At 41.7% G+C, this 144,179-nt stretch overlaps 2 protein-coding genes across 5 annotated transcripts; one reads left to right on the top strand and one right to left on the bottom strand.

The window, feature by feature from the left end:
• The first annotated feature begins 47,983 nt into the window (after window positions 1–47,983).
• POC5 (POC5 centriolar protein) lies at window positions 47,984–83,605 on the top strand. Of its 4 annotated transcripts, none has more exons than XM_058565273.1 (12): window positions 47,984–48,083; window positions 52,089–52,184; window positions 59,609–59,750; window positions 61,695–61,778; window positions 64,416–64,621; window positions 66,058–66,234; window positions 68,252–68,356; window positions 70,102–70,281; window positions 71,968–72,121; window positions 75,953–76,227; window positions 79,718–79,894; window positions 83,242–83,605. In XM_058565273.1, exons 2-12 carry the CDS (start codon window positions 52,101–52,103, stop codon window positions 83,383–83,385), a joined length of 1,728 nt encoding a protein of 575 aa, XP_058421256.1. In that variant the 5' UTR covers window positions 47,984–48,083; window positions 52,089–52,100; the 3' UTR covers window positions 83,386–83,605. The 4 variants fall into 4 exon arrangements, with proteins under 4 accessions (XP_058421256.1, XP_058421155.1, XP_058421354.1 ...); XM_058565172.1 differs by having other exon boundaries at window positions 61,692–61,778; XM_058565371.1 differs by lacking the exon at window positions 70,102–70,281 and having other exon boundaries at window positions 61,692–61,778.
• Window positions 83,606–85,027: 1,422 nt separating this feature from the next.
• On the bottom strand, window positions 85,028–142,307 carry ANKDD1B (ankyrin repeat and death domain containing 1B). Its single transcript, XM_058551481.1, is given in 16 exon segments — window positions 85,028–86,503; window positions 88,431–88,562; window positions 90,823–91,024; window positions 94,379–94,474; window positions 98,393–98,491; window positions 101,707–101,780; window positions 102,808–102,871; window positions 104,242–104,341; window positions 115,001–115,098; window positions 116,062–116,090; window positions 116,093–116,159; window positions 125,275–125,379; window positions 125,489–125,587; window positions 134,434–134,532; window positions 137,003–137,106; window positions 141,992–142,307. Coding segments are annotated over 16 exon segments (1,746 nt in total). The 3' UTR covers window positions 85,028–86,441.
• Between the last annotated feature and the right edge of the window lie 1,872 nt (window positions 142,308–144,179).

The following is a 144,179-nucleotide window of genomic DNA, read 5'->3' as shown; positions in this document are numbered from 1 at the left end:
TCTCTTTGCAGCACTTTCTACCAGCTTTGAAAACTTTTATGACATTATTTAGGACGTTCTCTATATACCTATGGGTTTTGTTTTTTTATTTGCCATGTTTAATGTGTGGTTCCTTCATGCTTTTTGTACCACGCTTTCATAAATGTCCCTATATTTCCTAACAACCATGCTTTGGACTCTCAGTGACATCCTGGAGCAACACTTCCTCTGTCTGTCCTATCTAGCATATAGGCCAGGGGTCAGTAAATTTGGCCCTGCTGCCCTCCTGCTTTGGTAAACAGTTTCATTGGCTCAGTGCTACCCCATTGTTTACTCATTGCCTATGGCTGCTTTTGCACTATAATGGCAGAGTTGAGTGGTTGCAACAGAGACCCCATGGCCCCACAAAGCCTAAGATATTTACTACTGGCCCTTTACAGAAAAAGTTTGTCAACCCCTGACATAAGCTATCAAGTATTCTGAGTTAATATGAAGCATCAGCATACCCAAACTCCAATTTGTATTGTTCATACACTAGCCAATTGAGGAAAATTCTTAATCTACCTGCTTGGTGATGGGTTTTGCCATATTTTCTGGAAAAACATTTATTCTCTTACAAATTGCTACATAATGTTGTGAATTAATAACCTGATATTAAAATATAGCTTATTATTTGCAATATATAGTATGGCTTTCACACATAAAGCATGAGATAAATGTGAAATACCATTCATGGATTTGCTAAAGTATTTTTTCTGAATTATTACTGTTAATATTGGTTTATTTTTAAAGGCACTTTTTGCTTTAACAGAAGGAATCCTCCTAAATTATTTACATATAATGTATTATCACTCTTTTGTTGGATCAGTGAACTAGATGACAGCTCAATTTGAGGCATTAAAAAAACCTTTAGGGGAATCATTTGTGGTTTTGGCAAAAATATATATATACTGCCTTTCAGAATAGAGATGATGTGATACTGAATAAGAAAACTGTAAGGGAATAAATAATTCTGTTACAGTAACATGCCAGCTCACTGAAATGAGATTTTTTTTAATAAGCTGGCAACAGAGGAAAATAAAAAGAGAATGAAAATACATTTTCAATCAATTCAGAATAAAGCTGCAGAATTTAGGAAGCCTGAAAACAGTGCCCCCAAAATTGAACTGCTTCCTCGTTGCGATGCAGAAAGCCCACACTACTGATAGGAGTAGAAATTGGAACAATGGCTAGAAAGCAATTTTGCAATATATATATTTAGAGTCTGTTAAATGTTCATACCTTTTAAACCCAGTTAGTTACTTCTAGATATGCATCCTGAGGAAGTAACCTAAAATGTGAATGGACATACGTGCACAATGATGTTAATTGCAGCATTACTCATCAGCAAAGATAGGAATAAAATAAATTAAATGTCTACCACATTTTCACTGTGCTAGATGCTAGTGACTGAATGAAAGAGGCTTTGGTGAGAAAGTAACTTTTCGGCTGAGACTCAAAAGAACTGGAAATGAAACACCATGAGAGTTAGACAGAAAATTAATGTCTTTGTGGAGCATGGGAGGGGAAGAAGGGAGAGACAGGAGGGGCTGGTGATAGCTCTGATGATGGAGGGCACGGAGATCCCTTGTAAGAACATTCCAGACATAGGGACCAGGAATATTAGGAATATAAATACCAAACTATAAAGTTAAAGTGCAGGCATCCAATACATATATAGACACCTGTATATTGGCCTAATCTTTCTTTAAAATACTTGATTTTGATCCCACCCACCAGTGGTGAAAATGTCATATACAGGGCTATGTCCTGTCCTAGCCACATCCCTGGAAAGAGGGATGGACTGTTGTATTTTCTAAGACTATCTAACTGGAACCCCAAAGTATTTTCTGAACCAAGAGTTATTTTATGAGCTAAAATTCAGAAGCAAAGTGTCTTTTATTTTTATTTTTTGAGTGAGTATCATGTAAGAATCAGGACAAAACATGCCTCATATTCAAATCCATAGTTGCTCACATAAACACTAACCTTCATCAGTAATGCTAGTCCTGCCTCTATTTTTTTTACTAGACTTGATGGAATGGGAATGTCTGGGAATATAAGATATGTTTTTCTAGATGCTTTTCTTAATTACATTTTCCTTACCCCCAAGCCTTGCTGCTTCTCTTTAGTACTGATAAGCCTAATTAGTGTATACGGAAATACAGAAAGTTTGGATAATTATTCCTTATATAAGATGTTAACATAAAGGGAAGCTGGGTGAAAGGTATATGGGAACTCTGTTCTATTTCTGCAACTCTTCTGTCAGTCTAAAATTAACTCAAAATAAAAAGTTTAAAAAAACACACAAGAACCTTATGTATAGTATGCTGCCATTTGTATAAAAGGGAGAGAAAAGAAATAGAAATATGAATGTGATTTTATATGGTGAGATATATGGCAGTACACAGAAGTGGTAACACAGGTTAACTCTGGAGAAGGTGTCTGGGGGCTGAGGGTCGAAGGTAGGAGAATGAATTTTCTCTGGATACCCCTTTCTGAATATTTTGAATCTTCTACCATGTGAATATTTTACCTATTCAAAAAATAATGAAAATGGAAAACTGGAGAACTTGGAGAGGCCATTCTGGCTCCAGAGTTCTCCCCAAATCAGCAGAGGCAACTCAATTCCTCTTTCTGCCTTATTTTCATCCACAGGACTTGACCCCAGAGGCACTGGCTAATAAACACATTTTATGCTAAACTTCTTCTCAGAGCATGCTCCCCAGAAAGGAATGCTATACCTACCCTTTCAGCAAATTTGTAAAATTTGCAAAAGTAAGATATTTTAACTGCAATTGGTTAAGACTGCTGACTCTTTCCCTCTCAGCTTCTGCTCCTTCACGCTTCCATCATGTGGTGTGGTGTTGGAGTGGCTATGGCATTTGGGGATCCAGTTAATATAAGTTCAGTTGGGGATACATTTCATCTGGGTTGGTGGGATACATTTACGTAGTCACAGACACATCCTGTAAAGACAAGTTACAGATAGCAATCCTACTGTGGGAATGGTCTTCAGGGAAACTCCCACCACCAACAGTGCCAATTCGGCATCAGGAGACAGTGATGCAAGGACAGATGTCATATGGAGACGTGAATGTGTTCTCTGGCACTCAGCGCTGGAATTTGTCAGTAGTGGTGGGAAAACAGTGTGATATGCCAGGAGCCAGAAGCTATTCTGTAGACAATCCTTTCAACATCAGACATGTAAAATAATTGGTAAAAGATACGCTTCTCATCAATGCCTACTCAAAATGGAATTTTTCTCCTCCCAGAAAACACAAAACTCCTAATATGCCAGGACAGTGAGGACAACCAATGATGTCCTGGTAAATAAGTGTCATCGGTTCAAAAAGTGTTCAAAATTTGTTACTGCACAAGAAAGCTTGAAATGCTCTGAAACCTTACATTTCATATGTAAAAGGAACTTGACAGAGATCTTCAAAAATTTAACAAGAACCTTAAATATTACATGACAGTACCAACAATGGGTAATGAAACTGAAAGAAACTTTTCTAAACTATTATAAAATAAACTTTGATCAACCATGATAAAGGAAAGATTAAATTATCTTTCTATTGTCTCCACAAAAAACATTACAAAATCATTGTCATATGAAGAGTATGATCAAAGATTATGCATAACCCCCCAAAAAAAAACTAGGGGTAAGAAGTACTAGAGAGGTATGTCAAGCAATTCGTATTTTAATTAATATTATGTTACTTTTATGGATTTTTGTGATGCTTGTGTATTTGTCAGCTTTTTAAATTTATAATTTGTTTTGATGTCTTCTCTCATTCTAAATACAATTTCACATTTGTACCTAATGTTGTACCCTTTTCTTAAAGAAAGCCTAAAAATTTGTTTAAACCTCAGGTCCTACGAAACCTAGATACACCCATGAGAGTCATACTTTTAAAACATCTTTTTTTAAATGTGTAAAATAGCATTATTACTACATTAGATGTCTATAAAGGCTCTCTACTAGAGTGTCTTTCAAGATAAAATCCTTGCAGTAAGAAAACCTCATGTTCCCAGGAGATGGCTGTGGAAGAAAATAACTCGGCATTTTCTGGAATATTGGTGCATGTCACTGCAGTCAGTTCTGGCAACACAGTGCTCACTCGAGCAAGGATTAATGTTTCTGTTTTAACATCATTTAGACATTCATTCATTCTTCAGCTATATCTATGGTCAAAGCATTGTGCAGTAAATCTCTAACCAGTGCTATTTAACAATTAAGTGCATTCTTGATAAATTTCCCTTATTGTTCCCATTCCCTTTGCTTTCTCACTTTTAAAGAATTTACAATCTCCAACTCATGTGCACTAAATAGGATAAAAGACATATGCCACGACTGTCACTGGGTAAAATGTGGAAAGAGAAAAGCTTGGTGCTCCCTGGTGATTGTTCACACAAAGATAGTAGACGCTATCATCCTTATTGGGAGGGTCAGATGCTTTAGCTCACACACTTGCATATGAATTGGTCCCTACCCAAATGGATGGTGATGTGAATTGAAGAGTGTAAATGTACATTAATATTACACTGAACAAGAATAATACGAGATGTTTCTGGTCCCGTCATGGCAAGCAGATAATGTCTAAGAACAGGAATGTGGCAGACGCTGCTGGGTGTCTGTCGATTTCCGTTCTCCTTCTTTCCCAACAGTATCCTAATTTTGAATGGGGTGGCAAGGTGCCCAGCTGGTAAACTACATTTCCAGCCATCTTTGAAGCTGGAAGCGGCTACATGACAGAGTTCTGGCCCATGAGATGAAGGCACAAGTCACTGGGTGGGGCTCCCAGGAATGCTTTGTAAGAGAGCCACTCAACTAGCAGCATCTTTCGCCCCTTCCCTTACTTCCACCTGGGATTCAGAGGTGAGACTGTAGTAGAGGCAGTCATCTTACAGCCAGAGGCAACGAAAATGAAGTTAAAAAGTTGCCTGACCTGCAGCTGTGAAAGCATAGAGGATGCAACACTTACCTTCCTGGACTGCATACCTCTAGACTTCGTGTTAGGTTTAAAATGTAAATCCTTATTTATTTAGTCCGGTTCTGTTGGCTGCGACTGTACACAAATTCCTACCTGATACAAGGAATAATTAAGATCTCTATTTTTATCTTCCTTACACTATTTACGAGTACTTATTATTCTTAGAAAGCTTGGAAGAGCTAAGATATTCAGAGAGAGGGAGAGAGAGGGAAAGTGGGGAGAGGAGGAAATGGGGAGATGGCTAGGGAGCTATAAAACGTGGAGGCAGTACAATTAGTAGTAAAGAGTGGTGTATCTGGAGCCTGACTAACTAGGTTAGAATCCAAGTTGTACTACCCAGGTTCAGTTCATTTAGTCATTCAACAAATATTAATTGAGCACGTACTATGTGCCAGGCACTGTTCAAAATGCTTGGAGGTAAACTTAACCTCTTAGCGCCTCAGTTTCCTCACTGGTTAAGTGAAGATATGGATAATACTTACCTGGGGGATTTATGACAAGGATTAAATAAGTTACTATTTGTAAATATCTAGAGCAGTCTGTGGCATCTGGTGTTTAATAAATATTGGCTATTAATATTAAAGATAATTTTGTAAAAATAGTAACACATAAAAACCAAATTCACTTCTATTATTAAGCAAAAAATATCAAGCCGTGAAATGGGATCATCTCATTTTTATCTTGGAAAAGACACATGTATGATACGTGATATGATATACAAGATGACAGAGGTTATCTCCAAATAGTGAGATTATACTTCTTTTTGCCTCTTAATATTGTCTAAATTTTCAGAGTGAACATGTATTCTTCTCGCAATAAGACTGATAAGGTTATGCCTAAGTTACATTTCCCATAGAAAATATTGCCTAATTATAGGGTCATGGAGCCTGACCACGCTCCTGTAGTTTGGGCTTCCTCCTAAACGGAGTGGGTCTTCTCATTGCCAGTCATACTAGGAAGAAGTTATCCATGGCTCAACTCAAATTCAGGGATTCTCTTACTACAGGAGAAGCGGAAATGGATATTGAGGGACAACATCTCTGCCACTAGTGGGAAGTGAGTCAACAAGAATTCATCCCCATGATAGTTGGGCAAATTGAAGGTCTAAGTAGGGCTGCCTCAACAAATTTGAGTAAGCTGGAAAGAAAGAACACAACAACAATAAAACAATTTATAAAACATGGAGAGAAAAAAGAGAAAGAAGAACGGAATCGAATATAGCATAAAAGATAGACACATAATCTATTTGAAGAGAAGATATACCCCAAGAAACAGAACAAATTTCGATACAGTAAATCTTTCCTGCCCTTGAAGAAATTCTCCACACTTAAAGAAATTAAAGAAAATAAAGACAGTAGAATTTAATTTTTTTGAGTGAGATTGCAGAACTCAGGGAAAAAAATAGGATTAACAAAAAACATCATTAAGGACCCAGCAATAAGCTAAATGCAGAAAGGAACATAATCAAAATGGGGGAAGCCAAGGGGCCTGCCCAGTGGCATAGTGGTTAAGTGCGCCCACTCTGCTTCAGTGGCCCAGGGCTCGCAGGTTCAGATCCTGGGCACAGACCTACGCACCACTTGTCAAATCATGCTGTGGCGGCATCCCACATGTAAAGCAGAGGAAGAGGGGCATGGATGTTAGCCCAGGGCCAATCTTCCCTGGCAAAAAGAGGAGGATTGGCAACAGATGTTAGGTCAGGGCTAATCTTCCTCACCAAAAAAAAAAAAAAAGGGGGGGGGGAAGCTGAGTCAGTGATCTGAGGTCAGCTTTGGGAAGAGATAGAGACAGAGACATGAGGAAGAGATAGAGATAGAGACAGAGACAGAGACAAAGCAACCTACAGACAACAATGAGAATGAGGGCAAACAGAGGAGAGCCAGCACGTGGTCTGATGTCACTGAGCAGAGGACAAAAGAACGGAGCTGTCACTCTCCAAAAAGCACTAATAGATCCCAAAGGAGAGGAAGAATAGAATTATAGTCCTGAAAACGTTAAAGAGAAAAGTAAGATTTTTATAAAATTCAACATTTCTTCCTGATTTAAAAAAGAAAAAAACTCTTAGTGAAATAGATATTAATATAAACCACAAAAATCCAACTTCATGCTTAACGGTGAAAGACTAGAAACCCTCCCAGTAAATTCAAGAGTAAGATAAAGATGCCCACTAGAACCACTGATATTGTTACTTAAAGATTGTATCATTATACTCATTCGGAATGTAATTTTGAAAACTCAAGAGAATCAACTGAAAAAAAAAGTATTAGAAACAGAGAATCAGTAGAATGGCTTGGTACAAATAATATTTTATTTTTAATAATCATAAGCACTTTACAAATAATAATTCCAATTTGAATCTTAATAAAACAAATAAATGCCTTGGAGTAAACTTAACAAAAACCATGCAAACTTAACAGAAACCTGAATGAAGATAATTTTTCACTTCAACTGAGAGACAATAAGAGAAGATTGTTTAAATGAAAAAACATACCTCAAGCCAGCCCAGTGGTTAAGGTGGGGCGCTCTCACCACTTCGACGGCCCGGGTTCGTTTCCGGGTTGTGGAGCCACACCACCCATCTGTCAGTTGCCGTGTTGTGGTGGCGGGTCACGTAGAAGAACTAGAAGGACTTACAACTAGGATGTATAACCATGCACTGGGGCTTTGGGGAAGAAAAAACAAAGAGGAAGATTGGCAACAGACGTTAGCTCAGGGCCAATCTTTCCCTGCAAAAAAAAAAAAAAAACACACACACACACACCTTGTTCTTAGACAAGAATTTGCACCTGTCAGGAGGTCACTTCTGCCTGTTGAATTTATAAATTCAATGTGATAGTAATAAAAAAACTCCAGAAAATTATATTTTGTGGGGAAATGGGAAAACTTGACAAAGTAACCTAAAAATAGACATACGAGATATTTGGAAAAAATGAAAAAAAGAGAGTGATAATCGAAAGCTAGCACCTCCACAATGAAAACATTATACTGTTTCACTAATTTATAAAATATGATCATCCCAGATTAATAAATATCAGTTAATGGAATAGAATACAATATAGACCTAAACACAAGTGTATACAAAAATTGAGTTTGTGATAAAAGGTGGCATTTCAACTCTGTGAGGCAGAGATGTTGGGGCAACAGGCTAGCATTTGGAAAAAAAATAAAGCTGGATTCCTATCCCACTCCTTCTACCCAAATAAATTTCAGATAGATCAAAAATCATAATATAATATCTGCAAAATGGCACAAGGAATGTTTTGAGTGTGATGGAAATGTTCTAAAACCAGATTGTCACAATGGTCGCATAACTCAGAATTCATTAAAAGTTGTTGAATTGTACACTTAAAAAGGGTGACCTTGTTGGTATGTAAATTATACCTCAACAAAGCTGCTAAAAATTTTAATTGTAATATAAATAAAAATGAAAACATAGAAGTAATTGAAGAAAATATGGTTGAATATTTTTAAAATCTTGGATTGAAAAGACTTTCCAAACATGATACGGAGCCCAGAAGGCAGCACAAATTTAAAACATACATCTGGATAAAGACACTAAACAAAATCAAAAGAAAAAGGCAAACTGTGAAAAAAAATGTACAGCGTATATGCCATAGGACTAATTTCTTTTGTACAATCAATAAGAACAAAACCAACTCAACATAAATATAATAATTCCTCTGTCCATCCTGTCTCCGCACATGACAAATTGATTTTTAACAACATATTATCACCAATTTATACCAAGTATTACTAATCTGATAGCCAAATCATAAAATACGCCCAAAAGGAAAGCTTTCCAAATACCTTAGAGCCTCAGAGTGGTCCATGAAGCATCAGCCTCACCCGGGAGCTCTCTAGAAATGCAGAATCTCAGGCCCCGGCCCCATCCCCCTCAATCAGAATCCGCATTTTAACAAGATCCCAAGTGATTCATATGTACGTTCAAGTTTCAGAAGCACTGCCTCAAAATGTCACATTCCTTTTCTGCCTGACAATTTGTGCTTCAGAGGCAAAATTGTCATCTAACAGTCTTTGAGGTCTCCTGATGAAGGTTTGTTGCCTTGGAATTAATTCTCACATGTAAAAGGCTACCAGGAAAAACATCACATGTGAGGTTACTTTGAACAGCCTACTAAATGTGCGTTCTTCTTCACTAAGCTAGAACAAGAAATCTTGATGATAAAATGAGTTCATTTTCAGAAACATTCTAGATTTTTTATTTCAGTGGAGTTTTTCTTAAAGTTCCAATCGTACCTACTCTACTGTAACCATCACTGCTCTGAACCATCTCTGGCTACATCACAGTTATTAGACACAGTTGTTTCTAACCATAGAAGCATAAGTCATTAGCTGAGTTTAAGGAATCTACAGACAGTTACCTTATCAGAACCACCACAACTCAGGCTTCATCATCTTCAAGCAAATGGTCAAACCATTTGACCAAACCAAGCCATAAGAAGCATGCAGACTTGTAAGAAGATGCTCGGGAGCAGACTGTTGGAGTAGACACCCCTACAAAGGTTGCCAGGTTTCTCTGCACTCAAATGCCACTTCATGGTTCAATAAGAGTCATTCCTACCAAAATACTAAAAGGCCAGTTTGGTCTATATTCCTCTAGATGAAATCCTTCCATACTGAATTGGGGACTTATAAGATTATTCTGAATGCTATCCTGTCTTTATCTACCCTTCATTCAATTCCTTCAATAACATTGTTGCTGTTGTTTAAGTTAAAAATAAAAGGTAACACATTCAGACAAAAATTAGCTTTGTCAAAGCAGAATTCTGGAAGGAGAAAAATGACCTAGTTTTGCCTACTTTGGGCACCAGAATTTTGACTCTACTCTATAGGTAAGCTATATTCAGTTTACGTATATATTATATGACACTGCCAGCCCTGTGGTCTAATGGTTAAGATTCGGTGCTCTCATCTCTGGGGCCCAGGTTCATTTCCCAGTCAGGGAACCACACCACCCCTCAATCTGTCAGTTGTCATACTGTGGTGGCTGCATGTTGCTGTGAGCTGAAAGCTATGCCACCAGGATTTCAAATACTAGCAGGGTCACCCATCATGGACAGGTTTCAGAGGAGTTCCAGACTAAGGCAGACTAGGAAGAAGGGCCTGGCCAACCACTTTCAAAAAAATTGGACATGAAAACACTATGAATAGCAGCAGAGCATTGCCTGATAGAGCACCGGAAGGGGAGAGGATGGTGCAAAAAGAGGGTTCCACTTTGCTGTACACAGGGTCACTAGGAGTCAGAATCCACTTGAGGGCATTAACAACACATATGACACTACCTGCATGGATTATTTAATCTGGAGTTCAGAGAGCCAACAAAAGCTTTATTGGAACAACTGAGTCCAAACTCTATAATTTAATGGTTTCTACATGCTGGTCCATAGAACAGTGCTGGGCTGGCTCATAAGAATCACCTGGGAAACATTTTTAAAACATAGCTCCCTAGGCCCTATCCTCTGGATTCAGATTTCCTAGACTAGGGGTGAGGTCTGGAATGGGCATTTTTTACAAATGCCACCAGATGATCCTGATGCACAACTAGGGTTGGGTACAAACACTAGAATTCTAAAGGCCCTTCACAGGGTCTGATATCCAATTCTCACTCCTTCACGCTTCATAACTAGTAACCATTAACATGGCATTTTCACTCTATATTCAACAGGACACACTTTTCTTGAGATGTTAACAATAAGTAAATATCTAAATGAGCAAACACAAATAAGGTTCTATATTCAAATAGTTTTGAGAAACACTGGGTTTAAATAAAGTTAGATCATTTTCTTTACTTTAAATAATAATATGTATAAGACTCCTCCACCTGCGAAGATATGGTAGATAGCATTTCCCTAATGTATTTGACCAAGAAACTCTCTTTCTGGCGTATCCTATCTTAAAATCTTGCAGAACTGACGTTCTGCGGAACACAGTTCAGGAAACTGTCTTAACCACAGCGACCAGGAAGCAGGATCTGGGTCCTGCTCTCTGGGTCCTCTACTATGAGTCCCGTGGTTATTGACCCTCTTCCTTCTTTCTGTCTCCACCATGCTGTGATCTCTCCTTCTCTCCTCAGAGCCCCAAGCCCCCTGTATCTGGTCACAGATAGCTCTCACTCTGTGTCCACGCACCTGCTCATGCATAGTCACTGAGGATTAAGTTATCACCACTGGTTAGCACGAAAGGCTTTGCTTCCCTCTAGCCGGCTTTGCAGTACTGTTGTGCCTATGACGGTAAGAGCTCTCTGTCTCTCTAACTGGAGCACGGGTCCTTTCCGCAGGTGTCAGCATTCCTGCGTGGTGAAAGGGCAGCCACGAAGGGACCCTCCCTTTGAGCTTCTCCATTACGTTTCCTTCCTGACACCATAAACACCTGCAGGCAACCCCAGGATATTACAGTTTTCATTCTTCATGCCAAATATTGTACAGGTGAAACTAAAAAGTGTTACAGATGCAAGAATCTATTCCCCACTCACCACAATCTTGAAAGTCCTGGGACGACCAGGAGGATGCTAGGAGACTTTTCTAGACAGACAACGTCCTTCACAGAATGGGCATCAATGTCCAAGTCAGAAACAGATGTTCACATGGATTTTATAGGCTTCAAATATTACGGTAAGTTCCAGTTCTCTCCCAATTCTATCCCTTTCCTATCACCACGGCAATCCACAAGACAAAAGAGAAATCAGGAGCGGTTTCTGACCCTGTATTGACCAGAGGCCCTTATATCCCTTTGATATTGAAAATAGGTGGTTACTATATATGGAAAACACATATTCTTTGCATTTCCCATTCCATACTCTACTTCAGAAAGGCCTTCAAATAGTCTTACGTAAAAAATCAGGAGAGAAATAAAAAGGAACAGCCAGCAAAACCATCATGTGATATCCAGCCACTCAAAACCAGGCTGCCTCGAGGAGGTAATGTCAGATAAAAAGAGAGGCAGCAAATTTGAAAGATTTTTATCCCTCAAAGCTATTTTACTATTATACCTCCACAGGATTAGTATCAGTGCTCTATGTGATTGATTCATAACTACATATCTCCAAAGGAGACTACAGAGCTCGCCTAAAACCAAGGTCTGTGGAGTCTGGGTCAGGCAAGAGTACAAACTGACCCTGTGGCATCACCATGGTGATCATATTTGAAACTGTTCCTCCAAGGGTGACTTGACAACAGGTGGCAGCAGAAGCATTAACAAACTCCTCTAGGGACAAAAAAAACTGATGGTTCAATTATAACTACTAAGGACAACGAAGCCCCCAGGAGAAGACAGGAGAGGAGCCGTTCTTCTCTGGCCTTGAGGAGTGCTAAGACATTAACCCCCCGGGTCTCCACACTTCTCCGAAGAGGAACTCACTGCCAGGTAACAGTTGTCAGCTATTGGAATTGAAAGTGCTTTGGTAGTTAAAGGTTTCTGTATTTCTGTTCCTTCGAATTCCTCTTACTTATTGTAAAATGTGGAAGTGGTTACCCCAGAGAGCTTTTGCAACAATGAAGGACTGTTTGCTAAAGGCCTGACTTTACCCTTCATTTGTTTTTTGCTGTTCCCTAAGCCGACATGGGGATAACCAAGGACCAACCTGCCAGTTCCAGGTAGTAAATAGACTGGGGGCCACAAAGGAGTGAGATCTATGTTGTCTAGAATATGCAACGAGTTGATGGCAAACAGCAGTTAGGCCAGGAAGCTTGGTGGCCTTGACTGAATAAGTTCAGCGTTTGTCAAAGAAAAATACGCCCTATGAACTCCAAACTGGAAATCAGAGAACGTAAGCCCTGCCCCCAGCCCTGTGTAGAGCAACCTGATAGATAAACTAGAATATGATAGTACAGGTGATACTCCCCCAGATTTCTGGGGCAGGGGTGGGAGGAGGGGTGGCCATGAGAATGCACCGCTCAGATCTCCTGTTGGCAGGAGCAGAATGGACCAGCAGCCCCAGCTGCATCCCTCTGGATCCATCACCATGTCTGCACCAAGGCCATGCTTCCCCTAGGCTGCCCCAAGTCTTGACTGTGTATGGCGAGGTTGCTAGTACAGTCCATCCGGAGAATGTGAGACTCCTCTAGTTGGTAACTTGGGCTGGAGAACTCGCCAGTGATCCAGTTGGCACATTCTTAGAACTGCACTGCAGTCTGAGGCTCTTCCTGCCAAATCCTCCTTCTTTCCCCCTCTCCTTCCCAGGTGTCAAACCTGCATCATAGTCTGCAGCTCTCTCCCCTACTCCTGCTCTCTCTCCCCTTTTACCTTTCACAGGCATTTTCCTCAGTAAATCTGCACGTCTAACCCTGTCTTGGTGGCTTCTTCTCAGAGAACCCAACTGATGCAGACAGTTGACATGAAATAGTCAACATTTGAATATTGACTTTAACTCCTTCAAAATCTTTTCTTGTACATAATCTTATTTGATCCACGTAACTATTTGTAAGGTTTTCTTGATATCTTTCATGAATATAGAAGTCCTTTCTCCTTAAATTAATAATAATGCTCTACAAGTATCTGTGACCACACACAGCTATCAAGAATAAGCTGTATTAAAAATAAGCTGTATTTTTCATTCACCCATTCAACAAATATTGAGTCACTTTTATGCGTCCATGGACAAAGATTCTTTGCTTGATCAAACTTTAGTCAGGCTCTTGAACATTCTCCTAGGCCCATCTGTGCACTTCTTTGTAAAATCTAGTTTTAACAAGAACCCTGCTAAGTCAGTTTAGCAAGAACCCCCCACCCTCGATATCTGCTCACCCTTGATATCTGATCAGGTTCCGCATCCTCCACCATCACTAGGGTGACTTCTGATCACCCTAGCCTGTCTTCAGTAAGAATCCTGTTAGATAGGCTTAGCCAGAATCCCACCTTACCCCCAATATATCCTATTAGTAATTTTCCATCCGTTGACCCCAACCTTGCTCCTTGGCTATAAATTCCTACTTGCCCATCCTATATTGAATCCAATCTCTCCTCCACTGCCAAGTTGTATCAAATGGTCCCTATACCTATTGCAATGGTACCGAATAAATTCTGCCTTATCATCTTTAACAACGGTCATGAATAACTTTTTCTTTAACACCATCTCTGAGTTGGGCTCTCTTGAGGACACAGCAGTGAGCAAGATCGAGTCAATCCTGCCCTCATGGGATTCACAGTAAAAACATGATCAATTTTTTAACTCCTAATTGTAATAAGAGACACATAGGAAAAGATGAAGGTGTTATGGGTTTAGGGGAGATTCTAGGGAACTAAACTTTGGTAAGTGGCTTAGAGAAGGTTTCCCTAAGACCTATCACTGAAGCTTGGTTCAGAAGGACATTTTGTGGATGTCATCTGGTTAAGGGTAGTTGTGTTAGTATTGAGGCAGTTTGGTGCCAATGGGTAGATAGAGAAGGGAAAAAAGCCCCTAGGTGAGAAGCAACTAGGAGCATTCAGAGATCTGAAAAAGGACCCGTATTTCCTGCAAGCAGACAGCAAATGAGAGGGAAGTACCAGATAAGGCTGGAGAAGCAGACAGAGGCTGTGTCACTCTGTTTCTTGGCCAGAAGAGTTTCCAAGATTTTGCTTACGTATCCTAAAACAATTTGTAAAACTATGTACCCATTCATACACTGTTAATTCACATCTAAATTCTTTAATTTTAAATTTAAATAGTTGCAAATGATTTGATTTCTGGTGTATTATTTATATTAACATGCTAAAATAATGGAATAATGTATCCAAAGAAAATACCAAAGCTACTGATACCCAATGCCATCCACTGAAAAATATGTATATATGAACAGGCTGATTTTCAACACTTAGACATTTTGTATCATTCTTTTTTCTCCTTGAACGTGTATTTCCATTCCACCTTCCCCACAGAATATCTTCATGTAAAATATTTTTATACTTGAAAATCTTTTACTGATGTCATGTCATCCTTCAAGGTAAAATTCTTCCTTCTGCATTGAGTTCTTACTACAATTATTACTAATATGTAGTTTATCAAAGGGAATATAAATATATTGTAAATTTTAAACACAAAAATTGGAAATTCTTTTGTTAATAGAATGGATGAGAATTTTTAATTTCATTTCATGTTTTGGTGGATGAATATTATTTTCCCTATAATGAGACTGGGTTTAGTATTCTAATGTGCTTTTTGGTGAGCTCTGAGAATCTTTGTTCACATACATAAATAGATGGAATTGGAGCAAAATTTGCTATAAAATGTCATTCAACTCTTTGAACTTCTTCCACTTTGCATGCCAAAACCATACAGTGGCACATCTTCAAATATTATTTGTGTGATCCATCAGCTGACACCTCAATTAGATCTTCCTCAATTTTTTTGGACGCAAAGAAATGGAAATTATCCTGAATTAAGAAGAGATTGTTACCCATCATTAGAGATAACAATTTCTCCATTTCTGGGAAATATATCAAAAAGACTTTTCTAAGACTGATCAAATAACTATTAATTATACCTCTTACTCTATCATTTCAAGACATCTTCTTTAGCTTAATATGCTCCCAACAGGTTGGGAAAACTAAGATATTGTTAATTATATTCAATATTATTAACATGTTTTCAATAAATTGAGTTAAATCTGCACCTTACATGTTTTTTAAAAAGGTATTAACAAAGGTATATTGAAAATAGTCATCACATAACCTAATCAGCAAAGTTATTCTTGTCAAACCAATAACCAATCAGAATTCTGACTCCATTTTTCATTTCACACAACCCTGCCTCCTGAATTCTAGTTGTAGATAGATAGGCAGATAAGGCATGGAGTCCCACCTGAGTTTGTCATCTGGATATGAGAGGCATGGACAGCCTCTGCTCCAGCAGCAAATATGGCTTTTAGTGTGAGTCTTATCAATTTTTGAAAAGGAATTATATTCACTGTACTATGCAAGTTTAAAAACATTCATTGAAACTTAAAGAAATAAGTATTTGAAATAAAAAATTTATAAAATTATTATTGACATCTGTTTATATTCAATTAGAATTGCTTAATGATCAGGCTGATGTCATAGTTACAGAATATGATCAAACAGAAGATCTTCTTAGATCCAATTTTTCATGGTGAGAAAAGAAAACGGATGAGAGTGAACTGGAGTAACCATCATCAGCTACATGAAAAATGCTGCAGCAGAGCCTGTGTAGTAATCAAGAGCAGGGATAGTTTTTCATCACCCCAGTCCAATTTAATTCACTCACAAAATGCAGCTGGTTTTCACAAGGCACAGTGTTAGTACTACATACAAATAAGCCATGGTGCATGTCTTAGTAGAACTTATATTTTTACTGATGAGACAATACATATTCTTACCCATATGAAATTTAAAAGCCAAAAAATTGTACAGTATTCAGTCCTCCGAAAGACAGAAGTGGTAACTGTGAACTAGTATAGTCAGAACAGTCTTCAAGGATCTTGACTTGACCCTCAGAGGATAAGTTAGTTGGAAAGCCAGCATTCCAGGAGTGTAAGGAAAGACTTGGAGGTGATTCAAGGATCAGTGAAGAAACCAAACAGACTGGCACAGGGGCTGTGAATTGGGGAACAACGTAAGAAAAAGCTCAGATTATAAAGAGCCTGAAATGAACCCACAAAGACTGAGACTTGATTTCATAGGCAATGGAAGCCACAGGAGCCTGCTGTACAGAGGAGAGACACAAAGAACACACAATAATACCTTACGTTCTGTAAATGCGGAAGTGTAAGAGGAGAGACTAGAGACTATTGAGAACCTATTGCAATAAGCCGGGTCTCAGGTGGCAACAGTGATGGTGTGGATGATGGAGCCAAAGGGCGATGAACTATAACTTGACTTCTAGTCCCAGCTCTGCACTAACTGGCTTAATGATCTTGGACAAGACACTTCATCTCTGGGCCTTTGTTTCCTTCACTCCAAGGATCCTTTGGGATTAAATAAAGCATCTTTGAAGGCGACAGCAAGCCAGCAAGAATGGACCAAACAGACAGAGGTCTATCACCCTCCCCTCCACCCGTTTCAACCAAATCAGATTTCCCAGTAGTAGCAGTAGTAGTAGTAGCAGTGGTGGTGGTGGTGGTAGTGGTAACAGTAATTTGGGGACTTCTAGGTATCATTTGGAGAAAAGTTTCTGCTACTTAAAAACTTTTGAAAAAACTGGGCTATAGGAGCCTCTTTCAAAGACATGAAATTTCAAGATTCTATGGAGAAGAGCAGTTTTACAAGAGAAGACATGGTAGGACTTGGTAACTGATGCATAGAGAAGGAAACAGTGAAGGGTCTCAAAGAAGATGGAGTGACTGGAAAACATGAAGCAATAATGATCATAAGGAGCAGGAATTGGTTCCCGGGAGAAAACGTTGAGTTTTCCCTAGAGTTTGAGGGGATAAACTAGTATGAAAGGAAGCGTTTTCTCTTGTTTTCTAATCTTTTCAGAGTAGGTCTTTCGCCATAACCTGCAACGTCCAAAAAAAGAATAACTATATTCAAACATAATCTAAAATATTATGTATGATGCCTTTTATCATTAAGTAGGAATGGAGTCAATAGAATCTCCAATTAAGGATAAAAATTTTTTAAATGTGTTCTTAGGCAAAATGCTTTTCCTTCCATGATACAGAATATATATGATTTGCAGCAAACCTTTGGGGCTTAAATTATTGGCTTGAATTTTCTGTTTCCCAAGTATAAACCAGGCCACAATCTTAAGAAATATTCTTCTTCTACGTTATTTCTTTTAACACAGCAGGAATATTAATTTGATATATCCCCTTTTGAAATGTTACCTTTGCCCTGGATTGTTCATACTAGATTCTACATGGTATATTCAAGAATGCTTTGAACAAGCAAAGCTATAATCCTTCCATATGTAAAGTCAGCATATATTTTAAATTTTCTTTCACAATTACAGTATCACACACAACTGGGAACAAAAGCTACAGGGAACAAAGTGTAATGGATCGTGATGACTGTTTTAGAACAGCTTGAACCTCCTTACAGCCTACAGGAAGGCTATGTGAGCTGAATTCAGAAGTGCTGAGAATGGATTTTACTGCAAGCTACACAGTTTTGGGGGCAAATATGCTTTTTTATAATTTACAACTACAGGAGGACTCGCAAGTAAAAGGATTTGTGCCAATGAAAATGTGTGTTATCCCTCATGTCCTTCCATTTTGTGTGTTTCTTCTTAATACAAAGCACATACAAAATGGTTTCTAAACTACTAATACATTTTGTTTCAATTGCTTGCCACTAATGTAACAAATTGCATTTCTCTATTATTTTACTGGTGTTATGGTTCTTGGCTCTTGTGAACGGAATTGTTACTGCTACAGCAAATCAATTGGGGGTTTTAATGTTTTGAGGCAAAAGAGAGGTCAAAGAGTGAGTTTTTGATTCATTGTCTCCATCTTCTAAATGTAACATAGTTATGTTTGAAATAACTGTATTAAGCACAGAAAGAAAGAGGAAAGGAGAGAAATGTATCACACTTTCATTCTATTCCAGCTTTTAATTTCCTCAAGGGATATTGCCCTTGTCCTACCTCCTTAGAAGTAACTCGCATTGAGTTACACAGGGTCGCTTTCATTCAGACTAAATTTTTCAAGCTTTGCTCAGCTTCAGCAGATTCTTAGTGAACAGAAGCCTCTCACATCCTGGAAAATCACGTCCCTTTAGTGTGACTGGGATGATATCCTTCAATTCCCTGCTGAGGGATTACAAGTAAATGCATTTGGGGAAGACTGAGGAGATCTGACATTTGGTAATGCTGTTCTGCCACTTAGGTGACAACCCCCTACCCCCACCCCCTGCCTGGGAACCGGGCATGCTCAAATGGAATCTTTCATCAGGAGAGAACGCCATTGATGAAATGGCTCCTTGACACAGAGATTTAGTTGACCATCAAGCACATTAGTTCATTATTTTTTTCCTAGGAAAAAAGCAGAAACTCTCTTCATTAATCTCATTTCTCCTTATCCAAGTTCTTATCCAGAACACTTGCACTCTCATTTTTTTTTTCTGTGTTGTTTCTCTCCAAACCATTTCTGATAGACTCAAGCAAGCATTTAATGGTGCAGAACAAGCAAGCGAGCCCTCTCCACAGTGCACTCCCTTGCATGCGAGTGTGCTCCCCATGACTCAGAATGAATCAGATAGAGAGGAGAAAATAACAGCACAAAACCACAGCGTAAGAAATAAATGGCAACCCGTGATCTGGAGAGAGAAGACTGCACTGCTGATCACTGTTACCCAAGAGCTAATTGTCCTGCCTGCCTGTGGCATTCTTCAAAGAACAGGTAGAGTGCAGAGCAGGCTTTTCTTCCAGAGGAAATCAAAACATTCTGTTGTTTAAACACACTCTGGCAAAATAAATCATTTATCTCTGTCCTCCCAAGCTGCACCATATCAAAATCAGAGGTATACATCAAAAACTTGTTCTTTGTATTTATATTTTTTTACTGCCGTAGTTTTCTGCCCTTTGTATGGAAGATATACATATCTATCTATATGTATATATACACGTACATGCATACACACAGTAATGCACTGCATAATGATGTTTCAGTCAATGATGGACCACAAATACAATCGTGGTCCCATAAGATTAGTCTCATATAGCCTAGGTGTGTAGTAGGCTATACCACCTAGGTTCGTGTAAGTCTAGAGGGGAGGAAGAAATTTTCCTCTACCCTTCTAGGTTCTTCTGGCTGGTCTACGAATTAAATTGACATGAGACAGATTAACAGGAGAAAAACAAAAGTTTAGTCACATGTATACATGGGAGAAACCCAGGAAAACTGAGTAACTTGCCAAAACAGCTGAAGCCCTCAACTTAATTACCACCCTCAGCTAAAGACAAAGGAAGATGTTGGGGGTGGGGAGAGTCAGGGACTTCAAAGGGAAGGAAGGCAATTCACAGGTAGGTGAAAAGGAGCAAACATTTGGAAAACAAGTGTTTGGCCACACAGAAACAGAAGAACACAGAGGGGAGCCCAACAAACAGGCTTTTCTAGGTTCCTCCCTGTCTACCACCTGGTTCCTGTTGTGCTAAGGTGATAGCTCACTTCCCGAGACAGGTGTTTTAATCAGAATTCTTTTAGGCAGTTAAGGGGGAGGTAACAAGAAAAACTTCCTGAGTCCTTTGTTTCTTAAAAATAATCAGCCTAAAATAATCCTCACATTAAAGAGACATATTTTGGGATGGCAAATTTTGTTCCCCTTAGTACACTCTGTGATATTTGCACAACAACGAAATTACCTTGTGATACATTTCTCAGAACATATCCCCCTCATTAAGCAACACATGACTGTATGTGTATATATATGTATGTATACAAAATATGAATATGTGTGTATGTATTTGTATTTCAAAATATCAGAAAAGAGTTCTTTGGGTTATGCCTACTTCCTTTTTCATTATTTATAATTGAAATACAAGAAGTCCTTCACTACGAACACCCAGCAAATTAGCTTATGTGTAAAAGCAGCCAGCCCATGTTGACCCAGACCTACTCTCTCTTTCTACTTGCTACTGGAATTTTCCTTCCTTCCATCGTCCCCTTCCCCCTTGTTCCTGTGCTCCCACTGCTGCCCAGATCCTCCTCCACCTTCTCATTCCCACCACTCCACATTCCACGCCTCACTTTTGACTTCACCAAACAGCTAGCGAGTTGTGAAACCTATGGTAGGGGGAGAAGCTGTCAAAGGAAGCCCAGGGAGATCAGGGCAAGGAAACCTTCTCTGAACACTCCTTTTTTTTTTTTTTTTTACCACATCCCAATGTGGGCAGGCGTCCCACATACAAAATAGAGGAAGATTGGCACGGATGTTAGCTCAGGGACAATCTTCCTAATCAATCAATCAATAAAATAAAAACATACACACACATCAACATCATAAACTAGAAGAAACCATATAAGGATAGACTGAGCATAAAAGCAAAAAAAAATTATGATGAAAAAGTTCAAGAAATTTAACTATATAATAAAAATTTCTATATTTTATGAATAAAATGCAAGGGTAAAAACATTGAGCCCTCCCTGTTGGCTGTGAGCTTTGTGTGAAATGGACATGAACTGGAGAAACCTCGCATCTCGATAGTCAGCAAACATCCCGATTTTGACTGAGATATGTCGGTAAGGAGCCTCTCTCTGAATAATAAAATAATGTATTTTAAAAATTCAAATTATTTATTAAATTTTTGAAAAGATTATGGATTCACATGGTCCAAAAGTAAAAACATACTATTAGTAGAGGTTTTACGGTAAAAACTTCCCACCGCCCTTGTCCCTGTTTGTCTGGTTCCCACACTGCCCTCCCATATGTGTCCATTATTATAAATTTCTTCTGTTCTTTCAACAGAAATATTTGCAACGTATATGACAAAGGGTTAATATATTAGTATGTAAATAAGTTCCATCAATCAATTTTTAAAAAGACAAAAGTCTCAATAGAAATATGGACAAAGAGTACGAATAGGCAACTGACAAAGGACTGTTCTGCTAATGTCAGAAATAGACGTCAGTCTTGCTAAACTGTGTTTTACTAGAAATTAGATTATTTCATTTTTTTTAATCCACTGGAATAAATTTTTATAATATTCTCTTACATACGTTTTTAATGTCTACAGGAACTAAAGTGATACCCCATTTTTAATTCCTGATATTGGTAATTTGTAGCCTCTCTCTATTTTCTTGGTCAATCTTTCCAGCACAGAACCAGCTTCCATTTTTGTTGATCCTTTCTACTATATGTTTACTCTGCTTCATTAATTTCTGCCTTTAACTTTACTATATCTTTCTTTTTTCTTTGCTTGGTTTTAGTTTGGTGTTCTTCTTCCAATTTCTTGAGATGGATACTTAGATCATGGATTTTTCCTTTTTCTTGTTTCCTAACATATGCATTAGGGATTATAAACTTCCTTCTAAGCAAGGCTGCATCCCTAAATTTATAAAGTAATTATAGTAATTTGCCTATTCATGAAGCTAGAATCAGTTAACCAGGTGAATTAATTTTTTAATAGCAATGATAATGGAAAGATAGTGGCAAAGGAGATAGAACTTTAGGTTAAAGATAACATTGGCTAGAGTAGAGACTGACTAAATGAGCAATGAATTCAGCAAACTAAAATAAGAAGATAATAAGAAAAATTTTCCTAAATGTGAATCAGTTTGTCTTTGTTTCCCCATTAGGGAAAGTAGTCTCACAACAGATGTTCCCTCCTCTTTTAATGGAACTAATGTTCATTTCTCCCAAAGCATTGAGGTTACCATACACGACCCCTGAGTGGGTGGCCAGGATTGGGAGAAGAAAAGGTTGTAAAATCATTGACCAGAGTTCAACAGACAAGGAATTCCTACTGATATACTGGAAATTTTCCTGGAATTGATAAAGTACAGAGGAAGAGAGAAAGAAGTCCACTATAAACGAAAGAGATTCAACCAGTAAACGTGTCTGCTGGTTGGAACAGAGCTCTATCAAGCCGCACGCAAACACACACAGGCGCACGCACACATGCACATACATGTGTCAAAGATTTTTCAGAAAAAGAGAAATAGTTAACTGGAACTAGTATCTCCTAGAGTCCTCTCTAGTTTCTCATGTTGTCTGAGAGGTGAGGATCCCAAGGCTCAGTCCTGACTCCCCCTTCCTTCTTGATTTACATCCCGCCCTTGAGGAGCCCACCCAGGCTCCTGGCTTTAAATATCATCTCCCAAATGTGTGTTCAGATTCCTCTCCCAAACCCCAGACGTGAGTACACAAGCACGTATCACAGACGTCTCCAATTTAGAATGTCCAAAACTGCATTCATCTCCTCTAAAATCTGTTCTATATGCAGCCTTTTTCATCCTGGTTCATGGAAATGCTTTTTTCTTTTTCTTTTGAAATAATTTTAGGCTCACAGAGAAATTGCAAAAATAGTGCAGAGTTCCCGTGAACACTTCACCCAGCTTCCCTCAAAACAATGTCTTACACAACCATGGTACAATTATAAAAACCAGGGAACTGTCATTAGCATAATACTATGAACTAAATACAGACTTTATTCGGATTTTACCAGTTTTTACATACATTCTTTTTTTTCATTGGTACATAGTTCTATGAAATGTTATCACATGTTTAGATTTTTGTAAACAGCAGTAGATAGAATCAGTACATAGAGTTGTTCCGTTACCCAAGAAGCTCCCTCATGCTGCCCGTTTACAACCACATTCTCCTGCCTCCAGCCCTAACCCCTGGCAACCACTGATCTGTTCTCCATCACTATAACTTTGTCATATCAAAAATGTTATATAAATGGAATCATATGTATGTAACCTTTTGAGATTGGCTTTTTTCACTGAGCATAATGCCCTTGACATCCATCCAAATTGTTGCATGTATTCTTTTTTTTTTTTTGCTGAGCAGTATTCACTTATATGGAAATACTACAGTTTATCCATTGAAGGACATTTGGATTGTTTCCAGTTTTTGCCTATTACAAGTACAATTCCTGTGGATATTTGTGTACAGGTTTTTGTTGAATATAAGTTTTCATTTCTCTAGAATAAACACTCAGGAGTAGGATTGCTAGGTTACGTGGTAAGCGGATATTCAATTTCATAAGACACTGCCAAACAGCTTTCCAGAGCAGCATGCCATTTTACAGTCCCGCCAACAATGTATGAGACACAGTTGCTCCACATCTTCATCAGCACTTGCTGTTGTCTGCATTTTATTTTAGACATTCTAATGGGTAAGCTGTAATATCTCATAGCGGCTTTCATTTGCATTTCCCTAATGGCTAGTGATGCTAAGCGTCTTTTCATGTGCTTATTTGCCATCTCTTGTTGAAGTATCTGTTCAAATCTTTTTCTCATTTTCAAATTGGATTGTTCGTTTTCTTGCTGTTGAGTTTAAAGAGTTTTTTTTTTTTAACTATATTCTGGATACAAATCCTTTGTGGGACACATGATTTGCAAATAATTTTTCCCATACTGTGACTTTATTTTCATTCTCTTAATGGTGTCTTTCATAGAGCAAATATTTTTAATATTGATAAAGTCCAATGTATCCATTTTTTTTCTTTTATGGATCATGCTTTGGCGTGATATTTAAGAATTCTTTGCCTCCTCATAAGTCATAAAGATTTTCTTCTGTGGTTTCTCCTAAAATTTTTATAATTTTACACTTAGACCTATGGTCAATTTTGAGTTAATTTTTGTATCGGAGATACACTACCTTTTCAGTTACTCAGGACAAAAATGTTGACGTGACCTTTGACTTCTCTCTTTCTCTTACATGCCACATCAAAACCACAAGGCAGGGCCGGCCCAGAGGCTTGGCGGTTGAGTGCGCGAGCTCCGCTGCTGGTGGCCCGGGTTCGGATCCTGAGCTCGTACCGACGCACCGCTTCTCCGGCCACGCTGAGGCCGCGTCCCACATACAGCAACTAGAAGGATGTGCAGCTATGACATACAAATATCTACTGGGGCTTTGGGGGAAAAAAAGGAGGAGGATTGGCAATAGATGTTAGCTCAGAGCCGGTCTTCCTCAGCAAAGAGAGGAGGATTAGCACGGATGATAGCTCAGGGCTGCTCTTCCTCACAAAAAAAAAAAAAAAAAAAAAAACACGAGGCAGTTCTCCTGGTTCCCCCGGCTCCACATCTACCACCCCGGCCCAACCCACCATGACGTCTCATCTGGATTATGACACGTGCCGCTTAACTAATCTCTGTTTTCTTTGCTCGTCCCATACAGTCCATCTCAACACAAGAACAGAAATAACCTTTTCAGAGCATAAGAGAATAGGTCACTCCTCTGCTATAAACGCTCCAGTAGCTCCTGTTTCTCTACGTGATCTACTCCCTCCCTCTCTTCTCTGACCACATGTCCTAGGGCTTTACCATTCAAGCCCTCCACTCTCTCCTCCCTGGCCTCCTTGTGCTTCGTTGGCCCGGCTAGGCACACCCCCACTTTACAGTCTTTATACGGCTGTTCCCTCGACTGGAATGCACCTCCACCAGATAGCCACACGGCTAACTCCCTACCTCCTCCAAGACTTTGGTCAAATACCATTTTGCAATGAGGCCTCCTCTGACCTCTAAAATTTGAACCTGCTGTTTGTCGTCTACCAGCACTCCCAATCACCCTCACCTTGTTCTACTTTTTATTTTTCCATAGCACTTATTATCCCCTGATGCACCTCCTAATTTACCTATGTATTATATCTATTGTCTTATTATCTATCAGCACTACTGCTGGAAAATAACCTCCATGGAGGCAGAGCTCCTTGTTTTGTTCATTGACACATCCCATGCACTCAGAATCCAATGCCTGGCAATAATAGGTACTCAAGAAGCCTTTTTTTGAGTGATAGAATATAGCATTTCCTAAATCAGTGATTCTCAAAGTATGGTATGCCAACCCTTGGGGGTTCCTGAATCCTTTCAAGGGATCCACAAGGGCAAAACTATTTTCATAATAATACTAATATGATATTTATCTTTTTCACTGCATTGACACTTGCCCTGACCATGCAAAAGCAATGTGGGTAATACTGCTGGCACCTCTGCACCCATCAAGGCAGTGGCACCAAACTATTCCAGTAGTCACTACATTCTTCATTGCCATGCACTCACAGTAAAAAAAAAAAAAAGCCAGTTTCACTAAGAATGCTCCTGATAAAGCACTAAAAATTGTTACTTCTCAACCCTTGAGTACACTTATTTTTACTATTCTATGTTATGAGATGGGAAGTACTCACAAAGCACTTGTGCTGTACACCCAAGTACAATGGTTGGCTCAAAGAAAACAACTTGTGTATTTAAGTTGCAAGCTGAACTAGACGCTTTTTTCATGGAACACTATATTGTCCTGAAAAAACACTGACAAAGTACGGTTATTTGGATTTGAGTATTGGTGGACATTTTCACTTCATATTCTAGCTACTTTAAGGAAAAGAACACAGTATTTGTTGCCAATTACAAACGTTACTCTTTCAAAATAAATTTGAATATTGGAAAGTCACATCCTCCACTATGAGCCTGTAAGTTTCCCAACACTTTCAGATTTTTCTGATTTAACTGCTAATGTTGTAAATATAGAATAGATGTAACCCACATAAATAAAAGTTCTTTGGGTTCTTCAATCATATTTACTAGTGTAAGGGATCCTGAAAACAAAACGTATGAGAACAGATGATTTGTCCCAATCTTCGTGGAACCCTTCTTGTTCTTTCCAGCATTAGCTGCTTCCAGGGGTATGTTACACGGCAGAGCACAGATAGCTCTGCACTTCTGCACCCAGAGGCCCCAGCCCACTGCCACTCTACAAATCAGTCATTTTCGTTGTACAACTAAGGGTTGCTTTGAAGGCAGGGCATCTATAGCTGAAATCATTGCTTGGTGGGAGTGAGAGGTCCTGGTGATTAGAAGAGAGTAGGGATTTGCTGCAAGACTCACCATCCCAAATGGACCTTTGAGGTTTCCAAGGCCAGACATCAGCTGATATCTTTATGGTTTTCTGACATGGTTTTCCTCTCAAAGGAATTATGAGTACCATTTCATTTACCGTATAGCGTAAATACTGCAAATCAACATGTTTAGTATTCTCCTCATACCCTGATCCCCTAGCCCTGGAAGTAAAGTTGTACATAGAATTGGAAAAGTTGTTTTGGAATTAAAATTACAAAATACATATATATATATTTACTCATTTGCCAACGTTCACAAACTCCTGGAGGCCAGGAGACAAAAATATCTGGGAGTAATTTTCTCTTCTGCAAGTAAACATAAATATTAGCCATCCTTTTCTCTCAGGGGCGTTGTAATGTAAGAGCTATTGAAAACTTCTGTTATAATTTCACACATATTCTGGTTTCAAAATACATCTTCTTAATTGATATTAAATCAGTTTTTATTAGGTTTAAGGAGATTTTTAATCATTAAGCTAAGCTTCTCAAATACTTTTTCTTATTTTTGGTGAGGAAGATTGGCCATAAGCTAACATCTGTTGCCAATCTTCCTCTTTTTGCTTGAGGAAGATTGTCCCTGAGCTAACATCTGTGCCCATCTTCTTCTATTTTGTATGTGGGATGCCACCACCACATGGCTTGCTGCGCAGTGTGTAGGTCTGCACCTGGGATCCGAACCTGTGAACCCCGGGCTGCTGAAGTGGAGCACGTGAACTTAACCACTACCCCACCGGGCCGGCCCCTCGAATATTTTTTCTGATACAAACATTTTCTCATTTTCATCTTCAGTTTCTTGCCAGTTCTGAGCATGTGTTTTACTCAGAACTCTTTCTGTTGCAGGTGCTAGAAACCTAACTTAAACTAAACAACAACAACAAAGAGTTATTAGCTCACAGAAAAATTGGCTCAGAAGGCCCTGATACTGAGCTCAAGCACAGACAGATCCAGGGACTAAAGCCTTCAGGAATTCTGTCTCCACTACTTGTCTCAAATTGGCTGCATTCTGCACGCAGTCTCTCTCCACCCAAGGGAGTCAAGACAGTGAGCACAGTCATGCCCAGTCTCGTATTCCCCAGGTTAGCAAGTGAGGCCAAAAGAGAACCTCATTCTCCCAGCATCCAGAGTTTCTCTCTCGCTCTCTCTCTCTTCTCTCTCTCACACACACACACACACACACACCCGCTTGGTCATGACTGGATCATGTTTCCACCTCCGTGAGCCCAACCAAACTGAGTACTAAGATTGGTCCAGCCCTGGTCCCACGCTGTCTCACAGTTCTCCAGAGAAATAGAACCGGTAGGATATATAATATATATTATATATAATATATCTCTCCACGCTACGTATCTCCATATAATACATATATCGGTATACTATATATATATATATATATATATCCACATCCTACAGAGAGAGATTTATTATGAGGAATTGGCTCACATGATTTTGGAAGCTGAGAAGTCCTGCGACCTGCCATCCGCAGGCTGGAGACCCAGAAAAACCAGTGGTGATAGTCCAGTCTGAGTCCGCAGGCCTGAGAACCAGGGAGCGGATGGTGTAGATGCCAGTCCCAGGGTAGGAGAAGACTGACGTCCTGGCTCAAGCAGACAGTAAGAAAGGAACAAATCCTCCCTTCCTCCACTCTTTGTTCTAGTCAGGCCCTCAGTGGATTAGCTGATGCCCACTCACTTCGGGAGGGCAATCTACTTCACTGAATCCATGGATTCCAATGTCAATCTCATCCAGAAACACCCTCACAGACACACCCAGAAATCATGTTTAATCTGGGCACCCTGTGGCCCAGTCAAGTTGACACGTAAAATTAACCACATATGCCAACCCTGGGAGGGGTATGCACGAGTGTGAGACCCCATGAGACGCCCTCCCAAGGCCAAATGGAGTTGGAAAAAGATGGATCCACAAGAAAAAGACGGTGGCCAACAAAAAGAGCTTCCTACTACAACATAAGACAGAATCCCTGTTTATTTGTACTCACCGCTCCCACAGCTGAGCATCTTATAAAGGCAGTGTGAAGTTGCTATAAATAGGCAGTGCTTGACTTATAATAGTTTTCAGAATCATAACTATAATTTTAAGAACTGTCTGATTTGAGGGAGTGGAGTAAGCTGGCACTAGAAAATCAATCGCCCCCACTCATCCCACCCCATCTGACTACTCCAGAGAGATGAAATTGTAATGGGTAGTAGTTAAATTATTATAAAAGTAGAGACAGGGTTGAGTTAGACAATTCACTGGATAACTTAATCAGGAAATAAATCAAAACAGACTACACAGGTAGGTAGAATGCAGACTTGCTTAATAGCGATTGAGTTTTCCTTCCAGAAACACCAGCGTCTCTAGATAGTAGTACGGCTAAAGGAAACTCGTAACAGTCTCTTAATTCTGTGAAGGATTTCCACCTAAAATGGAACCGGATGCTATGAAATGGAGAATCTCACGCATGCGCCCTCAGGAAAACAAAACTTAAAAACTGAGAAACTGATGTCCCCCTAAATGCCTGATTTACAGAAGACCGCAATTTATCTCCTGACCAGTGAACGTCCGCCAAGACACTCCATCCTCAAGCCAACAAACTTACTGCTTGGGCTGGACTCCCCCATCTTTGCATCCTTGCCCATAAATACAGCCCACCCCAAACCCTCCACAGACTTTCCCACAGCTTGCTACAGTTTGTGCTTCCCGAATTGCTTTTCCCCGATAGACTCAATTTCTGGTAATTTGAGCTTGCCTCAGTTTACCTCTTTATTTAGGTTGACAATTTGCTCTCAAAATGCAAGTCTACAAATCACAGCGCTGTGAGTAGGGGCCATTCTCTGGCAAGACCTCCAGCTCCAGTGGACACTGTTGGTTCCCCACGCGTCCCCCCTCCCCATGGCCGCTCCAGCGCATGCAACGTGTTTAATTAACTGAACAAGGAGGCCGTACTGAGGGGGCTTTAACGCCCGGTCGGCCTACATAAGCTAACCAAAATCTAAGCCTGTAAATGCCTCAGGGTTACCAAATGGAAACCTCAGGCCAACCAATCACCAAGAGCCAACCAGGGTTTAAGCTCTAGCCAATCACTCATTTCCTTACTCTGCGCCGCCCTTTCTCTGTAAACGCCTCTCCTTGAGCTCCGCACTGCGGTGGCGGGTTCCCCCACTTGCAATGTGGCGCTGCCTGCTTCCTATGGATTTTTGCTCAAATAAACTCTTAAAATTTTTAATGTGACTCAGTTTACCTTTTAACCTGCCTTACTTCCACCTTACCAGGACCTACATTTCTTTACCCGAGGGCTTTCTTTGGCCCCCTAAGCACGCCATGCCGCCCGCGCAGGCAGGTGGAAAGGGCGGAAACACTAGCGCTCCAACCTCGGGCCTCTGATGTACGGGAGCTGGTGCTGGTGACTGCGGGCCGTGCGCTGGGCTGCCTGGCGGGGTGCACAGTGGACGAAGCTGCAGCGGCCCACAGGGGTAGCTGGCTTGATAACACGCACTCTCTTGGCTGCCTTCACTCCCTAATCTCAAGCCCCACTGCCCGGCGAGTGTTTCCTTCAGCTGCCAAATACACTACTCAAACTTGGTTGAATCCTAGTTTCAAGATCTGCTTCTAAAACAAGAGACAAACAGAAAAGAATAAAAAAGCCACGTCTTCAGTGGGCCATCCATGATTTTCCTACACTTTGAAGCAGACAGATCTTTTTTCCCAGCTTTCTTGAGGTATAATTGACAAATAACAATTGTATACATTTAAGGTAAACAACATGATGACTAAATATGTGTACACCTTGTGAAATGATTACCAGTCAAGTTAACTGTGGTAATTAACACATCCATCACCTCACATAGTTAGCATTTGTATGTGTGTGGTGAGAACACTTAAGATCTCCTCTCTTAGCAAATTTCAAGTATATAATACAGTATTATTAATTATAGTCACCATGCTGTACATTACATCCCCAGAATTTATTCATCTTATAACTGCAAGTTTGTGAAGTACATAGACCTTAGTTCAGTGAGGTGCCATGTCTCCAGCAGTCATTCTTTTGCTAACTTGAATAAACTGGAAGACTTATGGCACAAAAATGAGAGAAAACAGCCTCTGAATATGTGCTCTTGACGCCCATACAAGGCATTTGGAGTCACCCTTGGGCCCCCCTCCAAAACCAAAATGTAAAAGAATATAAATTGAATTTAGTGAGGGAATAACCAAGGTCATCTGGTTCCTTGTATGAACCCTCAGTATTCCTGAGTTTAAATGAATAGAAGATTAGAAGCAGATGGGTGTGGCAGAGAGGGGAATGGGAGGAGTGAGGAGGCATTTAGTATACGGCCCCAGCATTTAATATATGGCCCCACCACTTAATATACGGCCCCATCATAACTGCTGTGCTGCCTCATCTTCTGATCACCTCCTTTGTGTCTGTACACTTTAATAAACCTCAAGGGCAACACCCCTGGGTGAACTGACATGCATAATTATCACATATAGAACACAGAGATTATACTCTGTATCTTCTGCTTGAGATGGCAGGAAATCAAGCAATACATTTTGAAAGAATATTATTTAATTAGTTAAAAGAAAAAATGGAGCTCTTGAAAGTGTAAGTTTTAGGTGTTCAGAAAACTTACTCTAACAGATGTTTCCCCCTAAAGTCACGTAAGCTATTTATATTGTGCTCTAAGATACTTTCCCTCCATTTCTTAATTAAATATTTTAAAGGCAGGTCATAAAGCACTTGTGTTTCACATATAATAAGTATTCATTTAAGTGATGTTTGGCAAGTACTATACTAAACGAGCAATTTGAAAACAGAAGGTATTTTACTCACAATTGCTCCTAGATATTCAGTATAAATATAAATATACAAACAAAAGCCCACAAATATTGTACTCCCGTCACAAATAATCACAGGCTTTAAAATATCAATTTACTTTAATAGTCCAAGCAGCTCATGAAAATTCATTGTCAGGGAAGAACTGAAATGAGTCAAGAGAACAATGTGTTCTTTCTTTTACTTCAATTATCTTCACATATTTTCTAATTCTATGAGGAGATATTTTGGAATATTGATTGCTTTCTTAAAAATCTACTGATTGCCACACTACATGCCAGAGGTTCAGTTGGGTATTTAAAAATTATGCAGGAAAGAGAAGTTCCAGTAAACTGGTTATAAATCTTAACTTGCAAATTGAATTATTTACTATGGAATAAATAATTTTTACTTTTTGGGAACTTGACAGTCTTTAAAGCAATAATGCTCCAATGACACTTCACCCTTAAGGAAGGGGACCTTTGATCTGGGTGTTAATATCTCCAATTCCGTGGATCCAGAATGACTGCTTCTCTCTGGACTCACCCTCCGGTGTAATGGTTTAGTGGTTACAGCAGGCTGCCTCATAGCAACATTTTAATTTATACCATTGGCCTCCCCACAACATACAGTGTCCCTTTGGGGAGTTTCTGTTGTGTTTCCATCAGAATATCATCAATGTAAGGATTGGTTGCCCAAGAATATACGGACGTAGACCCAAAAAAAACAGGTTGGAAGGAATGTAGGGCAAGTTTACTTAATTATGATGGAGTGTTGTGGCCTCTAAATTTCTGCGTTATTCCTCATGGTCATGGCCCCATTATTCACTTCTTATGCCTTTATTCCCATGGTGGTGGATGATTCCGTCTCATTTCTATGCATTCTGGTTCAATTTACCATTGTTTAAGATCAAGGGACTATTGCTATGATAGCTCCAACACAGAGTAAAGAGCCAAAGGGTTAGTTTTGCCTCGACCTCCCAGCAAAGGACTAAATGTTTCCCTCTTTGAATGATAGTTATGGTGACTTCTCTTGGCCCTGTGAATATAGACGTGAAAATCCTAAATAAAATATTAGCAAATCAAATCCAACAATATGTAAAAACAGATAATACGTAGCAGCAACTACAGTCCTAGGCATTTACCAAAGAGAGTGAAAACATAAGTCCATAAAAAGACTTGTATATAAATGTTAGTAACAGACCAAACTGGAAACAGCCCCAACGTCTATCCACGGGTGAATAAACAAATTGTTGTATATGTATACAATGGAATAGCACTCAGCAATAAAAAGGAACAAATTACTGAGAAACACAATAACATGAATGAATCTCAAAAACATTACACTGTATAAAAATGGCCAGGGTGAAAGAGTGCATACAATTTGATTCCATTTATATGAAATTCTAGAATAAGTTAAAACTCACCTATAGTGATTTAAAAAAATCAGACCAGTGTTTCATTGAGGTGGGGTCCGGGGGGTGGCTTGCTTAGTTTGTTGGGGCTGGTACAAGAAATACCGTATAGACTGGGTGACTTAAACAGCATTTATTTCTCATAGTGAAACCAAGAACAAAGACGTTAAAAAAATCTTCCCTGGGCTAGAAGAAGAGAAAAAAAAATCTTTGAGATAAGCTTTACTAACTGCAGCTGTGCATACTCAGCATAATCAACTGTTGTTCAAAACTAACCGGGTCTTTTTGTTCCTCCTTAGTATATGAGTGAGCTGTCTTTCCCGGGAAGTCAAGGTCCAGACATCAAGATTCAACCTCACAAGGTCAAATGCAGGCTGAAGATGAAAACTAGCCAGAAAAGTCCAGACAGTCAAGGGAAAAGAAATTCAGTCTTTAAGGACAAATGCAGGCTGGTGGGAAGGTGCCAACCAGCACGGCCACATGCTCCCCCTCCCCTACCTAAAACCCCAGCACATGCTCCCTCTCCCCTACCTAAAACCCCTACCTTTTTCCCTTCGAGGAGGTGGATCTGAGTTTTACCTCCCATCTCCTTGTCTGGTTGCCTTCCGATAATAAACCTCTTTCCTTACCACAAGCCTAGTGTTCCAGTTATTGGCCCTCCTGTGCAGGGATAAACACACCTGTGTTTGTGTTCAGTAACAATAGTTCTGGAGGCTGGAAAGTCTAAGATCAAGGTGCTGGCAGATTCAGTATCTGGTGAGAGCCTGCCTCTTGGTTCACAGACCACTCTCTTCTTGCTGTGTCTCACCTGGTGGAGCTAGCTAGCTCTCTGGCCTTTTTTTTTTTTTTTAATAATTTTATTTATTTATTTATTTTTCCCCCAAAGCCCCAGTAGGTAGTTGTATGTCATAGCTGCACATCCCTCTAGTTGCTGTATGCGGGACGCGGCCTCAGCATGGCCGGAGAAGCGGTGCATCAGGCACACCCAGGATCCGAACCCCGGGCCACCAGCAGCGGAGCATGCGCACTTAACTGCTAAGCCACTGGGCCAGCCCCTCTCTGGCCTTTTTATAAGGGCACTAATGCCATTCCTAGGGGCTCCATCCTCATGACCTAATTACCTCCCAAAGACTCCACCTCCTAATACACATTGACTGTTAGGATTTCTACATATGAATGGGGCAGGGGGGACAAACATTTAGTCCACTGCGGGGAGACTGACTGCAAAGTAGCACTAGTAGAACTTTGGAAAGATGGCAATCTTCTATATCTTGATTTTAATTGCAATTACATAGGGGTCTATATTTGTTAAGTGATCAACCCACGTACTTAAAATATGTGAATTTTACTGTTATAAATTACACACTAGAAAGTTGATTTAAAGAAAGAATATTATTGGGCCGGCCCTGTGGCTTAGCGGTTAAGTGCGCGCGCTCCGATGCTGGTGGCCCGGGTTCGGATCCTGGGTGTGCACTGACACACCGCTTCTCCGGCCATGCTGAGGTCGTGTCCCACATACAGCAACTAGAAGGATGTGCAACTATGACATACAACTATCTACTGGGGCTTTGGGGGAAAAAATAAATAAAATTAAAAAAAAAAGAATATTATTGAAAAGTGATGAATAAACAGTATCTTTTTGGCAAAAAACGATGTTTTTAAATTTCAATTTCAATGATTCCATTCTCTGACCACCACTCTCTTCCTCCCCACTCACTTTGTATGTTACCAGTGCTGCTCTTCTTTGACCCCGGTGTGCCTTCCACCTGTCCACTCTCCCTCACCTACCTCATGTCCTCCTTTTCTCCCTCACCCCACTTAGATTCCACAGTCTATCTTTGGAGTCACTCCCTTGCATCCCTCACCATTCTTGCCCTGCACTTCAATTGACTAAACAGTATCCCAGGCCAAATTGCTCTGCCTACTCCAAACCTGTACCTAATCAGCTAAATGTGGCTGGAGAAAACCACACAACCAGGACCACTGGACTCATTTTAAATTCATCAACACCAACTCCAGTGCTACCAACATTGCTCTAGTTAATACTCTGCCTCACTCCTCTCAACAAGTATTTCTTATCTTCGCATGGATAGTCCTGTATCAAGTGTTCCCCATAATAAAGAGAAATTCTGTAGCTAGAAGGGAAATGGGATACTGGTCAGACAAAACAAGTCTTCTATTCTGCCTTTCTAAAAGATTGGTATTTTGCTAAATTCCTCTTTGATATCAAATTTAAATGTTTCATAGTATAAACATTAAAACTCCTAGTTTTGAACATTAAAATTATTTCTCCCTTATTTATAGAAAGCATGCTACTTATAGATGTAAATATTAATATGACTTTGCTTTTCCTCTGTTATGGTTGCTTTATCTCATTTATTGGGTTTTTAATCAGTTCCAGATTACAATTATTATGTTGTATTCTTTCTTTCTTGTTTTCATACGAAAATTTCCCTAGATTTCTAACAATAAAATTTTTACAAGTTATCTTCAAAATTTATGTCTAGAAAAAAGGGTATGTCCTCTTATTCCTTGTCTCTATCAGGGTTTTATGTAGCAAACAACAAAATCTACCTTGGCTGGCTTAAGTGGAAGAAGAATTAATTAAAGCTAGCAGGGAGCTCACAGAAGCTCTGAGAGGGCTTGAGAACCAGGCGTGGATGCCGAGCAGTCAGGAACAACGTCCGATGACTCTGCAGGAACCAACACAGCTCAAACACCCCTGCTGCCCCCGGCGGCACCTCCACCATCACTCGCACAGATGCTGCCCAGCACACGCTAGTGATGCTCAGCAGCTGGTGCCAACAACTCTGGCACGGATGCCCTCCCAGCTCACACTAGTGATGCTTGGCAGCCAATGCCGGCAACTCTGGCACTGAGGCCCCCCCAGCTCACACTAGTGATGCTCAGCAGCAAATGCCAGGGATTCTGGCACTGAGGCCCCTAAAGAGCCCAACACTACTGTGTCGTGCTTGCCAGATGACAAATTCCGCATGCCTCCTTCTTGCTTCCAAATCAAAGTCACATGCGAGTGCGTCTGTCTGGAGGAATCCAGACCATACACCTGTGCCCTTGCTACAAGGGAACCCGGCAAAGTCAGTTTTCTGCTTCAACCTGGGGAAGTGGAACTCATAAGACAGGACATTTTCCAAACATTAGACGAGTGTTCAAAGTGTGCTGGGCAATCAGAAATGTCCACAATGACAAATGTCCACGATAAGCCCTAAAGAAGAGATTTCTGTTAGTCAGTGCCTCCTCTATCTTACAGTTCCAACAGAGATTCAGAAAACCAACTGAACCGTGGAAGTGATGATATCTACCAAGCACTGCAGAGTGTGCTACTTCATGAAGAAATGTGGCACTGATACCAGAATCATGCAATTGTCCCTTATTTCATCATATCCCAGAGTCAGAGGGACTTCAGCTATAATCCCAGCTGTAAGACAATAATGGTATTTATATGCAAGGAAAATATTTTGCACAAATCATTCACCTGCACCAGAATTCAGCCATTTTATAACTCAAAAAATACTGTTTCTTGAGAATCAGATTAATCTCTTAATTTTTGATAGGTAGGATAGTCTGACCACTTGAATTCTAAAGAATAAGTGTGCCTTTTACAGATATTCTTACTTTCAATATGATCACTTCTATTCCTTTATATAAATGCAAAGGTTTGCTCTTGTCTGCCAGGATACATATTTATTTCTCTCTGCGTCTGTTGACATGACAGTGCAAATAAGAAAACTTCTTTTTTTCACTTTTCCCTGTTAGCAGCAGCCATATAAATCACATGAGTCTTGGACTTTCTGATTAAAATACAGGAAATTGAGTTTATTTATACTTTTTGTGTTAAATTATTTTCAAATGCTTTCTTTGTAGAATCACTGCATTGTTTTTCCTCATACACCTGCCTTGGTGGCCATGCAGGCGTGGGTCACACTGCCACCTGGTGTGGCAGGGACAAACTTCCTTCCGTTCTGTGGAAGCTACCAGGACAGGGCCTGCACGCAGACCTCGCTTGCTGAGTCAGGCCGCAGGCTGAACTTCGTCCTGGAGGAATTTGCAGGCCCACGTAAAACGAGGACTGCATCAACAGCAAACAAATCATTTTACAGAGGACAGGGAAAACCACAAGTATTCAGCATTTTTACTTCAGCAAATGTTTATTTAGTGCCTAGTGCAGCCACGGTCTGGGTTTGGTCCCACAGGTGACACACAAATGAGGAGGGCACAGTCCCTCCCAGAGGATCCAACACTTTACAGCAGAATGTGACATGAGCTAAGCATACAAGGTGCATGGGGTGGGGGTGAGGATGTGGGGAGAGATCACAAGAAATAATATAAAAACAAAACAAAACAGATTTCTTAGGGGAATGATATTTGGGTTAGGCCTTGAAGGAGATTTGGGATTTTATGGGCAGGGATAGGGTACTGAGGAGAAAAAGGAAAAATATATACCAAAAATAATAAAATAATAAATTAAAAATTCTAGTTTTAAAAAGTCATTTTATTTTTATCCTATTATTTTATCATCAGCAAAGTGTACAATAGAAAATTTACAGTTTCACAGTCACCTGTGATTAGAAGTTTATTATTAGAAGGGTGAAAGAAAGTACTGACAATTAAATTTTGCTTTCCCCGAAAAGTAATTTCTAAATGACAGTACTTGATTGCAATACTTCCATTAAGTTTTATTCAAATCCCTTTTGCCTCACAAAAACAGAAGACAAAACCCCTCCCACATAGATTTTCCATAATTTTATTGACAGGATTATTTATAATCTAAAATAATTTAGGTAATATATTCATACTGCCATATTCATATTATATTAATATATATTAAATATTAACTGGCGATGAATTAATAGCTGTTCACTTTTAAAGCTTTCCTTAAAAAAGATACTTAGATAATCTATGTGACTGTCAATTCTCAGAAATTCAGCAAATCAACTTGATCCTCTCATTTATTCTCATGGTAAAATTAATGCTTTTATACCATATGTTTCTGTCAACATCTTCGACTGCAATTTCAATTATTTGACTTATAGTCTAGACAGGGCTATCATAGTATTTTGCAATATTGAATTAAAATTTTGATTTTACAGAAGAGCATTTTCTCGGCATATGTTTTTCTTAGAATTCTGGGGTGTTTACATAAATTTTGTAAATATTCAGTGTCACAAAAATAAACCAATGACTTGAATTTTCATTAGAATAGTCTTCAAATACATGGGCAGTCATCTTGGGAAAAGAATGATTCATGTAAGTTGAATAATAACCAACACAAAATGCTTTTTAAACATAAAATTCTATCAACCCATAACTTTTAAAAAGAACTTTTCATTTTTTTCATATTAACAGAAGCTATATATTTTTAAAAGGCATATGATAGAGCTTGCTTTATATAGTATTCAGATTATGTGTCTTATATATCGTAATGGATAAAGATGACATTTGAGGAGGATTGGAAAGTCTCATTTTTCAGTGTTGTTTCTCTTCTGGTGTGTTTCTAGACTATTCATAACCTTTAATTGATCTGGTTTTATGTGTTTGGTTTTTTTCTTATTAATAATAATTCTAAAGGACAAATAACATTTTAAAAAATAATTCTTATAATGTAGAGATAACTATACAATCCAGTACCATAATATGTAATAATGGTTAACACTGCATCACAATTTCCCATATATTATCAAACAAAGTTTTTATTGTGAATGTATTTCTGGTCCCATGGTTTAATGATACAGAATTTCGTAACAACTAATAGAAAAATATATGTGAAATGGCCTATCCATAACAAATAATCAAGCACTTTTTGGGTTGAGCCCCCAAAATGTAAGAAACTGCCCTTTCCCTCTGAGGGGAAATTACATCTGTTATTAATATGGCATTTTACTATTTTGCAGGAAGAAGCTCAGCTCAAACTTAAATTGTTTACCCAAGGTTCACGCATGTGTGGGTGTGACTGAGGGGCTGTGAGATACATTATCAGTAGTAACAGAGTTAAAACCGTGTTGTAGCAGGGATGTATACTCCAGCCAGGTGTGTGCACTCTACTCCTGGAATCCTCACAAGAACCTCTGGAGGTAAGTAATGTTATTGGCCCATTCTGCAGTTAAGACAATGGGGGCACAGAAAGGTTAAGTCACTTGCCCTAGGTCACACAGCCTGCAAGGGGCAGAGCTAGGGTTCAAACCTGGGCAACCTGTCCCTGGGACCTGTGAGCTTACCACTACAATAACAAGGTCTGTTTCTAGAAAGGTCTTTAAAGGAGTGTTAAGGGAGTCCAGGCACAGAAAGACTTGCCAAGGAGCAAGGGCCAATGAAAAGAGAAGAGGAATTTCATGTGCTGCTCCTACTGCACTCTGGGTATGACTTGTACTGGGGTTCTGGGAAATGGAGTCCTAAATGAGAACAAATTTAGGGAGCAGAGAATTAATTAGGGTAATGGTAGCTGCTGTACAAAAAAACCTCAAATTTTCAGTAACTCATCATAGCAGAAATGTATTTTTTTAATTGTGGTAAACTATACATAACATACAATTTACCATTTTAATCACTTTTAAGTGTACAGAAAATGTATTTTTTGCCGATAGAATAGTCCAAGGTGGGTGTGCTGTTCCTTCCATCCTGTGTTCTGACATTTCCTGAGGTCTCAGAGCTGGCCGAAGGGAAAGAGAGAACACAAAGGAGGCACACGCACTTCCTAAACTCCTTGGCCCATAAATAACACACATCAGGTCTGTTCACGCTGCGGTGAACTAGTTCCGTAGCTCCACTGAATGCAAAGGTGGAGTGGGGGCTCTGAGATTTTGAAAATGCCTGGGCAGCTACTTCTGCATAATGGAATTCTGGTAGACAGCTAGCCATCTCTGCCCAAAGCTCCTTCACTAAATTCTCTCCAGGCACTGGCAGCACCAGGAGGCATGACTTGAGAACCCAGGTAAAAAGCATAAGACAAAAGACATAAGGACCCTTCCCACTTCAGTAGAGACCCTATTGGTGCCGGAAAGTCTTGATCGCATCAGTGCCATCAACAGGGCAGGACACTAGCAACTTTGCCAACAACAGGGGCCAATACATCCAGCAGAGACGTCAGCATCTCTAACTTGGGGTGGTGTCACCACCGATGTGGCAGGACAGCCCCCAGTGGTGCCTCTGGCAGATGCCGGAGAGAGCAGAGCCACTTTTGGTGGGTGTGGGAGGTGAAAGCATCTTATAGGCACCAGTAGCATCTCTGGGGGTATGTGAGGTCTCTGAGCAGGTCGCCTGGGGACAGGGCGTCCTGAGCGAGAAAGGAAGAAAATGGCAAGCGCCTCATGGGACCTGAGAGGATGCTCTTTGTAATTGCATGTGAGCTAGCCCCTCTGATTCACAGAAACCAGTCAAGAGTAAGCCTTTGTCCTGAGACTGGTGGGGACCAAACAAAAAAACCATTACAGAGATCTTGGCGTTACTTCAAGGCTGCTGTGGGCTTGAAAGTGAAATTCTGAAAAACCATTTCCTTGAGCAAAAGGTCAACATGACTCACGAGAAAATACATGGGAAGAATGTGAACTTACAGGTCTGGCAGCCAAAGCTGCTGGCCTGGGTCCCCGGAAGCCATGTCACAGCTTCAACTACGACAGCTTTGAGGGAGAGCATAGACGTCTGCTAAACGCTATTGGAGGAAAAAGATGCGACACAAGTTGGCTTTCAGGACCACACACCCACCACGAATAGGATGAATTAGGACCTGGTGCGACTTAGAAGAGGAGGTGAGAAGCTGAGCTCCAGCAGGGTGGATTTGCTGGGGGCTGGATATGCCACAGGCAACTGAAAAGAATGGAGGGACGAGGTGAAGAGAGAATGAGACTTCCAAGACCCAGAACCCAGAGACTTCCAAGGTGGACAGCTGTCAGAACAGGGCTCCACAGTCTTCAGTCTGGAAAAGTGTCTTTGGGGCTTAGGAGGGAAATGGACTTCAACCTCCAGAGCACCAGCTATGAAGACTGGCATGTCGAGGGCTGAGTCATAGAGATGTCTGTTTGTGACAGGGTGGAGAAGGCTGAGCTTAGAGCCAGAGAGAATGCTGCTCACAACTAGGATTAGGACCCGGACTGACCTAGGGCAAAGTTGGCCCCAGGAGCAGAGCATCAGCATCACCTGGGAACTTGTCTGAAAGGCAAATTCTGGGGCTCTACTTCAAGCCTACCTAATCAGAAACTGAAGGTGGAGCCAGCAACCTATGTTTTCATAGCCATTCAGGTGATTTTGAAGCAGGCTAGGGGACCTAGGAGACCCAAGGGATGGGTGGGTGGGGATATATAATGGAGATTAATATAAGACTTAAGATAGACCTCAAGTAGTAAGCAACACGAGGAAGCCTTTCATCTGGGAATCCCAATCTCCTTTTCCCCGTCCTCCCACAGATTCTGAAATGGGAGACGCGTAAAGACACATACAGAGGCTGTACATGGTGAGACTAGTATTTCAACTCACGCAGTACCTTGTGTGAGGCTGGCAAGCACAGATGCTCACAAGGGGCTGGGAGCGTGGCAGCCCGGGGCAGTATCTTAGAGCGGGAACAGACCTGTTTCACGCTAATCTTGCCATGTTGCTCCTCCCCTCCCATCCCCATCAATGCCCTAGGTATTCAGTTTTCCTGTAGCCTCCTCTGAGTAAACAGCCTATCTCCACTCCCATCATAGCACCCTCTTTCTTTTTCATCAGCATTCAAGATAAACACACAATAAAATCTTTCTGATTCGGTGTAATTTCTCCTCTTTATTAAATCTAGTAGCATTGCAACAGTGTCATTCTCTACTGTTTTTATTGCTTGTGAACATTTCAGTCCTATTATAGACTCATAATTGAACTGACCTTGGAGTTATAACATTTTCATTTTTCTGTAGAAAAATGCATTTCAACTTACAATCAATAAATTAACAATTGAACTTGGGAATGTGTTCACAAGTGGCAGGTGGATTGATTGGCATAACCCCTCACAAACAAACGGGAACGGAAAAAAAATCTATTCAAATGGTATTATCGAGGAGATGAAACAAGGTCTACCACATTTCAAATCTGCTTTGAGATGCTGGATCTAGTTTCTCTTCCCTCCATTGAAAAAAAAGGAAAGGGAAAAAAAAGGAAGGAGGGAGGGAGGGAGGGGAGAGCAGTAATTTAGAATTGCATAGATTCTTCTCATTGAGCTGAATTACCCTGATCTATAAACCCACCCTCAGAAGCCCTAAAGACCCAAGAATACAGCATCTGTATAGTACTCAAAACATCAGTGGGACTCAGTAACATTGTTTTCTGAAAAACTAATTAAGCCTGCCTCTCACAGCCAGTCCTAGATGGTTTTATCAGGAGAAGTAAATGCTAAGGGTAAGGAAGTTTTTATTTGGCTACAGGATGCTAACAGAGAGGTTCAAGGATGAGTCTTTATAATTAGGAAGAACAGAAGGCTGACGATGAATGCTAAGAAATGAACTCCCTTCTGCAGCAAAAGGACCAGGGAGTGCTGTGTAACAAAATGCAACTGTGCAATCCAGGGAATCAAAATATTCTGAATCAGCTCTTACCCCACTACAGACACCAGCCCCTGCACAGCACTGCGGCACTGCCTCATCTGTAGACCACGGTGCCCATGACGCCCACCACCACCCTGAGCCTCTGCTTGTTGACAGTCTTTCTCCATCTGCTCTGTATCAGTTCAATGTGTTCAATGAAGCCATCTTTTTGGCTCTCAGTGCATGGAGGAACTCTAAATAGACTGTATAGTTCAGCTACAGAAGTGCCATTTGGGGACACGCATTGTGAGCCACTTGCCCCAAAATAATCTATCATGTTCTTTGCACACCTTCCTGCTGGAACTTGGATTTCACCATCAAGTCATTTTTTTGACTTAGAAAAACCAGAGCATTGTTTCCAGGAGCCAGTGTTCACAATTCACAGAGAGAGGAGCGCCTGGAGGCTTGTGCCTCCTCATCTGTGGAGATGCAATCACTATGTCAGCCACTCGTAACCTTCAGAAACGAAGCCAGCCTTAGAGGCTGTGACAAAGGCAGGGACATTTGAATTGAGAAGTAGATGGGATGAAAAATAAGGGAAGAAAATCTGTGAGTCTAGCAGTCTGGTGGAAAAACAGCCATGGGGCTGACTGCAATGAATCAAGCCCTGAGGGAACATCATGGCGGCCTCTACCCAGATACAGGCCCTAGCAAGGGCTCTGACCCTGAAATCTCTCCCCGTCTCCACCTCTATTCTTTTCCACTGTCTCTCTCCAGATTTGCAACTCAAGGAAAGCAAACATAGTTCTCTCTAGATCTAATTCATTCCTCCATAAAATGAAAGTGATAGACTAAATTATGGTGCTACCCTAGGACAAAAGTCATCACTGTTAATGATTTCTAGGTTGAGGAATGTTCCCTTATAGTCCCAGCTAAACAAATAATAAGGTAAGGAGATAGAAGGCTTAACCTTTTTAGAAGGACGACCTGAAATAGAAGCGGGTTTCAAATCAAGCCCCTAACCCAGGTCTAGCAAAAACAACATGGGTTTCAACTCTTCCCACCAATAATAATAACCCAGAGATGCTCCCAACAGGTATCTAGCGCCATCTTAGCTTCATGCCTGCATCTCGGAGAAGGTTAAACACCAGATCTTATGAGTCCAAACTCTAGGTCCGTTCTGCCTCACTTTTTAAAAATTGCAAAATACATACACTGCTTCCCAACAACTTTATATATCCATCTATGTAGACCTTGAAGTGATTATTAGAGTGATGACTGAAACAGATTGACCCAAAAATACAGTGACTTAAAGGAAAAAAAGAAACAATTTGTCTTCATATATTACAGAACTGGCAAAGGAGTTCTATTCCATATGATCATTCAGCCCAACACATTGGGGAAGGAGAAGGCTTAGAAAAAGCATACCGAAAGTCTTAAATCCCAGTTCAAGGAGTGGTACATTTCACTTCCACCAATATTCCATTGCCTCACTTAACTGAAAGGTAGACTGGGAAATGTACTCTAACTAGGCAGCCACATGCCCAGCTTTAAGAGGGAACCGATTTTGATGATTGATAGATAGATAGATAGATAGATAGATAGATAGATAGATAGATAGGCAGGCAGGCAGACAGACAGACAGGGAGACTGACTGATTTAGGTTCCGGTTCAGATTTAGATTTAGATTTGGTAGGTTCTATTATTTTCTCAACTTTAATAAGATGAGGCTTAGGCTCATAAAGGATAGAAAGCTTACCTAAGTTGTACACCTAGTACATGGTAAATTGGAAGACTCCAGCATAGATCTTCTGAGTTTAGGAGAGCTTTGAATGCCATGCAATACTATGGAAGGTTTTTGAGGAAGAAGTTATGCAATCCAATGTTATTTTAAGAAGATAATTTATCAGCAACGTGAAGAGTGAATTGTAGAAAGAAGAAACGAAGACACGCAACCAGAGAAACAGTCCAAAGCAAATTCAGCAACAGCTTAACCTAAAAAACTAGGGATTAGAAGACAAAGCCGGATATTAGAACAGAGGTTCAGAATTTAGGGCCCATGGAAAGGCGTCCATATTGTCAAACTCCATACTGCAATCACTCTGCTAGCATTTCCTGAAAGCTCTGCTGGTTTTCCTCCCACTTCTCCAGCCCCTCCTTCTCAGCCTCCTTCACTGGTACCTCCAGTGCTACTCAATCTCTAAACATTAGAGGACCCCAGGGTTCAGTTCTGAACCCTCTTCTCTAGTTACTTTATCCTCTTTCCCCAGGATGTCTCATCTAGTTCCTTAGCTTTAAATTGCATCTTATCTGTTACCTCTTACCACAATAAATCTACATAACAAACCACCCCAAAACACGGTGGCTTTAAACAATCAACATTTGTTTAGCTCATGACCCTGCAGGTTGGCTGGGTGGCTCCGCCATCTTGATTGGAACGACACACCTGTCTGGGTATCACCTGGCTACAGACTGATCTAGGATGACCAGGCAACTCAAGTCTACTACACATGTCTTTCATCTTCCAACAAGCTAGTCCAGGCATGTTCCCATGGTGATAACAGAGGGCTAGAGCAAGCCAAGCCAATCATACAAGCACCTTTAAAGCCTCTGCCTCCCACACGTTTGTTAACATCCCATTGACCATTAATGAGAGGGCACGGCAAAAGACACTGACACAGGGAGCAAAGAAGAATTGGAGCCGTTTTTGGAATCCTCCACAATATTTATATGCAAAGCCTCCCTGATTATGTATCTGGGCCCTGACTTTTTTCCTGAGCTGTAGACATGTACGTCTAATGCCCCAATGGGCAGTCCATTTAGATGTCTCTTGGCATTTCAAACAGCATATTTAAAATTGAACTTTTGATCTTTTCTTGCAAAACCTGCTCCTCTTCCAATATTTGTTCTGCTTCTCAGTAAATGATCTGCCATCCCTCCAGTTGCTCAAGCCACACACCTGAAATCAGGGAGCCCTTCTTGACACTTCTCTCCTTCATCTCAAACACAGTCCATGAGGTCCTATCAATTCTCCCCCCAAAATACATCTCCTATCTGTCATCATCTCTCCTTTTCCCTTGTCACCTCCTTAGTCCAAGTTGTTTTCATCTCTCTCCTGAACATCTAAAAACATCCCATTGAACTTTAAATAAAATCTCAAACCCTTAACGTAGTCAGGCTCCCACCTCCATCTACAGCCTTATTCTGTGCTATTCTGCCTCTCACTAAGGTTACTGGCTTTTATTCAATATCCATTCAATATCCAGATACAATAAGCGCTTTCTCACCTGGAGGCCTTAGCCATTTTATTAGTTTCCTGGGGATGCTGTAACAAATTATCACAAACTGCATGGCTTAAAACAACAGAAATCTATTTATTCACAGTTCTGAAGGCCAGAAGCCCCAAATCAAGGTGTTGGCAGGGCCATGCTCTCTCTGAAAGCTCCAGGGGAAGATCTTTCCTCACCTCCTCTAGCTTCTGGTGGTTGCTGGCAATCCCTCAATGTTCCTTAGTTTACAGAGGCATCACTCCAATCTCCGCCTCCGTCTTCCCTCCTGTATCTCTTTCTGTGTCTAAATTTCCCTCTCCTATAACACCAGTTATTGGATTAAGGCCCACCCTAATCCAGCATGACCTCATTTAACTTGATTACATTTGCAAAGACCCTATCTCCAAATAAGGTCACATTCACAGGTACTAGGGATTGGAACTTCAACATATCATTTTGGAGGACACCATCCAACCCATAACAGCCGTGCTGTTCCCAACAGAACACACTGAGTGATAAGAACATGGACTCTGGAGCCCAGACTGCCTCAATTTGGATACCAGTTCTGCTCTTATTAGCTGTGTGAGCCTAGAGAAGCCACATAATCTCTCTGGGCTTCAGGTTTCATATCTGTAAAATGAGGATGGAAATGGTGTCTACATCACAGAGGTAATCTGAGAATTAAGTGAGTTAATGAGCGCAGTGCCTAGAACATGGTAAGCACTATGTGTATTTGTTAGATAAAGTTCTTTCCCCATTCATCCTTCAGGTCTCAGCTTAAATGTGCTTTCTCAGACAGGCATTTCCTGATTTCCCCTCACTTTAAACATAATTCATAATTATTTATTCATTTGTATGGGGTTTCTGTTGTTTGATGTCTGTTTTGTCCCATGAGACTAAGTTCCGTGAGGGCAGACTGTGTCTGTTTTGTTCACCACTCTATTCCTAGCACCAACAAAAGGTTTTGCATATGACGAATGCTAGATAAATATTTGTTGAATGAACAAATAATTATAAAGGGTTCAAGCTGGAAATTTAATTATTATGAGTTTGTGGGGGCTTTATTCTCTTTCTCTCTCTCCCTCTTTCCCTCTCTCCCTCCCTCACTTCTTCCTTCCTTCTATCTCTCCCTCTCTCTCTCTCTCTCTCTCTCTCTCTCTCCTCCTCTCTAGGAAACTTAGGGAAAGAATCAGTTCTAAATTCATAACAAGCAGACCAGATTTGCACTTTCTCTCTGTAAGAAGAATGGAAATAGCTTACCCAGTGTTTTTTAATGAAAATATGGCCCCTAAAAGGGAGAAGACAGAGAAGAGAAACATGGAGCCAAGTGGCAGGAGGGCACAGAGACAGCGCATCAGTAACGATTATAATGTATGGGGTCCAATTAAAAAACAGGTATCTGAACCAGGTATGAACTTATCTTTATAATAAGCACGGGAACAAGCTATGAACTTGTTATCTTTATAATAAGCATGGGAACAAGCATAGCTTATGCCACAGAAACTGGTGGCACTCTTCTTACTTTTTCACTTGTATAAGTAGAAGTCTAGCTCTGCCAATAGGTAAGCAGGTGAGTCCCAGGTTATGCCACTTCTATCTACAGAAAAAGAAATGGATACCTTAGCCTCCAAGTAACGCAGAAAGCCTGAAAACTCACCCAGATCTCATTACTCGTTTTCCAGACTGCGGCATTCCCTTAGCCCCCTGGATCCTAATGTACCTCTAGCTGTATCTGTTGCCAACACATGTTGAAAGGCTAATATTTTATATGTTTATGTGATATGTATTTTAGATATAGCACGTCATTTAATCTCCCTACAACCCTTTTATGTGGGTAAGATTATGCAAGGTAACAGCGAGTAGGTAGTAAAGCCAGGATATACTTATGATGATTCTAAGGTCGATTCACCAGAGGGGCCTGACTTGCAGTCTGACACGTTTGAGGTCATCAGTAAAACCTATACTAGTAAAACATTAGTCCAGCAGTTTCTTAAAGCGTGGTCCGCAGACCCCTGCATCACTGGTGGTCTTTGTTAAAAATTCAGATTCCCTGGTCCCGCCCAAGACCGAAGGAATCAGCAGAGGACGGTCAGGGATCCGTACTTTTAAAAAGCACCTCCAAGTGATCCTGTTGCAGGGCATCTGTGCACGCAGACGATTCTCACGCACGAGGACCACACGCATAGGCTATGGGCGCCATCGAAACACAGCAGCACGCCGCCCCGCTGACTCCAGCCCGGCTCAGCAGCGTCTAACTAAACATGCTCCTAGGGCCGCCTCCTAGCCCGCAGCCGCAGACCGGAACTGAGCACGCGCTCCCGAGCGCTGGGCGGGGCTCCGCAAGACCCCGCCCCTCAGACCCCGCCGGAAACGGGGGCGGAGCTCTCCTTACGTCACCTAATTCCCGCTTCTCTCCGCCGGTCCAGGGCCCCGCCCCCAGGCCTTGCACCAATCAGACGGCAGGTTGCTGAAGCTCGGGGCCAATGCGCAGGGCCGTCCTTAGTTCCTCGCTGCGGTTTGAAAGTGTCAGGTCGCTGTTAGGGGAGCCGCTGCTCTCGCCGTTGTGTGAGCGCGAGCGGCGAGGAGGCGCCGGGGGACGCGTCGGGCTCGTGGAGCGCGGCACGGTGGGTGGCGGCGCCCCGGTGGAGTGGCCTTTGAAGCGCCTCGGCCCCGGCTTCCTCTCCGGGGCTCGTACAGGGCGGGCTGGGGCGTCTTCCCGGGACGCGGGCCCCTCAGCTGTGCGGGGCGCGGGGTCGGGAGGTTCCCCCCGAGGGCGCCCGGGAGGAGGGGAGGGGCGTGCCTCCAGTGTGGCGGTGACTGTCGCCGTAGGTTCTGGCCATTTAAACGCAGGGGAAAATAACCGTGTCTAACGCTTCATTGTTTTCAAGTAAGAACTTGGTTGAAACAGGGGTGGGTAGGACGGACCGAAGAGGACCTCCAGCCCTTTGCTCCCTCGCAGCTGCTTTCCTCTGTCTTCTGGTCCCTGTCGTGGGGCGGGCTGGCGGCCCGTCCCGGGGGCGGCGCAGGCGCAGGACGTCCCCTCTCCCCCCGCACCTTGGTTCTCTCTGCCTCTGCCTCCTGCGCTTGCTCCCTCTTTCCCTATCGGCCGGGCGATTGCCAAGACGTGATTGATTTCCCTGGCAACAGAGACGCGCTCCCAACTTTCATGTCGTGGCTTCTGATCTCTTGGTTAGAGAATGCTGTCCTGAAAAGTTAGTGAACTGCTGCACGTCCGCCGCCCGTTAAAGCAGGCTTCGTGTTTCTCCTTCCTTTCTGAACCTAGAAACAGGAAAATGCTGCTGTCGTACGGTTTCAGACAAACTGTCATACCTGTTGGCATCAAAGCAGGGCAGATGGAAGACGTATAGTATGTTTTCTAAAAGTACATAGTTGTTTGGTGTCTGCAGTATCTATATTCAGAAACTCCTTTTGAGATCTGACCATACTTTTCAGCCCTTTTGTTTTTTTGAATAATCAGCACCACCCCACTCCCACTCCTATTGCCCACCTGGTCTGCAAACACATCCTGAAGGGAGAAGTGAATGAAAATAGACAAGGACCAGTTACCACAGGGGTGGATTTGAAGTCCGTGAAGCGGCCATTCCTTGCTGCAGATGTATGTGCTTATTTTATTCTCCCTAATTGGCTTAACTAAAGATAGTCGTGCTGAGATTTAGTTTACTTATCATGTGTACTCACAGCATTGAATAAAGTTGAAGCATCCTTTCCACAATCTAGCCCCGACCTGTGGTTCTGTTCTGATGTCGCACTTTTCCCTGTACCTGCCCTTTCTACTTCAATTTCCTCATCTCTCGTTTATTTTTCAGCCTACTGTGATTGAGGTGTGTTCCACTTTCCACTGAAATTGTTCAGGCAAATGTCATAGCGACTTCCTGGTTGCCAGATTTGGGAGACTTCATCCAATTCTCATCCTTCTTTGGCCTATGGCTCTGACTACTCCCTTTTCCAAGCTTTCCTGATGCTGCTTTTTCTGATAGTTCTACTGTCTGACTTCCTTCTCTGTCTTCTTTGCTGGCTCTTCTCTTCCCCATTAAATATTAGTGGTTCTGGTTTATACCCTCTTCTCACTATGGTAGTGGTCCTTAACTTTATTAGGGTTATGGTCCCCTCTGAACACATATTGGAAGCTAAGGATCCTCTTCCTCGAAAAATACACGTGTGCATTTATACTAAAAATATTACGTATAGTTTGGGTATACGGACCTCAGAATAAGAATCTTTGTCACGCTCCTTTTCATGAGTGATCTTATCCTCTCCCTTTTAAGCATTTCCCATTATGCTGATGATTTGTCAAACAGTGTCTCCAACCGAAAGCTCCGATGCAGGGCTCTCACATTGCTTACCCCAGGAAGCACCATTCACATTGCAGCTGTTGTGAACGGCGGTCCTTGGAGTGGTGCACAGCTTAATGGATGTGGCCATGTACCACATACCTGCAGCGTCACCTCAGTGCCTCACGGGCACCTAACACCCAAATCATCTGATATGGAACCCATTGTCCTTCCTCCCAACCTGCTCATCTTCCTACATTCCTTGCCATGGTGAGTGGCACTATCATCCATCTACTCACCCAAGCCAGAAATCTGGAAGTCATCAACAATTCCTCCCTTTAACCCCTTAACTAATTATTGATCATGATCTCTCATTTCCACTGCCAAAACACAACGGTGTCAGTCATACCCTCCATCCACTTCCCAATGCTGCCTCCTAGATTCAGGTCCTCGTTTTTATCTCCTGGATTGCTGCTGGAGGCAACGTTTATCTCCTGGACTACCACAGTTGGCTCTCAATTAATCTCTCTTTAGGATCTCACTTCTCTAATCCATCTTGAAAGCTTCCAGAGTGAGCTTTCTAAAAGACAAGCCTGATCATGTTATTACTTGTTTAAAACATTTTAATAACTTCTCTAGAATGAGACCAAACTTTTTTTTATTTTTAACACTCAGAGACATACAGTATTATTTATAACAGTGTTATTGGTAATAGCCAAGAACTGAAAACAATTCAAATATCCATGAAAAATAGGCTGGACAAATATATTTTAGTATATTAATGTAGTGGAATACCTAACAGCAAAACAAAAGAACAAGCAAACAAAAACTGCAGCTACACACAGCAACAACATAGATGAATTTTACAAACGTATTGTTGAGCAAAGGAAGTTAGGCATGAAGTAATGCACACTGTTTATAAAGGTAAAAAACAGGCAAAACATTTTCTAGCGTTAGATGTCAGGGAACGGAGGCAGAGACTAGGACCCAGCGTGAGAAGGCCTTCTGGGGCTGGTAATGTTGTATTTTTTGACCTGGGTGGTTATATGGGTGTCAAACTGTTTACATGACACAACCATGATCTTCCATGATCTGGCTGCTCCTGATTTGCCTGTTTCCTCCTTAGCCAAGCCTTGCTTTGCACCTTTTGCTTCAGCCTGACACACTACTTATGTCACTGGCATACATGTCCATGCCTCTGTCTCTGCCTATGCTGCCCTGCTGCCTAGCATAGTCCTGTATCCTTTATCTGTCTTCCAGGCCTCAACACCCAGGTCATCTTCTCTATTAAAACTTGCTCTGGCTCCATTCCCACTTCTTCACACCTTGTGATCCCACCCCATGAAAAACGGCTACTTCTACCTCCCTACTTTGTACCTCTGTTGTTTTAGGGTCTAACAGCGCTTGTTTCATCAGTCATTTATATTATATACATGTTTGGCCCTCTCTACAGATTGTAGAGCCCTAGAGGACAGCGACTTCTTCATCTTACTGTCCTCATCGATGTCTTACATGTAACTGGTGTTCTGTTAGTTTGAATGGTCACTACTTGTCTTTTAAATAATTTATTTACTTGTTACTAAAAGTACATTTTTTTTTTCTTTTTTTTTCCTCCCCAAAGCCCCAGTACATAGTTATGTATCATAGTTGTAGAGTTGTAGCTCTTCTGTGTGGGACACTGCCTCAGCGTGGCTTGATGAGCGGTGGGTAGGTCCGCACCCAGGGTCCGAACCGGTGAAGCCCGGGCCGCCGAAGCAGAACGCGCAAATTTAACTACCACGCAACCGGGCCAGCCCCCTAAAAGTACTTTTAATTTTATTTTTTTGGTTAAAACTTTCAGCAGTTTTTCTATGCATGTATTAGAAGCTGTTGTTCTGTGTAGGCTTGTTTTTCTTACAATAATACTCCCCAATGGTAAGTTTCCCAAGCAGGGAATTTGCACAAATTGTTCCTTCTCTCTTGGTCCAGTATCTACAGGAAGGTGCCCAGCACCCACATTGTCACACACTGTTGAAGAACAGTGACCACACTCTGTTCTCTACAGGCACCACTGTGGATTTTCCTGAGGAGCCTCCACTTTTCTTTAACCATCTATGTATTTGTCTCATCTCCTTCACTGCCTTACAGACTCACTCACGTTGGGAATTGAGTCCTAACCAGTTCTTCTTGCCCAGTGATTTCATCTGTGGGTGCTCAGTGCATTGAATGATTTAACATATCACATGATGGTTGTTTACAGGTTAGGACGCGGTTACACTTCTGTATATATCCAGAAAACATTTTATTTTCCTTTAAATATTGAGGAAAAAAACTAAAGTTGCTTCTACTCTTTTATAGTATTTGTGCAGAATGTCATCAGATGAAGAGAAATGCTCACTTCCAGTTGTGCAAAATGACTCTGACCGAGGCAGTTCTGTCTCTTCAGATCTTCAGGTGGGAAGACGTATCTAAATTTGTTGTGACTTATTTATTTTAAACAAGTGATAATATAAGGGAGAACTAGGAGTACATTTTTCATTCATTCAAGCCATTTACATTAATAATTATAATGTGTATATAATGTATATCAAATTATAATAATATCAAACTTTGAGAATCATTTTACAAACCTTAGGAAATACCTTACGTTGTTTTAACCTTTCAGAAAACCATTGTGAACTTTTCAAACGCTCTGTACAAAGGCTTCAAACAACACAATGAAAGGAGAAGCTGAAAATCTCAAGGAACTTTTTTTCTTGAAATTTTCTCATTGTAGCTATCTCTTATGAATGCTGCTCTCACTTTAATGCAAATGAGTACAATATCAACCCCTCCAAAGTTCTGGGGCCCCAGATGCCCTAGTGTTCTACCCCAGCCTCTAGTCTCTGTTGCCACAGCATTCGGCACATTCTGCTGCCCAGGACCTGGACAGTGACAGGTAAGTTGACCACAGAAGGTGTGGTTTTTACATAAACGGTTTTAAATTTCTGTTATTTCTAAATTTTTATTATCACAATATGGATTTAGATTTCTAGAGTAGATTTTGATTGAGAGAATACTGACTTGGTATATCTTGAGTTTTATAGTTATATCGCTTAAGAGGGAAAAAGCTGGGCATTATGTTTATGCCTAAGTAGAGTAAGTTGTTATTAGCACTGTGTATGAGAAAAACTTTAGGAAAATATTTTATGGAACAGATGTGCTCCTTTAATTGAAATTACAGATTCAGAAATTGGGAAGCTATTGGAAAAATATCTGTGAATATTTACTAGGATAAAAGTACAGTCATGCGTTGCTTCATGACAGGGATACGTTCTGAGAAATGTGGTATTAGGCGATTTTGTCGTCGTCCAAACATGATAGAGTATACTTATACAAACCTAGATTGTATAGCCTACTAGATACCTAGGCTGTATGGTACTAATCTTATGGGACCACCGGCATACATACAGTCCATCATTGACTGAAACGTCATTATGCAGCACATGACTGTAGTCTGGAATTGTGACACAGATGGTTCATCCTGGCCTTCTCTTTGGATGATAACTCGCCCACTTAGTGCTATCTTTTTAGGTGACAGTGCTTTCCTGCACCCTTCATCTCTCCCTTATCCAAATTTCCTCATCAGAGAACTGATTAACTCATTTATACTTGTGATATTGTGATTTCTAATAAATATATATTTGGTCTTCATCCCTGTTTCTGGCACAGAGCTCCTAAAACCATTAGAATTTCCTAAGTGATGAGAGTGATAAAGGTGTCTTTTGTTAAGTTAATGAGGTGACTTTTGGACCTAAGGATGGGGGCTGGTTGCCAGAGGAGCCAACCACATGATTAGAGGGTTGGAACTTTCAGTCCCACCCCTGACCTCCGAAGAGGGGAGAGGGGCTGGAGATTGAGTTCAATCACTGATGGCCAGTGATTTAATCAATCATGTCTAGGTAATGAAGACTCCATAAAAACCCAAAGGGAGAGAATTCAGAAAGCTTCCGGGTTGGTGAGCATGTGGAGGTGCTGGGTGAGTGGTGTGCTAGGAGAGGGCATGGAAGCTCCTCGCCCTTTCTCTACACCTTGCCCTGTGCATCTCTTCCATCTGGCTGTTCCTGAGTTATATCCTGTTCTAATAAACTGGTAATCTAGTGAGTAAAATGTTTCTCTGAGTTCTGTGCACTGCTCTAGCAAATAATCGAACCCAAGGGGAGGGGGTTGTGGTGACCTCTGACTTATAGCCAGTTGGCCAACAGTACAGGTGACAACCTGGACTTGCAGTTGGCATCTGAAGTTGGAAGGGGGTTCAGTCTCATGGGACTGAGCCCTTAACCCATGGGATTTGATGCTATCTCTGGTGAATAGTATCAGAATTGAGTTGAATTGTAGGACAACCAGCTAGTGTCTGGGAATTGCTTGTTGATTGTGGGGGAAAAAACCCACACAGTGTAATTGTTGGGTCCAAAATCCTTTGATACTAGGTTGTAAACACCGTGTAAGACCTCAGGTTTTCACTTTGTCAGGAGACAAAGCTTTAGATCAAAAGAATAAATCTCTCGAGTAGAATTTAAGAGAGGGAGGGGTAAGAATCTTCTAGACATGCCAGAAGTCGTTTTGTGTTATTGGTTACCTGTTTAGAATGTCAGTCCAACTGAGATTCTGTTTATTAGTAACCCTCAACTTATGACCCTGCTAGTTCTTGACTACAGTTGAAAACCTGCCCATATTATGTTACTGGAAACATTTCATAATATAAATACCAAAAGTGATGTTAAAAATAAAATAACATGAAATAACTATATGCTTTTACATATATAGTAAGTATGTAAAACTAAACATTTAATATAAAAGCCCCTCATAAATCAATATTCCTCTTAAGGGAGTTTTCATTACTGTCTCAGTTATGTGAATGCTCCATAAAACTATCGATGATAAATGCTGAAGGATGGGCAGCATCCATGGTGCTTGTCCACTGATAACTTCCTCTAAGCACAACTCCAAACCGTTAGCCAGTTGTCCTGACCTCACCTGGTATGTATGGGTTCAGCTGTATTTTAGGGTCACATCAATCCAGCTATTTGGCGGGGGGAGTGCAAAATTACAAGTTTTGGTTTTTACTTTAGGATTCCTTAAGGCAGGTTATCTTTGACAATTAAATAAGACAATATTATTTATTTTGATCATTAACCAAAAAATAGCCCATTTGGCCTATATCTATATATGTGAAACTAAAATAGTTGTTTAAATAACTGATTTTTAAAATCTTTCCTCAAAATATGTATATGTACATTGGATACTATTAATATATACCTAGTTACCTCCCCTTTAACTCATAGTAATTGTTGTGGGAACTTTGAAATATATGTTCGAATCTTTTTCCCTTTTCAGAGGTCAGACTAGGGAAGCTACAGTTGAAGCCACTTCCCCTTCATTCCTACAGGGACAGTTTGTTCCTGTGGTACTAAGTGAGCAGAGCTGATTTGGTTAAATATAGTTGTAATTGCCACCAGAGGAAATGCTAAGGAGGAAAATGTTCCTAAAAAGTTGATTGACCTCAAACTACAAATAAAAGATAGCCACTGTGTAGGGGCCGGCCTGGTGGCGCAAGCGGTTAGGTGCGCGCGCTCGGCTGTGGCGGCCCAGGGTTCGCCGGTTCCGATCCCAGGCATCCACCGATGCACTGCTTGGCAAGCCATGCTGTGGCAGCGTCCCATATAAAGTGGAGGAAGATGGGCACGGATCTTAGCCCAGGGCCAGTCTTCCTCAGCACAAAAAGAGGAGGATTGGCGGATGTTAGCACAGGGCTGATCTCCTCACACACACACACTAAAAAAGATAGCCACTATATTAATCTTCTGCTGTCCTAACAAAATGCCATAGAGGGGGGCTTAAGCAACAGAAATTTGTTTTCTCACAGTTCTGGATGCCAGAAGTACCAGACCAAGGTCTGACACGGTTGGTTTCTGGTGAGGACTCTTGCTGTCTTGTAGACTGCCACCTTCTCATGGCCTTTCCTCGGTGCGTGTGCACAGGGAGAAAAGAGCTCTCTGTTGTCTCTTCATATAAGGACACTAATCCTCTTGACCCATTTAACCTTATTATTTAATTAATTCCTTAGAGGCCCCATCTCCAAATACAGCCACACTGGGGGTTAGGGCTTCAACATATGAATTTTTGGGCAACACAAACATTCAGTCCATAGCCAGACTGTTATATGTTCTGTGCCAAAATCACAAGTTTACTTTGGCTGCTTGGGAAGTATAATAGGGTGGTGTTCTGGCTGCTTTAACAGGAACCAAATAAGAGTGGTTTTGAGCTGGTACATAGTCTTGTGGTCATCTGAGGACTGAGTCTCTTCTCTGTTGCTCTGCCCTGCCCTAGGGTGCTGCCCATGTTTGCATCGTCAGGTGCTGGCTTACTACCACCTCTAGCCCATGGGAAGAGCTGAACAGGAGGCAAGCAGCTTCCTTTTTAATGACTGAAGTTGTACTCATCATTTCCATTCAAATCCCATAGGCCAGGTCTCTTGGCCACACCTGCTGCAAGGGAGGCTGAGAAATGTCGCTGGGCGGCCATTTGCCCAGGTCAAACCCTGGAGTTTTATTAACTTAAAGGAATAAAGGGGAAATGGATGCTGCTAAACTCTTAGCTGTCTCTACCATAGGGAGTTATTGCACTTGAAATTGTATATATTTTGCTAGTTAGCTTATTAAGACTGACTCATACATTCAGGTTTATGGGAACCAGTGAAATATCTTGTGTATGGCCTCACTTTATCAGACTCTTAGAGAATTTCCTTTTGTTGTAATAACTGGAAAATTGATATGGTTCAGGAAGTGTATTTTTGAAATTTAAAGAAGAATTATAATTATTTTTGTCAACACAAAAATTAAATGTTACATATCTGATATTCTAAATGATTTTTTTCCTAATAAGAGCCTTCTGCCTCAGTGATAACCATCATGTGAAATACTAACTTTTATTTTCTATCAGGAAATGTAAGTTTAAAACTCAGACATGTTTATTGTCCTGAAGGGGTCATCACTGACAAGAGTTGACTAGAGCGATATGAGGGGGAGTCTCGAGTGAGCTAGCTAAGGGTCCCCTCTTTGGAATATCTCTTTGTGTTTCTCTTCTGTCATTGGCCTTAACATACGTAAAAGTCTGTATTTGCTATAACTAACATTTACAGCATGTAAGTCATCTATGTTAAATATGTAAATCAGGGTTGAAACTGAATCCAAGTGACTCTTTTACATTTAGTTATGCTCAATGAGCAGTTTTCAAACATCTACCAGCATAAACCCTTTTTTCAAACAATTTTACTTCAAATTCCAATAGAAAAATATTAAAGCAGAACCACAGTTGTGTAAATTTATTTCATAAATTCAAATTTGTGACATTTACTTATCACAAAGTCAGCAAAAACCTTGAAGCCGCCTTGATAAACGTGCATGTGCAATGGCGGTATGATGGCAGGCAAGTGCAGGTTTATAAGCCTAGGTGTCCAGTTTGCTTCTGTATTTTGTTTGGGTTGCATAATATGAAGAAAATTCTTATTCTCAACATAAGTAGGTGAAAATGGTAGCTTTTTTTTTTTCCTGAGAAAGATTTGCCCTGAGCTAACATCTGTTGCCAGTCTTCCTCTATTTTGTACATGGGTTGCCGCCACAGCATGATCACTGCCGGGTGAGTGGTATAGGTCCACGCCCAGGAACCAAACCTAGGCCTCCAAAGCGGAGCACGCCAAACTTAACCACTAGGCCACGGGGGCTGGCCCAAAAATGGTAGCCTTTTACTAGCATATCTCATCTTCAATTAAAGTGATCCGAAGCATAAAAAAAGAATAGAAAATTTTTGATTTAGTGTTGAACCACCAACAGAATCAATCAGGTCTTCAAAATTTTTATCATAAGTGTAAAAATCACACAGGATGCTCTCAAAAAACTCAAACTTAGAATAAATGCTAAAGCCTTTTGTACTGTGATAAAGCGTGTGACATAGCATGAAGTCAGCCGCTACTGCACAGCTCATCACTCTTGCATCCTGAGGAGGGCCTGGCCCCAGCAGATGTGCATGAGTTTGAGGGGTTTGTAGTTGATGTGGCCCACTTGTGTTATAGTTGTGTGCTCACTTGTACGGTTTACATGGGCAGATGTGTACAGGTGTGAATTTAAAACAAAAAATAAACTTGTGCAGAGCTACAGCCTTCCAATCTATGACACATTTACAAGAATTTAACATGTACATCGATAGCAGGAGCCCCTTTGTTCCAACCAACAAAAGAATTTATAGTTTATGGCCTGTTAAAATTTAGTATATATGGTACATTTGATAGTGCATACTCATTTTATTACAGTTTTTTCAAAGAGATAGCTTAAAAAACGAAATTGGGATAAAATGTGGGTTCTCTGAAACACTTTCTTGGAAATTACTTTGAAATGCATTGATATTGACTACTTACACAGCGTACAAGGTAGTTCTGACTTCAGAACTTTGAGTGCAATTACATCTATTCCTTTGGAAAACACCAAGACCCTTATTTCAGGTAACTGTGACACGGTCATGGCTGGAAACTTGGGTGTGGTGGATGGTTAAATATTCTTACTCATAGAAAACCATAGGGAAAAGTAAAATTGCTACTTTTCAAACACCTATACCGTATCCTAATGGTGTTATTCAAGGCAAGGTTCTTTCTTTGACCTAGACAGAATTGCTGTTAATTCAATTCAACAGGTATTTATTGTGACCCTTGAAGGAGGTAATTTTGAGTATGAGTTATCTTCATACTGAAGATGAATCAGAATAATAAGACAGTTATGACAATGAAATGATGATAGTGAAATTTTCTGTATCTGAACTAAACTTTTTATGGAGAAAAGTTAATATAAAATAATCCTTTAGAAGAATATTTCACATTCTTGAATACCTTCCCACAGTTTTTTAATGCAAAGACAGTCTCTGTGTCCATGCCATAAGACTGTTAGAAATTACTCCTCCTTAACAGGAATATTTACTGCATCAGTGACCAACCCCTTGTGAATGGAGACTAGGTTCCAGTGTATTTTTTACTTCACTGATACTGTTTTTTTGATTTGGCTAAACAAATATCTAAGTATCTATTACAGGAAATTCCATTTTTTGTTAACTTGAGGAATGCACTTGTAAGGTCTGCACTTTGTTTTCTGCCTTTCTTATCATTCCTTCCACGTGGCCAGGATGCTGCCAGCAGGTAGAATGGAACATTCTACTTGGCATTCTACCGTGGCATTCGTGTTCTCTGTTTATCTTCAGTGTTCTTTCTCTCCCAGTAATTCTATTATACTCTTTCATGCTTATACATGAGAAGAGTCTCAGAGTTGTGGGGTTGTGTGGGGGTGGGGGCAGCTAGAGCCCAAACTACTGTTCATCCCTAGACCTTCCTGTTGTGGAGTCTTTGGGAGCAGCATCTCAGAAGCAAATTTCAGAAAAGCAGAGAAAGGGCTCACTGTGTCTCTGCCCATCTGCAGGCGGCTGCCAGTTGAGGGAGGGCTCTTCGGTATTGTAGGTGTTGGTTGGCTACAGGGAACTACTCTAGGTGATCTTTGTGTCACCATCATTAAATTCATATGCTGAAGGAATATGGGTACCAAGGCACTATCCCTAAAAGACATTGGGTAGGTATATTTGTTGGATTTTTTTTTTTTTTTTAAGAATTTTACTTACCACAATAGAGTGAGTAAATGATGATGAATGGAAAACATAAATCAAAAGTCTACATCCCCACCACCTGGGAACACTGTTGTGAGAACTGAAGTAGAGAACAACTTTGGCTCTGCCTTTATTGGTCTTATGCCTGAGCGTTCATTGTGACAGTGATGTAATACGTGTTTATTATTGGCTTCTCATAGGAGGAGTATGAAGAACTGCTTCGTTATGCTATAGTGACTCCAAATATTGAATCAGGTGCTTCACAGCCATCTCATTCTAAGGGAGAAGTGGTGCCAGATGTTAGAATTCCTACTATAATTGATGATATTCTCGATAATCAAGGTTATGTATATTTTTCAAGATATCTCTGAATTTAAGATGTTATTGAGCTTATTAATGCTATTGACTTATGATTGTGAAAATCTTCTCCAGTGATCCTTCCCAGTCAATGGTGTGTATCACTATCGTCTGGGGGAACTGTTTACATTTTAATATGTTATTCTTGGCTCTTATATGACAGCTGGATTTTTATTTGAACTTGGTTTGACTATTACTTTTATGAAAAGTGATAAAGTTAGAGCAGTCCTATAGCAACTGCATGTCTCAGTGGAGTTATATCTTTGTACTTGTTCCAGTGTTTGTATACCCAGGATTATTTTGGAAATGAAATGCCCAAGCCCCCAAATTAAAGATGGTCCATGGGTAGCCCTTAGAACTCCTTAAGTTTAGGAAACATGTGCTAGGACTTTGGCAGCGGTATTTATATGGGCATGGAGGACTATAGGGATTATCACCACAAAGGTGAACCCATCTTTGGACCATGTCAGTGACAGAATTGAGAACGAATACAAACCAAGATGTATGTTGATAGATGAGTGAAAGGTGGAGAAAGGAGGATAAAGCTCCTTTTACCTATCTGTTCTTATTCAGTAAAGTACAAGATCTCAGACAGCTCTCTCTAAGTAAGTGTTCTTGCAAAGGGCACAGAAAGCCCTCCTAAAACAGGCAGGTATCAGCTTGATATAAGTTATAACTCCAAAGGTCCCTTCTTGAAGGCACATGACACATCCTACTCAGAGTCCGCAGGCTCCTGGGTTTCTGGTGAGTCACAGTCCTAGTGTCTGTGTAGACATGGAGTTTTCATTGCTCCTCAATCTTTCGCCTACTACACTGGATCAACAAATATGACCAGAACCTTAAAATATATATATTTATTCTACCACTGAAACATTCTATCACTGAGCATTTTCTACCCAAATTTTATTGCTCTTCGAGATGTGACCATTGGATTTATTCATTCTACATCAGTGATCTTCACCATGTTCTGATTACCCCAAGCACCTCACCGTGCAGTTCCTACTGAGCAAGCCCAAAGAGTGCTGCCTGCCCTCTTACAAATGTAGATAGGCCGTCAGCTGGTAGCCCTCTACACCCTGAAGGTGGTCGCTGAAAGCTTGTTTCCTTTGCCCTTGGCTACAGTACTGCTGTACTGTTGTGCCAGAGACACCACACCAGAGTCCTTTCCCTACCCCACCTCTCCAGACTTTCAAGGTAACGACTTGGGATCCAAGACCCTACTCTTTTCTAGCATGGAAGATAGTATTTATTTGTTTATGCTCTGCCTTTTCCCAAAAGGATTGAGATCTAAGCATACTATATGCAGTGAATTTAGATATCCTGATTCACATGTAGGCTTGGTTAGAATGGACCGTGTAAATTTATCATTGCATTCTCTTTATTCTCAGTGTTGCCGTTGCTTAGGTAAGGAAGGTGTGTTGAAGTTGGCAAAGCATATATAAGCCTCTGACAGCCATTCTTGTGAGGTTTCCTAGTTTCCTTTTCACCATGTGAAATGTTCCTGAGGTGGAAGTAAGGAAGTCCTTGTTTTGGGGGAGCCAGTGTCACTCTAGTTTGATTGCAGCTGGTGGAAAGCAGCAGGCCCCTGCAAATACCCAGTGGTGTGAGATAGCGTAGCCTTGTCTAAGTTCTGATGTCGTTCTTCCACTGATTCGCTTAGTGTGAACTGAATGCTATAGTGGACTGAATCCTCTTTCATCCGTATTTGGTGGGTGAAATTGAGCTTACTAATGATACAATAAGCCCTTTTCTAGTCTCAATTTTTTTTCTTGCTTCTTGTTCTTTGTCTTAGTGTTCCTATATCCCCAGCATGTTGTATTTTGCTTGTTCTAAAATCTTACTTAAGTACTGCTACCTTCTTAAATTAGGTATATATGATTAGACATTTAAGAGTGATTTAATTCAAAAAAACTTCTTTCTTTTCAGCAGGAAATAGCCCTGTAGTAAGAGAAACAAGGATGGAAGTTGGAAAAGGGTGTGACTTAAATATTTCAAGTCGTTCAAAGACAGATGGTATGACTTTTCCTTAGCTTGTTTTTATTCAGAATACCTCTTAATTTAAGATGTTATTGAGCTTATTAATGTTATTGACTTATGATTGTGAAAATACTTCTCTGGTGATTCTTCTCAGTCAATGGTGTGTATCACCATCATCTGGGGGAACTTTTTACATTTTAGTGTTATTCTTGGCTCTTATATGACAGCTGGATTTTTATTTGAACTTTCTTTCACTATTATGAAAAGTCGTAAATTGAAGACAACACTGTAGCAACTGCATGTCTCTTAGTGGAACTGTACCTCTGCACTTGTGCCCATGGTTGTATGCCGGGATTATCTTCAAAACTAAATGCCCAAGCACAACATTTTGCAGTCTGATGAACATTGTCTATGTAGTAAGAGGAATAATTCCAGCATATTACTTATTGGCAGTATTTAGCTATTAGCTATTGTTGCTAATTTATTAAGTAAGAATATTTCAAATAATTTCGTAAGATTCCAAAAGAGTACAATTAAGACTAATACAGATTAATGTATTATAGTGTGTGGCATCCTTTCTTAAAACTGCTAGGTTGGAGAGAAAATATCTTAAAAGATTTAATGGGATGTCAGATAGTTTGGCCAATTTAAATTTTTTCATAAAATAATGCATTATTTCCCAATTTTAAGGCATTTGTGTACCAACTTAATGGTTTTTGTCCTATCTTTAATATTACCTGTTCTATCAAGGAAAATTTATATCTGTCATTACTGATTATAGCATAAAATTAGTATATACTTGTTATAAATGGAAAGCAATGGTAAAAATAAATGAAGTAAAAATAAATGAAGTATTTTTATATTTTGTATATATAAAATATGAAGTTATATGTATAAAAAAGTATACATATATATATATAAATGAAGTTATTAAATTTTGGCTAAATACTGTTGGTGGTGTTGTGTTCTGCTTTTCCTTTGTTGAAAGGAGAGGTTAGCAAGTGTTATAGAGTTTTTAAAAGCATACCAGCCTCAGATTGAAACTTCCTCGTGGACATAGTTGGAGCACTTTTCTTACTATGTGATTCCCTTCATTTAATGTAGGGGCCATTTCAGTCACCATATAAGAAATGCCTCTCTCCTTTAGTTTTCCTCCCTTGTAAATGAAAGTCTTGGGCAGTGTAATTTCTGAAGGGCCTTCCAAGTTCTTCAGTGTGACATGATTCTATTTTTTTAAGGTGAGTATATGTTTTTTAAAAATATATAGAAAGCCTGTTGCTTTTCCCATGAGTGCAGATCTAGTTGGTAAAATCTAGTAAGAGAAAATAATATTCATGTACTTGTCATTCTGCCTTATTCTTTGGGTTCCTTAACCATTGTCAGAACATCTAAGTAGTGTTTCATAGCCTGAACCATTTGTTGATATATTTTTTATGCAAAACATATATATTTGGGAATGATTTTCCCTTTTGCAAAGAATTCTTAAAAGATCTACTTTTAGGGGCCAGCCCGGCAGCACAAGCAGTTAAGTGTGCGTGCTCTGCTGCGGCGGCCCGGGGTTCGCTGGTTCGGATCCTGGGCGCGCACCAATGCACCGCTTGGGAAACCATGCTGTGGAGGCATCCCATATAAAGTAGAGGAAGATGGGCATGGATGTTAGCCCAGGGCCAGTCTTCCTCAGCAAAAAAGAGGAGGATTGGCAGATGTTAGCTCAGGGCCGATCTTCCTCACAAAAAAAAAAAAAGATCTACTTTTAAGCAACAAGTTCTATAGTAGATTTATCTTTGAGTCATTCAGTGAGGAAGAGAGGAAAGCCGTTCAATCTTGGTTATTAGGACACTCTTAAAAAAGGGAGATATGTGAGAAATGATGATGAATAGTCTCTGTTCCAGCATACATGTGTCATAAAATAGTAACTCTTCTATTTTGTGCTCTTTAAAGATAGATACCAGTTCTCTTTCTGGCTCTGGCTCTCACCCGTCCCTTTACCCACTCACCCCTGCATCCCCCAGGCATATGGACAGGGGATATATATGTACATACATATATATATTTCTCACCAATATGTTCAAAGCTAACAGGGTGCCTTACAGCTGAGTATCTGATAAACTAAGTTACTAATCTCATTCTACTTAGAGTATTGAATTTTAGTAGTGTTAAAACCCATCCCACTGTTTTACATAAAGTAATAATGGCCTCTATATAACCACTGTGACCTTGGTCAATTACTTAACCCTTTCTGAACCTCAGTTTCCTTAACATTAAAATGGAGATGATAATAGCTGTTTCTTAGGGTAGCATATATTATAAGAGCTAATCCTTATAATGTTTTTGTTACAGACGCATAGAAAGCACTTAGTAACTGTTGGTATGATGAGGTGGATGATAACACTTTCAGCTCAGGCTGGACCTGGATACATGAAGCAACCTTATTTGGGATAGAGGTCATATGTGGGGGGAGGGAGGTATGGGAGGCATCTCATGCTGGTCAGTCCTAAATCAGTGTCAATACTGAATGAAAAATAGCCAGATTAAGTACACGAAAAGGTCATTTCTCTGCATTTTTCTCAGCCTCCTTGGGTAACTAACATCTTCTAGCCTTCCGGTATAACTCCTTAGTGATTTGGGTTCTTTTCAATTTGGCTTGACCACTACAACTTTCTTTTATTGTAGGGTCGTCACCAGTGTCATCACCAAGGAAGCCTTCTCACCCAGTCATGGATTTTTTCAGTACTAATCTTTTAGGTGACTCTTCCTCACCAGGGTCTAATTCTAGTCCTGCAGATGTCCATGAAATAGTTGTGAGCGATTATCTTGTTTCTGATGAAAATCTCCAGAAGATGGAAAATGTACTTGATCTTTGGAGTTCAGATCTTAAGGTATTAGAGTTGTTCAGTTACAGTTGTTTAATATGTAGTGTAACAGTTTTGCTCTTGATTCCACTGTTTATTCTTCTTTTCTTTTAATTAAAAGCTTTTTAAAAAAAATCTTTAGTTTCCCTAGAAGATCAGTCCAGCATCTTGAATCTGTGCTTCTCCTTCTTTAATGTCCATACAAATCACCTGGGGATCCTGTTAAAACTGCAGCTTCTTTCAGTCGTGTTGGGCAGAGCCCAAGATGAGGCATTTCTGACAAGCTCCCAGGTGATGCTCCTGGTTCGGAAACCATACTTTGAATAGCCAGATTTTAAATAGTTGCTGGAACAGCTCTGCGCGTTCCATTGAATTTCTCAGATGTTTTGAAAGGCTTGGCCTCTGTGTGACTGAGACAGCTATTGAACCTTGACCACGTCATAGCCATGACAAATAGAAATGTCTCCTTTTATATGAAACCCAAGATGCAGTTTTAGCAACGTATATTCATTTTATAGCCACTCTTACAGCAACCACATGTATAACTGATAAATTTATAAAAATTGATTTTTATTTTGGTGATGTTAGTGGCCTCTAAGTAAAACAAAGAATTACAGAAATGGCAAGCTTTTTGCTATTTAAAAAAATAATGGAGAAAATGGCAGTTTTTCTGAAACATAGTTTGAGAAAACTAAGCTAAATATTCACATACATGGAGAAATTATGGTCATGAGAATTCTGTGGCGTTTATATTTCTCTGTTATTTGAAACATTAAATTCTAGAAATAATCTTTTAGTATAGTTTCTACCATTTTTTCCCCATGACCACGTTTCATATTCTAATCATGGTGTAAGTTCATTGGAGAAATGTCCCACCAGCCATTTAAGTTTAACCATATTGTTATCCAGTTTTTTGATAACATGATTATTTGGTCTTGTTATTTATGCCAGTCAGTAGGGTGAAGAGGGATCAGACTTAGCAATTGGATGTAAGGGGGCCATTGTGAGAATGATTTAGGGGAAAAAAGCATCAACTCCCGTGGTCTCCACTATCCATCTCTGTCTAAGTAACTTAGTCCACGGTCCTGTGGCACAGCTGAGGCCTTAGTCCTGCATTTCCTTTTTCCTTGATCCATCTTAAGATGGACGTTTATGTCTTTGAAAAAACAAAGGACCTGTTATTAGTGAGTAAGACATGAAATTTTTTTAATGACAACAACATTACATACAAAGTAACTTAAAATAGGAAACCATCCCTGTCCATAGTGTGGTGAGTGTGGACGAAGAAGAGCTGTGACTGTTGAGCCTGCAAACCTTCTCATTAGTGTGTTCTGATTTGTTAAACAGCTCTTAGGTTGATTGCTTCTTCTGAGTTTTTTTTAATGTTTCTTCAATTTCAGTGTAATTTTGAGAAGCAGTATTAAGGAACAAACTACTTAATTGTCAGTATATTTATCTTTCAGACAAACGTCATATCTGAACTAAGTAAATGGAGACTTAATTTTATTGACTGGCACCGAATGGAAATGAAAAAAGAGAAAGAAAAACATGCAGCACATATAAAACAACTGTGCAACCAAATCGACAGCTTGAAGGAGCTGCAGAAAGCCTATGAAGTCTCCATTGGGAGGAAAGACGAGGTCTTCTTTTTTATATTCTTTTTAACTGAGATTCAGTAAATGTCTTGCTAGGTGATAAATGCCAGGAACTAATGATTATTTAGGTCATACAAGGTGTAAGGGGAAGATCACTTCAGAAAGTGGTAGAAAAATAGATGCATAGAGATAAGAATATTCTTTCTATAACACAGGCCAGGGTCGTGTCGTTTTATCTTTGCCATCAACTTCCGTGTTGTTGACGTTTTAAGAGTGCATGCTAAGTGTAGGAACACTAGTGTTTTCTTCCTAATTTTTTTTCTTCCTAACTGCCTTTAAGAGAACATCAGGGAGCAAGCATTACCCACATTTTAAACTATCCTTTTAGGGATCATTTTAAGTATCTCACATTCTGTCTGTGATGTGTCTTTCTCCATTGACAAAGTCTTTCTTCATTTTATTGATAAACACAGAGAGCACCTTTTATTTCACTTTCTGTTAGCCTGTTAAGAACTTGGGAGTGAGGTTCAGGTCTGTGCTAATTTGTCCCTCCAGACAGCACCTTGAACAAAAGCAGATGGGCGTCCAATCTGTGGCTCCCCCAGGAGGATGGTGGCTTTCAGAGAAGAGGTACTTGGCAGCAGACGCCTCAGCTCCTCGTCTGCAGATGCAGCACTCACCACTTTAATGAACTAGATAAAGATTATGTTTTTTTAAAAATATACATTTCTGGGGCTGTCCTGGTGGTGTAGTGGGTAAAGTTCGGCACACTCCGCTTCAGTGACCCAGGTTCGCAGGTTCGGATCCAAGGCGCGGACTTAGACCACTCGTCAAACCATGCTGTGGTGGCGACCCACATATAAAATAGAGGAGGACTGGCACAGATGTTAGCTCAGGGACCATCTTCCTCAAGCAAAAAGAGGAAGATTGGCAACAGGTGTTAGCTCAGGGCCAATCTTCCTCACTGAAAAGAAAAAATATATGTGTGTGTGTGTATATATATATATGTATATATATGTGTGTGTGTGTATGTATATATACACGCACACACAAACACATTTCTTTTGGTATTGCAAAGTGGAATATAAAATTGAACATTTTACATAGTTTACTTTTTTGAAACAATAGATACTAATGTCAGTCATTTTCTCTTATTACCCTCAAAACTGTCCTAAGATTTTTAACTGCTTTAAATTTAATTTTTTTATTTCAAAGTGTCACAAAAAGTGTACAAATATGTCCAGTTTTTGAAAACGAATAAACTGAACAGCCGTGTGCCACCACACAGCTTAAGAAATAGAATATTACCAATGTCTTAGAATATGTGTCCTTTTCCACTTTTGAAAATTATTCAAAGAAGAACCAGACTAAATGTCTCAGTAAATATGTCCAATATACTAACTCTCTTTTGAATGTGGCCATTTTTAGACATATATTTCACTTATTCTTTATGAGAGAGAATATTGTCTTAGGATTTAAAAGCCTCTATAGATTTTTTTTTAAAAAAAGAACAAGAATAACATCACTGAAAGTACATCAAAGTATAACTATTGTTTTCTTTTATGAGTTTGTTGAATCCAAAAAATCATTATTAAACAGTTACTGAGAAACTTCAAAAAATCATTAAACAGTTATTGAGAAACTTCTATTCCAAGGTATTTAGGGACGAGAAAGATATTTAAAACCTGGTCCCTGCCCTCAAATCTAGTGAATAAAGACTTTTTGTATATGTGGCAAAACTTTCAAATGTATAGTTGTTTGTCTTGAATTAAACGTCAGTGACCATATTAATTTTCACATACATAAACTTTTTTGGTAATTACCAAGATGCACACAATGAGGATTTTTTTCCTCTTTTGTTCCCCTTTGTTCATTGATATGTAGTGTATTCATGTGGGGGAGTTTTTTGGTCTTTTTAAACATAAGACTAATGAGGTTGACTGGATGAATGTAGTAGTGATCCATAGGTATTCTCTCGAGCATTTTTTGGTATATGCGGAAATCCCTTTACCAATTGCTGTTATTGTAACATCACAATAATTGGGTTAATTGCTGTTTACAGGTGATTTCTAGCTTGTCTCATGCCTTAGGCAAGCAAAAGGAAAGGATAGAGTTGATGAGAACATTCTTCCACTGGCGAATCGGCCACGTCAAATCCCGACAGGACGTAAGTGTGAAAACAAAAAGAGGACTGACAGATACTAGACTTCTGAACTGAGAGGGTTGAGGGTCACATGTTAGAACTCTTGTTCAAGTCAAAGAAAGATTTGTTTTCTAATAAGTCAAAATGAATTTATGATGTAACGTTGCTCTTATTTCAAAGGAATTTGATTTTGGTATAGTTTGGGAAAAAATACCTCTTATATTTTATAGACCTATTGATATATCATTTCCTACTTCATAGTAGGTTAATAAGGATTGTACCTAAATTACAAATGCCCTGGTAATGGAACCCCTTTAACAAATTTCACATCAGATGTGATTATGTGGAGAAAGAATGTATAATCTTTAACATATGATATACTTCCTATATTGTTTCTACTTCTAAAATACCTGAGAGGAGGATTAGCAATAGATGTTAGCTCAGAGCCGGTCTTCCTCAGCAAAAAGGGGAGGACTGGCATGGATGTTAGCTCAGGGCTGCTCTTCCTCACCAATAAATAAATAAATAAAACACCTGATACAGCCTCTTCATAGGCGGCACTTTTATACACGATAAAAGTGTATAAATGTTTGTTGCCTAGACTTGCCTTAGAATGAGAATCAAAGAAAGCTGCCTGTATAGCTTTTAAAAAATTATCCTTAGTCTGTATTTAATTTAAACTTGAACATCTTTTATTTTAATTAAATAAGAGCTGAGTCAGTATATCAGAGTAAATATAAACTGAGAGAGAATAATAAATTATTGTAACCAAAGGGGAAAAGTATGATAGTATGTACATATCCCACACGAAGACAGAGTATAGAGACTGGAGAGTGTAGGGGATGGATATATACATTTTTTTTTCATGCGATGCTCATGTGAGCCATGGAGTGATCTCTGTGCATTTAGTTCCAAAAGATTAATATTAAAGGAAAAGGCTATTACTATCATGGAATAGGGTTTCTCCTTTAAGAATACTTCCTAGCGCTTTCATTTTTTTTTATTAATCCCAATAGATTGAATCTACATTGATCATATTGAAAGGAGCTATTTAAAATGAGTATTTAGATCATGTTTTGAATGTTATCAAGTGACATAATGAGAGTATGTTATGTTTAAATGTTAGCTGAAATAGTTGAGGCTGCCATCACTTTTTGAATAGCTCTTCAGATTTGAAAGTTGGAATGACTTTTTCGAAAGAATTTAAATTCATTGATAAAAGAAGAATAGCATATGTTCCTATTTGGGTCAGTTTGGCACTATGTGTGATGGCAAAGTCTGTACATTAAATTAATCTTGCCTGTGGTGGGGGCTACCAAGCCGAAGAGAAAGCAGTGCCATCTGAAGCCGCAGCCCCCACTGTTTCTGCCTTCCAGCCGCTCTCTGTTGCTCTCCTGGTCCTGCTTTCAGCTAAAGGATCATGCAGATTCATAACTAAGGTGGCAAGTGGCAAGTTATTCATTTTCTTTCATTTGGTTTTTTGTTTTTTCCCCTAACTTGATTAGTTGCATAAAGCAGTGATGTAATGGATAAGGGCTTAGACTCTGGAGTGAGGCAAGGCTCGCTTTTCCCTTCCTATTCGTGTCACCTAGGCACGTTCCTTACCTCTCTATGCCTGTTCTCCTGTCTGCAGATGACAATAATATGATTACACAGGATTAACTGATAACGTATGTACACTGTTTACCACAGTGACATGTTTATTGTAATTACAACCAGCGTATTTACCAGCTCACTGTGTTTCTGAGGTTGTATATGACTTTCTTTAGGTTTATGAAGGTAAACTAGCTGACCAGTACTTCCAGAGAACTCTACTGAAGAAAGTCTGGAAAGGCTGGCACTCCATAGTACAGAAGCAGTGGAAGGATGTGGTGGAACGAGCTTGTCAGGCAAGAGCTGAGGAAGTTTGTGTCCAGATTTCCAATGATTATGAAACCAAAGTTGCTGTGGTAAATTTTTTTTTTTTAATTTTCACTTTCTTTTAATAAAAATTAAAAAGATGGGTTGCATCACGCATTATTAGTTTCTAGTTAGGCAGAGGAACGCATTTCTCCAATTTCATTTACTGCAGTATAGCTTCAAAGGGCACTGTTGGGAAAGAACAACAGTCATAAGCCAGGCCTGCAGACTTATTTATTCTTTTAAATAGCTGCACCTCCGGACTCCAGACTTGGGTTAGTTCTCTTGTCTGTGCATTTCTCTCAGAAATGTAAAGCACACACAGGTCCTTCCACCTCTAAGAAAGCATACCTTCTGGGCTGGCTCCGTGGCTTAGCAGTTGGGTGTGTGCCCTCTGCTGCTGGCGGCCCGGATTTGGATCCCGGGCGCGCACCTACGCACCGCTTCTTCAGCCATGCTGAGGCCGCGTCCCACATACAGCAACTAGAAGGATGTGCAGCTATGACATACAACTACCTACTGGGGCTTTGGGGGAAAAAAATAAATAAATTATAAAACAAAAAAAGAAAGCATACCTTCTTATGCTGCTGCTTTTGGTCTTTAGCCAAAAATAAAAACCAAAACCAAAAATGTTTATCCTCATGTTAATTTAAATAAACTATGTTCTTATAAGGTTGACATAAAGCAGTTGTATATAAATTGAAATTATTTTCCCATTGACTTTTAATAATACAGTTAACGTTGTTTCCATGGGAAAATATTTGAGACCCAAAAAGAAATAAAAACCATACTTGAAGAATGCAGTAGGCGTCTTGAAATCAAATATTAAAAGTAAAAACTATTTATATTTCATCATTATAACACTAAGTTCTTAATGTTAAAAATAAGTTTCATTATACAAATAATTTTCTGCAATTCAAAATGACATGCACAAAAAGGAGTCCCTTTAGATTTGGTCTCAGGGAAAGCGTGTTATACCTAATGTTACTTTGCATTTTAAATTCTATAAATATCATTTAGTTAAAAAGAAATCTGTTAATATTGCAGGCATTTAGTTATTTTTTTCTGAAGGGGTGAGGGCTGTCTGTGGCTCTTAATGTATTTTATTTAATATTCTACATAAAAGTTTTATGGTAAGAAATGATGTATCTTTTTTATAATTAAACACATTAGCAGCCTTCAGTGAGACTGGTATAAAATTCCCCTTGTTTGAACCTTGGCTTTATGGTTAGGAGTGAAAATGATTTGTTGATGGAAACAATAGAGGTAAGATGCACCTTTTGAAATAAATTGAGACATGTAGCAGAAGAAGTATATGGCAAAGTATTTTAGTATTTCACATAAAAGTAACTTCACAGGGGCCGGCCCCGTGGTGTAGCGGTTAAGTGCACGCGCTCCGCTGCTGGTGGCCTGGGTTCGGATCCCAGGTGCACACCGACGCACCGCTTGTCAGGCCATGCTGTGGCGGCATCCCATATAAAGTGGAGGAAGATGGGCACAGATGTTAGCCCAGGGCCAGTCTTCCTCAGCAAAAAGAGGAGGATTGGCAACAGATGTTAGCTCAGGGCCAATCTTCCTCAGCAAAAAAGAGGAGGATTTGCATGGATGTTAGCTCAGGGCTGATCTTCCTCACAAAAAAAAAAAAAATCACAGTATGTCTATTTTTTAAAAATAAATAATATCCTTCCTTGTGTCTTAAATCTTTTCCTTTTTTAAAAAAATCCTCCTTATTTTAGTTATCTGGAGCTTTGGAAAATGCAAAAGCTGAAATCCAAAGAATGCAGCATGAAAAAGAGCACTTTGAAGATTCCATGCGGAAAGCTTTCATGAGGGGTGTGTGTGCGTTAAATCTTGAAGCCATGACTATATTTCAGAACAGGGGTGATACAGGTTAGTACTTTACTGAGGATTCTCTGCCTACTAACAAAACAGATTTGAGGAGATTTCAGTGATTGGTATGTTCTACAGTACTGACTTTCTGCAGTGGATGTGTATTGTCCATGCACTGGTATTTTTAATTTCATGGTGTCTTATCCAGTTTTAAATCTGCCATGAAAATTTGCTCAGTCATGGTTACTTACGGTATCTTAGATCTGATGAGTAAACTGTCAACTCTTAAGTATTTAGGCTCAATGTTAAAATAACGCTTTGCATACATAACATTATTTTAAGGCTCTTTTAACAAATAATTGTAATGCCTTTAAGTACAAATTTCTATTTTTGTTTTTTCCTAAGTAGCCAAATTTCTTGGACTATTTTGTTGATTAAATATTTCTTATCTAGTCATAGTTTCCCATTTTTAAAAATTGCATGTCTTCCAGTTTAAGAGAGGTTTCAACTAAAACTCACTTTCAACAGGTATAGATATAGGCCTATAGGAGTCAAGAAAATAATTTCGTTTCAGGAAAAGTCCACATGTTGGCTGGGGTCTGAGTGTTTTGTGTCGGAGTTCCATCAGCACGGCTTAGAAGAGCACATGACTAGAATGCTTTGCTACCTGCCCGTTTCCTCATTGGGTTTTAGATTTCTTCTCTGAACAAAGCAGATAAGATAAACCTTCCTCACCTGCTTCCTAGGTGGTTCTTGTGGGAATGCCATGAAATATAATTGAAATAAAAGACAAAAAGAACTCTGACATGTAAGTTGATAGTCATGATGGAATTATTGCAGTCTTAATTCAAGTCAGCCTCCCGAGTGTCATGTAAATACATCAACGTTTTTGCCGTATTCCCTCGTACTAAATCCTGTTTGAGACTCACGATTTATTTATCGATGAGACAATTTCATTTTGTCACATCAACATGATTTCAGTCCAATGAATAACTTCTCTGTGCTTGTGCCCTCATTTTAAAGCATCAGGAGACATGTATTATGTAAATTGTGCGTGTTGCGGATGATAGTGAGTTTAAGGCAAGTCGTTCGCTCTCTGAAGCAGTCATGGTGTGTGGCCCACGTGCAAGTTAGAAGGTTAGAGTCACAGCGTCTCAAAGCTGAATACCCAAATGAGTACTTGATTTCTCAAATTAATGGGCTTTTAATTGAGTATCGATGCCGAAAACAAACTTACCTCCTCCAATGATAATCTGCTTTTGATTCTAATTATTAGCAATTATCTTCAATTAAATTGAAGAATTTAATTATCTACTTATAACAGATATTGGGTTTCACAAGTAAAGTGACAAATTATTATCGTTAGAACTTCCTACATGTGGGCCGGCCCCGTGGCTTAGCGGTTAAGTGCGCATGCTCCGCTGCTGGCGGCCCGGGTTCGGATCCCGGGCGCGCACAGACGCACCACTTCTCCGCCCATGCTGAGGCCGCGTCCCACAGCAACTAGAAGGATGTGCAGCTATGACATACAACTATCTACTGGGGCTTTGGGGGAAAAATAAATAAATAAAATTATGAAAAAAAAAAAAGAACTTCCTACATGCAAATACAAGAAAAGTGTTTCTCATAACCTACTTAAGAAGGTTATGAATTGACTTAGGACAGAGTATTTTACCACCTTAATAAACTTACCATCTTAAATTTTAAATTCAAACACAGCTATGTCTCCTGCAGGCAAATATCCATAACAGGATTTGGAGAAGATGGATTCTGATAATTGCACAATGTGATTTGTTTTGTCCTGTTGCTTTTAAGTCTGCTGTCATCTGCAGCTAATGCCAGGTTCTGGGGACCCAGCTGTTTCGAGTGGCCTTGTGCTTTGTTTATCATAACAATGGGGGATGAAGATGACAGGATTAGTCAGACACACACTAGCAGTAGTGTTGGTAGAGCTACCAAAGGCAGAAGTTCAACTAATGCTGGGTTTGCTCTGTGATATTTAGGTTTTGTGGCATTTTAGTAACAGCTATTTAAAAAAATGTTTTTAATTCTCACAAGAAAAAAGTTGCTTCTGGCCCCCTTTCTTGCCTTAAAACAATTGTTTTTTTATATAATGCAATTTTTTTTTTGAGGGGAAGATTGGCCCTGAGCTAACATCTGTTGCCAGTGTTCCTCCTTTTTTCCTTTTTTCCCCCCAAAGCCCCAGTAGATAGTTGTATGTCATTGGTGTACATCCTTCTAGTTGCTGTATGTGGGACACCGCCTCAGCATGGCTTGAGCGGTGCGTAGGTCCATGCCCATGATCCAAACTGGCGAACCCTGGGCTGCTGAAGCAGAGTGCGTGAACTTAATTGCTACGCCACCTGGCTGGCCCCTATATAATGCAGTTTTTAATAATGCAGCATTCCTAATATACCTGTCTTGTTACAGCAAAATAAATCTTTGATTTTTTTTATTTGTCCTGATTCTCTGCAGTGCATCTCATATTGTGCAGTATTCTAAATCTTATAGATTGTAAATTAGAAGTTTCTATCTATGAAGAAGGCAAAATGTGACATAAATGGCCTTTAAAATGATAGCTACCAATTTTTAAAGCAGTTTTAGAAACAGTAGAAAAGTGCTTTACAACTGAAAAAATTTATCCCAGTTAAAGCTAGCATAATTATTAAACTTAGAGTTGTCTGACAAACAGGAACTGCGTAGGTCAGGCCACTTTAGTGAGAGTGGGTCCCTGCCTCTCTTCTGGGGAATCCTATGGCTAGACCTGACCTTTATGCTGGTTCTATATCAGATAAGTCTGCCACCCACCTAAAAAGAATCAATCTGACTCACTTTCTATCAAGAACATGTTAAAACTCAGTGTGTGTGTGTGTGGCTTTGTTTTCAAAGCAAAAGCAGTATTTAATATTGAATTGAATCCCTTTCATCAAAGGATTTCAAAAGACCAATGCATTATAATCCTCATTAAACTTTGTTAATGAGGTGACTTTTACTCTGTTTTATATGAAGATAGTCTAAGAAGAGGACAGCATAGAAAACCATGTGAACACAGGGCCGCATTGTGCCCTCTTCAGATGTTCAGAAACGTCTGTCTCAGTCACTGATTTCCAGACCTTTCCCCTGGTGTTTGGTACCACAGAGATACAGTCTGAAGTGGAAATTTTAACGGAATTCTAATACTGGGGGCAAAATATCTCACCCTTTGTCTAACTTCTGGAAGCTGATATTATTCACTCCTTTGATCTAAGGATAAGGTTACTATGTGGAGTGTCACTAAAATCAGTTAGGTGTGTGAATATGTTCTTAATTCATGATTTATGTAGTCCACCTGCAAGAACTCATTTCTTTTACAATGTGAAAAGTAAAGATCTTAGAGTTACGTATTGATCTTTTGTTTGCTGAAAAATCACGATTAAAATACATTGTTTTTGTTAGGATAGGAGCAGTAGATGGAAATGACAGGATGTGGTGATATCAGAAAATCATTGTGACGATCTGAATACCAGGCCGGTTGTCAGGAGAGTTCTGTGACATAATGCAGAGGGACATAAGTGCTTAGGCTCCGTGTGACCATGTTACTATGAGGGCAGCACACCTGACGCAGTGAAGCTCCAGCTGCGCACAGAATGCACCCTCATCTTGTACGCAAGAACAAGGCACCCACTAGCTTGCACACGTTGAAGGAAGTGGTCTGAAGGCTTTCGTGGTTGATGTTGACATTAACCAGTCCATGCTGACGAGCTGTATTAACTGAACGTTGTATCCAGTATGTGACAGATTTCTACATTTTTGTTAGGACCGAGGTTTTGCTATCATGTGTTCTCATTGTGTGGAGGATAAAAGTGATCTTAACTTGAAAGACTTTTAATGGAATTAATTTGTGATTTCTAGGGATAGACTTCGCAAATAGAAAGGAAGAGTATGGTCCTGGTGTTCAAGAGAACGAACCTTCTGCTCCTTTGGATCCTTCGGCTCCTCTGGCGTCCTCAGCGGTTGCACCACCACAGCAGCTGCCGCCAGCAGCCGTGGGAGCGGCCAGTGCTGCTGCTTTTCCCTCTGCTGCTGCCGTGACTCCCGCCAGGACTGCTTCTGCCTCCTCTCTTCACCTTCCTGCTCCTGCTCCCCTTGGTGCTGGACCTACCGCTCCTGCTGCCCCAGAAGAAATGGTTAGTGCGGTGAACGCAGGTGCTGCGTTGGCAAGAGCGTTCCCAACTTGCTTCTATGTTGGGTATTTTGAACTCAGAACATATTTTCTCATGGGAAAAAAAGTCTATATGGTAATTAGGCCAAGCCACAGAAAATATGTAATATACAAAGTGGCTAAAACATTAATATGTAATGAAAATAAAACCTGAAATTTCTATTACAGTAGTAGTAATTAACACAAAAAATAAAGAAGTTTTCCATTTTACATTTTTCAAAAGCTATTCAGGAAAAATAGATTTAATTTGAGAAAGAGTTGATGACAGCCTTTCTTTTTAATTTTAAAGGAAGCTAGTGGGTATTTTCAAGGGCTTAGGAGTTTAATGGCTCTTTGTATATTTTCTGTTCCACTACAACTTTCCCTTTTCCTGGATGCAGATGTCTCTAATATTAACACAACACTGGTGACTGCATCTTGATTGAGTTAGGTTCTCATTTTTAGTTCATAACTGGAATGAAGATAGGGGTAGTGTTTCCAGAATCACCATTAGAGAAGTGCGTGGATGGGGAGAGGATTGAATGGGGTGGAGCATGTTTGTGTGAGAATTTGTCTGCAGTGGAATTAATCAAGCAGTTGATACAGACAAAGCACATCACAGTTCTGACTCCAGTTCCTGTTGTGAAACTCGTGTTCTTCAGATAGCGTTTCTCCGAAGTTAAGGGCATAGGGAGACAAGCCAAGCTTATCAGACTCACCTCTGCAGGGGTTTTTTTTTAAACTCTCTACCCTTCCTTGACTCTGGCACAAAGGCACGGATAGTTCTATAAAAGTCCTAAGATGATTCTGATTTGCTTGTTGCCCTCTTCTCCCCACCCCAGCCACTTATATGAGAGGGAAGAAGATGGCAAAACAGGTTTTCGGTCTTACACTTTCACTGGCAGGCCATCAGAAGGTGCCATTGCTCTAAGCAGCTCTCTGCAGCGAAGGGAGGCATTGAGCCCACTAGACAATGGGTCATCTGTAGTATTCCAGCTGACTTGAATTTCTGCCTTTTGGGAATTACTCACTTGGGGGAAAAATATGTTGAGATCTGCTATTTATCATGTTTGCTCTTGATTCAAAGAGGTTGAAAACAAATATGGCTGTTAAGAAAAATTTCAGTCTGTGAGGGAGTTTTGACTGAGAAATAAGACACTAAAATTCAACCCTGACATAAGTTCAGCTGTATTTATTTTTCGTGATTGCACATTTTGAAGTGTGATCCTATACCGATGATCTGCTTTAAATAAAACACAGTGTTTATTTATATTTCTGGTTTGTCATTCATGTTGCATATTCAGACAACATACATAGAGCTAGATTTTTCAAAATTCCCTTCTTAAAATATGACTACACCATTTGTACATCTGCATTTATAGGTAAATCTGAAAATGCACAGGAAGAAGTAAATGAATGAGTGTGCTTACCACCTTCTTTGTTACTAACTTTTGAAAACAATTTGATCCCCTGAGATAATTTTGAAGTCTTTGAAACCTGAAAAACCAATATTGTGTAGACAGCCGTTATTCCCCTGGCCCCTCCAACCACATCCTACTCCTTCAGAAACAGAAGCACATTCAGCCTCATTCACACAGTACAGCCTTCAGGGCTGGGGAGAAAGGAGCGCACAAGGGAGTCAGTCTGTAAGTGTGATGCTAGTTTCTTCCTTCCTTACATAATTACAGTACTCACATTCACCTCAAATACGTCTTCCTGTTTTTAAAAAGAACCGTAATAACAAAAGTAGAAACAAACACATTAGTTGGATAACTTACCTAATGTGAAACCATCATCGTTGGGAACAAGAAAAGAAGAGAGATTTGTGATCCAGGCCTGCTTTTCCTTCTCTTCGTTTTAATCGCAGAGGCTTCCTGTGAACATTCAAACCTTGTCCAGTCTTCTCTGTATTTCCAGTACCTAAAAGGAGGTGTGTGTAGAAAGTCCACTGCAGAGAACTGGGACACGAATAACTGAAGGAGTATTACCATTCTAGTGAAGTAATGTCCTCACCTGTAAAGTTCTTTCCTTTCTGCAGACATCCTCAGTGTGTGAAACAAAACAACAGGATTTCATGGTGGGAAACATTGTTCAAAAAATATAGTAGGCAGTTAGACAGCCAAATATATTGCAGTTCACAAGATTAAACAATAGATGGCACTTTTCTCTTTTTTTTAACTCCAGTTGGAATCATTGAGGGGTTTTAGTTGGATATTTAAGCTGTTTAGTGACGTTTCTCTTCTAACTTTCCTCTTCATCTGCATGCAGAGTGAAAGGGTATCATTAGGCGGTTGGTGCTGCTTTTCTCATTTTATAAATGAGGAAATTGAGGCTTAGAGAGAGTGAGTAACTGGCCCGTGGCCACAAGTAACAGACGTGGAATTCAGAGTGTGACCGTCTGGCTTCAGAGGCCTGTGCTCTTAACCAGTAATTTATATTGTCTTCACGTCAAACAGAAAGATACAAATATTGGGTGTTTCAAATAATGTCTGTTCCCTTTTTTTTCTTCTTCTTCCTTTTGATTTTTGCCCAGCTAATGTAATTATTAATTGGCAGTGAAATAAAATGAGTACACATATGCATTAATTCTGATGTGAATATATTCCTTCTGGAGTATCACCCACCAGTAAGCAACAAAACCTGTAAATTCAAGCTGACATTACCTTTTGATAGGATCATCCCATTTTTTGCAATATATTCTACAGAAATAACTCTAAAAAGGGAAGGCCTTTTTAACAAAAATTTGCTATATATAATGGGAAAAGAACTGAGACAGATAAACTGTAGTTTGTTGGTATAAACACCTCTCATTAAAAATTGTAGTAGGTCTCTGCATTCATGAGAAAAAGTGATAAGAAAAAAGCTGCAGGACACCAAAATATATGTGTAGTGATAATATTAATTATGCATAAGGATCAAAAGTTCATAAAGCAGACTAATGGTTGCTAAGGTGAGGGCTGCTGGGGGCAGGGAGAGGGGTGTGACTCTGATGGGTCGCATGAGGGAGGTCTTTGTGGTGATGGAACAGTGCAGTGATAGTTTCAGGAATCCTCACCTGCGATACAGTGACAGATGTTACACCCAGGTGTTAGACCAGTGTCAGCTTCCTGGTTTTGATATTGTAATTATACTATGATTGTGTAAGTTGTAATCATTGTGGGAAACTGGTAAGAATACACAGGACCTCTCTATGCTATCTGTGCCACTGCCTATGATTCTATATTTATTTCAGAATAAAAACTTTTTAAAAGTTCATAAAATCCTATAAAATTTATCTACCAAAGTTAAAGGGGTGTTTGAGGGTGCTTGGTTTTATGTTTTGCGTTTTGTCTTATTGTTTTAAATTTATTTTTTCCATGTTAAAGTTGGTTGAATATACAATTAAGAGCCTGTGCATTTTCTTCATAAGTTATAGAGCCAAAGTACTGTAAATTTTTTGAGGATTTCCTACCAACTGGATCTCTGTCTGTTTTTAGTACGTGCCCAGGGTTGTGACCTCCGCACAGCAGAAAGCTGGAAGGACAATTACAGCCCGGATCACAGGGAGATGTGATTTTGCTTCAAAAAATAGAATTAGTAGCAGTTTAGCTATAATGGGAGTTTCTCCTCCCATGAGCTCAGTCGTTGTGGAAAAACATCATCCAGTCACTGTGGTGAGTCCACATTTGATGACCTTTGTGAAAAAGTCTTTTTCTTGAGTGTTTGTAGACTAATAAACACTTAAATGACATGTTGAGGAGAAGATCAGAATCCATGATGCCTGGTACTTGTTCTGCCTTTTACTGTTGTGGTTTTCATATGCTTATGTGATTATCACACCTGCTCTGAATCTGCCTCTCCTCTTTTAGGAAATTAATTTCAGAAACATTGTTTCTTCTCTGTAAAAATTATCAAATATAAAAAGTAATCCAGTGTGTTAGTGGTCAAAAGGTTAAAATATATAAATGATTTCTCATTAATTTAAAAAAGAGACAAAAACTGTTTACTCGTTAACTAGCTGTTCATGTAGCAGATTTTTGATTACAAGAAACACTTCCCTACTTTTATGGTTTTTAATTTTTTTTTAAGTCTCCTCCCCCTTTTTTAAATACAATTACCAGCATATTTCTAGTTTGGGAAAAAATTCAGATTGCAATAAATTCATATGCATAAAGGAAAGTGCATGGAATTTAAGCAAAAATAAAAAAGCCTGAGTTAGTGCCTCAATTTTGCTACTTTTTGCTTTGTGATCATACCCAAATCAAGTAAAATATTTGAGCCTCCATTTTCTCTTGTGTAAAATGGGAGTGATAAGGGTCCTGGGGTCATTGTCAGGATTCAGGATTAAATGAGATACTGTGAAAATTAAATGAGAAGTATAAAGGCAGTTCATAAACTGTAAAACCATAAGCAAAATTAACTTAAAAATTACTAGAGAAGAGTACACAAGATACTTCTGTATTATTTATTACAACTGCATGTGAATCAACAATTATCTCAAAGAGTTTATTTTATTTATTTTTTTGGTGAGGAAGATTGGCCCTGAGCTAACATCTGTGCCACTCCTCCTCTACTTTTTGTATATGGGACGCCGCCACAGCATGGCTTGATGAGTGGTGCATAGGTCCACACCCGGGATCCGAACCTGCGAACCCTGGGCCGCCGAAGAGGGGCACGCACACTTAACAACTACACCACTGGGACAGCCCCCCCAAAAAAGTTTAATTTTTAAAATAAGTTATAAGAACACATCCCTAAAGAGAAAAAGGTTGATTTTATTTATTTTTTTTATTGAAGTATAGTTGACATGCAACAAGGATTGATTTTAAGAGAATGCCTTCTATGTAAATTCTCAATGTTAGACAACATTCCTGTCTTCTTCGTATGTCCAAGTATTAGCAAAAAAGATATATGGAATGATTTTAAATCCTTTTCTTTCTGGGTACTAGATGGTTACTAGATGATTAAATCAAGAGAAGCTGGATTGATTGTTTCAGTTCAGCCGTAGGTGAAGTGTGACCGTGGTGAAGTGGACGACTGAGATGGAGACGCCAAGTCCAGATAGAGGACTTGAGGATGGAGGCCTATCCTAGACTTCATAAGTTGGACGGACTCTGAAAGTCCTTAGATGACTTCTCTATATGTTTTTGAACATGTGAGATTAGTTATCAAAAATGAGAAGAAATGAACTCATTTTTATCAGTGTATATTATGTGTAAAGAGGGAGAGACACTGTCCATTTGTAGGATAAAGAAGGCAGGCAAAAAGAGCTCGTGTGCTTATTTTTAATTTAGACAAACTTTTATTATTGTACTAATGGTGGGAATTCACATTTTACAGAAGAAAAAGCAAGGAACTAAAGACTTACAGCCCGTTCCTGATATTTCTCTCCCACACTGCCCTCTGCTTATTCAGCGTGTGCGATACTTCTCCAGTGATTGGCCATGAGTTAGAGCGCCATAAACTGCTTCCATTACCAGCTAATTTGGATCATGTAACAGACACCATGGTGGTCCTCTGTGCCGTTTTTCATTTTATCCCAGGAATCAAGATCTAGAACTACCACAAACAGTTATTCCTAGTAAACCAGTAGTCAGATTGCTGACACGTTAGCCCCATCGCTGGGTAATTGCTTGCTCCTAGCGCTCCTTCACTCTCTGCCAAATCTTGTGATCATGAAACCAGCAGTAATGTGAGTCTGTTTCTACAGTTCGTCTTGCCCATCGTCCCCAAGGAGAAATAGCTCTTTTTGACAGGGTCAGATCAGTTGGTTAGCAACTAAAATTTCATACTAGTTGCAAAAATATCTCCCATTTGTAATGGTTACCCAGTTATTTATGTACAAAGAAATATTTATATAAAATACTTTAAGAAAGGAGGTTATTCTTCCATTTCTTTAAAGAGTAACTCATATTCTTAAAGCAGAGTATGACATGAGGGCCTTTTTTTAAGAGGTTTAATTCTTTTTTTTTAAGCAAATGCTGTATCATAGAGTTTTTGAAATACATAGTGAATGTTCTGATAAAATATATATAATTTTTCTTGTATTTTAAGATGACTTTCCTAAGTGGAAGACCCTAATAGGAATCTACATGTAGTGGTCAATGACACGGACTGAGAGCTCACTGGATAACACAGCCCGCCGCTGCCTACCAAGAAGCTGTATGGCGTGTGGTATAGGAAAGCCTGTACATAGCACACGTGTAGACAGGCAGCATGTACTTATGTACATATGTGTACTTGTACGTATTACACGTAACGATGACATCAGCTGTGCCCTGACTTCAGAGCTTCAATGCTCGTGTCCAAGATGTTTCCCTGAGCTCTGAGTAGTGTGCTTCCCCTCCTCAACATGTGTTCTCAACATAGTTACTTCCTTGTTTAGCAAGTTGTGGTCCATATTAAGGGAGCACCAGGCCTCTGGGAAGACCTCCTCTTGTGTGGCTGTAAAGGGCTGAGTCAGCTCCCAGGTGAACCACGTGAAACATGAGGGACCTGCTTTACTCCAGTTTGAAGCAAGGACCAGACTGGATTCCTCAGGGCTTCCCCCATGTTCCCCGGATTGGGCTCCATGTATTAACAGTCAGATATAGGGAGGAGAAAGATGAATGGAAGGAGGGGAAGGTGTGGAGCTAACCCTTCCTCCAACCACCACCAAGTCTCTTTCTGTACTTAGCTTCTGTAGACATTACAAGATTCCACTTGAGTCCTCTGAGGAATGCCCCCCGTGGCTCTCTTGTGAGCCTCTGGGCTAAGGCTCTGATGTCCAGTTGTGGGTTCTGAGGGCACCAGTCTAACTAGGCGTGGGGCCTTACGGAAGAGGACCAGATCAGTGTAACCAGGCGTGGGGCCTTACGGAAGAGGACCATGTCTTATTTGTTTAACGGCTACTTCACCCAACTTGTTGCTCATATCTCCTGGATGCTTAACACATGTTTTTTGGGTGAAATTATAGATGATGAAATGATATTTAATATGTGTAATTTTATGGGATTATTAAAGCAGATTTTTATCTTTTCAGCAAACCATTCCTCAAGCCGCTGCAGCAAAATATCCCCGGACGATTCATCCTGAAAGTGGTCCCTCAGCTTCCAGATCTCTCGGAGCCAGACCAGCTCACACCCAGCCTCTCACAAGTGCTCCCTCCATAAAAGTGGTTGACTAAGACGGGCGTGTTCACATCGCGGGCTTCCTTCCTCTGCTTTTACCAAGGATTAAAGCCTTTAGTTTTTAAATTTTCCATATATTCTTAGAACACCATGGATACATCATGTTCATCTTTTCAAAATTACAAGAGACTTTTCCATCCTTTGTGACTATATGTAGGATTATTTTAATGTTATTTTTTTATTTAAGCAATTAAGTAAAATTTTTTTAAAAAGAGACTGGACTTTATTTTTTTTAACGGGTTCAGCCTGCCCGTGATTACATCATCAAAGTGTATAAATCCAGTTTTCTCTACATTCCACAGGCTAAATCACTTCCAATGTTACCAAATAAACTTTGAGAGAGAACTTTACTAAAAAAATTATTAAAACTAATAGAAACTAAGGTATTTTTATTTTAAAATTACAAAGATAAAGACCAAGAGTAATAATGATATTTTATCACAAAGTTCTTTGTGACTTTAGTGTATTAGTCATCATGTTTTCAGGACTCTAGCAATTAAAAATTAGGGGGAAATGGCAACACCTATGAATATTTTTTAATGTTAAAAGGGAAAAAAATGTTTACTGACACAAAAAAGTTACAGAAACATCAAAAGGAAATTTCCTATTAGAATGTGATCCTATCTGTGATGTTCTTTCTTGCCTTTTTTGAAACTACAGCACTGAACCTGCAGCATTCTCTCTGAGCATCCAAGCATTGTCTTGTGGTGTGTAGCCCTGGGCAGCTCAGCTAACCTTTCAGGCCTGGGCAGAGGCTTTTCAATGGCTGACCAATAGGAAGATACCATATGGGCAAAACTGACTTAGGAGAACAAGATCAGGCTTCGAATGGTTTTATGCTGCCTGAATGGGTTATCTTGGGCCAGACACATAATTTAAATGCATCTCAGGATCCTCATCTGTGAAACAATGAGATCTGCCTACCCTGCCTATTACACAAACTACTTATGGGTTACATAAAAACAAGTAGATTCTGAAGAATCCGTCTAGGGCCTCAGTTTCCATATCTTTAACAGAAGTGGATAGACTTAATAACCTGAGCCTCTTCCAATGTGCACATGATCTAGCTCTATGCTCCAACTTTATTACAGGAAGTAGATTTTCTTAACTGCCTCACATGGTTTCATTAACAGGACATCAGAAAATAAATGTGAGGTAGGGAAATATGTATCCCATTTTCTCAATGGGCACACCAAGGCTTTTCTGAATTAGAGAAGTGTCTGGCCATGTCTTAAACAGTACTAGATCCTTCTTATGGAGCACTTGTTCTGGGTTCTGGCCCAGCTACCACTGTGGCAAACAGCTCCTCGTGGGTTTCAACAAGCACAAACCAACAGCACCTAATCTCGTGCTGTCCATACTGCTTCCCTACCCATCCGAGAGAGTAACAAGGGACCACAGCCTCCGCTTGGAGCCCACTCATATGCAGCAGGAATTAACACCCCATTGGGTGAACACGTCAGTTCTTCCTTTCTCCCCTGTATGCGTTGTCCTGAGGTGCACTAGTCCATCCCATCTCTCAGAAGAGAGTACCCTCAAAGTCAGATGATCCGTGTGCTTGATACCAGGTGGTGGCCAGTTTGGTTATTCACCTGGGTCTTGGCTCTCCCTCCCCCATCCCACTCCCCTTTTCCTTCACTCCTGCTTCCCTGGATTTGCACTCCTGAAAAAAGCAGTTGCTCATAAACGTTAGTCTCAGGCTCTGCTTTTTGAGGAACCTAGATGACAACTAGGAATGGTTTTCAATACCAAAGCCATAACCATATGGACAAACCAAAGTAAATATTATGAATATTGTGATTAAGAATATTTAGCATCTTTTTAAGCCTTATCTAAGCTCTAGAAATTGCATATTGTCCAAAGCACCAAGTAGTTAGTGTTAGCCTGAGTTAAATTCAACAACTGAAACACTTTATACAGTAAGAGTAGGCGTTCACAAGGAGTAGCAAGATCAGTGGAAAGGGCCTTACTGAAGAACAGATGGGGATGCGACTTTTCACTCAATACCTTTCCTAAAGTCTTTCTGGAATCGTGTGAACATATTACCTATTTCAAATGTTCATAACATTCAGTGGGCCATTTATAGTCAGCGTGAGACAAAGGTGTAGGACTATAAATTCATGATAGAATAACTGGACTGAAATCACTCGTGACTTTATTTCTGGCCTTAGAGACTCAGTCAGAATTTGAGAATGGAGAGCCTTCAATTATAATGAATAGGTGCACATAAACTGATATAAATTGATACTTCACATTTCATAACTTTTTCAGATTACAAAAATAATGCATGTTCATTGTGAAAAAAAACTGGGAAGTACCAAAACGTTAAAAATAAAAGTACCAAAAATAAAAATCACCTGTACTTACATCACCAAGCGATAAGAAACATTGTTGTACAAACTTCCAGTTTTTTCTAAGTAATACATTACACGTGTGTTATTTAAAGCCAACAGTGACTATAAATTTCCAAAGCCAGTTTCTCTTACAAGAGAAATAACTACCAGTTAATGATTTCAAGGCTGTGGGCATGAGGTTAGGCGTTTCACGGGCATGCTCCCTTCATTCTCTCCTCAAAGCTGTGCAAGAGAGACACATTTCCCCCAATTTATAGAGCAGGAAACTGAAGAGCTGGGAATTTGAATTTAGCATGTCCAAAGGCTCACAGCTTAAAAGTGGCAACACCATGATTCAAAACCAGGTCTGTCTATGCTAAACCTTAGTTTTCTCCATATACCATGATGCTGCTCCCACCATCATATTTTTTTTAAAACATGTACAAAACTAGGCCTAGATTATGCTACCACATATGTTGCATCAAATGACAGAAATGGGAAAATCATACAATTTGCCTTAAGTAAAAACCAAAAAAAGTTTTGAATTTTCATTTCAGTGGTTGGAAAGTATATCATTTTTCATCTGTTAGAGGATCCCGTCACCACCATCTTCTTAGTTGAAAGGAAAATCAATACCACTGCTGGAAGAATTTTATGGCACAGAATTTAAAAGGACTGAATGCTGAGTGGAAAATCATTAAGACCGTTTCTTCAGGCATTTATGAAACTGCACATTTCTTGGGCCTCGAATCAGTTTCGCTTTTGAATTGACGGATCTTTTCTGGAAAAAACAGGATAACGTTTGTTATTAATAGCTAAAACGTTCATCAAGCACTTGCCGTGTGCCAGGCACCATTCTTCACTTTGTCCCACAACAGCCCTTTGACACAGAACTTTCCTAGTTAATACACGGGAACACCGGCATCAGCGCTGGAGGTCAGATACAAGCCAGCACAGTCTTGCCCCGAAGCACACACCCTCACCACTGAGTGGACTGCCTCCTGGTCTTCCCGGAGAGTTCCTGTGAATATTCTCTCTTAGGAACAAAGGCATTTAAAGTTGAGGGAACCAGCCCAGTGCTATGAGGATAATGTCATGGAAGGCAGGCATCATCCAGGCACTAGTCCTTGTATTGGCATCAGAGAAAATAATGGCTGATGTCCCTATATTTTGCTTGAGTGGTTATTACATGAGAGTTATAACACCACCTAATTTACGGGTAAGTTTTCAAATCATCTTCCCTGACAAGATGGTCTTTGGCAGAGTGATTTTCAGCAGTAATCTCAGCTGGCAAAGTAATAGCCTGTCCACTCTTTTCTCTCAACCTAGAGATAACATTTTCAAATACACTAACTTGCAGAGTTTCCCAACAGGGGCAAAACGGCATTTTGAGCAAGACAATTCTTGGTTGTAAAGAATTATCCTATAACCTTATGAGATGGTTTAGCACTCCTGCCCTCCTCTCACCTTCCCCAGAACCCACCCCATACATACATGTAAACAAAAATACAGTCAAGCACTGAATAACAATGGTGGTCTCATAAGATTAGTCCCATAGAGCCTACTCTGGTACAGTAGGCTAGACCATCTAGGTTTATGTAAGTACTGTAGGGGAGGAAGAAATTTTCCTCTACTCTTCTGGGTTCTTCTGGCTGGTCTAAGAATTAAATTAACAAGAGACAGATTAACAAGAGAAAAACAAAAGTTTAGTCACATGTATACATGGTAGAAACCCAGGAAAACCAAGTAACTTGCAAAAATGATGGCCCAAGCCGTCACCTTAATTACCATCCTCAGCTAAAGACCAAGGAAGATGTTGGGGGTGGGGAGAGTCAGGGACTTCAAAGGGAAGGAAGGCAATTCACAGGTAGGTGAAAAGGAGCAAACATTTGGAAAACAAGTGTTTTGCCACACAGAAACAGAAGAACACAGAGGGGAGCCCAACAAACAGGCTTCTCTAGGTTCCTCCCTGTCTATCCCCTGGTTCATGTTGTGCTAAGATGACAGCTCACTTCCCGAGACAGGATTTTTTATCTGAATTCTTTTAGGCAGTTAAGGGGGAGGTAACAAGAAAAACTTCTTGAGTCTTTTGTTTCTTAAAAATAATCAGCCTAGGGGCCAGCCCAGTGGCGCCAACGGTTAAGTGCGCGTGCTCTGCTGCGGCAGCCTGGGGATCGCTGATTTGGATCCCGGGCGTGCACTGACGCACCACCTGTTAAGCCATGCTGTGGTGGCATCCCATATAAAGTGGAGGAAGATGGGCATGGATGTTAGCCCAGGGCCAGTCTTCCTCAGCAAAAGAGAGGAGGATTGGCAGATGTTAGCTCAGGGCCGATCCTCCTCACAAAAAAAATAATAATCAGCCTAAAATAATCCTTACATTAAAGAGACATTTTGGGGTGGCAAATTTTGTTCCCCTTCAGTACACTCTATGATGTTCGCACAACAAAATCCCCTAACAACACATTTCTCAGAACCTATCCCCGTAGGTAAGCGACACAGGACTGCACTCCTATACTTTTTCAAATGCCCAGCAGGGGGATGGAAATGGGAGCAGCACTGACGGAGTCACTCGGCGACACATTCTCTAGGAGCCACGGCTAACACCAGCTGGGACTGCTGCTGGTCAAGGGTAGTTCTATTTCTGTTGACTTTCCCAACCATTTTAAGAGAGGCGGGGTTTCTATCTGCTGCAAACTGTCACTCACCAGCTAGTTCTGGGAAGCCTGCACGTACCAGCCCCTCGCACAGGTGCCTCACCGGCGCGGCCTGTGTCATCAGGGTCCCGTGCAGCCAGATGAGCAGAGCCCTGTGGCTGTGTTCACGGAAGCTCTCCTTTCCTGCGCCAAGCACAAAAGGTCAGAGGTGAACACCACATGCTGGAGTCACCTTACCGTAACCTCGATTCTAACTGAATCTTCTCTATGAGTAGTTGCAAGTTCATTCCTCTTCTGATGGCTACTGGATAAAAAGCCGAGTAGACGAAAGCCCTTCCAGTTCCCTCCCTGGTGTCTCTTTAGGGTGACCAGAGTTTGGGGTCACTCCAGCACTCGTCATGCCCCTGCTGTGCCTGACACGACCAACGGAGCGGATAAGAGACTTAATAGCCACGTCCCTGCCCGGCAGTAAGAGACAGTCTTGATGAAATGTGAAGCTTTTCTTCAGGTGGTACTGCTCGAGACCAGTGCTTCTCAAACTTAAAGTGCATATTTCACCTGGGGATCTTGTTACAAGGCAGACTCTGAGTCAGGGGTCTGCAGTGAGGATGCGCAGGCCTGAGACGCTCCCGCTCCTGTGGTTGCTGCTGCCGCCCATTAACCACACTCTGAGCAGCAAGCGTGTCTCATCCTGCCACTCCAGTTTCGGACGGCAGTCTGCATCCCCGGGCCAGGACTATTCACAGGGCAAATGTTCACTGGACACCTAACCCCTGAGAGGTGGTGCTGGGGGTGCTGGGGTATGGAGACAGGACGCCATCGTCACTCTCGACAGGAGCTCACATGACAAACACACGACAGGCTCCCGGCTCCACGGAGTGTGTGCAGGAGCAGACAGATGCCAGGACAAGGAGGGTCTGAGCTCTGGGGAGGAAGCTGGCTGGACAGACTGTTGGAGGGGTAGGTGTTTCAGGGAGAGCGAACTGCAAGCACAAAGAACGCACTCCTCGGTGAATCCAGTTCCTTCCCTAATTTGCCAAACTAATTTTTCTTAAATGCCATCATCAATGTGTCACTCCTTTGCTCAAAAGGTCACAAACTCCCCAGGGCCAGCAGCATTACCCTGGCTACAATATAATCGGACTGTGAATATTCCTGTTATCATGCCAACTAGACAATAAACTCCATCAACGATAAACTCGAACCACGGCTTATGGAGCTGATGTCTCCCTCGTGGCCCACTAACCACTCTGGGCCCTCCGTAATGTGGGACCGAACCACTTGAAAATCCTCCTTGTCCTGAGGGCAAGGACTCTGAAGGTATACCATAATTCCAAATCATTTCTTTAGCTCAAGAGAGATTTCCAGAAGACAACTCAATTTTCATAAAGACGTCACAGAACAACACTATATGCCTAATTAGCAACAAAGGAGAAATATTAATAATAAAAAGAAATCTTTTCAGAAACTGTAGTCAATATTCAACGTTTTCAATGCATTAGCTTCCATTTTTTCACATTAAAATGTATCCTTAGAATTAGCAACAAAAAGTACCATAATTCACTTGTGTATGGTAAGGAGCATGCGCTCGCAGGCTATGGTTCTGCCATCTACGATTCCCAGCAACTGATAATGTGAATCAACCCCTGAGCGTGGGACTCGCTCCCATCTCATGACATCCACGCAAGGAGAGTGCTCTGAAGAGAAAGCTTTGCCAAGAAAATTGTTTGCTTCTTTGTTTGTAAAGCTAATAAGTTGATTAATGCGAAACCAACTTTCTATATTTCCTAGGTTTTGGCCAAATCATAAAAAAGCAAAGCTCAGGACTCCAGCTGACTGACCTCACTGACTGACAGCTGGAGTCTGGCTGAAGTGATTCCATGGCTTGGAATCCTCTAACCGAGACGGCCCTGAGTCTGCAGCCCACAGCCCACGTGTCTCTCATGAGACAGCCAGTCTCGCCCAAGGCCGTGTCCTACGAGAACCCCTTACCCCGGACCTGGTTTAAGGGATTCCTCCTGGAGTGGAAGCCCTAAACAGTGAGCCTTTTGTTAGGGAATAAACCCATTCACCCCAGGACAATCTCAAGGAACACCAGAAATCAAGTTGGTTTCCCAGTGACAAGCCAACTCTTAAATCCTTGCTTCCTTGGTGCCCATTCAGTTGGGAACCTTAATTTTCTTCTAGGCTAAATGCCATCTTTTCAATATGGCTCAATGAAAGTAATCACCCTTTGCAAACTTCAGTTTACTGCAGGTTCCCACAAGTGGTCACGATCTGGAGAGTCCCCAGTCACATTTGTGGACCTCAGCTAACTGTCCCCTTCTCTTGCAGTCTGCCGCTTATTGTGAGCACAGGGCACTTAACTGGAAGACCTGCCACAGGTAGAGTTGCTGTTCCTAATGTTGACGCCGCCAGCCCACATCATCTGGGCAGCTCTCACCTAACCACTGCTCCTCGATGGCTCTGATCTGGTCTTCGGTAAAGTTCCACGATCGGGCCAACCTCTGCCACTCGTTGGCCTTCAGCTGACGGTAAGCCAGGTTCCAGAGGAGACTGCGAATGTGTCTGGTCTCCAGACTGTGATCTTGCTTGAATGTCAGAGGAAAGCTGGTTGATGGGTCCCTGATGTTCTCGCCACGCTCCTAAATTGAAAGTAATGGTATCAGACGATTTCAGACATTTTCTGCTTATTGCCTTACTTCAGAGTCTATATATATACATATATACATTTTTTTTCAGACATAACTGGTAAGGTGATAACCGAGACTATGTTTTCAATGTTACTTGTCACTGGGTCAGTTTTTGTCATTCAAGTGGAGACAAATGTCTGAGATAAAGAGCTCAAGAACTGCTCATCTGAGTCAGGAAATGTGGAGGATTTTGCCAAGCTGTGCCCCAGGCTTCTACCCCAGCCTGCTGATCCATAGTTGCCCACCCCAAAAGAAACAGAGGGCCTGCCTTGGCCAAGGAAATGTCACAAGAGCAAATGTGTCTTTAACAGTCTATCAACTCATCTCCCCTTCTTCTTCTGGGTGTTTGATGTTCTCACAGCAAATTTTCAGTGGGGCCCCGAATGGCTTACATGACTCCACAGGGGGTCCCTCCCTTCATCCAGCTCTCTGGCAGCTGTGAGGGTTGCAAACTAGGAGCCTAACTCTGGGGACCCCGGGAGCAGAGAGGACAAGAGTCCATATCGCTTTGTTTCAAGCCACTGCAGACAGGCTCAGCCCAACAGCACCGCGCCTGGTTTGATGTCTCATTTTCTGACTTTCCAAAGGTTCCTTTTGTCCCTTCTGCAGAATTCACCAGAATCCTGCAGAATCCAACCAAAAAGCTGGGGAAAATCTCCAAGTGGAAGCAGGTGTCACGGTTTCCTAGCGCTGCAGTTGTCACGCATACGCAGGTGTCACGGTTTCCTAGCACTGCAGCTGTCACGCATACGCCATCAGGGTTGGAGATAAGCCCCCTCCAGGAGGCTGCAAAGGGGTGGAGGACAAGCAGCACGCACAGCCCACCAGGAGGTTAGGGGCTCCCCGTCAGTTCTCACCCTTCTTACACCGAGTGACTTCTATGTTTGTCTTCCATTGAAATAAAAGTGAATCTTAACGGACGATACTCTGAACAGCAAAACGAGAGTCAATGCTGGGGCAAGAAGTGGACTAAAAAGTATATGGGAAAAAAAAAGTGTATGGGGACCTGGTTTTCAAAACCTATGAGCACACGGTGGGGCTTGCGCCTCAGCTCCAGTCGCAGGTCAGCCTGAACCCTGCACAGCATCAGCAATCTCCTCTGGGAAGGTCTACAGACTCCTGGGAAGCTTGGCCATTGAGAAGGGCAGACCTTTCGCTAGCATCTGGACTTTGTGGACAGAATGGAATAGGAAGGGGACATGTGAATTATCCATAATTGCTTTAGAGACTGGACAATGCAGAGTCTTCTCCACCCTAGGCTCAGCTTTCCTCCCACAGGGCCTCCTCCCAGGAGGAGGATTCCTCCCAGGGAATCCCAAAAGGGTAAGGCTGAGAGTGCAGGAACCAATAAATTTGCGAGCCACGTGCATTTCACTTTTTCCTTTTCCCCTCATTCCATCTCCCGAAACAATGATGAATCCAACAAGATCAAAACCCCAACACCACAAAGCAAGGGGAGGAGCGCAAAGAGCCTCTGCCTTCCCCTGTGCTCTACAGCACTTTTCTTTCTTTAAGAAACCTGCAGGCTTTGTGCATTCCAGGGTTGGGCTGGGCGGTCCTTCAGGCTTCCAGAGGAAAGGGCCGAGGATGCAGAAAGCCCAGGTCCTTTTCAACAGTCAGTGGAAGCATGAATAGCTTGTCCGCCCAAGCACTGAACTATCTGCAGGAGTCACATGAGCCAGAGCTGGTGGAAATTGAAATAGCATAAGCCAGATTTTAGGAAGCTCCCATTCGCCTCTGAACCATTGAATTTAGTGATGGATGACTGCATAGTTAGGTAGATGGGTAAATGGATAGAAAAGAGGAAATTTCAATCATCTCTTTAACCGTTTTTAGGAACCATTTTATACTAGGTCAATATAAATGCAATAACAAAGAGAATTTTGAATAATAAATAATAACAAATGCATTTGGCAAAAAAAAAAAATTTAAGGGTATATATTAAAAACAAGTCTTCCTCCCACGCCAGACCTCAGGTTCCCAGTCGTCACCGGGTAACATCTCTTACCTTTTCTGGAGTCTACTTCAGCTATGTTTATGCATTATATATGATTTTCAAAGTTCATCGAACTCACATCTTAAAGATTTGTTAGGAAAGAGGGCTTATTCATTTGGTGGAACAGTAATTTATTCTCATCTAGGAAGGCAGAATCTAAAAACGCTAACAGGCATTAAACATGAAACCAACGAATATTTCTATTTTTAAAGAAAATGTAGAAACAATTTAAAGAGCAAAAGAAAAGGGGGAACTTGGGAAAGTTATCTTCAATAAAATACAGTGATGATCTAAGAAAATGAGAATGAGGCCAAGACAAAGAGTAAGAGAAAAAAGCAGAAGGAACAACAGAAAACAAAAGAGGAGAAAGAGGAAGGAGAGAGATTCAACAGAGAAAAATGTCACAAAATGTTGTCACAAAAATGTTGTTTTGTTTTGTTTCACAGGCAAATAAGAAAAGCTCAAGGAGGATGGTGTGGCCTTTAAAATGACCCACATGTAGCAGGACTACTGGGCCAGTTAAACAGGATTGTGAGCAAGGAGGCAAATCAAAGCATTTCGCCTTCAGGATTTAAGGGAAATTTCCAAGGATTGACAAATTGGACAGCAATCCAAGCTCGAGGCTCCTCAGGGGTAGACACTTGAGAGATTAGGACCTGAATTCTGGCCATTCAGCCTCAGATGGCAACAACACACACCGGAAATGTAGAGTGACGGCTGGTAATGAAATTCCTGCCGGAGGGCACAGACTCGAATCTTGGACAGCAGGGCAGTCTACTGAGAAGCTGTGTGAGTGGCAGCTATCAGAGGAAGGAAGAATGAAAGAAGGCAGAAAGAATGTCTTGGAGACAAGCTGTTTGTGTTCTCAAGATAAATAAGGCTTTCGTGACTGTCACAGAATCTCTGAGGGCTGGAGAGGGAGCATATGGGTATGCTGAAAACTGCAAAACCATAAATATGAACTTCCTTACCACTCATTAGAATGTAGGTCTGGGAGCTTCCAGAAGGGACTATGGCCAAAGACTCTATGACAGGTCATAGCCAGGGAGCCAACCATTGGGGGCAGGCACGTGAGGCCCCTTAAAGCCGACACGGCCTGGGCTGGTTGGCCCAAATGAGCTCTCCACACTTAAGTCCTGACTACTGATGTGGCAAAGGAAGAGGAGGAAGAGGCAGCTGTTCGTCCCAGGAATGGGGCAGCACAGGACAGAGGAACAGCGAGAAAAGAATTACACAGACCCCACACAGCCCCAGAAGAAGACAGGGCTGCAGAATGAGCCCCTTGCTGAGCGGGACTCGTCCCTCCTTACCTCTCTCCAGGCACGGTATCGCTCCGCTTTAATGAGCATGTCCACAACAAGGCTGTGCTTGCTCCTGGAGGCCACGGCCAGGGCTGTCCTCCCTTGCTGAAAGTTAAAAATGAAAGTGTCAGACCGTGTGGCCTCGTGCTTAGGAGCTCTAGCCTTGGAACAAGGGGGCTTGGGCTCAAGTCCTGAAGCTACTGCTTCCTCGCAGGCTGAACTTGGGCCAGCCCTCAGCTTCTCCGGGTCTCCAGGACTACTCCACAGTGCAGTGGGCAGGGGAGAATGTGCTGGCGCACATAAAGGCCTAGGTTGTGCAGGGCACACGGTAACTGTCCAAGATGCTAGATACCGATAGTGTCAGGTCTGTGTCAACTGGGCAGGGGCAGAGTTTGGGCTTAGGGACCCACCATCAACAGGCGATCTTTTACACATGCTCTATCAATAAGAACCCAAACATTTCTCCAAGACCCCCAGGGTCTTCCTGGCTCAGCGCCCTGGGAAGTCCTCAGCAAATAAAGAACATGATCACACATTTTTCTCCTCCGAAGGCTGACTCCACCTGTGATAGAGTCTTCAGTCAGTGTCCCACACCCCTTCCCCCCAACAGCCTTTTCTTCCTTTCTTCTGTTGGAAGAGACTTCCTGATTTTAGCCAGGCACTTTACCACCCGAACATTTCCCTGCCTCCCTTGCACTGAGGTACGTGACTGAAGTTCTGGCCAATGGTATGTAAATGCAAGGGGCACATGCCACTTGTGGGAAGCATCTCTAAAGAGAGGAGGAACAACCTTCTCTTTCCTTTCCCCCTCCTCCTGAGTGGAATGCATGATGGCAGGAGCCTGGACAGCCACCTTAGACCAGGAAGCGGAAGCATGTGTTGAGGAGGGTGAAGTAACAAGACAGAAAAAGGCTGATCTTATTAAGAACAAGTTCAATCATGACGACACTACTAATTCACAGCACAGAATTCAGCTCACTGGACTCTTATCTGGGATTTTTTTCTCTTATATCATACTGCCTCTAACAAAGGGGCGGGGGTTGAAATCTTAACCAAACGGAATGAGCAATGAAAGGCTGTTCTGGACATTATTTGGGGCCTGAGCTGCCTGGAGCCCATATGGTACCTTATACAAATTGCAAAAAGGCACACCTTTCTCAAGACAGACAGAGCTCAAAGCCAGGACACACAGCTTTGCAAGCAGCATCTCTTGATTTTACGCAGTGCATAATCTATACATTTTTTCCCCGAGCAAACAACGGTGGTTCTCATTTGTTTTAAAAATGACCCATGAAGAATTTGCTCAGGGATCTTGAAGATAATTAAAATAAATGATCAAAAATAACCCCAGAAGTTCCAACCTTAGGAACCCATGTTACTATGCTTAGGGATCCAGAAATTATCCCAGTAATCCTCTCCCACGGCTGAGTATTTGCAACAAGTGCAACTCGCGCCAACCCAAATGATCTGAGACCTAGGTGGGCCTGAAAATTAAGGCCGAAAGGAATCAACTTCTAACCAAAAGAGACAGTAATGAAATTAGGAAGAGCTGCATTTCGCAGGCATTTAGCAAGCCTCTAATTGTACGCTCTCTAAATTCTGACTTGTAAAGCCATCTGAATCACCATAATTAGCCTATTTTGGGAAGGCAGCATCCTGAGAGCCCAGTTTTCAAGCTCATAGGAAAACCTTCCGAGGGAGCGTACACTGGCGTGAAACCCAAATACTCCCGCCTGAGGGGGAGGCCCTTGGGAACCTAGCACGACGCCTCCCGCTGAGAGGACAGGTTTCTGGGCAAGTCAAATTTACACCAAACCTTGGCTCCTTTTCCCCATCCAGATCTTAATTCAGTCTTAGAAACAGTCACTTATCTTTGGTAAAAATTATGGGAGTGGGTAGAGAAGGTAGCTTTTATTCATTAATTAAGTATGTACTGGGTGCCAACTATGTGCCAGACCCAAGGAAGAAAGAGGGAAAGGGAAAAGGGAAATCCTGGAAAATCGAATTGCGAATTGCGAGGACCAGTAAACTGCGGTTTTGTTTTGAAAACAAAGTCAAGTTGTAGCATTGACAGTGTTTACTGGAATATCCAGTCCACTAGCACCAGGGCCCAACAGGAATCTCCTGCTAAATGCTACAGACTCTCTACCCACAAGACTGCCCTGGAGGTGTTGAGTGTTAATGAAAAAGAAGCAGCAAGTACAAAAGGACAGCATGGGAGAATACTAAAGCTAAATGATAAGGAAGTTAACGAGCCGCAGCTGGTGGAAGAGGTGGACGTCCGCCTAAGGGAAGGAATTATGGGTGGTGGTGTCTTCCTTCCTTATGCTTTCCTATGTTTTTCAAATTGTCCACAGTGGGCTTGTGTTAATTTTATCATCATAAAAAAATTAATTACACAGAACAGTAAAATAACATATCATACTTCAGACCCCACACAAGTAACACGTGTGATTCTGAAATAGAGTAGGGTGGACGCAAGAGCATGCTGGGAATCCGGGATGCACCAAGCTGACGGGCAGCGTGTGTGACGACAAAGAAGGGAAAAACTGCCAGTTCTCGGAGCAGTCACCTCTGCCAACTGCTGTAGGAAAGCGCTGGACAACCAAGCAGCCAGTGGCCTTCGCTTTGAAGCCTGGCTCTGCCTCTTACTATGTGTGTGACTCTGATATCATCAAAATCTCTCAAATCTTCTCTTGAAGATTTTGACCACCTCAGAGAGAAGTGAGGATTGAAATAAGCTGGTGTGTGGGTACCTAACAGGGCTCCGCACAGCGGTCTCCTGCTTTCACACCTTTCAGGAAAGTTGGAACCTGACGGACACCGTCCCACAACCTCCAATGGCTGAGCCTGCGTTACTGCATCACTTGCAAGAAACAAAGTTGTCTTTCTTTAAAAACAAGTCTATGCAACAGCCAAAAGGTGGAAGCAGCCCAAATGTCCACCCACAGATGAACGGATAAACACAATGTGGCATATACATACAAGGGAATACCATTCAGCCTTCAACACGCTACAGCATGGACGAACCTTGAGGACATTATGCTAAGTGAAATGAGCCAGTCACATAAGGGCAAATACTGTGTGATTCCACTTGTCTGAGGTACCCAGAGCAGTCAAATTCATAGAGACAGAAAGTATATGGGGTTGCCAGCAGCTGAGGGAGGAGGAAGTGAGTAGCTGTTGTTTACTGTTTTGCAAGATGAAAAAGCTCTGGAGAGCAGTTGCATAACAATGTGGATACACTTAGCACTACTGAACTGCATGCTTAAAAACGGTTAAGATGGTACAGTTTATATTATGTATATTTTACAAATATATTTGAAATTTTTTTAATAAATTAAAAAAACAACTTAGACATGTAAGTTTATTCACGGCAGTCTGTTTATAATAGCAAAAGCTTACGGCAACCTAACTGCCCAGCAGTTGAGGACTAAGTAAATTATATGTCCATACCACAGTCTATTACTGTGCTGTATAAAAAGACTGGAGAAACTCTCCATGTGCTAATATAGAATGACGTCCACTTTATATGGGTAAGGGAAACAGCTAAGTGTAGGGCAATGTGCACAGGCATGCCACCACCGTGTAAAGGATGGAGGAATGGAGTAAGAGTATAAGATATTTACGTCTGCTTGTATATGCATAAGGAAACTCTGGAAAGAACAGAAGAAATTTATAATAATGGACACATATGGAAGGGTAGTGTGGGAACCAGACAAACAGGGACAAGGGCGGTGGGAAGTTTTTACCACAAACCTTTACTAATAGTATGTTTTTACTTTTGGACCATGTGAATCCATAATCTTTTCAAAAATTTAATAAATAATTTCAATTTCTAAAATACATTTTATTATTCAGAGTGAGACTCCTTACCGACATATCTCAATCAAAATCGCGATGTTTGCTGACTATCGAGATGCGAGGTTTCTCCAGTGCGTGTCCATTTCACACAAGGCTCACAGCCAACAGGGAGGGCTCAGCAACCACGCCAGCTGAACAGAGTGACATCCATGAAATTACCTTATCGACAACCTTCAGGTCACAGCCGGCCTTCAGCAGGGTTTCCACCAGCTCCACATTTCCAAGATCAGCAGCTACATGCAAAGGAGTTTGCCGTCTCTATCATGGGAAATTGCAAAAATGTAACGCAAGCACGTTAAGGAGGGAAAAAAACTGCATAGTAAAAAGACAAAGGAAGGGAAAGTCGAGGTATCCTATACAGCATAAGGGAAAATAGAGCAGATCACATATTTTTAAATAGGTTCAGGGGACATTCATTGCAGTGTTATTTATAACTGAAAAATTGAAAGGAAGTTACATGTTTAACAAGGAGACTCAGATAAATTATGGTATATCCACACATTGAATCAGTAGGCAAGCATTAAAAATGATTTTTTTTAAATGATTTCAGTATGAAGTACCTAGATAGTCAAGCTCATAGAGACAGAAAGTATAAGGGTGGTTGCCAGGGGCTGGGGGACAGGGAATATGGAGTTATTGTTTAATGAGTCTGGAGTCTCAGCTTGGGAAGATGAAAAAAGTTCTGGAGATGGATGGTAATGATGGCTGCACAACAATATGAACGTATTTAATGCCACTGAACTGTACAGTTAAAAATGGTTAAAATGGTAAATTTTATGTTATGTGATTTTACCACAATAAAAAATGAATTCAAGGATTATTTTTAAAAACAAAAAATGCTTATGATATAACATTAAAACCCTTAGGAAACAACACTATATCTATCTGAGCTCAATTTATACATAAATATTTATATAGACAGAGAAGGAAATACATCAATGATATTAAGAATGATTTTTTTTTTTTTTTTTTGCTGAGGAAGATTTGCCCTGAGCTAACATCCACTGCCAATCTTCCTCTTTTTGTATGTGAGCTGCCACCAGAGCATGGCCACTGACAGACGAGTGGTGTAGGTCCGCGCCCGGGAACCAAACCCAAGCCACTGAAGCGGAGCATGCTAAATTTAACCATTAGGCCATTAGGGCTTGCCCAAGAATGATAATGTCTTGATAGAGAAATTAGAGGTTATTTTTATTGCCTCTTGATGCTTTTCTCTATTTTGTAAATTTCCTACATTATAAAGTATAATGGAGTGCAAGACTTCTAATTTCTTTCTGGAATAATCATTTTCCTATCAAGAGGATGAGAGTGTTTCCAAAGAAACACATAAAAACACAAAAAAATCACCCATCTTAACCTCCCACCTAAAGGAACGCTGACGTGAAGACATTCCTAAAATATTAGGACAGAAAGGAACATTGGTTATGATCTAGCCCAATCCCCCAAACCAGAGAGAGGAAGCAACTTCCCCCTGGCCACACAGCAAGGCAACAGCATCTAGCCCAGGACTCTTCCTACCAGAGCACAGGGCCAACCTGCTTGGGGTGTCAGTATAATTAATATCAAAAAAGCATTTATTAGGGCCGGCCCGGTGGTGCAAGCGGTTAAGTGCGCGCGCTCCGCTGTGGAGGTCCGGGGTTCGCCAGTTCCGATCCCGGGCGCGCATCGACGCACTGCTTGGCAAGCCATGCTGTGGCAGCGTCCCATGTAAAGTGGAGGAAGATGGGCACAGATGTTGGCCCAGGGCCAGTCTTCCTCAGCAAAAAAAGAGGAGGATTGGCATGGATGTTAGCACAGGGCTGATCGCCTCACCAAAAAAAAAAAAAAAAAAGCATTTATTAAAGACACACTTTTGGGTGGCAATGGGGGCTCATTATCCAAGATGTCACAGTTACGCAACAAATCCATCAAAGGTCTATGCCAACACGGAACAGACACAAGTGGAATACATCAGGTACCAACAAAATCCCATCTTGACAATGCTGCTATAAGTCTAGAAGGCAGGAAATGCACCAAAACATTAACAAGAGTTATCTTTGGGGGATTACAAACAAATGGTAAGTTTTTAGATTATTTATGTTCTCTTTTTTTTATACATTGAGTGTATTCCTGGTCTAACAAAAATTGAAATGCTGTAGTCTAGTTCTATAACCAGATGGCAGCCTAACAAACCCTCCTTCTCTGGAGTGGATCTAGCCCACTCAGGTGAAACTGAAACTGCATGGAGCAAAGATTCTGCCCATTAGGAAAGATATGGGGCATTAACATAGTTGAACACATAAGTATATTTAACAACAAGAGGGGTCTTTCCCCCAAACTTTCAGAGAGTAAAAGATGGGGGAGGAAGGTCCCTGGCGGAAGGGAGGGGCAGAAGTGGGGGTGCGTCTCCACTTGGCTGGTGCACAAAAGAGCTCACAGGCGGGAGGTGGAGGGGCCTGCAGAGGTCGGAGCCAGTGCTCTGGGCTCCCCCAGGGAAACTGCGGGGATCCAGTGGGTCAGGACAGGCGCCCAAGGCACCGAGGCTGCTCCCTCACCTGGGGGCACAGCTGAGGCTTCCCGGGAAGAGGCAGCCGGACAGGCGGGAGGATCCGGAGTTCTCACGCCCTCAGGACTCCGGAAGGGCTCCTCTGACCCCCGACAGCTCCTGGAGGAGGGCGGCTCAGGCCGGGGAGCAGGCCCCCATCAGACAGCGCCCACGCCCATCCTCTTTAGTCTCCACCTCAGCATGTCCATGTCCAGCCAGTGAAGGATTCCTTTTACAGGGCATTTGGCTCTGCTCCAGCGAATTGAATTATGGCGTTTGTTTTTGTTTTGCGAGGAAGATCAGCCCTCAGCTAACATCCATTGCCAATCCTCCTCTTTTTTTGCTGAGAAAGATTGGCCCTGGGCTAACATCCATGCCCACCTTCCTCTACTTTATATGGGACGCCGCCACAGCATGGCTTGATAAGCGGTGCATAGGTCCACGCCCGGAATCCGAGCCTGCGAACCCCAGGCCGCCAAAGTGGAGTGCACGCACTTAACCACTACACCACCAGGCCCACCCCTCATGGTGATTTTTTTATTCCAAGAGTCGCTTTGCCTTTGGGCAAATGGAAGACACATTTACCATCTCTAATATAGAAACAAAGTTTCCTTCTTATAGCAGGGGCTCTCTGCCAATTACAACACTTCACCTGGGAGAAGTGGCTTTTGATTTAAAGAGCCTCTGGCAATTTACCTCTGAGCTACTATTTATCTCTCAGAAGTGCAGGGCCTGTTAAATGTGAAGTTGAATAACACACTGGCCGAACCCCAGCTGTGTGCCTAAAAAAGACAAAGTATGTGTGCATGAGTGGGAGTGAGGGTGACAGAAGAAAAAGGATAAAAAAGAGTGTGCATATTCCTCCCAGGAATTTTCAGGGCACCCTGAACTTGATCAAAACTACCCCTAACACGCACTGCGTAGCAATGCTCTGACTCGCCCAGCTTACCTGATTTAGGACGTCAACGCCATGCTGTGCACTCAGTAAGCTGTTCACCACCGTGATGTCGTTGCTGATAACGGCTAAGAAAGAAGTGGCTGCAGAAAGAAGTGAGAATTTCAAACCCAGAAGATTCTGGCTTCATCATTCAGATCAAAAAGCAAATCATTTCAGCAGATGTGTCCGGATAATCTCCCGAGGACCGAGACTGTGCAGCGGGTGCAGGCCCAGAGTCAGTGCCCAGCCATCACCTCCTTCCCAAGGCTGAGCAGCAAACCTGCTCCCCGGTGATCATCCCTTCTAGAACTAGGCATGAGCACCTACAATGGGCCGGGCTCCTTCAGGACGCTAGGGATTCAGTGTGAACTTGGCCCACTCTCAGGAATCTTCCAATCTAGTAAGGTAGGCAAATATTAATTTTTTTTAATCACAAAATAAATATAGAAATTACAAATTGTGATAAGTGCTTTGGAGGAAAAGTAGAGAGTGGTATGAGAGCACATGTTGGGGTGGGGAGAGGGCCGACCTTTCTGGAGGTCAGAAAGGGCTTTCCTGAAGAACTGACATTAGAGCTCAATTATGAAGGATAAGAAAGTATTCAATAGGCTTAACCGCAGGACTTCTCAGAGCCTTCAAAGAGCTCAAGTGCAGTGGGAACAGCCACAAGGAGGACATTCACATTCAGCATGTCCTGAATTGACGTGATCTAGAGCTCTTTCTCCCTAGAGCATGTTGTGGGACTAACGCCCCACTCATCCAGGGGCACTGTTCTCGAGGTCAGCCCTCCCACCTACACAGAGTCCAGCCACAGTGTATTCACCAAGCTCTTGAAGCCTGCTTCCCTTTCCTCCTTGTTCCAGGATAGAACGCCTGTCTTCCAGCCACATGCCATGCTCTTACCCACCTCCATCGTGGGCTTCTTACCCAGCCTGCCAGGCTGCAGGACCCCCCACCACAATCACACACTTACCCTCCTGCTGCCCCACTCCCCCTGCTGCCACTGGCCGGTGGAGGCAAGAGAGAAGGCAACTGAGAGGGAAAAAAAGGAGGAGAGAATACAGTCAAGGCATGAGAGTGAGGTGAGGGGCATCCAGTGGGGAGGAGATGTACAGAGGGAGAGGTGTGCAAGAGCAAGGGCGGGAGACCCAGTGCCAACGTGCAAACAGCTGTTGAGCTGCAAGCAAACAGTAGGGAGAGGTGAGCAAGGGTGAGAGACGAGGACGGGGGGCAGTGGTGCTCCAGCGGGACGGATGATACTAGAGAGGGTGAAGAGGACGGGGGGCAGTGGTGCTCAGTGGAATAGACGATATTAATAAGCAGCAGTGATGTACGTCCCCAGTGGTGTCTACTCTGATTTAAACACTAGGCAATAGCGTTTCATTCACAATAACCCCAGCAGTTAGGTCTTCTACGCCCCACTTCACATGTGAGGCACAGAGAGATTAAACAACCTCCACAAAGCATCGGAGCTAGGAAGCAGCAGAGACAGGATTTGAACCCAGATCTTCCTGACTCCGACAGGGGCACCAGGCTCCTTCCCAGGAGACAAGGGTAGATTGATGGAAGAGAGATGTAGTGAGTTGGCAAGGGTGTACCAGCACACAGAGGAAGAGAGGAGGGGGTAGGGAGGACACCATGGCTGGGTAAGTCAGATTGTCCAAGGGTGGGCAAGAGAAAGGAGAGGCAGACAGGGCTGGAGGGGCACGGTGAGGGGAAGGCTTTCTGTGCAGCCTCTTCTGCTCAGGAAGAAGCTTCTCTCTTGAGGCACTAAGCATGCAAAAAGAGAAAGCATCCCACGTCCCAAGGAAGTGGGCAGTGTCCTTCCTGCTGGGACCACCAGCCTTGCTGGGGCCCAGCCCCTCCTGAGAAACAGGATGCATCCTTGGATGAACCAGGCAAGTTCAGAGCCAATTTCCCCAACGCCATTCTCCAAAAACTACCAGCCATGGTTCAAGTCTCATCCCTCCTCTTGAGTTAACACAATAAATAGTAATGGCTAAGCAAGACCAGAGGAAATAATATTCTCACAGGAGAAATGAAAATAGACTGAAAATCAGAGGACTGTTTCCCATCTAATTCCAGCACAGAGGGCCTTTGTTAATTCTACCAAAGCCAATTCAAACTTTGGAAAACCTAAATCAGCCTCAAGGATTGACTTTCAAAAGAAAAACAAGATCGCTCAGTGAAGGGGGAAAAAATTATCATTCTCCTTCCTATTCACAGCAGCTTCATCATTTTCCCAGACTGATAAATTTAATAAAAGAATAATAGCACCCCTAGACACGAGAAAGTTTTCATGCAGCAAATATCAATACTTACAAAGATTTCATTCTGTTCATGAACTTCAGTGACTTTCTAAAATTCATCCCTCGGATTTTATTTCTCAAGATTAAGTCTCAGTCTCCAACAGAAGTTGGTCTGCCTTCCCAGAAAGAATTCCTCCTTTGTGAATACCTCATCCCCCCAGGTATCTGTGAGGAGCATCTCCCACTCAGCCATCCTCACAGAGCCAGATCAAAGCCCGAGTTATGAGAAGAGACTCACTTCCACCTTCTGGCGCAGATCCACGTTCTCATGGAGAAGAAAGCTAACAAGGGATGCGTGGCCATTCTGCGTTGCTATCTGCAAAGCACTGATGTTGAGCCACAAGAGACAGGTGGAGAGGGCAGGGAAGGATCCCCATTAGAATCCACCATGCTTTCTGCTGTTCAGCACGTGGTAGTCAATCAATACAATGAAATAGTACCACTATGTAAAAAAGAAAATCCATCGTGTTTCCAATTATTTTGGGGGGCTCTTTGTTGCTTCTAAGTGTCTCCCATAAAAGAGTCAAAGTCCTAGGTAACACGTGCCCCAGGCAAATATGAGTTAAATCTCTGTTTCCCTTCTTCGGAGGTGTGAAGTGGACTAGGACCAAGTCTTCTCGCTATACACCCTGCAAACCCCCTCCTTGTGCCACACCAGCTGGCTTGGTATTGGCCCCAAGAAATGCCTCCTGACAGCAGTCTCCCCTCGAAGGCGGGGCTTCAAGGCTTGGCACAATGCTGCCTGTGTACAGCGCTCCCTCACGGCCTGTCACTCAACTCCTTCAGCACCTCCCCTTCCCTCTGCACCCACCACCTCCTACTGCTCCCTGTGCCCGACGGTCCTCACCCAGTGTCCATGCTACATGGCAAACTGCTTTAGGTCAGCGCCTGCTCTCGATCATCCTGCCATCCTCCAAAAGGCCTAGCACGGTGCCTTGCAATAATACAAGGTCAGTGAACAGTTACTTACTGATTAATTCTAAGATTGCTACAGAGTACTTTCAGGTCCTCCAAATAAGGATGCTGTAGGATATAAGGTTTTTCTAAAAGGGCTGCATAAGTATCTCCCACCCCACATGCTCTTCTGCAATATGACCGTGCCACTTCCCCATCAAGCAGTGGGGTTTATTTCTTCACCTCGTTGAATCTGAGGGGACCCTGTAACTGCTTTGACCAACAGAATACGGCAGAAGTGACAGTGTGCCAGTTCCCAGTGTGGCCCCTAACTGGCCTGGCAGTTTCTGCTCCCTACCTCATGGAAGCCAGCTGCCGTGTTGTGTGACGGCCAAGGCACATGGAAACATTACATGTTGGTGCTCTGGTCGAGCAGTGACAGCCAGCCTCAGCCGCTAGACATGGGAGTGGGCCACTGTGGATGTCCACTTGAGTTAAGCCTGCAAATGACTCAAGATCTGGCCAACATCTGCCCATAGCCACATAACAAACCCCAAGTAAGAAGCTCCCAGCCCTGCCCAGTCAACCCTCAGAGCCATGCAAGATAATAATACACTGTTTTAAGCCCCTGTGCTTTGGGCTGGTTTGTTATGAAGCAACAGACAAGTGGTACAGATGCTAACAGGAAGGATACGCACTCCGACTGACTGCAGTCTGGCTTGAGCTGATACGAAATACCTACATGACCTTGGAGGGGGCCTCTCAAGCATGGGCCTCTTTGTCCTCCTCTGTAAAAACGACATAACCACCTATATTAGTTTTCTATGGCACTAATAACCAATTGCCACCAACTTAGTGGCTTAAACAATACAAATCTATTATCTGACAATTCTGGAGGTCACAAGTCTGAAATGGGTCTCATGGGGCCAAAATAAAGGCCTTTCTGGAGGCTTTCAGGAGAATCCATTTCTTTGCCTTTTCCAGTTTGTAGAACCACCCACATGCCTTGGCTCACAGCCCCCTTCCTCCATCTTCACAGCCAGCAATGGTGCACTGAGTCCTTCTCACACTCCATCCCTCTGACCTCCTCACCCGTCTCCCTCTTTGGCTTTAAAGGACCCTTGTGACAGCATCAGGCTCTCCTGGATAATCCAGGATAATCTCATTTTAAGATCAGATGATGAGCAACCTTAATTCCCCTTTGCCATGTAACATAACATATTCACAGGTTCTAAGGATTAGGATGTGGACATCTCTGGGGGCCATTATTCTGCCTACCACACCATCCTACCCCTTTCTCTCAAACCATAGCAATACTGGGAGAATAAATGAGTTAGTAAATGTGTACAGTAACCATAACTATCATTTTATTCATTCCACAAAAAATTACTGAGCACTTTTGCACCAGGCACTATGTTAGCTAGTGGGGGATAGGACTAGACTGACAAGCTCTCTGATATTACAGTCCAGTGGGGGTGGACAACCACGGGATCTACAGATGGGTAGATTGGCACATCCGTAAATCAGCACACTTAGAATAAATCTGTTTATTAGATTCTAGATGTTATTAGAAGAATAACATCAGCTAGTGATAAGTGCTACAATGAGAAGTAAAAGAGTATGACTGGATGGCCACTTCCCAGTGAGTGAGCAAGAAAGGCTTCTTGGATAGTGTGACATTTAGACTGAGATAAGAATGGTAAGAAGTGCCCCCAATGGGAAGATCTGAAGCGGAAACGAGTTCGTGAAGAACCCAAAGCCAGGAACCCTACAGTAGGAAGAGCTGGGGGAGTCTGTTGCATTTTACCCATGAAGCACCACAGGCACAGTGTGTAGGGCCTACAGACTTTTCTTTCCTTTTTTTTTTTTGTTTTGGTGAGGAAGATTGGCCCTGAGCTAACACCTGTTGCCAATCTTCCTCTTTTTGCTTGAGGAAGATTGCCACTGAGCTAACATCTGTGCCAATCTTCCTCTATCTTTTTGTATGTGGGATGCGGCCACAGCATGGCTTGACGAGTGGTGTAGGTCTGCGCCTGGGATCCAAACCCGCAAATCCAGACTGCTGAAGTGGAGTGTGCTGAACTTAACCACTACACCACCAGGCTGGCCCCCCTACAGACTTTTTAAGAGCGAAAGAAGTATCTGAAATCTTAAAAAAAAATTGATCCAAGATACCAAAAGAAAATCCCAAATTAAAGCGAATAAATATTTAATTGACATACTCCTACTTCATTGATTGTTAAATGTAATATTCATAAAATATTCATTACATTCGTAAACCATTGGTAGGTTAAATTTTTTCACCTCCCTCATATTCCCAAGTATGCACAGAGTTCTAAGAAATCAGAGTCAATCATACATTGGGGGATTTACATGACGAAATAATTGTAAAAGCACAAATTAAAAAGTCTTTAAAAATAATTTACAGCAAAAAAAAAAAATGTATTTAATGTGGAATGTGGGAGCATTTAAATATGTTTGATAAGACATGAGGGCAGGGCCTCCAGAAATGAGTTCTAGGGTCTACAAAAGTCTCCCCTGGCGCTGGCAGTCAGTAGGGCCCAGAGGAGAGCCTGGTGCCCAGACTCAGGGCAGCCTCTCCACGCAGCACAAATGCAGGAGGCCTCCGCCTTCACTGAACCCATCATCTCACTCCCATTCCCTCCGCAGAAATGACTCAACTCCTTACGCCCTCCTCGTGGTTGGGGGTGGGGACACAAAAGCAATCTCCTGGAGACGAGACTAAGCAATGTCACAGGTGAAGCACTGCCAAGATCAAACAGAGTAATCGCCTACAGATGTGAAAGCAAGATGAGTCTAATGCAGCCCCACGGTAACGTGCGTCTGTGCTGCTGGCTCCTTGCTTCACACTGCTTCCCCCGGGTCTTCACTGGGTTGGGCGGAGACAGGTGTGGACAGCCAGTGGGGGCAGGAACTGTGCTGATGACCCCAGGGGGAAAACTCAAGATCATGTAAAAGCTGAAAAACGGACTTCAGACAATTTCCAGGCTGCCTAGATGAGGCCGAGGCCACAAGGATATGGACAACGTGGAGCCTGCAGTCCTAGTCACGTAGGGAGACCGAGCATGGGAAAGCCATTACACGGCACAAGGCCTCCGAGGGCGAGAAACTGAGTACAGGAGGGAGGGAGGGCACAGAGCACTGGAGTGGGCCAAAGGTGAGAGCCCAAGGGGATCTTGCCAGGAGGGAGGCCTTTCCAGGGACTGAGGGTGGCTGCAGACTGGGGGCAGGAGGCACCTGTGTAATGACTGAAGAACAGTACAGCCCTCCACACCCTGAACCTTTCCTGGGCCCCATGAGTTCTTAACTTTGCCTTCACTTATCACATAAATAACCTGCAGTCTCAGTGGGAATCACCTCACACTATCTTCATTTTCCACCTTCTTGCAATCTTGTCCACATATATATAAATCTTATCTACTGAAAATATATGTACAAACACATATTGTTTTTTCAACTAGGGTTCTATCACGAACATTTTTCTATATTGCAATATATTTAGTATTTATCATTAATATCTTTTAATGGCTACATAATTTTCCAAGAAATAGGCACACGGAGCTTTTACTGAGCCCTCCCCCACCATTCGCTGCACTTACGGATGTATCTAATTCTTGGCTATCGGAGTAACTTTAACATCTATCACTGCATGTAGCTCTTTCCCCCTCTAGGATTATTCCTTTAACATAACTTCCCAAACATGGGTGGAAAGGAAAGTGACAGATTGCTTTTCAAAGGGTCATACAAAGGGACACTCCTGCCGGCGGAGCACAGGGTAGAAAACATTACTCGTTAGGGATTTTATTCTTGATTCTAGTGTTTAACTTTGTACCTTCTGAAGAGGAATACATTGTGCTGATATGGAGATATCTCCAAGATATACTGGCAATTAAAAACAACAACTAGGTGCAGAGCAGTATGTATATATATAATGTATATACATAGCTACCACTTATGTGGGGTCGGTATGTAATGTGCCTGTGTTTAGTCACATTTTCCATGTGAATGCCTGGAAAATTCCTGCAAGATTAAATAAACTATTAATACTGTTAGGTATGGGGAGGTGAAATTGAGATGAGGAGTTGGAATAAGACACTTTTTATCATATACCCTTTGGTACTATTCAAATTTTTTGGTTATTTTCATTATAATTTAAAATTAATTAGAAAAACAGAAAACGAAACTAAAACCATCTGAAAATCAGGCCATTGCCATGGTGAGGAGCTCAGGCGCCGGGCTTGAATCCCTGCACTGCCACTATCAGTCATATGATCCTGAAGCCGGGTACCTGAGGGTTCTGTCGATATCCAGTAAGAACAGGATTGCCTTTTGACCTTGTTCTCAACACAGATATAGACGAATCTTGTCAATTTGCTGTTTTCTTGTTTAACTTGAGGGGTGACTCCGGTCTTGAGGGTTTGTGAGCTTGTTTTCCAGAAGAAAGAGAATGCCTTCAGGGAGGCTGCGATCACTGGATGGCCTGCCCCCAGCAGCCACTGAATCCCAGAAGTCAGACTGCCCAGGGGCTCATCAGGAGTGACCCCTTTGTTTCTCCGAAGCTCCTCCTGCCAAGCCCCTTAGCCCTATAAACCCCCTGCTTTCTGCTCTTGTTAAGGCAGATCTGAGAGAACCCATGCTCCCACCTTCTCATCTTGGCCAATTCGAATACAACTTTCTCCATCTCCAAGCGCCAATGTCTCAGTGTTTGGCTTACCGTCCATCAGGCACGCAAACTTGCGATTAAGAAGTTCGGTAGCAATTTTGGATGAGTTCCTTAATTTTCGTAAATTCTAGTTTCCTTATCTAAAAAACGAAGATAGGTGGCCAGCCCAGTGGTGTAGTGGTTAAGTTCGTGCACTCTGCTTTGGCGGCCCGGGGTTCGCGGGTTCAGATCCTGGGCACAGACACAAACCACTGCTTATCAAGACATGCTGTGGCGGCATCCCACATATAAAGTAGAGGAAGATGGGCACAGATGTGAGCCCAGGGCCAACCTTCCTTAGCAAAAAGAGGAGGATTGGCAACAGACGTTAGCTCAAGGCTAATCTTCCTCAGACACACACAAAAAAAATGAAGATAAGTGTGAAAGAATCTTAGCACCAAGGTATATGGTAATTAGCAGAAGGCACCGTCCTATCTTCTTCAGGCTCCAGACTGACCACTTGGGCTTTCACACAGTGATTTTTACTTCAGCATCCACTATGTGTAAGCCAGGAATATACTAGCTGCCAGGGCGAAAACCAAGCAGCATAAGCGTGTCTCCGTACTTGAGAAGTAACAACTATCTGCTCCTTTTGCCCCATTTTCAATTATGCCTTCCCCAAATAAACAGAAAGAATGGCATTGTTTTTGAGGGGACATTAATTGGGGAATATCAGAGGTAAATAATTAATTCTTACCCCAAAGAAAGCAAATTAGAAATATTAATTCTACAAAGGCCCAGTGAGGGGATCAGTGCAGGACCAGATTACCCAAAGAACATTCTGAGCCCCCCTCCCACCGCATGAGCGAACGTGGCACAGAGCACGTACTTTATTTGGAACACTGATGTCACTTCCTGCTGCCACTAGCACTTTGCTGCATTCTTCATGACGTCCTTCAACAGCCAGGAAGAAAGGGGTTTCTCCATTCTAACAAAAGGAAACAAGTTAAAATTAATTGCCTCTTGGCATGGAATGAAATTACTTGAGGAACAGCGTGCTTTCTCTCTATCTTTTGTGCACTACTCTTAATGATGGAGAGCATCCATTGAGCATCTATGTGCCAACAAATACTGCCAAGACTGTATGCTTTTGCACAGTTAAATTGCACAACAACCCTATGAGGTCGGGATTAATATTATCTCCATTTTACAGATAAGGAAGCTAAGCCTCAGCTAAAAGTGGCAAAGCCAGGACCCACGTCCAGCTGTTTGGCTGCAAAGCCTGCACCCTTAACTACCCTGCTGGGCTGCCTCCTCTCAGATTTCTCTCCACCACTCTTACTCTTAACTTTGATTAATTTATCTAGCAAACATTTATTAGACATCTACTAGCAAACATTTATTAGATACCTAGGCATCAGGACTGGAAAGACGAATAGGACACAGACCCTGCCCACAAGAAAGTAACAGCCTGTAAAGAAAGATAATCTTGGAAATAAGGCATTATAACGCAGTCTGAAACATACAGAAATAGAAGCACATTTGTACCAAGTACAGCTTTAACCTTTAAAACTAATTTAAAATGTTGTATGTCATTAAAGAAAAGTAATACCCTATCTCAATAATTAAGTTTCCTGAAACTCATTATGATGAACACAAGTAGGAAATAGTGAATTTAGTTTAGGCCAAAACAGAGAGAAAAGAAGGAAATGTTCTCACACAATAGCTACTTAGATATTTCCCCCTCCTCATGCAGATTCTTTCCTAAAAATATTGAGAAGAAATGAGAATTCCTTCCCCACTCCCCAACCATTTCCCCTGCTGGACGTTATTCTGCTTAACAAGTGCATTAGGACGAGTTGAGAGGTTTTACTTGTAGCTAATTAGATATGAACAATCACGTTAACAGGGACACAAGAGCATGGAACCAATGTTCCCATCCCAACGAGATGGAAAAACTGTCCCGGGCTGCTTTACCTGAGTGCCTGGGATAGCCATCTATTACAAAGGAATGTCTCCTCATAATCCACCCTCTCATTTTTCTAGGAAAAGAGGTGCCAAAAGGCAAATCCCAGTGGAAAAATATTTGCAAAAAATGTGAAGGAAAGAATTCACATCTCTAACATATCAAGAGCTTAATAAATGTCCATATCTTTGACCCAACAATCCTACCTCTAAGAATAAACCCAAAGGAAATAGTGAGGAATTCAGACTAAGGTTTAGATACAAAGAGGTTCATGATAACATATAATAAAGAAAAGCTGAAATAAACTAAATAAATAAATAGTACACTAAATGAATTTTGAGCAGCCACTAAAAATATATATGCAGAGGAACACAGAGAAAACTGGAAGGAAAATACATCAGATGTATGTATACAAGATAATCTTTCCAGTGTGGGGAAAATATGAGAACTGCTATTTATGTTTATTTTTATCTCAAACTTGTTAAATGTATGTTTCTGGCATACGTTTTGTAATGTGTAACTTAATTATAACTCTGTATGTGATAGGTGTACACTCAGACTTTCCTTCCTGATCGGCGTCTGCCAGCAAGGATGCTAGAGACCACCACTCTAGAGCGTCTTCACGTGGGTCACTCCAGCTGCTCCGGCAACAGCTTCTATCAGAAAACACAGGCAGCCCAAGACGGTACGAACATTATGGGCCATATCCAAAAGGCTAATATTATCACTGGACACTTCACTTTGTGCAACTGAAACCTCTCATAAGCTGCAATTACTGTTTGTTGGACGTTATGAGTTCTCTCCCATGTGCCCTAACTTGAAAATAGCTAAAATGTAACCCAAGTGCACACATTCCAGCAGTAAAGCATTAAAACAGAGCACGGCAAGCACGACTAAGACTTTAAATTAAACCCTGTGACTACAGGACTTGATCTCTATATTGCTCTGTGAAGGCCAATCACGCCTGAGATTCATGCTCTTTCCGAGTTTCCCACGTATCATTCATAACTTTCATTCAAGAAGACCCAAGTCCCGGATCTTCTTTAAGTAAGTTAAACCTATTAAGTCGGATCATCATTGTGCCAGACGGTCAGAAAAGAGTGAACACACACATAACAATAAACAAATGAAGGCTCCATTTTTGTTCATGATCCTCAGCTGAAAGCCTGGCTTACATTCTCCCAGGAACTGGGGAGAAAATGAGGACGATAAGAGTATATACCACTGACATGGATGGGAACCACACTCCCACTTACTGCACCAGATGACACCCAGGACAACAACAGGCACCACTCGCACACTCACCACATGCCAGGCACTATTCCCTGTACTAAGTGTGTGACACAGCCTTTCCATGTAAACCTTACTATGGCCTGATGAGGCTATTTTACAGATGAGGAAACTGAGGCTGAGAGGAGCTAAGTAACATGCCCAAGATCATCCAGATAGACAGTGATGGAGCCGGGACCAGACCCAGGCAGTCAGAGCCCTGCTTTTCACCTCTGCCTGCCTGGGTCCAGAGACGCATGGGACCAGGCAGATGGGCTTCTGGGCCAAAGGGAATACTGACTTGTCCCCAGTATCGCACATGTTCACTTTCAGAGCCTCCAGCTTCCATCACGTTGCCCACAGTTGCTATTTTTATGACCGTACTCCACCAATTCTAAGTCACATATTGTTTCAGTGTCAACATATCTGAGATCAGGGTGCATCGCACAATCTCAGTCGACCAGGTGGCAGACGTGATATAGCTGTCACTGCTTGTGATGTGCAGTAAATCAGAAAGGGTGTCAGCGGCTCAGAAGAAAACGTCATACACTATAGCAGGGTACCTCTGAAGAAACGCTGCATCACAAGCACCTCTGAAGGCAAAGAGGACAACATTTTGTTTGGAAAAGCAAGACATCAAGACTCTGAGCAAGAAAGTGATTTAGAAGAATCTGACTCACCGTGTGAAGTAGAGGAATACTTAACCAACTTATCTTGTTTATTTGTTCCTTTATATATGGACGATAAAAACCTAAGATGCAAGTCTCAGAACTCTTTCAAGAGGTATAAAATACTCCAAGTGACAAGAAAGCTTTTTGTGTGATAGGTCTATTGGCAGCATTCTTTTTTCTTAGTATTACATAAAGTAACGATGAGCCTTACGATCAATGGTATCTTAAATGAAATGATTATGATATTACTTCTTACAGTATCTCTTAGGAGAGATGTCAAGTTTAGAATATATCAGAACATTAAACTACAAAGTCCAAGAGGACTCCACTCACCTGAGTTTCAAAGAGCCAGCCCAAATGTCATTGACCCAAAGTCATTTTACCCAGAACAGATGACTCACAAATCTGCCTCCCCGGCCACAGCCTCTCCACTGAACCCCAGGCCCAGTTCCTATCTCCCTACCGCTCTCCACCTGAACTTACCTCCTCCCCGCCTGTGCCTCAAAGGGAATCCATCCAAACCCTCACCGTCACCGATCTCGCTCACCTGCTCCTCCCCTACACTCCACAGCTCAGGGATGGGCACCCCACCCTCCCAATAGTCTAAGCCAGAGAGCTGCGGGTCAGAAAGTCTTCCCCCTCCCTAACCCCTGGTCACAAGTCCTGTTGCCTCTACTCCTCCTGTCACCTCATCCTGTTTGCTGCCCGTGAGGGCCTCGGTGAGACACTTTCCAGAGCTCTTGCTTCAGCCATTTCAGCCATCACCTAACTGGGACTCCCCACCTCCAATCCTCCCTTCAAACCACTGTGACAGTCACCTGCCTACGCCCAAGATGGATCCCATCCCTCTTTGCTGCTTAAAACCTTTCAAGGTCTCTGCTGCCAACAGGTCAAAGCCAAACCCTCGTCCCGGTGAGCGCAGCCCTTCTTCCTCTCTCTGCCTCGGCCCACTGGGCTCCCCCCTTTCCTGGCCCACCATCCTCAGTCCCTGCCGCTCTGAACTTGTCATTCCCAGGACACACAGGGTCTTCCATGCCTCTTTTCCTATACAGGGCTCTTCCCTCTGTCTGAAATACTCTAAGTGCCCTCTTCAACCCCCTCCTACCAACGTCCGTTCAAATGCCAAGACCCAGATAATGTATCACCCCCCTGCGAAGACTGTAATTTCTGAAATGGATTTTCCTCTGTGTTCCCACAGCATACTGTATACACATCTATTATTGCATGTAGCCTGACACGGTATTTTTTACACGCCCTTCTTGTCCCATAGGCTTCTAGAAAAAGAATATATACTCTACCTAGCATAGAGTACATACTAAATTTTTTGAGTGAATGGGTGAATAAATAAATGGATTAACAAATGATTTGCAGTGGGACACTTTAAAGAAAAAAGTAGGAATCTTTTCACCTCACATTTTACACCCTGTGGCACTTAACATCTTTCTTTTCCTCCCATTCCCTTCTTGAAAGCCATTCCTTGCACCCTTCCGCTTTTGAATCCTGGGCCCACCTGTCATGAGCACCTCCACGTACCTCATTGGTCTCATTTATTTCTTGCCACTGGGTTAGCAGCACCCAGACCGCAGAGCTGTGACCATGCTTCGCTGCGAGGTGCAGGGCAGTGTTCCCCTCCTGCAACAGAGACATTCACGGTCGAGTCTCTGCACTGAGCAACACACCCCTCCAAAGGTCAGGGCTGCAGTGGGGCTTCCGGGAGGTTTCATTTTGGCTAAAGTTGTGGTTCAGAGTGTGAGCAATGTTACCCACAGTTTCAAGTGAAATTTATAATTTTTTAAAGTTCTAAATGAAAAGACACAGCTGTTTGTGCCAATAGAAAAAAACTGCCCATCCTCCTTGTTCTACCTTGGCAGCTAATTTGCTAGCAAAAAGTGGACAATAAAAGTAATTCCAGATAACCTAGGTGAAGGTAAACTGGTGAAAGATTTCTGGGGGGTAGTTTTAGCAACGTATACCAAAAGATTTTAAAATGTGCAGAACTCTTTGACTCACAATTCCCCATCTAGGAATTTCTCCTAAAAAAATAATCAAAGATGGGGGCCGGCCTGGTGGCATAGTGGTTAAGTTTGTGCGCTCCACTTCAGTGGCCCAAGGTCCATGGGTTTGGATCCCGGGCGCAGACCTACACGCTGCTCCTCAAGCCATGCTGTGGCAACATCCCACATACAAAAAATAGATGAAGACTGGCAACAGATGTTAGCTCAGGGCCAATCTTCCTCACACACATACACAAAATCAACGATGTGCACATAGATCTGGATGTTCACTGGGGTTTCCCTCCCTAGTCAGGTGGGGCTGAGTCTCCAGCAGACCTCAGGGGAAGAAAAGAGAGGCCTGGAGTTGACAGTGGAAAAATCCACGCAGTCAATTGACTTCACAAACATTTATGGAGTGAAAACTGGCATTCTGGACAATCCACTGCAAAAGTGGGTCCATTCCATCTGGACATTCCATGATTCCGACTGTAGTAACAACTGAACAACTCTGCTCCTGACCCAGATGCCTTCCCCAAATCCACACACCAACGGTCACTCCCCTTCCTCTCGTTCTCAGCAAAGAAATAAAAGTCCAACTTACCTTGTCCTTTTCTGAAGAATGCAGATTAGGAAGGTCAGTTTTTCTATCATCTCAACGTGGCCCCTCTCAGCTGCCAAAAGAACTGGTTTTCTTCCTTTCTGGAAATCAATCACAAACCTCCAGCATTTATTACACGCTTATTGAACAAGCAAGACAACTGACAAGGCAGGTGGCATTTTGGGGGTGACGAGGAGGCCAAGGCGGTGCTTCTGGTCATACTTTTCCAGGCCCTTCTTAGGGGAAGGTGATATCAGTCTTTCTGACTCCCAACCAGATCCAGCTCTAAGCTGTTGCCCACAGCTGTGGGGACTCCACACCAGCACGGAATCATTGTTACGGGGGCAGAAAAGTCCTGTCCAGAAATGGTCCTCCTAAGCACCTGGGGAGGCGCCACCTCACAGCCAGACAACGAGAGTCCCTTTCAAATGTAGCAGTTTTACCTACTTTCTGTGTTTATTGACTAGTTCTTTCACTCCACTATTTATTGAGAAGCTGTGATGTGCCAGACCCTGTCTCAGGCACCTGCGCATCACACACGAAGCCTTGCCTTGCTGATAAAAAGGTCTGAACAGAAATTCTCCAGGCTGAATGTTTACGTGGCTGCTTCAGAAATGATATTTCATCCACTGCTTCTGCGTAGGCATTCCGGGCTTGCTCATGTATTTACCTCCAACGTTCACTAAGAATCAACAGGAAAACTCTTGAGAACAGGTCTTTATGAAATGGAATAGAGAAACTTGGCATCACCCAGAGAACATCACTTAAGGGGGATGTTCATGTGCACTTGGTGGGGAAGGAAAGCTCAAACGTAGAATCTTCTCATTATGCTCATTTCTCCAACTTTTCACACTGCCGGTGGAGACTGCACTCGCAATAGCCAAAATGTCATCAAGAAAAATGGAAGCCCAATAGAGAACTTAATTTTCTAACTCAAGACATTTAAAAGGAGGAAAAGGATGTCAGGGTGGCAAAATAGAGGCAGAAGCATTTTCTTCAATTAAAGAAAACACTCACAAATTGGCTTGGTGTGTTATCAACCAAAAGCTTAGCGAGATGTTTGAAATACAAAAAAAACAAGACACAACGAGCCTCTTTGTAAGAAAGTTCCTGATTCTGCGATTTATCATCTGATCTCCTACTAACGCGGTAAAGAAAAGATCATGGTCACTGTTAACTTGAGATAACAGCTCATGATTCCCCAATAAGTGGAAGAAAAAGGAAGGAAAAATGCTGAAATAATAAATGGAAAAAAAAATGTTGACAAGGATCAGCCATGTGGAGCTCTGTATTCATGCATGTACAGAAGCCAGAGAAACAGGGTGGCACCTAATTCATCATTCCTGAGCCAGATATGTTGCCAACGAGGCCTACAGCTCCCACCCCTCAGAGTCTGAAGGCCTGACTCTTGTTGTCATTCTCATTAAACCACTAAGGAAGGGCAAAAGGAAGGGCTTGGGCCCTAGGTTTTCTGACTGCAAGTTAGACCTAACTCAGAGCAAAACCTAGTCCTGAGTCACAAACAACTCTTTGGAAATGAGAGACCAAAAATTATTGTGTCTAGTTGATACAAACATCTGCAAATGGTGACAACAGATAAAGGTCCACACAAACAAATCACCAAAAGCGGGATGAAAGGCACTGATTAGATGCTAGATGAAAACATTTACACACATCTTTATCCATCATTCATTCACTTATGCTACAATTATTGAGCACCTATGAATATGCCAGATATTGTGCTAAGCGAGAGATGAGAGTATACTGTCCCATCCTTGAGAAGCTCAGAGTGCAACAGGGAAGACAGACACATAACAAGTAAGCATAATGAAATGCAGTGACTGAGCGCTGGTGACCTACAGCGGTACATAACTCAGCACCAGCGTGTGCGTGCGGCTGGGGAGGGAGGTGACAAGAAAAGGAGGCAGCAGGCCTTTCAAGGTTGTGAATGCACTGGAACAGGACAAAAGAGCACAGGTGACCTGTCTCCTGCCCACCGGCTTTTCCGCTGGAGAACAGCCCCTGCGCAGCGTTTTTGTGGGGCTGTCAACTACAGGCTCCTGCCTCGTCCACCATCTGCCCCTTGGTCAGTGTTTGGGTCAGGGACGGTCACATGCCAAGCCAGGCCAATCACAGTCAACCGTGGGCTTTTTCTGGCACGGTCTATCTTTACTCTAGAGTCATCAGCTAAGCTGTCAGTAGCTCTCTTGGCCATCTGATAAGGAGACCCTGCCTAAGAATGAAGCCAGCACAGTGGAAAGCAGAGCTGGCAAGTGGAGAAAGAGACAGCCCTGCTGATGTCATTTGAGCTCCTGGATTTACTCATACCTGAAGTTACCCATGCCTGAAGTTTTTAATTGAATAAGTTAATAAATTCCTTTTTTTTTTTTAAGTAGTTTGAGTTGAGCTTCTGTCACCTTTCACTAGCAGGGCTTCCTTAAAGCAACTGCCCCATCTCACAGAATTACGAGAGTGATTCCAATGCCCACTAGGGCGTCTTTTTACGTTCAACTAAACATTTCAGACTCACGAAATTATCACAGGCCACACCCGACACCAGCCTACTCAGAAGACGCAGGACACCAACTGCAGCTCGTCCGTGTCAGCTGTTCCTTGTCCTACCATGCTCCCCACGCTGTCCAGGAGCTGTTGTCTTGGGCCCCCAAGGTGACAGCTCAGTTGCAAGGTGACAAGATCCACACTGGGCAGGTGCGGTGCCACCCTGGCTTAGAAGGCTGGTGCCCCGCAGGAACAAACGTCTCTTGTAACAACTCCTTGGGCTTAGCTTCCAGGTCCCCACAAGGGACATGAGAGTTGGTTACAGGAGTCCCTGCACTCAGAGAACCCCAAAGTATGGCTCGCCCTCTAGTATTTATAGTCCATCTGTAGTCCCTCCAGGTCCAGATGCAAGGTACCAATTATAGGTCATTTTTATCATAAACAATACTGCTTAGTAACAGTTAATATTGTATCGTTATCTTGTTTGCAGGGACTCAAAGTCAGAAAGTTAACCAAAGTTTAAATTCTCATGCAGAAGGAAAAGGGGTTTGTTCACCCTTCACCCACAGAGACCAAAAATAAAACACGAGGGACTGTGTCCCAGAGTGGACACCATGGTTGCGTCTCTCCATTTCTTTCTTCTAGTAGCAGCACTTCACTTTTCCTTTGGGGAACCCCCCAGGTGCACATACACCTGCCATTTAGTCCATGTGGTTGTCCACTGCCAGGCTTTACCTGCCCCAGGAAGTGATCACATCACCCATGTCATTAAAGTGACTGGTTCAGGGCTGAGTACATGATTCAAGCAGGGCCAGAGTTGTTCTTGAGATTTATACACGAACATTGGATGAGAGAGGCATTTTCTTTCTTATGAATCAAAATCTATAAGCATATCCATAAGGGGGCCAGCCTGGTAGCACAAGCAGTTAAGTGTGCGTGCTCCGCTGTGGCAGCCTGGGGTTCACTGGTTCGGATCCCGGGCGTGCAGTGACACATCACTTATCAAGCCATGCTGTGGCAGCGTCCCATGTAAAGTAGAGGAAGATGGGCAGGGATGTTAGCCCAGGGCCAGTCTTCCTCAGCAAAAAAAAAAACAAAAAACAAAAAGCACCCAGGAGAATTGGCAGATGTTAACTCAGGGCCGATCTTCCTCATACACACAAAAAAGAATATCCATAAATATAAACTTGAGGCTGCTAGCAGCCATCTTTCCCACCATGTGGCGAGCATGCCTATCAATAACGCCAACACACAGGCAGCCAAGAGCTGGAGGGAAAAAAAAGAGCCAGATCCAGCCATGCCTGAAGCCAGCCAGATACACCCTCAAACACTTTAGTTAGAAGTTAAAAAATTACTGTTATTGCTTAATCTAGATTAAGCTGGATTTTTGTCACTCATAACAAAGAATTCTAACTAATACATATTTAGCAGCTTGGGGACAAACACTGCTAGAAGTACCAGGGGTCTGTTCAACTTTAATATGGCCTTAGTCTTTCACCTGTGGTTGCTACAAAGCCTTGTATTCTGCGTGGCTAAACAAAGTGACCCAGGATCCACCCACAAAGAAAGCCTAGTCTGGTAAGGAATGGTAGGTTATCACAGATGAAATGTCTTTCCCCACGAGGAAAACAGCTATTACTTTAAACTTTGGATGCCCTTTAAAAATGCTAGCATCAAGAAAAAAAAATGTGAAAGCCAAATTACACAAAATAAGGACATTTAAAGCAGTCTATCTCTTATAAGTATATCAAAAGGTAGCATGAAGAAAGATGAGGTGACAGCAAAACGAGATATAAATTTTTTCTCCCATCTCTAGTACACATTATTAGGTCAAATAGCAAAAGGAATTTCAAAAATATGCATTTTTTTAAAAAATATAGTTTCTTATCATGTCTTATTTCATTTTTTAACCACCCAACCCTTTTTAATTATGTTCAAGTAGGCCTCTGTCCAATGCAGTCTCGTAGGACTGCCCTCACTTGGAAGACAGGGAGATTTTTCCAGCCAAGAGGACAGTGGAGCTTGGAGTCAGAGCCTCAGGCTTCAGGCCCCACACAAATCACCATGCCTTCCACGCTCAGGACCCTGATTCCCTTCCCTAATGAACAAAAACAAGGAGGGTCCAGAATTCTTGCTCCCTTTTTCCTTTATTAACTTAATGTGTATTTAACCTAATATGCTTTAACTTAATACATTTAAATTTTTTGCATGTGAATAAGTCTGAGGAGTTGCAATTCTTTATTAGAAATCACTTTTCATTTTTAAGTTTACTTTCAGGGTTATCAAATTTGACAAGTTACCAAATTCAGCAAAAATTCCATAAACGGCCATTAAATGAGCACCCACAGGCCAACCTGACCATCCCTTCCCACAGGGATCCCAGAGATGGCGTCCTGGAGAGCCTCTGAGGAGAGGGGGCCAGGTAGAACCCAGCACAAACCCCCCAGTGTCTCCTGTGCACGTCTACACCCCACGTTTCCCCTCACCTGGGGATCAGGAATTCACAGCAGAACCCCAGCAAAAGGGGAAAACCAGCAGGTCTCTGACTGACTAGAGATTTGAGAGCGAAAAGGAACATTGCCAGGAGGTGTGAGTGCTGAAGAGCAGCGCCTGGGACAGGAAGGCGTGGGGCTGGTGTGGGTGGGGCCCCGGGTTAGACCTCCCCTTACACACTGAAGTCGAAAGGTCTGGTGAAATCTAAGGCAGTAAATGTGGGCCTCAGGTGCATATAAGAGACTATGTCTTCTCAAATCCCCTCGTGCTCATTATTCCTGGCCCTCCAATAAAAGAAGCTCCTTTACATTTTGACCTCTAGAGGCTACTACATAGATTCCTTTAAACCAATGGAAGCTCCCCTATATCTGCAGCTGAAACCAACCTACCATCGTACCACCAAACGCTTGTAAATATTCAACAAACATATGAATGGCCTCTGAGGCTATTCCTTTCTGTGTCCCTCCCTCTCCAAACATTCTAATCTGAGTAATTATTTTTGATCACTAGGTAGGTGTTTACATGTAGATTCAAAATATCTAGGTGACTTTACCCATAACTTCAGGCTGCTCTAACCTCTCTCGTCTGGAGAGGCTACATGATTTCTAGAACTACGGAGCTGGGAGGAACCTCAACATATTTCCCTGTGTCCTCCATCTCGCCCATCCCCACCCAAACTCTTCTGGGCCTAGGTAAGTCCAGTTTATCAATACAGACCTCCTCCCAGTAAGGCTCTCCTTGTTAGCTTTTGGAGTTCCCTCCAGGCTGAAAGAAGGACTTTCCCAACCCTGGGCAGGTAAACAGGCTCTCAATCACTTTCTGTTGATAACAGACTAGGCGAGAGGGCCCATTGTGAAGGCAGCCAGCAGCCTTTCTCATCAAATGCATTTCATGAGCTCCACTATAACTTTAAGCAAACACAGATGGAAAACCCAGTGATGAATTAATAGACCCGGAGCTCCCAATCCCAGTTCCTACTGGTTTTGCCGATATCCTTGACCCCATTCAGAGATCGCAGAAAAAGAGTAGACTTTGTTTGCCAGGTTTCTTAGAGAACTAAAATCGGACTCAGCGATTCTTCTCTCCCTAGACAGCCCAGTGGACTCGTCATTTGCTCATTCTTCATACGCCTCTGAGCCTCTGAACCCATCTGAATTTTAAGATCTCCTAGCTGGCCATATGGCTCTGAGCAGTCTGCTTTCAGGGCTCTTCAGCCTTTTCCCTGTCAGATAGTCAGAGGAAGAGGAAGAACGGTGGGACAGGACAAGCCCGGAGCCAGCTGAGAAGAGATGACAAACAGGAAGGCTACTGGCCAGCAGAAGCTCCAGAGGTGAGGAAGTCTCCCCGCAAATCTGCTCTGGTCTTCGAGCCCCTTCAGCCTGCCTGATCCTCCCCACACACTGCTGTCTCCAGTGAAAGCGGCCAGAGCCCCCTGAAAGGGGAGACAGTCGTGTGTCTCACATATAACAGGCCCTGAACAAATATCTACTGAATTGAACTGAATGGAATTGAAGGGGTTCAGAACAGGCTCCTCAAGGTGGGCTACTTTGGCCTGTGGATTATTTTGAGCTAAAGGCAATCAAGACCCTGAGGGCTCAAGAGAAACTTTTACCTCTCCCATGAAGAATTTAAATTGGGGGCCTTGCCGATAATAAGAGTTATTATCACAAATAAATTTGTATGACCTATCTGTATGGCAGAGCAAACATTTAATTTCTGAACATCTGCTCTCCTTATCATCCTATGCATTACCCTCCTCCCCTCTGAAGCCCAGACCCCTAACCCATTCGTTGGCTCAAGATGGCATATACATACCTCATTTTACCTCTCTGTTTTAGAATTTCTCATGTACGTGGGGTTCCCATACGTATGAAATTACATTTGTTTTTCTCCTGTTAATCTGTCTCACGTCATTTTAATTATCAGACCAGCTGAAAGAACCTCTGAAGGGTAGAGGAAAATTTTTCCTCCCCAACAGAATTCATTCATAGGTCGCATCCCTACTTAACATCAAACTGGAAATGATCCAACTTCCTCACCTTGACACTAGATGCTATTTGCCCATGATTATCAGTTTGAGGAAATCAGATAATACATTTATCCTATAATAATCATTAGAACAACTACTATTTAGTGAGCACTTACCATGTGCCAGGGTCTTTACTAAGTGCCTCATCGTCCTTAATCCATTTAAGCATCCCAAGAGTGCCTATGCCAACACTGCTACATAAGAATATCTGCGGGGTGGTGTCTGATGGGAAAGGGGTGCTGGAATGGCTTACCATGCAGCTCCTTGGCATAGGCACTTCTATATAAGACTGAGGAAATATCAATCATCTATATCAAAGAAAGGAGGTGATGGAGGTACTGAGGCTTTCAGCAGTTGGAGAACTTGCTAGAACCACAGAGCTAATATTCGCCCAGACCACAGCCCAAGTCTGTCTGCCTCCAAGCTGTAAATGTAGAGCTGCTCAGTCATACTAAGAGAAGTAAAAGGAATTTATAGACTTCATTTGGAGAAATAATTTTCGTTTTCATTGTTTTTAAGACTGAGGTCAGGAAAAAATGGGAAAGTTTTTTAGAAGAGGTGAAATGAAGTGAATATTACTGATTAACTTCTAGAAAGACTTTAATGGAGAATAATGTTCTAGAGGCACAGCGAAAAGGAGGTTCTATCTGAAATCAAAATGCCAACCCCACAAAGGATATTACCCTATGAAAAACGACTAGAAGGAGATATTGCAAGGAGAAGACAGTCCCCAGCACACGTGCAATGGCCCTGTCATCTGAGAAGGGAGACAGCACAGCATGGAGACTGGAGTCAGCCAGACCTGAATTCAAATCCTAGCTCTGTCACTGTCCAGTTTGGGGACTTCAGACCAGGGACTTAGCCTCTCTGAGCCTCGACTTCTTCACCTTTAAAAATAAGCAAAATATTCCCTTCTTTATAGGATTATTGTGGGGTTTACAGGATAATTCATTCATTCAGCATTGGTTTGTTAAGCATCCATATGTGCCAGGCCCTAGACCTCTCACTGAACTAACGTATGTAAATAGCTTTCCTCTGTACATAGCACACTAATAAATACTCAATAACGTGACCAGTATTTTCACCATAAGTAGCTTTGCAATAAACGTCTTTGCCACAAGCATTTTCGTCACATAACTAATTGGCCATAAGGCAATTTTGCCATTAAAAAAAGATAAAATAATCGGTTGACAGTTTGGTTTCATTTTGGTGTAAACCAAGATTGCATACCGTACTAGAGAATGATAACATATCAGTTTGCAAATCCTTCACATCGCAATACAAAGCCCAGTTACAAAGGCGCATCCTAGCATTTGGAAACTGCTCTCTCTCTTAATAAGGAAGAAATTTGAGCAAAAAAGAAAAAAGTGTGATGCCGAATGAGGACAATGAATCAACAGGCCAAAAAATATATATATATAATACTAGGAACAAAAGACTTGGAAGACAAGTGCTTAGGTACAATCCACAAAATAAAATCAGTGATCTGTGCAGTATTTGCCATGAATCTACGCACATTTTACATGTATTCAAGTGTTTTTGTATTTTCTTTTCTCACAATAAACTCTTTTTAATGTTATTAATTTTATTTTATTTTTTGTTATTTTATCTTTTTTTACAGCAAAGACATTTAAAGCAAAATCACCTTACACCCAATTAGTTATACAGCAAAAATGCTTGTAGCAAAGAGGCTTGCAGCAAAGATGTTTATGGCAAAGCCACTTATGGTTCCGAGAATACTTAGAAGTCCTCAACAAGTGGTAGCTGTTATTATTATACATCTCTTAAACAAAAGAAAAGGAATATTGACAAATATGGTAAAATTGCATCATATTCCATGGCTCATTACTGCAGAGCTTTGGGTCAAATACATTCCCAAAAGGCCAGGCATAGAGAGTAAAATGCAGGCACCTATTCTGAAAACCAAAGAGGGTGTGGATACTGACATCCTGCCCGGGATGAGAGAGAAGAGAAGGAAGCAGGAATCCGGCTGCTTCAATACCACGTCAGGTGCCAGGGCCACCGCCAACACCAACACTTCCCTTCTGCCCCGTGGTCTGTCTGCCAGAGTGATGGAGGAGCTGGCTATAGGGCCAGGTCTGTCTGTGCTGGCTGCTTTGGCAGCTCCAGCAGGGGCAGGAAAAAGCGGAATTTGGAAGAGGTGCATGAGAGATGTCCTACCACAGGAAACACACCTCATCAGGCTGGTCCAGGTCCTTCAGGTGTAAATCTTGAATGAGGTACTCCACGATGCGCACACTATTGCTCTGAGCTGCAAAGTGGAGGGCATTCATTCCATCCTGGAGAGAGGCGGGTGGGGAGATGATTACACAGCCATCTCAGGACCTCCCCCTCCTGCACTAGTGAGCTGAGAGCTCACGTGGGTCCAGGTGTGACCCAAACGCCTACCTGACTCTTGGCTCTCTGGTCTGCGCCAGCTCTAACCAGCATGAGCATGATCTCGAGGCTTCCAGACCAGGAGGCAAGGTGAATTACTGTCAAGCCATGCTTCCCCAAGAAGAGAGCAAAAAAGAATCCATCACTTGGATGAGCCACAACACACTATAGTCAACAAAAAGCCAAGTTTATACTCAACTGTTAAAAATTAAGAAATAGGAAGAGAATTTAATACACAGCAAAGGTGGTATTTCAATTCGATGGGGAAAATGAAGATATTTAATAAGTGGTGCAGGCGCAAGTGGTTCTCCATCTGAAAGAAAACATACATAAATCCTATTCCTATCATACACACAAAAAAGTACACAAACAATAAATATATTAGAAGAAAATCTAGACTATAATGTACAGTGCCTTAATCCAGAAGTTATAAAAGGAAAGATTGACGATAAACAAATGATAGATCTTTTTAAATGTATCAATAAAGATAAATGGTTCCTTTCTCTAATACATGAAGCACTCTTACAAATCAACAAGAAAAAGGCAATTAAACCAATTGAAAAATGGACCAAAAAAGGTGCTCGCTTAAGGTATTAGTGGAAACGAAAGCATTAGAGTTTAAGCAATGTGGCAATATCTATTAAAACTTTAAATACAACCAGCAATCCCACTCCTGGGAATCTATCCCATGAAAATAAGTTTTAGGACCTCATGTTATATAAACAAGGATATTAATTGTCAACTCTTAAAGCTGGGAGCAAGGTACATCTCTATCAATATAGGATTATTGAACGAATTAGGGAAAAGTCATACCATATCATGCAGCCATTCAAAATAATGAATTAGAGCTATAACAATTGACTCGGAGAGATTTCCATGAGCTAGCTGTTTTTTTTTTTTAAAGATTTATTTATTTATTTTCCCCCCAAAGCCCCAGTAGATAGTTGTATGTCATAGTTGCACATCCTTCTAGTTGCTGTACGTGGGACGCGGCCTCAGCATGGCTGGAGAAGCGGTGCATCGGTGCGCGCCCGGGATTCGAACCCGGGCCACTAGCAGCGGAGCGCACGCACTTAACCGCTAAGCCACGGGGCCGGCCCCATGAGCTAGCTGTTAAATGTGGAAAATAACATGCAGAAAAAATATAACCCCATTTTTTTTAATTTTATTGAGGTCATACTGGCTTTTAACATTGTATAAATTTCAGGTGTACACTATTATATTTCAGTTTCTGTATAGGCTGCATTGTGCTCACCACCAATAGTCTAGTTTTTATCTGATAATCCCATTTTTATAAAATAAGCAACAACCAAAAAACTCATGTGTATACGTATATATCTCTCTATCTCTAGGTGGGTAAGTAGGTAGAGAGATTGATAGATATCGATATGGATGTGATTATATAAGCATGAGGAAAAGTACAGAAATAAACACACATACCCCACGTTGTTAAACGTAGTTACTGGAGATGGGGAAGGTAAACAAAAAAGAAAAAAACAGAAAAGACTGAAGTTATAAAAAGAATCCTATTTATATGTAAGTTATTTAAAATATTCTCTCTCTATAAAATTATATGTGTGTGTGTGTGTGTGTGTGTGTGTGTGCGCACGCACACGTGCACAAAATAAACTGAAAGAGAGATTCCGAGCAGGCCCTGTTGACGTGGACTGATGCTGCAGGCAGTCAGCCTCCTCGTGTACTGAACGAGCAGGGAGAAAGTGTGAGAGGCGACAGCGGCAGTCGGCACTGGCTGTCTCAGGAGGGTGGGACTGGAGGGCGGTAAGCTGGGAGAAACTGGGACCTGTGTTCTAGGCCCCAAGTTAGAGAAGCAACATAGAGCAGACACCATGAGCATGACCGTAGAACTGAACGAAACGGACCTCCAATTCTGGCTCGACCCCCTCAAGCACTGTTATCTCAGTCAACTTAGTTAACTCTCAGCCTCAGGTTCCTTATCTCTAAGTTCATGTGTCTGCTTCTCTGTTTCCTTTTATTCCTGTAAAAAAATCATCCATTTCCTCTGTAAAAGTGCCTTCCAATAGTAAGCCTTCTCAGCACATCCTATCTGCCTCTCCTCATCGGCAGTTGTTTGTGATCCAGGAAACCGGTTTGCTAGATACATAGAGTATGAAGAAATAAACAAGGAATGAGATCTGTGGGGCACTTCCATTTGTAAAGTGCATAAGCCTTTTGGCATTGATTTTGGCTGCCCCAGAAACTGCATTAATGTATTCTCTTCTTCTCAGCCAAGTTCAGTATAAAGCTCCAGATTATTGAGGTTAACTCTAGATCAGTGGTTCTCAACTGCCCCCAGGGCACATTTGGAGATGTCTGGAGACACCTGATTGTCGAGACTGAAGGGAGACATTAGTATTTAGCAGGTAGAGGCCAGAGATACTGCAAAACATCCTACAATCCCAAACAGCCCCCACAACAATAGATCACCTGACCAAAAGTCATAGTGCCACTGTTGAGAAACCCTGCTCTAAATGCACATACCCTATAAAATTTACATTTCAGCTGTCACACTACATGGGGAGTTAGTCTGTGTAAGTCTACTTATATATTTACAATTTCAGTATAAAGACAATGCTTGCCAATGTCTGCACTCTTTTTCCCAAGGAACAATGACGTACAATAACTAGCCGAGGTTCTTCAAGAAATGGGCCCTAAACACAGTTCCACCCATTAATCTAGCCTTCTCTACAAATCAATGCTCCATATTCAATAATACTAAATCCAGTTTCACACATGGTCAAAAAAAGAGGCCGGAAATACCTGGGATAGATGATAAATCACATTTTGATAGGAGCTCTCTTTCTCCCTAAGAGGTCATTTCTAACCTCAAAGCAGCGAACAGTTAGAGATTTCAAACACTGATCATAAAATCCAAAAGCCAGGAAATCCAGCTGTGAACAACCTGAGTCTCTGAAACCATAAATTCTGAGCAGACCCATCGTTCCTCAGAGGCAAAGAATCACTGCTCAGAGATGTAAATCCTCCAAAAGAACCTCCATAAAACCAAGTTTTCTGACATGGAACTGACATGCCTGAGACAGTTCAGGAGCACGTGTCATGGATCACACTCACAGTCGGTACATGAGACTCTGTAAAGTGTAAAATGCCCACAGACAGTGACAACCTGTCCTCATCACCAGTCTGGTCACAGGTGAGAAGGTCAATGACTTCCCCGGGGAAACACTTGAACTGGAGGAGCTTCCCGAGATAGGAAGCTCTGAGAGCAGATGCTTGTCATTATCCTCTGAGCACCACCTGAGCTCCACCCGGGATCTTTTGTTCACCTCTGGAGTAGGAGCCTCCCTTTACGTAGTCTGCCTCTTCCCAAGATTCAGGGATGCCCCCCACTTTAAACCTGGAGTCCTCAGTGTCTGGGCCATGCATCTGATCCTCAGCATGCAAGGCCTTGAGGTACCCATCTGTTACAGTCTCGGTCCTTGTTCCCCCGAGAGACTGTAGGCCCCTCAAAGCAGGGACTGTATCTCATGCCAGTGCTTCCTGACATGATCACCTGGGGATCTTGCTAACTTGCAGATTCTGATTCAGGAGGTCTGGGGTGGGGCCCAAGATTCTGCATTTCTAACAAGATCCCAGGTAATGCCAGTGCTCTGGTCCTAGGACCACATTTTGAGCAGCAAGACCTTATATCTAGTCGAATCCCCGGTAGTGGGCATTGAGACTTGCCCGCATCAGGCACGGAATAAATACTGATAGTGAAGGGGTTCAGTTGTTGGCTCTTTGCAAATAGCTGTCAGAACTTAGAAGACAGAGCTGCCAAGTCAAACTTAGGGCTCATCACCCAGATCAAGAAGCGGCCAGGTCTGACCAAACATGGCATTGCTTGATTATAAAAAGCACTTTATTAGTTATGTACTAATGCACTGTGAATAATTAAGTTAGTTATGGAAATATTTAACTTAGTGAAACTTTCAAGGCAGGATACAGAGATACATCAGGAATTACTATATTTCCCACCTGACAGCATTTCAGTCTCACAAGGCAAAGAAGCTGATGCGAGTTCCAAATGTATGTTTGGAAAAGTCTCCAACAGAACAAGTTGGTAAAACATCTCTTCATCATTTCTGGAATAAATGTCTTATACTCTGACATAAACCAGTAGTGTATTTAATACTTTGAAACATGGCAACCCTCAGACATGCTGTTTAAAAGAAAAGATGCTATTCAGCCTGGGTAATGGATACAAAAGTGTTTATTGTACAATTCTCTCCACTTTTACGGCACGTTAAAGATTTGGGGTTACAGCTCTGGGTAAGACGGAATAAGTACACTCCACTCTGTCTCTCTCACCAAATGCAACTAAAGTCTCTGGACAGAATGCATGGTGCAGCTAGGTGAGGACTCTGAAGGGTAAATGGTAGCAGGTAGACTGGGGAAGAAAACCAGAACTCAAAATATAAACAGTTGGGGTCTCCCGATTTTTTGTTTTTTCTTTCTTACCTTCCAGCTTGCACTCAAGGCAGTGCAAATCACAGCACTGGGCCCTGGGCACGGCAGAAAGAGCTCCAAGAGCAGCCCTCTCTTTCTGGCCTAAGGAGCGGAGGGGGACTCTACAGGAGGGAGAGGGTAGGGGAGATCCTGCGTCTTTCTTCTCTTCTGGCCCTGGCCCAGGCACGCCTCACTCCCAAAGCTGTAACCTGCGGGGGGAGGGGTAGCAGCAGCAACTGGGCAGCACCCGAACTCCGACAGGACTCCTCTCCACCCAGAGGAACTGTGGTCAGAAGAGGGGGTGGGAGACCCGTGTTGGTTTCTTCCCTCTCTCAGTCCTAGAGGCAACCTAACTGTGGGACACACACAGCCAAGCTGGGAGTCTATACCCTTGACCAGGAAAAGGGGAAGGGCCTTGGAGCTAGAGAATGGGGCGGCGGTGGTCATCTTGGAGAGGTGGGAGCTCAAGAAAGGGATCTCATGAAGTTGAGTATGCTCACCTGACCTCACCCCTGACCTGCACACAAACCTGACCATAAACAGCATCACAAAGGCTTGAGAACTGAACTAGGGAGTAGACCACCACCCAGGTCTCAGACTGGCCCCTGGATGGCGCACATGTAGGACAGGTCCAAATAGCACTGCAAAGGTGCTGAAAACTGAAGTGACACCAGTGTAAAATGGTGTTGAAGAAACTGGTCATCCATACACAAGGAAAAAAACACCTAGACCTACTCCTCATACCTTATACTTAACTCAAAATGGACAACAGATCTAAATGTAAAACACAAGTCTGTAAAAGCTTTAGAAGAAAAATATGAGAAAATCTTCATGACCTTAAGTTAGGCAAATCATTCACAGATATAACACCAATACGCAGATTCATTTTTAAAACATAAGTAAATTGTACTTCATCAAAATTAAAAACTTCTGCTCTGTGAAAAACACTAAAAAGATAAGCTACAGAATGTGAGAAAATATTTGCAAATCAGATATCTAACAAAGGACTTGTGTCCAGAATATATAAAGAACTCTCAAAATTCAACAATAAGAAAACAAACAACCCAACTTAAAAAAAAAAAAATGTTCAAAAGATTGGAATAAACACTTCACCAAAGAAGACATACAGATGCTCAGTAACACGAGAAAAAATGCTTGATATCATTAGTCATTAAAGAAATGCAAATTAAACCACAATGAGATGCCCATACAAACCTACTAAAATGGTTAAAATCAAGGGGAAAAAATGACAATATCAAGTGCTGATGAGGATGTGGAACAAATGGAACTCTGCTACATTGCTGGTGGGAATGCAAATGGCACAGCCACTCTAAAAAACTGTCTGGCAGCTTCTTGTATATAGCTTACTATACGACCTAGTAATCTAGGTATTTACACTAGAGAAATGAAAACTTATGCTTCCACAAATACTGTACACAAATGTTTATAGCAGCTTTATTTGTAATAGTCAAAAACTGGAAACAACTCTAATGTCCTTCAACTGGTGAATGGATAAATAAACTGTGGTACATCCATACAGTGGAATACTATTCAGCAATAAAAAGGGAGGAATTATGGATACATACAACAACATGGATGAACCTCAGAGGCCTTTTGCTGAGTGAAAGAAGCCAGTGTCAAAAGGTTATATACCCATTATCTCACACCATACACAAAAATTAACTCAAAATGGATTAAAGACTTGAATGTAAGACCTGAAACCATGAAACTTCTAGAAGAAAACATAGGCAGTATGCTCTTCGACATCGGTCTTAGCAACATATTTTCAAGTACCACGTCTCACTGGGCAAGGGAAACAATAGAAAGAAATAAACAAACGGGACTACATCAAACTAAAAAGATTCTGCACAGCAAAGGAAACCATCAACAAAACGAAAAGACAACCTAACAATTGGGACAAGATATTTAAACCGTATATCTGATCAGGGGTTAATATCCAAAATATATAAAGAACTCATGCATCTCAACAACAAAAAAACTAACAACCCAATTAAAAAATGGGCAAAAGACCTGAACAGACATTTCTCCAAAGAAGATATACAGATGGCCAACAGGCACATGAAAAGATGTTCAACATCATTAACTATCAGAGAAATGCAAATCAAAACTACAATGAGATATCACCTCACGCCCGTCAGAATGGCTATAATTAACAAGACAGGAAATAACAAGTGTTGGAGAAGATGTGGAGAAAAGGGAACTCTCACACACTGCTGGCGGGAGTGCAAACTGGTGCAGCCACTATGGAAAACGTATGGCGATTCCTCAAAAAATGAAGAAGAAGAGAACTATCATATCATCCAGCTATTCCACTGCTGGGTATTTATCCAAAGAACATGAAATCAACAATACAAAGAGATCTATGCACCCCTATGTTCACTGTAGCATTATTCACAACAGCCAAGACTTGGAAGCAACCTAGGTGCCCATCAAGGGACAGAATGGATAAAGAAGATGTGGTACATATACACAAAGGAATACTACTCAGCCATAAAAAACAATGAAATCTGGCCATTTGTACAACATGGACAGACCTTGAGGTTATTATGCTAAGCGAAATAAGTCAGAGGGAGAAAGTCAAATACCGTATGATCTCACTCATAAATAGAAGATAAAAACAACAACAAACAATCACACAGAGACAGAGATTGGATTGATGGCTACCAGAGGGGGAGTGGGGAGGAAGGAAGGCAAAAGGGGTGATTAGGCACACGTGTATGGTGATGGATTGTAATTAATCTCCAGGTGGTGAACATGATGTAATCTACACAGAAATTGAAATATAATGATATACACCTGAAATTTATGTTATAAACCAATGTTACCGCAACAAAAACAAAAGAACCAACCTGAAAAAAAAAGGTTATATGTTATATGATATCTTTTGTATGGAATTCTCAAAAAGGCAAAATTATGGAGAAAAAATCAGTGGTTGCCAGGGTGGGGGAGGGTTGACTACAAAGAGGCAGCATGAGAGAATTTTCTGGGTGACGTAACTGTTCCATATTTTGATTGTGGTGGTGGTTACAGGAATTTATACATGTGTTAACATTCATAGAACTGTATGCCAAAAAGAAAGTTAACTGCACAGTATGTTAATTTAAAAATTAAAGTAAAATAAAAAGTTATTATATCAGGATTTCAATGACAAAAGAACAATAGACTCTTGGCAATCAAGTCTATTACCAAAGCATCTTTCACAGGCTAACTAATGTTGCAAAATAATCACCTAAACAAGCTGTTCCTTAAGTACCACCACCATAATACAACTTATTACACTCACAAGGTTGGAGTGTTTCTGGTGCCAATTTTTAAAAAAGGGTACTTCTTCATTCTGATTCTGTTATGTATCAATCTACTTGCCTACCAATACCAGAGCAATAAAACAGACAGACAGAGATGTGCCCCACTGGTGAAACAAAGAGAAACTCATCATTATCAAGTCTAGGCCATGTCTACGATTGCCAACCAAACCAACAAGCTGACCAATTGTTTTGAACTGACTTCATTCATTCATCTTCCAAAGATTTACTAAGCACTTTCTATACCCAGCCCCTGTGAGACATGAACGTAAAGCACTGCTGAGTCAGTCCAGAGAGAAAAATAGAATAGCTCTGTGGGAATCTTCTGAACAGTTTAACTTTAAGAACCATGGTCCATTGGATTAACCAAGAACCAAGAACCATGGTCCACTGGATTAACTAAAAACCAAGGCTATCAACTTTTTCTGCAACTGGAGATAACAAACATGATGTTGGGTCTCTCCAGCCCAAGTGGTTTCCTTGTGCCATTGTAAAGTACTAAATGAAGTTAGGAAAATCCTTGGGGGTACGGGGGTGGGGGGCTGATATCTAGACAGACAAATAGTTAAGCTGATTTGTGGCTAATGGCGTGGTCTCTGGAATCAGATAAGCCAGGTTCACATCCTGCCTCCACCCCTTCTTAGATGTAATTTGTTGGGCATGATATTTACCCTCGTTGTGTCTCAGGCTTCTCGTCCGTAAATTGGGTATTATAGTAATACTTTTCTCACAAGGTGGGCGGGAGGGGCTAAGTATCAAAGTCCTAAGACTGGTGCGTAGTACATAGTATGTGTTTAATAAGCTTTACTTATTTATCAGAGTTCACAGGGCAAAGTCAAGATTTAACGTCCCTGATGCCAGTTAGCTTCTGTCTTCCATGTCCCAAAATATACTCTGGGCAACGACCTTATTCTTACAAATGCATGCTCCTGGCCATAAGGTCAAGATGGGAAAGTGAGTAAAAGCCTGAGTCCTACAGGTAATGGGTAAACAATTTACTCACCAAATATAAAGAGCACATAGTATGGAACAAACACTGCCAATGGAAATACGGGGTGTGTGTGTGTGTGGGTGTGTGTGTGTGTGAAGAAAAGACCACCAAAGTGACCAGATTTTCCCATAATCGTTGGTTATGCTCCACTCCATTCTGCCAAACGAAGATGAGCTTACCTTATCAGCAACATCTACCCTGGCCTTGTGATTAAGCAAGAAATCCACTGCAGATAAATGATTTGCCCCCACTGCAAAATGCAGGGCTGTGCGGTTTATCTGAGAAAACATAATTTGTGTTTTCAGTCATCTGATTGTTATTTAGCCTTTTTAAGTTTCCTGTTTCTGGAATGGCCATAATTTTCTACCAGGTGTTTGTATTTTGTTTATCTACTCTTTGCCTTTGCCTTTGCAAGTAGTGAGAACTGTGTCCAACACAATCTTGCCTTCATCTATTATCAGATAATACCAGAGAATTTGGCAATCCACTGGAGGATATGCCTCAAGCTGAAATCCATTGCATAACCTATCATTGATTGTAGCAACATAACAAATTTCAATTAGAGTAAAAGTTGTATTCTCCGCCATACGTAATCATTAATAGTGGTAAATTTTTTCTGCTAGGAATACATTGATAATGCATAACAAAAACTTCTATCTATACAGTTGGATGTTCAATCCATACATGATCTTTCTTCTGTAATTTTTTTATTGTAAATTTTAGTGAAGCAAACAAATAAATTGCAAAGGAAAGAAAGCAAGAGAAAGAAAGAGACACAGAGAAAGAAAGCTATGAATATCTTTTGCTTCAAAGGAAAGCCAAGATGGTGCTCCTGGGATGTCCAGAGACAGTCTCAAGTGTTTCAGACAATGGATGTTTTGCTTGTAAATAAAACACGTGTCATATTTCCCATACCCTAGACACCGTTTTTGCTTCCAAAGAAGGTGCCTGGGTGTGGATTTATTATCCTTTGTTTCACATAAATAATTTATCACAAAAATATGAGAACTGTTTAAACGTCTGATTTCCTGGTAGCTAAACTGGTAATAAACTAAGTTTGACAAAACACGAGTTATCTTGACATCGTCTGCAACCTAGAGCTATGTTCTAGCATGTCCAATTTGGGCTCTAAACTCCTCTATTAACTTTATTTCTGAAGAAGGATGCAAGCCAAAACAGCATCCCAGATAATTCAATAAAACCTCTTACATTTTTTTTCCATCTCTATCATCACAGATTTCAAAGAACTCTTCAAGTAACCATGTCAACAATTTGCTGTGAACGGAACTAAAAGAGATGTCATTAGAAAGTATAAAACGATTCATCACATTTACAAGCACTTGCCACATTGACTGTAGGTTAAATGGCCTAGATCACAGCCTGCCAAGTACTTTAACATAAACATATGGTTTAAAATATCAGAAAGTTGTATGTATGTGAAAATTTTTAAATGTTCATAGAAGTATACTGGAGAATCTATTTCCTGCTATTTGGAAAAATGGTTGTTGCTTTGCTTTTTTAACAGTCTAGATATCACCTTCAAAGGTCCTTGCTTATTCCTCTCCTTTTCGCCCCCTTCCTTCCTTGATTCCTTTCCTTTTTATTTATTTATTTATTTATTTATTGGTTCCTAAAATTGTTACGCTGCAAAATTTTGCTATTTTTCTACTGTTTCTAGGATGTCTATGGACAGCAAATACTGTATACACCCATAACACATCAGACACACACACACAATAGACACACAGACATAAATTCCCACATCCACATAAACACACACCCCCTCACGTGCACACATGCACAACTGCTAACCAGCCTTCCACTGCATGATGCACAACTTCAGTTTCCATGACCTCACGGCCTGGCACAGATCCAGGTTCTCTGGACCCTAAAGTTTACACTCTTTAGGGAGCCCTCTTTAAAGCCAGAGTCAGAAAGCTTAACTGATCGCAGTTAAAATTTCTTACTTTTTCAGATTTTACAAAATCATAAAAGTGTGGGAACACACTGCTGGAGCCCTCCCAGAGCCCTGGGAGGGGCCTGCACCATAGGCGCCCTACAGCTTATGCTTCATTTAGCATTAAATCCACCTCTGCCATCCCCACTCCACAAACTGTCCTGAGCAACTGACACAGCCCCCAACCTGTTCACTGTGATAAACCCTGCCTTGAGGGGCTGTTAGGACATCCATATTTCTAGCAGTGGACTTCTCCCCCAAACCCAGGCACTTGAAGAACAAGTAGGTAAGAGCCAGATTTCAGAAAAGGCCCACTGTCCAACATGCAGATGTTCTATATTTCAAAAGCAATAAAATGCAAACCCATACTCCCCTTCAGATTTTAAATTTGGAAGGCCCTAAGCACAAAGGACATCATTGGAGAGAAAACAATGATGAATTGTGTAGCAAGATGTTCTGCCTTTCCAGAACGTGTGAGGCGAAAGTGATCCATAGGCTACAATCCAGAACCAAGTCCTGCCCCATAACCTTGACAGTTGGCCTTCCTGCCCACCCAGAGGCTTTGCACAGATGCACATAAAGACCCTGGACACCTCCCCTCTGATAAGATAAATTAAACCCTCCAGAGCCTATTCCACTGCTGGATTCCATGTTTAGCTTAAACACTCTGGAATTACCAACAGAGAAGATCTCCTTCATTTCATCCAGCACAATCATTTTTATTTATTATTATTTATAAACCCAAGCCATTCTTAGAGTAGTTACTTGTCACATTTGTGACTTCTACTCACGTTGTTCACAGCATTAATATTAACCTTCTTTTCAAACAGCTTCTCCATAAGATCCAAATTATTGCTTTTAGCAGCATTCTGGAAGCTTCTCTCATTTGGCAGTACTGCAAGAAAGCAAGCAAGCATGACTAAGGGAACTTAAGGGGGATGAAGAGAAAGTAACCCTCATGTGGCAAACCTTGTGACTCTAAAAACTTGAAACAGCAGCCTTGAGCCTTTCATATTGTGCTATTCTGGACATGGGAACTTTGCTTCGATATTTTATAAAGTTGTATTATCAAGATTCCACTTCCTCCTCACACTGCAAGTGTTTTCACACCATTAAAAATATTCCTGGTCCCAAACAAAACACGATGGTCCCAAACAAAACATGATTCCCAAGGACCACCCTGAAGTCAGCAATTTAGTATCTGGCTCTAGGAGCTGGAGGGTGGCCACGGACTTCCCAGGGGATGTTGTTTGTAAAATGTTTATACAAGATTAGACAGGGAGGAGCTCAATACTCCATATGAGCTTACAGAGATAAAACTGTCGTCTGCAGAACCCCGTGCAGATGCCAGGCCTGCAGAAACTAATCCTTAAAATGCAGCCCGCCATATAAACATGCCCAAAGGCATGGGCATGGGCATGGGATGAACATGTTTTATTCTCATTTATGGGAAAGGAGATGAAAGTAGATTCACACCTACTACAAACATTACATATCACACACAGATTCACATTCAGATGGCAGGTTTTATTAACTAGCATGGAGGAGATTACAGAATTTATTGAGTTTTTTTGTCATGTAGGGGAGCTGGAGGGCTCTCAGCAGACGATTCCAACATAGGAGGATAAGGCCAGAATTGGAACAATGTGAAATCAGCAAGAGACCTTCTCCAAATATAAAGGACCCTAGGAGAGATTTTGTAGACGTGTTGCCAAGTAGGTTCCCAATATCTGCCAAAGACTCTCGAATGCTACCAACTCCAACCCAAGACCAGGGAGGACCTTCATGGGAGGTGGACACATTCATTCTTCCCATCACCTGGATCCCGCTCTTCCTTTCTACCCCCACTCTTGTTTCCACTCCGTGACTTCAACTCCACTCCAAGGAGATGATTAATCCAACACCTTGGTCTCTCAGTTCCCTGACTCCCTCGCCTCTAATAATCTTTTCTTCCATCTGAGCTCATCACCCAATTTCAGGTTACCCTCTTGACCTGATCATCATCAAAAACTACACTACCTCTGACAACTTCATGAATCTCATTCTCTGACCACCACCTCTCACCCATTCAGCTCACCTGCTCTAGTTCTCTCAGTCCAGAAATTCTGCAACCTCATCAAGTCCTCCAATCCACTGTTCTCACCATCTTTTCTCATTATTCATCTCTTATGTCCTTACTTCTCTCCTCACCAGTTTAGAGTCCATGGTCCATCTCTGAAACCACTTCCATGCAAACACCTTTGCCTCCCTCGCCACTCAGACCAGTTGGTCAGAATCCTAATTCTGAGATTAAACCCAATTGGTATCTGCTCCATTTTTGCACCTGAACAGCTAAATAGTACTAGAGAAAAACATACAACCATGCTGAGGTCGACACTGCTAGCGTTCATCAACATCGGGTTGTCTTTACTATCTGAGCCCATGGATAAGTACATATCCCAGCCTGGACGCAGTTAGGTGAGATCTGTCCAGTGGACTGAAAGCAGAAGCGATGGTGTGGCACTTTGGGGCTGAGTCAGTGAAAAGCCCCTGTGTCACCCTCCAGGTCTTTCTTCCCCTGTCTTGCCAACCTTGGAAGCCACGTGTTTAAATGTAAGGGTGTGGTAGCTGAATTGTGTCCCCTCAAATTCATATGCTGAAATCCTAATCCCCAGCACCTCAAAATGTGACTGTATTTGGGAATAGCGTCTTTAAAGAGGTGATTAAGTTAAATGGGGTCATTGTGGGGGGAGCCCTAATCCAATATGACTGGTGTCCTTGTAAGAGGGGAAATTTGGATACAAATACAACAGAGGGATAACCATGTGAAGACACAGGGAGAAGACGGCCATCTACAAGCCAAGGAGAGAGGCCTCAGAAGAAACTAACCCTGCCAACTCCTTGATCTTGGACTTATAGCCTCAAGAACCAGGAGATAAATTTTTGTTGTTTAAGCCACCCAGTCTGTGTTTAGTTTATTTACTTTATTATGGCAGCCCTAGCAAACTAATATAAGGGGTGACAAGATGATGGCAACCCCATCAGCATGGTTTTGGGAGACAACTCTCCATGGGTCTCTCAGGGTTCTGCACATCTTACAAGCAGAAACACTGACTGCCTTTGTCCTGAACTATCTTTTCAAGGATGATTGTATAGTGATCTGCGTCGGAAGAGAGAGAGAATGTCTTCCTCTGAATCAAAGGGCAGGCTGCTTGCAGCCTTGTAAGACAGTGCTGGTAACGCATGCTTACTGCCCATTACAAAAGATTTGGGTTCCCTGAGCACCAGGTTCTTCTGTATCACAACCTATGGTCACTTGGCACTCTTTGCATCTCCCTGTGGGAACTGGGCCCTGGAGAACGGACACAAATACTGACACTCGGGCTACTGCTACAGTCTAGCTGCAGACAACTTGATTGTCTCCATATAAAATCCAAAGAAATGTACAAAAGAGCTCTAGAACTAAGAAGTGAGTTTAGCAAGGTTGCAGGATACAAGGTCAACACATAAAAATCAATCACATGTCTATACACTGGCAATCAACAAATGGAAAACAAAATTTTAAAAATAATACCATTTATAATAGATCAAAAAATCAAAACACTTAAGTATAAATCCAACAAAACTTGTACAGTTTCTCTATACCAAAAAAATACAAAATGCTGATGAAAGAAATCAAAGAATACTTAACTAAGTGAAAAGATATATCATGTCCATGGATTGGAAGACGAAACATAGTAAAGATGTCAATTCTCCCCAAATTGATCTATAGATTTAACCCAATCCAATCAAATGCCAGAAGGGTATTTTGTAGCTATAAAGAAGCTGATTCTAAAATTTATACGAAGAGGCAGAGGAACTAGAATAGCCAAAACAATTTTGAAAAAGAGTAAAGCTGAAGGAGTCACACTATTTAATTTTATTATAAATCTACAATAATCAATACAGCATGGTATTGGCAAAGGGATAGACTCATAGATCAATGCAACAAAATACAGAGTCTAGAAATAAACCTTCACAAGCATGGCCAATTCATTTTTGACAAAGGCTTGAAGGCCTTGACAATGGAGAAAGGATAATCATCTCAACAAGTGGTATTTGAAAATTGGACATTCAGATGAAAAAAATATGAACCTTGATGTAAATTTCATACCTTATATAAAAGTTAACTCAAAATAGATCACAGATAAAAACGTAAAACATAAAACTTTTAGAAGAAAACACAGGAGAAAAACTTCATAACCTGCAGTTAGGCAAAGAGTTCTTACACATGAAGCAACAGCATGACCATAAAAGAAAAAAACTCATAAATTGGAATTCATCAAAATTTAAAACTTGGCTCTGTGAACAGCACTACTAAGAGAATAAAAAAACAAACTATGGACTGGAGGATTATATTTGCAAATCACATATCTGACAAATGAACTGCAGTCAAAATATATTTTAAAAACTCTCAAAACTTAACAGTAAGAAAACAAACCAATTAAAAAATAGGGAAAAGATTTCAATAGAACAAAGAGGAACCAAAAAGGACATAGAGATGGCAAATAAGCACATGGAAAGATGTTCAACATCATTAGCCATTAGAGAAATGTAAATTAAAATCACACCTAGATACCAATACACACCTATGAGAATGGCTAAACTAAAAAATACTGACAATATCAAATGTAAGCTTCTTTCTTAGTGCATCCAGGCCTCGCCTGGGCCAGGTCTGACCACACCCCAACCTCACTGCTCTCCCCTTCACTCTCTAATGTCCAGCCAGGCTGGTCCCCCTCCTCTCTCAAAGATGTATCTATTTCATCCCTGCCTGGCATTTGCTGCTACTCTGCTTGTCATGCTCTTCCTATCTTCCCATGACTGGTTCATCCAGGGATTTGCTCAAATGTCTTGTCTGCCTTGACTACCAAATCTAAAGTTGTCCTGGGTTGCTGGCCCAGTCACATCACCCTCGGTCACGACCCCCACAGCACTTAACACTACCTTGAATTATCTTATTCATTTGCTTATCGTCTATCAACACTCCACCACAAGCCAACCGAGAGCTCCAGGAGAGCAGGGCTGGCGTGCCTCTGCATCCCCACTTCTAGAACTTGTCTGGCAAAGAGTAATCCCTCAAGAATATTTCTAGAATGAATATTCTAGTGAATGAATGAAGGAACGAACTACTCGCACATTATATTGAAGAACTGGTGCTCTGCGCTCAAGGCTGGGTTTTAGGCAATGAGGCCATCCCAGCCAGCCGACCTGGATGGGGCGCCCTGTTAACGGACTTCGTACCGTTCTCAACTTTTGAAGACTCTTCAACAGTGAGCCTCAGTTTATGCTATAAATTTATTCCCAAAGCATAAATGATCCATTCTATGCTTTAAACACTTAAGTACAGAAAGATTAAGTGACTTACTTAAAGTCACACAATAAATCAGCGCATGAGTCAGGATATAGATGTCAGCACATAAAACTCTTTCCTTATTTGCAAAAGGGCTTAATCATCTCTTTAAAAATGTTCTTCCTTAAATTGAAAGAGTAAACTCTTTCTTTCCATCCACCGTGTAGGTTTAACCTGAGATAAAACATCCTGAGAAATGTGAACCAAAACTTGGGTGGGGTGGATCCGCAGCTGAGAACCGGCCCAGAGGTGGTGCAGAGGAGGATGGCCTCGGGTGCCCAGTGCGTCCTCGCCGACTTCCTCCCCGCGGCGTCCGAGCTGCCCAGGCACCGTCGGAACAAGGCCCACCGGCCCCCCGCCCCCGGCCCCCACCCCCACCCCCGTTTCCAGACCTCGTCCTGGGACTCACGGAACTCGGGGCCGGCCGCCGCCGCCTCCTCCTCCCGGGGCCCCTCGTGCTTCGGGGTCCGGAACAGGCCCCTCCAGGGCCGGACCGCCGCGCCCCTCAGGTCTTCCCTAAGGCCCTTCGCGGCTGCAGCCGCCCCAAGCAGCAGCCCCCTCGCCGCCGCTCTGTGTCCCGGGGGGTCCGTGTCCACCTGCGCCCTGCGCCCCGGGGCGCGCCCGGCGGGGTCCGTGTCCACGTGCACCCGCAGCCCGCCGGGAGGGACGCAGACCCGGGGCGGGTCCGCGGTCCTCTCCGCCGGTCCTCTGCGCCGCTCACCCATGTGTCTCCAGCCCTGCCCGGCCGGGCCGGCCCGGAGGGGCCGCCTGCAGGTGTGGCGTGCGCGGGGATGCCGGTTGGTTTTCCCTGTGATAAAACGTTCTGAGAAACTCCCAGCTCATACTTCAGCAAGTCTTCGTGCAATTTTGAGAAATGTCGAGTTGGATTTATAACCAACACTATTGGAGCTTCAATATTAAATCATTTCTAAATGAGCTTCCAGAATTTTCTTTTGAATAAAGACTCTCAATTTCTTGTTCTGAAGGTGTAAACCATGGTATTCCATTTTTATGCAGTGCTAACCTATTGGACTCCCCATCTTGGATATTCTTTCTTTCTTAGTGTTTTACAAAATGAAGAATTGATGAAATGCAGTAATGTATTCTGGGTGATCATATGCCTAGCAAAAATTCCAATAATATGGAAGAGAAGTAGAATGTTGAAGGACAACCAGGATCCCTGCCCTGAATCCCTGGCACCTAAGCACATTAGGTTTGGTGAATGGATTACAACAAAACAAAACAAAACCATGGCACATCTCGCACCTGTGGATGGTTTCAGAGGTAAAATTGGAAATTTAGCATATTCTAGGAGTGAAAAAAAATGGAGCCCCCATAAAACAGAACTAGATTTGACCCCAGAACTGACCCACATCTTGTATGGATATATATATACAAACACACACTAGGACATGAGTAATATTAGGAAAGCATTGGCTATAAAAATACACAAGATGGTTTAGAGAAGGGAAAGAAACTGATGAAAGCTGAGAATTGAGTTGGAAGGCCAGAGATTAGACAAGTGAGGAGGACTTGACAAAAGGAATGGGGCGAAGTGGATGTTTTCGAGAGGCCCTACAAAGTAGACAGAATTCAATGGCTGGAATGGGTTTGGTAGAGGACGTGTGTGTGAGCGCATATATAAAGCATGTATATCAAGGTGTATGTATGCATCAGTTTGAAATCATGATAAAAGACTGAGGTTAGAAGGAAAAGGTTAACACTATTTGCCTCTAAATTATCTTCTGTCTCCTGAGCCTTCTGTAGATGGTTATAGCAACAGTTAGAAATAAGGCACTCATAAATTACCTCACACTTGTAAGGGGAACAGTTCAATATTATAATTTGCTTAATAAATGCAATCATGTTTCTAATATGCACCATAATATCATCTGAGTTTTTCTTGAACTGTTAATCCTGAACTGAAAACTGAACAATTTGTATATATTACAAAGCAAAAGTGATTATCCTTTAATTACACAACAAAGGAACAGTTTTTGCTCCAGGGAAATAAACACCACCTCTCTGTGAAGTTCACTAAATCCTACCAGCACCACGTATGTTCAAATATATGACTGCTTTTCAGAATGGAACATTACTTAAAAAAAAAAAAAAGCACCAGGAATGATTTTCAAAATGGAATATTTCCTCATAAAGCATTTTTTTAGCCCTAGATTAATAGTTCCAAGTACTATTCAAGTACAATAGTTCCAAATACTTCCCAGCCACCCCAAAGGATACAGTAATACAACATTTATAAAGCAAGCCATTATCCACCAAAGGAAAGAAATGCAGTTCCCTTTTTCTGGAAGGCCTGTCCCCTAGGGCCCAGCTTGAGTGCAGCTCCCACATCAGCCACCACCCCGTCTTCCTGGAGAAAAATAGTAAGATAGTAACAGATACCACTCTTTGGGCACATATTATTTATTCATTCATGCATCAACAAATGATTGTTAGCACCTACTGAGAACCAGGCCATATACTTCATGCTTGGAATTCAGAAATCAGTGAAAGACAGCAGCCTACAGTCTAGTAGGGAAAGACCACAGCAAAGAATGTTTCAGGGTCTTCATGGAGAAAGAGGAACATCAAGGAGT

Source organism: Diceros bicornis, chromosome 1, assembly GCF_020826845.1.
Source record: "Diceros bicornis minor isolate mBicDic1 chromosome 1, mDicBic1.mat.cur, whole genome shotgun sequence".
Classification (NCBI taxonomy): Eukaryota; Metazoa; Chordata; class Mammalia; order Perissodactyla; family Rhinocerotidae; genus Diceros; species Diceros bicornis.
This window is presented reverse-complemented; position numbering and strand designations above follow the sequence as displayed.

Coding starts and splice junctions, on each gene's coding strand:
- POC5 (XM_058565172.1), top strand. CDS start 52,101: ATGTCATCAGATGAAGAGAAATGCTCACTTCCAGTTGTGCAAAATGAC. Junction 70,282..71,967: donor ATGAAACCAAAGTTGCTGTG/GTAAATTTTTTT, acceptor TCCTTATTTTAG/TTATCTGGAGCTTTGGAAAA. Junction 72,122..75,952: donor TCAGAACAGGGGTGATACAG/GTTAGTACTTTA, acceptor TGTGATTTCTAG/GGATAGACTTCGCAAATAGA.